Source organism: Lissotriton helveticus, chromosome 7, assembly GCF_964261635.1.
Source record: "Lissotriton helveticus chromosome 7, aLisHel1.1, whole genome shotgun sequence".
In the NCBI taxonomy this organism is placed as follows: domain Eukaryota; kingdom Metazoa; phylum Chordata; class Amphibia; order Caudata; family Salamandridae; genus Lissotriton; species Lissotriton helveticus.
The window spans coordinates 671,554,121-671,698,299 of record NC_136068.1 but is presented as its reverse complement, the minus strand read 5'-3'; the positions used below and the strand labels follow the sequence as shown (position 1 = coordinate 671,698,299).

At 44.3% G+C, this 144,179-nt stretch overlaps 1 protein-coding gene across 1 annotated transcript; it reads left to right on the top strand.

The window, feature by feature from the left end:
- Positions 1-23,181: 23,181 nt before the first annotated feature.
- Positions 23,182-140,909, top strand: LOC144766959 (sulfate transporter-like). Its single transcript, XM_078650641.1, has 3 exons — positions 23,182-23,231; positions 93,217-93,841; positions 139,285-140,909. Exons 2-3 carry the CDS (start codon positions 93,230-93,232, stop codon positions 140,902-140,904), a joined length of 2,232 nt encoding a protein of 743 aa, XP_078506767.1. The 5' UTR covers positions 23,182-23,231; positions 93,217-93,229; the 3' UTR covers positions 140,905-140,909.
- The last annotated feature ends 3,270 nt before the right edge of the window (positions 140,910-144,179 follow it).

The window sequence follows — 144,179 nt, the reverse complement described above, 5'->3', positions numbered from 1 at the left end:
AGAACCAATACTGCATGTTTAATTTCGGACATAGTGATATCCAATTGGAGTGGGGCAAAATCAGTGTCATGATTAGGAGGAGAATTTAGCGATTGAAAGAAAGAGGAGAGTTCAACAGAGGATGGTTATTGCTCCGGCGTGTATACATTTTTATAGAAAGAAACAAATTCATTTAAAATATCATTGTCCTTAAAGAACGAATCTCCAGCAATATTACGAATGGACTCAATTTTAGTTCGCTCCCGATTAATTTTTAAGTAATTTGCAAGTATTTTGCCCATCTTATTCTGGCCCCCGTGATATTGGGCACTGCTTTTTAAAAGGTAGGAGGATGCAGCTTCTGTAGAAGATTTATCAAAAGACATTTTTGCCTCAATAAGACTTTTTAAGGATGATTCAGAAGTTGAGTGATAATAGTCATATTCAAGTTTTTTAATATTTTCCAATAACTGAGCATGTTTGGCTTCAAAAAACCTCTTCTTTCATGAAACAAAATTGATGATAAAACCCCTCGCTGCTGCCTTAAAAGAGTCCCAAATCATTACTGGGGAGGAATCTGGAGTGGAATTAAATGAAAAGAATTCAGAAGCAAAAGAGGTGAATTGGCCTGTGAAATTGGAATCTGATAGTAGAGTATTATTAAAACGCCATCTACCAGCCTTGGGTGAGAAAGGTAGGAGGTCAAAATCAACAAAAACTTGAGCATGATCTGATATGAGAATGGAACCAATCTCGGTGTGCAAGACAAGTTGAGACAAGGGGTTACTGAGAAAAAGACAGTATATTCTGGATTGAGAATTATGGGGGGGGAGAGTAAAAGGTAAATTCCTGTATGTCTGGGTTACAAAGTCTCCAAATATCAACTAAAGTTTTGCGTCGTATGGCAGAGGTAAATTGTGAATGCATCTTTGAGTTGGAGAATTTCACAGAGGAACGTCTATCCAAAATAGGGTCCAGAATCTGGTTACAATCACCTCCAAAAATAACATAATCTTCATCAAACATAAGAAGTTTATCAGAAATCTGAATCCAAAACTTATTATCAATATTAACTGGGGCATAAACATTAACTAACACTAAGGGAATATGTTCAATAAGTAATTTAGTAATTACCCAACGATCATCAGGGTCGTATTCCTGAAGCATTACTGAAAGCTGATGTTTTTAATGACACAGTATAGAGGAGCCGTTTTTCTTTCCTAAAGCAGGGAAAGAAAAAACATGACCAACCCAACCTCTTTTCAATTTGGCTGCCTCAGCTTCTGATAGATGAGTTTCTTGAAGAAAAGCAATATCAGTATTTAATCTAGCTAAATGAGTTAATACACGTTGCCTCTTTATAGGATTATTAACTCCTTTAACGTTCCAGGTTACAACTCTAAAAGTGAACCATCAAAAACAAACATAAGCAATTGTTATAAAAACAGTAAAGTATGCATCTATCAAGTAGAACAAGAACTATTGTTGTACAAACATTATAAAAATTCAGGAACCTTATGCGTGATGAAAGGAAAATAGAGAAGAGAAGTTCAGGTGAGAAATTCAGGAATAAGAAGATAAGAAAAAGAAGAAAAAGAAACGTACCATGAAATATAGAAAAATGTAGAGAGTAGATAAAGAACAAGAGATAGGAGAGAGGTAAGAAAGGGGATAACTGAGGAGAAGAGAAACAGACTAGAGAGAGAAAAGAAATAGAAATGAATAACCTGTCATCCAGAGAAAAAGGAATAGATAGTAAAGGGGGAGAATAGGAGGACAAGAAAAGAGAAGGGAAGAAAAGCAATAAGAACAAAAAAGAGGAGAACACAAAACAGGCATACAAAACATGATGAACAGTGTTTGAAAAATATAAAAAAGCCTAAAAGACATACCACAGAAAGACAATGAGAGCGGGGGTGCAGGAACCACATAAGGGAAGGAACACACAGAACAGAAGACTCCAAGAGGACACGGCAAGGGGAGAGGCAACCTCCGGGCACGAAACGAAGAAGTCATACACCAAAGGGATCACAAAACCGCACATATTAAAAAGAAAAGGAACACATTAGGAAGGTATCTCAAGACATAACAAATTGCAGCCACAATTTACAGCAAAAGTAGCGTGACAAACAACTCAATTATAATTGGGGAGTGTTCATAGAGTCATCTCTGCAGGAGTCGGTGAAACGTTGAAGAAGCTTTGGATCTTCGTAATTTGTCGTTTTATTATTGTAAGTCACTTTGAAGAGACAAGGATGAAATAGTCCATAGCTTGCATTCAGGGAGCGAAGAGCAGGTCTCATGTCCAAAAATTGTTTGCGACGTTCTGCAGAAGATTTAGCGTAGTCCTGAGCAAAAAAGAGATTACAACTGTTCCATGTAATTTTCCCCTTCTATTTTGCAGCTTGAATGACTTTAATTAATTCTGTATACTCTAGGAAATACAGGATAACACCTCGAGGTTTCATCGGAGATAATGAGAAGCTTGCAGAACGAGAAAGTTGACCCAGGCGGTGTGCTCGCTGAATGTTCAATGAAGGAGAGGGCGGAAAACCAAGGCGCGTTAGCAAGAAGAATTGAAAGAAGGAGATAGGATTGGGACCTTCAAGACCTTCGGCAAGACCATAAATACAAAGATTATTGCGTCTACTGCGGTTTTCCAAATTTTCAACCTGTTGTGTAAGAGCCTGTATTTCTTTATGTATTCCAGGAACCTGATCTGAAATTACCTGCACTGAAGTAATTTTCTTTTCAAGATCAGCAACTTGTTACTCCGTATGAGACCATTTATCCTCAAGACTCTGGAGACGAGCATTTGTTTCAGTCATATATGGCTTAAGGGAGCGTATTTCCTCAAGCAGTAGCTCCATGGAGATGGACGAGGAAGTGTTAGTTGGAGAAGGAGGGTTCGCCTTCATCCGTTTGCCTGATGTGGAAGGTAGTTTGGAGCTAGGTTTAGAGCCCGAGCGGGCAGTATTAGGAGATGAACCTTTAATTCCAATAGATTCATTAACTGTTTCATCCACATCCTCTTGTAACACGCTGAATGGATTAATGTCTTGTAGTGGCACGCAACAGGCAATCATTTGCTGTGTATTGCTGCGGTTAGAGCGAGCCATCATTGCCAAGAATAAAGGTAGGTAAAATAATGTCAGGGGAATACAAGGACTGATGGTGGCGTCGCAGAAAATATTGAAAAATAGTGAAAAAAGAGTGAAAAATTCTGGCTATTTCATGCTAAAAATAAACTCTTCATTCATATATGCTCTAATCCCGTCTGAAACAAGAAGATATGAGCAACAAAACAGCTCAAATTGCAGTGAGCACAGGAAGTGTGAGGAGGAAGCATCAAAAACTAAAATGGTGGCCAGTGAAGCACTAGGCTGTGCTGAGGAATCCTGAAGAAAAAAAAGATTGCCCATAAGATGCAGGAAAAGCCAACTTGCCATAAGAAGAACAGTCTCACAATAAAAAGGCATAATGTCCAAAGCCCTTTTACTGCAGCAGTACTCATGTAGGGTGGAAAAACATATGAAACACTGTAGCGGGACGCAAAAGGAGCAGCAAATTCACAAAATGGTGGCGGAGCGCTGCTACGAGCCGCGACCGGTAAACAGATAGGGAAAAAACATAATGAGAGCTCACCCAGCGCTGCCGTGATCATTTCGGTCCATGCAGGAGATGTTCCGCCGAATGTACACAGATTCTGGAGCCCTCTTAATCACGGTAAGCGTCCGGAGAGGTCCCATCGCTCTACGCTCTCTCAGAGCTTCCCAGAGCAGCAGCCATCCCCGTCGGCGCCTAAGCCACGCCCCCAAGCATATTATATTTTGAAAGAATCAAACATCAATAAACATGCTATGTATATCTAAGCCACCTATCTTTTTAGATAGGTCACGTTTTCCTGTTTTGAATGTCAGGTTTAACACTTCACTTGCCTCTTTGAAATTAGATTTTGTTAATAGGAATGTGAAATCAAGTATGAGACTGTGGTCAAAGCAGCTTGACAACTCCCGAGAACATCCAACCCGATCGTTGCTAAAGTGACATCTGTGTCTTGGGCTGAGGAAGATGTGCAATTAACTGGATACGGTCAGGTGTCAACTGTCTACCCCTCTTGGACAGTAAGTGTCCAAGGTATACCACTTGCTGGACACAAAATTGCAGTTTCGAAGGGGACACCTTGTGCCCCATTTCTGCCAGGAAATACAAGACTGTCAGTGATGCACGTTCGCAGTCACGTTCTGTACGGGCTGTGATTAATAGATCATCGACATACTGGAGCAGGGCAGTGTCAGTTGGCATGTGGATACTGTCTAGTTGTCGTTTAAGTGCTTGACTGTAAATACTAGGACTTTCTGTGAACCCTTGAGGTGCACGTGTGAATTTATAACTTCTTCCATTTAAACAGAATCCGAAAAGGAACTGGCTGTCTGGATGAATGGGGACACTAAAGAAAGCGTTCTTGAGATCAATAACAGTAAAGAACGTAGCTTCGGAATCAATGGCAGTCAATAGGGAAGAGATATCTGGAACCACTGGATACTGGGGAATGATACATTTATTAAGTTCTCGAAGGTCAATTACTAATCGATAAACTGGAGGTGCATTTGGGTCAGTGCGTTTAAGAATCGGGATGATCGGGGAATTACATACATTGGAGTCAGTTTCTACAACCACTCCTTGAGCAATGAGCTCGTCAATAATTTTCGATAAGGCTGTTACAGCCTCAGGTGGTAACTTGTATTGTCGAATTCGGGGTAATACAATACCTTGTTTCAGAGTGACACGATATGGTGTAATGTGCATACAACCTACATCAGTTGGACCTTGCGCCCATAAATGCTGTGGTACATTCAGTAATCTTGGATCAAAATCTCTTAACACATAATGTCCTTTAAAATCACGTAAAAACAATCTCACTCCTTCCGGAGAACAGCAAATTACGGCACCTAATTCTTTCAATGTTTTAATACCAAGTAAGTTTTCAGGACATGATTTCGTAAGTAACAAATCTGTAGTTCGGGACAATGGACCAACTTCTAGGGAAACTGGTTTCGATATTTCGTTAACAATAGGCTTTCCTGAAAATCCCAGGGAAACATTTCTTGAGCCTGAGAGAGGAGCCCCTGGAACCTCGTCATGACTGATGGTAGTCCTACTTGCCCCTGTATCAATCAGAAATTTTCTGTCTTTCCCTAATACTTGACTGTGTACATAGGGACCCTCTTGATCTACAGGAACCTCGATGAGAGGCAAGCCAACCTCCCTCTCTAGGCTGTTTCATGAATACTGCTGATATTCGGGATAATCTGGCTGTGCGTACTGGTACATCTGCTGTGTAACGTGTTGTGTGGCAGCTATAGGCTGCGGTACTGTAACTGTCTGTTGTGCGTTCTGCGGTGGTTGCGTATTTTGCAGAACATGTTCCTGTCTAGGAGGACGCGGTCTTGCTTTGGCTTTTTCCCCGAGACCGGTACCAGGAACTCGTGTGTTATCTTCATTCTCTAATGCTGTCCAGTCAATCTTTTTCTCTCCCACCTCCCATTCTTTTTCTTTAAGTTTTTCATATATACCCGCAGGCAACAGGACCTTTAACATTTTAATGATATCAAGATACGTTTATTCTCCCATACGGAGCATGTCTTTTAATTCACGGTGGAACCCTGCTGGATCTTTATCGTGACAGGGCACTAACTTTTTCATTTCCAATAGTTCTATTTTCGTTAAAGGGGTGTAAACAAATACTCGTTCAAGCTCACCCCCCGTTCCCTTAACAGGATGCACTTCTCGCAAAGGATTCTGTCTGTCTATGTAAAATGTCTTCCCTACTGGGGGTGGAACAGGAACAAAGTGTGGAGTCAGGAATGTTCTGTATTTGTGACGTTGCTCTAAAATGACATTAATCAAATCGGTACCCAGGCCTTTCCATCTGTTTAGGAGTAACTCGTCCAATACATTATATAAAGGACCTGGATCAGAATGCTGACTTTCGTACAGTGTAATGAGGTATTGGATCATGTACATACCCACCAGTCGCTGTTCGTCTGGGGGTAGTTTCAGAAACGTTTGGGCCACTACTTCGTCTGAAAACGTCCTAGAATCACTAGTCCATTGAACTGCTGATCGGGCTAGTTCCTGTTCATGCATGGTACTAAGCTCACTGTAACCTATTCGTAGTTTCAGAACTTTATCGGTAGCCTGGAATAAATGTTCAAGAGAACATTGTTCTGGTATGGGAGGAAGAAAAGTTTTCTTGTAGTCTAGGCGTGTGTGTCTGTCAAAAGGTCTCGTCCTACCTACATACGCTATTCTGTTTGGATTCTCGGTGTCTACATCTTCGTCTGAAGTGTCATTCTCCTTCTCGGCTACTCTCATTGCTTTCTCCCTTTCGTGTATGTCTAGAATTTCTTTACGAATCTTTCTGTACATGGTTTCTATACAATTTTGTTTACTGTGTTTTCCTTCTGCTATATTGTCACTCCACCGTGTCAGGGCTTTCATCTCATCTATGTCTTTATCAGGATTATCTTGTTCTCTTATTAAACAATTTATCAAAAACTGCAAAATCATACTTTGAATCTCCACTTTCCTGTGTGCCATAGCTTCGTGAATACTTTCTGGTTTCTCCCCTGTTCGGATGAAATGATATATTCTGTCTAAATGTTCCTTCATATCTGGCATGGTAGTCAAAAAGTTTGCAATTCGTCGTAAACGTACGGAATATAATATCATCTTATCTTCGCCTGGTACTGGATCATATCTACAATCAGTAAGAAAGTGTTTGAGGGCTGCGTATGTCGCCACTTTTGGCGTACGCTGTAATGCTGCTTCTCTTAGTGTCGTTCGTTTTACTTGAGGCGGGGTGACAGGAATACCTCCCCCTGCTCCTCCTGAACTAGAATCGTCAATTAATACGGAGTGTGCCGCTGCTGGTAAAGTGACTGGTAAAGTAGGCATACGTGATGTGGGTTGGTCCTGGGGTACTGGCGGATTAACAGGATTCCCGGGACCAATGACTGGAGGAACAGGAATTATGTTATTAACAGGGTGATGAGCAGGCGGAGTAGGATTCGGATTTGCATATTCTGGGACAGTGTCGTCTAAATAGGAAGAATGGAAAATTTCAGCTGCGGTCGGTTTATGACGTAGCTTAGTCGGGACCAATGGTGGCGGTAAATTACAGGGTGTTTCCGGGGTCGCCTTAGGCAAGCCCTCGGCGAGAAGGGGATACATGCCTTTCATAAGGGCATTTCTTTGTCTGTCTGACTGTTCTGCTCTCACTCGTTCACCTTCTTCTAGTGTATCCCTTTCTTGGGCTTTTTCTGATGATTCCCTACTTAGTTCTGCTTTTCTGAATTATTTTTCTGTTCTTTTATGCGATTCTTTACGCCACAATTCTATGGCATCTTTCTGGGATTGTCTGGCTTTCTTTTTCCATAATGCCTCCTCTACTCTCATGATGCACTCGGCATCCCAAGTTCCTGAAACAGGCCACCTATATTTCTCTTCGAGATTCTTGGTATAATCTACCCATAAGTCTAAGTACAATATGGCATCTAAGCCATGTTTATGATACATGAAATGTCCGGGACAGTCCCTAGGAGGGACAGGAACTGATTCTTCGAGTAATGCTTTTCTGGTTCCTATCTGACGTAACTTTGAAAACAGAGGCATATTTGGACGTACTTGAACTTGAACACAATACACAATGAACACAGTAATGAATAGCAAAACAAATCACTCATACCACGACATCAAAAAACACATTTAAAACAGTTCGAACAGATACTACCTAGTACATTAAAAACATAACACATCGAAAACATAATACTGGAACTATCTCGAGAGATAAAACTATATTAGAGAACAGAATTACTAGAATTACTGGATGCACTGCTAAAACAGTACAGAACATACCGGTCTCAAAAAGAGACACGTCATACCGTATCCACCTAGGTGAACACGTCGGACCGGATCTGTGTACCCAAACCCGTCGGACCGGGCACAAATTACTGAACCCGTCTAGATGCGTTCCCAGCAATGGTACTCACCGGGAAGCAAAACTGAAGGCCTCGGACTGGACTGGACTGCTACGACGTCTGGTTACTGCTGCGCACTACGCATGCGCCTCGGGCTTCGGAAACAGGTGGGCCTCCGGATACCTCGGACCTTGCTCTCTCGGCTTGGGCTCTGGTCGGGACGCTCCGCCTTCCTCACCGCCTCGTCTGGATGCCGGACCGCAGTCTCCATCTCCTCCGTGGGCCTGAGGGAGTTTAAGCAGAAATATCTGCAGGTGCACAGTAGGGGTCCGTCACGGCTGTAGAAGGGTCAGGGGGCCTGCGTTACATCGCCGGCGCGTGGGGAAGGGGCTCGTCCCTATTCGGGCGCCATTATGTGGTAAATAAATAAATAATTACCGGTACTATTTTTCTATGCATTAACTGAAAAGGATAGCTCAATAAATAAGAGGCAAAATCCGTGGTATCTGAGTCATACGGGCTTTAATTAAGTGGCTCGAGCCAATGGACCATCGGGTTCCATCACCGGCTAAGGTTCAGGAAGGGACAATCTCAGGAAAAAGAGGGGACAGCAGCCATCTCATTAACATCATACAGTATATATAGTAAAACAGTACAGTTGTATTGAATACAGTAGGCGTAACAAGTGACAAACGGAAGATAAGAACATATGGGCGTGAAAAGAAGGCGTGCACAGGGCGTGCACGGAGGTGTGTGATGTAGACATCACAGAGGTGTCATAAGTGGGTGGACACATGGAGGGGGCTTCATGGGCAGCTGGAACCTTTAACCTACTGGTGCGTGCAAACGGGTCATGACGTGTAACTGGGGAGGGCTGGGGGCCGCTGACTTCTAGCACTAGAAGAGGAGACTAAAGTCTAGGATGTCAGAACGACCTGTACCTATAGCTTATCTGATATCTTGTGTTTAGAGTACATGTTGCTTGATTCTAAAAGTCATCAGGGCAAAGGCTACTTGTCACTAAAGGCTAGTGTATGCATATATTTCTTCATGTATTGCGTGAACTATGGATCTTCTATGGATACTAATTCAGGAAATCACTTGCATGGAGACAGGAAGACTAGACTATAGATGGATGTGTTTATGCTGTTCGTTAGCTAGGAATGTGAAGCCGGGGAGCTGAACAGATAACTGTAGGCATAACATATTCTTGGCAGGCAGGCCAGGCCGAGCCGGGCACCGCGTTGCTTGGCAGGAAGTAAGTGAAGGGTCAGGGATGCGGGCGGGGCTGTATCTCTCGGAGTGGTTCAGGAGACTTGAGGCTTGAATCTGGTGTCCGGGCCCTGTGAGGCCTAGAAACGGGTGCAACTCGATGATTTAACGTGCACCATGTAAAGACGTCGGCAACATAGGCCTAAAAGCCTAATTCACGTTGCTTTCAGGAGGACTGGATAACTGACATAATAACGTTGGACGCAACTGTAAATGCGTCTTTATTCGGTCATGGAGGGAAAATGCATATTAATCATGCACATATATTTACATGTGGGGGAGCACGTAGGGACACATAACAGGGCAAAATTCAATTTTCCTCAGTTGGATGGCGCATTAAATCAATGTCTCACTGTCGCTACAGTGCACCTGCTTCCCACTCAGCCATCTAGCATTTTGTAACATGGCTGATAACTACTGTATCATGTGATACATGATCATTTGTTGGGTCGTGGAGGTGGAATTGTTATTATCTTTAAATTTTTTCCTATCATATGGACCAGCTGGATATCCAGATTGAGAGGGCACGTTTTTTGCTCTTGGATTAGCTAGGAATTTACGCTATTCAACGCTTTAATAAATTTTTCCCCCCTGGCCCTACATATCCCTGGAACTCGAGTGTAGCAGAGGCTGTTCTCTTTTTGTACTCAAGAGTTCTAATTTTACTATCTTGGGAGATCTCAATATTCATTTTCATGAAGCCAACTATATTCTGGCCACGTCTATTGTGACAATTTTTTGGCTCTGGGCCTTCCATTTTTAGTACAAACTCCCACACATAAGGCTGGCCGTATGTTGGACCCTGTTTTCCTGAACTTGTCTTCTCTCATAGTTGATTCTCCAATGGTCTTATCATTTGTGGTCCCTATGAAGCTCATATCTGAGTGGCAGAACCGCTAGATTTAGGTCAGTTTACCATTTCCCGACCTTGTTCAAAATTCAAGCCTGAAATCATTTGCTCATATTTACAGGAGAAGAGTCCAGAGCTTCCTGGCAGTCTGGAGAAGGACACAAGGTGGTGGACTTATGGATTCGATATTCCTTGGACGTCAAATCCATAAGTCCACCACCACGTCCAGGTCAAAACATGTCACTCGCATTCTAGCACCATGGTTCAATAATTCACTGTTATGCTTAAAGAAGAGTTGCAAGCACTTAGATCGCATCTGGAGCAAGTCCTATAATCAGGAGGAAAAAGTCAAACTCAAATCCGCTCAAAGATTTATAATAGGGCCTGTCGTTCTGCTCGAGCAGCCTACTATGCCAACAAGATTGAAAATACCAAGAATTCTCAAGTGAGCTTTTCACCATTGTCAAGTCTCTTTTAGATCTTATACAGTTTACCCCTTCTCCTTCTCTTTTGCAGCAAAATTGTAATGACCTACCTATTTTTTCACAATAAGGTTGCAGGGATTTGTACTTCTCTAGATATTTCTGGTGCGACAGGGCTGAGTACAGCCTCTAGCAACTCTCCAAATCCCAGATTTGCTGAAGTCTGCTTCGTAGATGAACCTGCTCGTTTAGATCTGCTTGTATTCATTAAGTATTTTGAGACAAAAAGGGGGCCCAAGTAAAGTCAACCAGGGACCTCGGGATTCAATTATTTTAAGCTACAGCGGTCCCTAGGGAAATAGGGATATATGTTGATAAATGGCTATAGACCCAATCAGTACTATATTGGTTAAGCTTGTCCAGCCGGACAGAGGTCTAATATTTAATATTTAACGTTTCTTTGAAATGTGTACAAAGGAGAATTCAGAGAGTGGGACACAAGTCTGCATCCTACTACGGGAACAGAAACAAACATTTAAGAAACACTTAAATATTAGACCTCTGTCCGGCTGGACAAGCTTAACCAATATAGTACTGATTGGGTTTATATTCATTTATGTACATATATCCCTATTTCCCTAGGGACCGCTGTATCCATTAAGTTGCATTCCTCATGCGATCATCTTCCACCATGCCTTATCAGTAAGGTGGGTCAGTTGCTGGTTCCTCACCTGCTTCGGCTACTGAATGCTTCTGTAGTAGACAGTAAGGTCCTGCAGTATGGAAACATGCCATGTTTCTCCCCTGTTAATGGAATGTATTTTGGATGCCACAGAATGGCCTAATTACTGCCCTACATCACTTTTGCCTATCTGCACAAAGGTCCTAGTAAAACATATTAACCATCAACGGTCTGCATATCTGGAGGACCATGAGGTACTACATGCTACCCACTAAGGTTTCCACTCTGAATTCAGCACCGTAGCTGCATCACTGGGCGCTGTGGAGCATCTAAAATGGCAGCTGGGCAGTGAATGTTCTGCTACCCTGATCTGACTGGACTTAAGCGTGGCTTTCGATACAGTGTCTAACAGATACAGAAATCAGCTGACATTGAAATGCAGGATTTTGCTCTGCTGCTTTGGTCTCTTTGAATGTTTGAGGGAAATTATCTGGCATCGCCCAGTCCCCGCTTAAAGAAACATTGTGCATGCTTGATTATCTCTAGGCTCAACTATGGAAATGTTCTGTATCAAGTAGCCAACAGAAATTCGATGAACAGTCTTTAGATTGTGCAAAATGCAGCAGCCCATCTACTCTGCCATGCTTCCAAATTTACTTCGTTCACCGCTAATTTCCGTGCTGTTCACTGGCTGCCAAGAGTATTTATTTTAAAATGCTGTGCTATGTGTACAAAGCTGTGCGTGGCTGCTGCCCCAGCTATCTGAGCTCACTGATGCTTCCTTAGGTACCCAATCTCACGCTTCATTGCAGCAGCTCGCGTCTTGCCATGATTCCACATATGAAGATTTTTGGTTAGGCAGCAGGTGTTTCTCCTTGCTTGGCCCCACTTTATGGACTCTCTACCTTTAATGCTGCTGCAATGCACCTCCTTTTTGTAGTTTCACAAGCTGCTGAAGACTTGGCTGTTCTAACAATGTTTCTGCTAGCCTGTTTCTTACCTTACACTGTGGAACCCCTTTGGGTTAGCCATACACGTTATAAATCCATAGGTAGATAGATAAATAGATTTATGTATAATTAGCACCAAGTAAAATAAGAAAGTGCAGACCAAAGCTTTAACGGATGATTCAAAATCAGGATTTTACAGTGTGACTGAGATCACACAAGCAAAAGCTAACTGGCAGATAAAGGAGGGCTCACTGCGGTTGTCATCAATGGATATGCTACATACCCCCTGCCCTGAGTGCTTATGTAAGGTTGACAGCTGCTGCACAATTAATACTTAGCCTCAGAAACCCCCTCCCCTCGGACCTATTTTAGATTCATACTTGCCTTTGCACTCACTGCATGTTTTTATAAAAACCAGAGAGCACAGAAAAATATTCAGCACAAATTATATTCATACAGGCCAGCCAGAAGCATTTGTGAGGCCAGTAGGAAAGTGCCCTTTTTGTATGGTCACCCCTCATACACATTTGTGCTCCAATGCTGATGGTTAGAACTCTGACAGTGCATTGGAGTCTACTGCCCAGAGCCCAGTGCCAGTGCTTTCTCCCTAAAACTGTTGTGTGAATTGTCAATCCCAATTGACAAGACCTTTATCCCCCTTATAAGACCCTAGTATACGGTAGCAGTGGCACCCAAGGCAAGGGTGGTAAAGTGGTCCCAAGGGCTGTTTATGCCACCCTGAGTGACCCAAATAAACTACTGACAGCTGGCCTGGCATTGCAGACTACAGGAGCAGTGCAATCTGCTCGAACTTGACATGTGTGGCAAAGTCAATGCACTATCTCTTGTATGTGCCAGACACCCCTAATGTAGGCTTTCTAATGCCAAGGAGGCAGGGTGCACTATATCAAAGGTATAGACATGTAAGTGCAAGCTTATATGACCCTATTGTGCACTTTACCATTAAAGGACACTATAAATGAAAGGCAGTCCATAGAATACCATGGGGTGGCACCCAGACAAGCCCGAGGTCGCCAGCTCCATTATGGTACCGTCCAAATATGTCATGTTTGGTATCAAACCATGTGCCTTCTCACACCTGACATGAATGCTGCAAAGTGAGTGATGCGGCATGCATCCAGGTGGCTACCTTAGAGATTGCCCACCTTGGTGCCCCAGCTTCTCTCTGCTTTGGCTTGGGAGCCCCTTTTACCTCATTTGCTGCCACCAAAGCAGGATCTGACCTGCTGCCAGGCAGTGTGACCACTCCTGGTATTCAGGAACAACGGTTTGAGCAGGAAGGAGGTCACACCTCCCTTCTCCTCAGCAGACTAGTGAAGTAGCATATCAAGGCGGTGAACTTCAAAAGCTGCACTGCCTCTGATATCCATCAGGGCTGACTCCCATAGGAGAAAATAACCCTCCCCCTTCCCCAGGCACATTTGTACCCCGACAGGCAGGAAATTAGTTAGTCAAGGAGGTCTACACCCCCAGAAGGCTAGACACACTTCCAGGGTCGGTAGCCTGGTCTGCACACTAAAATGAGATTTCTGCCATCTTTAGAAGTGGCAGAACAGTGGGTTCGACCCCAGTATGTGGTCACCTCAAGGCAGACTTGCTGCAGGGACTAGCAGCCCATTGGCTAATTGCTCCCACACCCTAAATACCCTAAATATAAGATTTAAGGGACACCTCTGACACCAGAACCTCAGTTCTGAACAACCTGCATCAAAGACGAAATAAGAAGAGACCCATGTCAGCGACACCTAGACTTGCACAAAGCAAGACAGGGATACCCTGCACCTGTGGCAACACTCTTGGAACTGCTTGTGTCAAACTTATCCTAGGCTATCTCTTGGATCCCCAGACAGAGGCACCCTCAGACTCCCCTGGACTAGTGGCACTAGTCCCCTGCAAACTTCAGGTAAATTAATGCTCCAGGACTGAAGAATTGCTGGCCAGCGGGCCCTCTAAGAGTTCGCCGAAATCCATTGGGTCTAGTGCACTGTGGGAACTGTAGTTCTGCCGTCCACGAAGTTACAGGCAGCTACCGCGTTCCCCTGGACCACTGGACGTGGAAGTTACTTTTGCTCACCTTACCACTGTAACAGCTTGTTGGTCGTCAGTTTGGCAATCGATCCCTTTACTCAACACTGCATTAAGAGGGGGCGCCACCCAACCTTTTCTCCAGCAGCACCATTTCAGCTGTAAAAGCGGCTCCCGTGGTCCTGTGGCTCCCGTTCAGCACAAGGGACAGCCAGGACAATTCTGCACCCCGGCTCCATGGCCCAGGTGAAATTGAACTGACTGTTGTTGCTTGGTCCTGGGACCTGCATCACCTTAACCTGCAAGGGTGCCTGCCAACTCGACCTGCAATTGACCGATTGTAACTAGTCGTTTTTTCATTGACCGCAATGTTTCATTTTCACTGTATTGTTCTGAACTGATTTTATATTGCTTCAAAACTCTAACTCCGGTTATATGTATGCTATTCCATTCATTTTGGTGTCTAAATTAAAATGCATATATTCTCTATGTTTATAAACTGGTGTTGGATTTCTCTCGGATCATGTCAATCACTTATCGTCCATGTTGATACTCTGAAATACTTAACACATGTTACTCTAGTAAAGCCTGACTGCTCTTTGGCACACTAATGTGACTGAGCTAAGTATTTGTTAGTGTGAATACAAGGACCATCTTAGGGGTATCGTGATAGTATTACATGGTGAGGTCTAACCTACACACCACATAATACTCAACTTTCCTACAGGCTCTTGGCCAAAAATTGCATGTGTGCAACATCCTACTTTTCATTCAAAGCATTAAAGGAGGAAATAGTGAAAATGGTGCATCTCAAAGCACATTGAGCCCAGTGCTCAGTTTAAATGAATAAACATTTGATGGCAACTTTAATCCCAAGAAATCCTGAAATAAAATAGTGATAGTTCATATCATATCAGTCTAGTGAGGTTTATGGAGAAAAGGGATAGGGCTTGAAAGAAGGTTTACACAGTGTCTGGTTGTTCTCATCAATGAATTTCTAGCAAAAATTTGGGTCAGATGATACTAAAAATGCATGTGCTTGTAAAGCTGCTGAAGTAGGCAAGATTGGATTTTAAAATTGCTTTACAAAGAGTTATTGGTTCTCCCTAAGAAATTTATTGGAGCAATGTGTAAAATTGTACCTTTTGAGATACATATGGCCTTGAACATTAATGAATTCTGCAGAGCATAAAGATAACTTTAAAACACAGTTGTGCATTTTCCCCAAGGAGCTTGTTTGAACCTTAAGAACAACGCAGTGGTGAAATTAACAGAATTACAATAGAAATGTGTTAAGTGTCTTTTGTATTTCCCAAAGGGATTGACCTGGAAATTCAACTGCATAAATTATTTCAACAGGTTTTGTAGCACAGATATCAAACATAGAAATATTGTTGTAGCTAAACTTCGTGCACAGACTATCGAGGGACAAAATATTGAACGGTAAGCGCAAATAGAGAAAGTGTAGATTTACTATTCTTAACTCCATGTCTATGCACCTTGAAACTGAATGCTCACACACACACAAATAGCATTCTAAAACCACACTAGTTCTCTACAGTGAGCTTTGCTATTACATGCTAGCTGCATCACCATTTTTCGAAGGACAACTGCTGCCATTATCATTCCTGTCATGAAGAGGCAATGGTGATGGGGAAGTTAAGGGAAGTTTTTTACCTCATCTTTCTAAAACTGCAGGTTTTCACTGATCAGCACCATCCTCTTTCTAGAGTAGCACTCTCAGGATCTATTGATCTTTTGGATGCTTTTATAAGGGCAAACAGTGGTGTAATATTATGCACTGGGAAATCCTACTCCGACGGTGGGGAGTGGGCATTTTGTGGCAAAGATGCCCTGGAAAGACTGAGAACACAAACATTTGTGCTGATCCATACTCATCCTGGAAATGTTAGCCAACTTACTCCTGATTCAGTGATCTGTAGGAGGCACAATAGTAGAGCCCATTCTTGACCTCTGCCTGTGGGAAGTAGGATTCTAACGGCTCAGTTTCGTGTATTTGCCCACTGGGGATTAAACCTATTCTTCCATAGGATCACCTGGCACGAGTGGACTACTTGCTCTCACCCTGTTTTCCAGTCACTCTACTCCTCGACGTAGTTGGTACAGACTGCGCATCCTTGGAGGTGGGTGAGGGTGTTCTAGGCCTAATCTGCTTCTGCACAGAGAACTTTAGATGAGGCAGTTTCTTGTCCAGTCTTATTATCATTTTAGTTACCTTAATTTGTATGAACTTTACTTCTTTTGTCTATGGATATGGGACCTGGTTCACAAAGGTAACTTACACTTTTGAGTAATTTACACTTCTCAGTAAGCTTACTACTTTTTTGCTATTCACAAAATTTGAGTATACATTTACTCCAAAATCCGAGCGTAAGTGCAGGTTTGGAGTAAGGTTACATTTGGATTTTTTGAATAGCCAATAAGTTGTAAACTTATCAAAGTTTATAAATTACTCAAAGGTGTACAGCCCCCAGGTCATTTTCTTTGGTGGAACGATGTGATTAACAAAACGTAAAGTCCGATTTTGTGAATAGTCAAAAAGTAGGCAGCTTACTCAAAAGTATCAGTTACCTTTGTGAATCAGGCCCATAATCTTGCCCTCAGTGGCACCCACCCTTTAATATTAGTGCTCCAACAAAATCTTTAGGGAGTTCTTCTGTACTTTGGATACCATTTTAGGATCCCGCTGAATACTCAGCAGCCCCGGTTAGTTGCCTCCCTAATGAAGTTAGTCATAGGCTGAAAAGATTGTGTAGTTACCTTTACAACCTCTCTTCCTTGGGTTTAAAGTGTCTTCCATCTTTATAACTCTATATATTCCCATTCAGAGTCAGGATGCCTCCTATCTCATTGGTTCTCTCTGTGGGTTGCCGTCAAACCTAGAGTGCAATACTTTAGACTGGAGTCCATTCCTTGTATTTCACAATAAAGTTACCATCAAGCAGTGGGCTCCTAGGAGATATTCATTACCCTACATACAAGATCTGCCCCAGCTATGCACCCTCCTCCATGTCTCTCTTTATCATAGCTCCAAATTCAGGTGTGGACTCTATGATTTCTGCCACCCAGTCTCTTAACTATTTGTGGGCTTTCTCTCCTAGGTTCATGGGCTCACTGCTCCTAGGTTCACCAATTCCTCCAATTGGAACTGTGCTTGTGACAATCGCAGTGCACCTTCAACCATCTTGGATCCTCCTCTCTTCGAGCCTGCGGTTCAGACTACCCGAGCACAATGACCACTCTCCATGTCTCCTCTGGCCATTTAGCCTACAGTGTATGCTCGACCCTCCTGGATGCCACTCCAGACATCTCCTCCGGCAATCAACTCCACTGTTTAGGAACATGCCACCAATATTACACTAGCTGCTTCCCAGTGGTGGCCAGCCTGGTTTGCGGGTGCGAGCACGCGGGTGGGGGGGGGATTGGTTTGCAAGGGGGTAGCGAGAAACGTAAAAAATAACAAGAATAGAAACACTTACTTTGGCACGATGGTCCCGTGTCTCTGCTCCTGCTCTCTGAGGCACAGGAAGCACAGAAAAGGCTACCCTGGCCAATCACAATGCTGCAATGTAGCGTTATGATTGGTTAGTACTCAGGATCCCCTGACCTATCACAATGCTGTAACACAGCGTTGTGATTGGCTTTGAGAATCCTGGTTCGACGCTCAACCAGGGAATGGAGGCCTAGGCTTGTTCTCCACGCAGGCTGTAATGCAGCCTGCATGGAGAAAGGGGAAAGTGCACATGACTGTTTTTGGTAGCCGCGAAAGGACCGACCAAACAGTCATTGCACACTTAAAAGTGGGCAAACCACCCCTCCCCTGCCATGCTCTGATCCCCGCCCACCTGCAAAGCAACAGGAAACATAAAATGATAATAACTCAAAGTTTGTGTTGAGTAATTTACTTTTAACAGTGCAATGCATTTAAAAAAACACTGCTGAAAACAGGCGCCCCGAGTGCGCCTAAAGGTCTGTACTGGTTGTCTCTTAAAAGGACATAAAGTAGGGAATACCTCAGGACGTCGCCACTGTTTTTGTTGCTGGCTCCGGAGTCCGAAGCTGGTAGTAAAGAAGAGGAAAGACCAAGGAACCACCTCCAGAGAGAAGGTAGTCGCATTCCATCTGCCTTGTCCAGCTCGAAAATGTATTTTAAAGCAAGAGCACCACATTTTCTCTTGCGCAGGGGTGGTGCAAATATTGTTGGAGCCCTGTTAATTAGGCTATATTTGGTATTTGCGTGGCTAATCTCACAGTCGCCTGATGCTGGCGCTGTAGGTAACTGCCTAGATGTGCCTTGTCTGTGGAGTGGTGTGGCTCACTGGTTAGAGGCGGCAGACCCGGAAGCAGAGAATGGCCCGGGACCAGGGTTCAATTCCCGATGCGGCAGGGTCGTGGACCAGGGTCAGCGGACTTGATAATTCTCGCCTCGGTGCCTACTCTAACCAGGATCACACTCTGCAACTCTGGGCATTAGCTTGCCTTATCTCTACAACGGCCCCGCACATTTGCCGGGGATGCCTGGTTTCACCTTGGAGATACCCAGTAGGGACCATCTCACAGGGATAGCCAGGACGGGTTCCCCAGCGGTCTACAGCGCCACGACGCCTCAGGGCAGCAGTGCGCTTTACAAGACACATACATTTATATTTACATTTACGAGGCCACTGGATTTTGCCGGTTCCAACCTCGCACTTATTCTGCAGTCTCTGACGAGAAGCTCTAATTTTCTGCTAAATGGGTTCTAGCTCTGCCTTCTCATGTTTAATTCAGAGGAGCCGCTGTAAAATGGAATTATAGAATTGTGTTATTGATTCAAGGCTGGTAACTGTGTAGAATCTGAGAGTTATCTCTGCTGTCAAGGAAGGAACCTTTTGCTGTTTGTGTGAAGCACATACCTGCGAATAAGAACAGAATCTTTATTGTCCGTGTACTATGGTGGACAGTTCTGGAAACAAATACATTTACTCTGGGATACCATAAAGTGGGTCAACGGGGTGGCAGCGGAAAGGGGGTATAGGTACAAGGAGCCGGGAAATAAAGAGCGAAGTTTGAAATCAACTTAAACTGTTTTGTTTTAACTCTATCTAAAGAAATTGGCAATAGGTACAAATGTGTTAGTGAATCTGTTGTTATTTAATTGACTAGAAACAGACAACCTTTCCAATACATTACTGCTTAAGTCGCCCACTGCAGAGAGGTTTGTGTACTCAGCAATTTTCGAGATGTAATAAAGGTAAGATAACTAAGTGGTTAATGCACTTTCTGGAGAAATCTGTGTGCAATCTAGTCATAGGTTTGTCATGTCATAAAATAGCAGAGAGGGTTCATGCTCCTGCTACAAAGCATAGTATGTAACATGCAGGTCAGAGATTTGTATTTTGATGCAGACAGCTCAGTGGGTTACCGCTTTTGCTACAGAGATCCTCGTATAATCTTCAGGTCACGCACTAAACCTTTTGTAATATAGCTCACTTATGAACCTGCATTGAGGAGTTTCATACAAACTGCATGGCAGAAGTGTTTAACATTACTTTTTTTTCTCAATCTTTCTTTATTCTAAGGTTGGTAAAAAAAAGACTTCCTTGCATAGTACGAATGACGATAACATGTTAACCTTCTAAGTTTGAATGCATATCTGGTACATACAGGACTTGGAAAAGTGGGAAACCTGCCTTCAAGCTATAGATTTTCTGTTAAGTAATCTGAGTGTCTTTTGGCAAGCTTCAGAATTTCCCTAATGGGTGTTTTGTCTTAAATGTGACGGATATCCTGGCTGCCCTATTACAAAGTTTTATATTGTAAGACATTTTTAATAATCCAGATGGATACCAGCCACATGTGACAGTGGCCCCATCCACCAAACACTAAGAGCCAGATTTACTAACCTTTTACGCAATGCAACACAGCAAGGCAAGTAGCTGCGCTGCGTTGCATGAAAGGGAGAAACCAGAAATGTGCCATATCTACTAAGAATGCAGCACACAAAGAAAGTGGACGTTACGAGGAGAAATTAAGATATTTTGTTATGCCAGCCTCGGTTAGGTGCGCAATAATGGCAATAACGCAGGTTTACTACCTTTAAATCTAGGTTTGCATCAAACTCTTTGGGTTGCTGCATAGGAATGCCCATACTCCATCAATAGACAACTGCTGCCATTATGATTCCTGTCATGAAGAGGCAATGGTGGTTGGGACTTAAAGGGAAGTTCTTTACCTCATCTTTGTAACTGCAGGTTCTTACTGGTCAGCACCATCCTCTTTCTAGAATAGCACCGTGAGGATCTCTTGATCTTTTGAATGCTTTTCTAAGGGCACTTGAAAGAAAACTCCCAATACCAAATTGTCTCTTTGGAACATATCAGTATTCCACTACTAAGATGGCTTAGTTGGTCGATGGACCTGCTGAAGTGATCTGAGTGAAATGTATGGGTCAGAGGTGCAAATGGAGGTTAGTTAACTCATTCTTGTTAGACAGGTGCAATGGGCCTAAATAACAAAGCAATTTGCACCGGTATATAAAGATCTCACAAAAGATCATTTTTGTTCATAAATTGATTTATCCTTGTGTTAACTAGAACACACAATTGTGTAATATTATGCACTGGGAAATCCTACTCTGAAGGTGGGGAGTGGGCATTTTGTGGCCAAGATGCCCTGAAAAAGGCGGAGAACATAAACATTGTTGCTGATCCACACTCATCCAGGAAATGTTAGCCCACTTACTCCTGATTCAGTGATCTTTAAAAGACACAATAGTAGTGCCCATTCTTGACCTCTGCCTGTGGGAAGTAGGATTCTAACGGCTCAGTTTCGTGTATTTGCCCATTGGGGATTAAACCTATTCTTCCCTAGGATCACCTGGCATGATTGGACTAGTTGCTTTCACCCTGTTTTCCAGTCACTCTACTCACCGACGTCATTGGTACAGCCTGCACATCCTTGGAAGTGGGTGAGGGTGTTCTAGGCCTAATCAGCTTCTGCACAGAGAACTTCAGATGAGGCAGTTTCTTGTCCAGTTTTATTATCATTTCTAGTTACCTTAATTTGTATGAACTTTACTTCTTTTTCTATGGATATGAAACCTGGTTCACAAAGGTAGCTTACACTTTTGAGTAGTTTACACTTTTCAGTAAGTTTACAACTTTTTTGCTATTCACAAAACTTGAGCATAAATTTACTCCAAAATCTGAGCGTACGTTGCACTGTTGGAGTACATTTACATTTGGATTTTGTGACTAGCCAATAAGTAGTAAACTTATTAAAGTTTATAAATTGATGAAAGATGTACAGCCCCCAGGTTCTTCACTTTGGTGGAGACATGTTCGAAACACTTGTGGAGAAAATGTAAAGTCGGATTTTGTAAATAGCCAAAAAAGTAGTCAACTTACTCAAAAGAATCAGTTACCTTTGTGAATCAGGGCCATCATCTTGCCCTCAGTGGCACCCACCCTTTAATATTAGTGCTCCAACAAAATCTTTAAGGAGTTCTTCTGTAATATGGATCCCATTTTAGGATCCCGCCAAAGACTCAGCAGTCCCGGTTGGTTGCCTCACTAATGACGCTAGCCACAGGCTGAAAAGATTGTGCAGTTACCTTTACAACCTCTCTTCCTTGGGTTTAAAGCATCTTCCATCTTCATAACTCTATATATTCCCAGTCATAGAGTCAGGATGCCTCCTATGTCCTTGGCTCTCTGTGTGCTGTGCCATCAAACCTACAGTGCAATACCTTAGACTAGAGTCCATTCCTTGTATTTGGCCCTGAAGTTACCATCAAGCAGTGGGCTCCTAGGAGTTATTCATTACCCTACATACAGGATCTGCTCCAGCCATGCACCCTTCTCCATGTCTCTTTTTATCATAGCTCCAAATTCAGACCTGGACTCGTTGATTTCTGCCACCCAGCCTATTCTCTATTTGTGAGCTTTTTCTTCTAGGTTCATGGGCTCTCTGCTCCTAGGTTCACCAATTCCTCCAATGGTAACTGTGCTTGTGACAATTGCAGTGCGCCTTCAGCCTTCTTAGATCCGCCTCTCTTAGAGCCTGTGGTTCCGACTACCCAAGCACAGTGACAACTCTCAATATCTCCTCCAACCATTTACCCTACAGTGTATGCTCGGCCCACCTGGGCGCCACTCCAGACTTCTCCTCCGGCATCTACTCTGCTGTTTAGGAACATGCCACCAATATTGACACTCGCTTCTTCCCAGTGGCGGCCAACATGCTTCGCGGGTGTGGGAACGTGGGGTGGGGGGTAGGGGTTTTGAGAGGGGGTTGGAGGAAACGTAAAAAAATTATAGTAATAGAATCTCTTACATTGTTGCACCTGTCCCACTTCTCTGTTCCTGCTCTCCACGGAACAGGAAGCACAGAAAATGCTCCCCCGACCAATCGCAATGCTGCAATGCAGCGTTGTGATTGTATTTGAGCATCCTGGTTCGAAGCTCAACCAGGGAATGGAGGCCTGGGTTTGTTCTCCACGCAAGCTGTAATGCAGCCTGCATGGAGAACAGGGAAGTGCGCATGACTGGTTTGGGAGGCCGGAGAGGGCCGACCAAACAGTCATTGCGCACATACAAGTGGGCAAACCAATCCTGCCCTGCCATGCTGCGACCCCGTTTGCACGCCTGCAAAGCATCAGGAAACATAAAATGAATATAACTCAAAGTTAAATTTTATGTTTCCTTTGCAGTGTACTTCTTAAAAGCAGTGGAGCGATGCTCCTCTGCCAACGCGGAGGAGCCGCCCCTGTTTCTGGCACTCGCTCCGGTTGTGGCACTGTTATTTGTGTTGAGTAATTGCCTTTGGATATTGCATTGAGTTTAAAAAACAGTGCTCAAAACAGGCGACCCAACCGGTTGTTTCCCAAAATATTGTGGTGCGCCCGAGGGGATGTTCGGTTGCCTCTTAAAAGTACATAAGGTAGGGGACACATCAGGACGTCGTTGCTGTTTTTTGTTGCTGGCTCCGGAGTCCGAGCTGGTAATAAAGAAGAGGAAAGACCAAAGAACCACCTACAGAGAGCAGGTAGTCGCATTTCATCTGTCTTGTCCGGCTCGAAAATGTATTTTAAAAGCAGGTGCACTAAATCTGCTCTCGTGCAGGGTAGGTGCAAATATTGTTAGCGCCACAGTTACATTTTGCCGCTCTGTCCTGATAAGTAGGCCATATTTGGTATTTGCGTGGCTAATCTCACAGTCGCCTGATGGTGGCGCTGTAGGTAACTGCCTGGAAGTGCCTTGTTACGAGGCCACTGGATTTCGCCGGTTCCAACCTCGCACTTATTCTGCAGTCTCTGACGAGAAGCTCTAATTTTCTGCTAAAGGGGTTCTAGCTCTGCCTTCTCGTGTTTAATTCACAGGATCCGCTGTAAAATGGAATTATAGAATCGTGTTATTGATTCGAGGCTGGTAACTATGTAGAATCTGAGAGTTATGTCTGCTGTCAAGGAAGGAACTTTTGCTATTTGTGCTAAGGACATCCCTACGCATAAGACCTAAGGGGCAGATTTACAAGCCCTGTATGCCACATTTGCGCCGCCGTTGCGTCACTTTTGTGGCGCAACAGCGGCGCAAAGCCAGTGCCATGCTGCGGGGTATTTACAACGTGACGCATCTGGGAGATGCATCACGCTGTAAAGCCCTGTGTTCCGGTTCAGGGGGCGGGCGTTCCGGCGCAGGAACGCCTCGGAAAAGTGGCTGAGTGAAATCTACAAGATTTCACTCAGTCACTTTTAGGCCATGTTGCGTCAAAACCCTGCGCTTGCTTGAAGCAGGCGTAAGGATTGACGCAGCATGTTAGGCATGGGGGCACCCCGAGCCTTGCGGGAGCTGTGTCGTGCTTGCATCGCATTCCAGCAATGCGCCGCCTTTCTGCGGGGGAAGCGACACGCATCTGCCCATCCGAGTGCCACGGTGCGCCGCAATGTAAATGCAGCACATGTGGTTTGGCGTGTCACAACTGTTCTGGCGCATCCCTGCTGCTTAGCAGAGATGCGCCAGAAGTTGTAACACTGCCCCTGAATCTTTATTGTCTGTGTACTATGGTGGACCGTGCTGGAAAGAGAAACATATTTACTCTGCGATACAATAAACTGGGTCTATGGGGTGGCAGCAGAAAGGGGGTATAGGTACAAGGAGCCGGGAAATAAAGAGTGAAGTCTGAAATAAACTTAAACACTTTTGTTTTAACTGTACTCTAAATTGACAATAAGGACAAATGTGGTGGTGAATCTTTTGTTACTTTTTAATTGACTACAAACAGACAACATTTTAAATATTTTACTGATTAAGTCACCCACTGAAGACCTGTTTGTGTACCCAGCAGTTTTCGGGATATAATAAAGGTAAGATACCGGAGTGTGAGTTGTTAATGCACTTTCTGGAGAAATCTGTGTGTAATCTAGTCACAGGTTTGTCTCGTCATAAAATAGCATGGAGGGTTCATGCCCCTGCTACAAACCATAATATGTCACATGTAGGTCAGAGATTTGTATTTTGATGCAGACAGCTCAGTGGTTTACAGCCATTGCAACAGAGATCCTTGTGTTATCTGCAGGTTACACATTAAACGTTTTGTAATACAGCTCAGTTATGAACCTGCATTGAGGAGTTTCATACAAGCTGCAAGGCAAAAGTGTTTAACATTACTGTTTTTTCTCTATCTTTCGTTATTCTAAAGTAGGTAAAAAAGACTTCTTTGCATAGTAAAAAAGACTATAAAAAGTAAACCTTCTTAGTTTGGATGAATAGCTCATACATACGGGACTTGGAAAAGTGGGGAACCTGCCTTCAAGCCATCGCTTATCTTTTTAAGTAATCTGAGTGTCTTAAGGCAAGCTTCAGAATTTCCATAATGGGTACATTCTCTCAAATATGACAGATATCGTGTCTGCCTTATTACTAACGTATTTTATTGTAATGCACCTTTAATAAGACAGATGGGATATCAGCCACATTTGTGACAGAGTCCCCATCTGCCAAACACTAAGGGCCAGATTTATCAACTTTATACGCAATACAACACAGCAAGGCAACTAGCTGCGCTCCGTTGCATGAAGGAGAGAAAGCAGAAAAGCGCCATATCTACTAAGAATGCAGCACACACAGAAAGTGGACGTTACGAGGAGAAATGATGAAATTGTGTTATGCCAGCCTTGGCTAGGTGAGCCATAATGGCAATAACGCAGGTTTACTAACTTTAAATGTGGGTTTGCATCAAACTCTTTGGGTGGCTGCATGGGAGTGTCTATACTCCATCAATGGAACGCCTCCCTGAGGTAAAGTAATGCAAAGCAGTGCTGTGCATTGTTGTGTTTATAAATTACTAAGACACGCAAAGTCACAAAATTGGGCTTTGTGTGGCTTATTACATACAGCCCTATAGTTTGTGCCTGGGATGTGACCCTTGTAGAAATTGGGTTTCTAGTTGGCAGAGGTAAGCCCCCTGTCCACGCAGAAACTACAATTCGAGTCACGGTAAATCACAACACACCCTAAATTATCCTGTGCTCACCCTCTGGTAGCTTGGCACAGAGCAGTCAGGCGTAATGCAAGAGGCAATGTGTAAAGTACTTGTGCAACACTTCAAATAGTAACACAGTGAAAACACCACAAAAAAGACTCCACACCAAGTTAGAAAAAAATAGAGCTTAATTTTATGAATAAATATAGACCAAAACTACAAAAATCCAACAAATAGAAGTCGAGATAAGAATTTTTAAAGATGAAATGTAAAATATCACTTAAAAGCAATTAGCACTTAAATGGGTTATCTGGTAGCGCTGCACTGGGGCAAAGTCAAAAGTTCAGGCCGACTACAATGGAGCGTGAGCCAGATACAGAACCCACTTGGGCCTGATTAACCAAAGTACCTTGATTCAAGATGTTTTCATCGTCAAGGAAGATGCGAGGTGCAGCCAGAGCAATGTGTCGGTGTCAAGCCACACTGGATGAGATGCGTCGATTTTCTCCTCACAACTGCAGGGATGAGTCGGTACCGGGTGCTAAGCACTGGTTTCACATGCGATGCACAGCTGCTTCAGCAGCACAGCAGTTCTTCTTCCTGGCAAAGTGGTCACAGGTTCAAAAGAGTACTGAAGTCATGGTGTCTAGTACTTATACCCAGGTGTGCCTTTGAAGTGGAGAGACTTCAAAGAAAGCTTTGAGGTGCTCAGAAGTCCTCCTTTTCTGCCCTGGCTCAAGACTCACTGCAGGGGGTATACAACCCTTTGTGTGTGGACAGGACACAGCCTATTCAGGTTTAGGTGTGAGGCTTTGCCGAGCTCCTTCCTCCCATCACCCAGGATGGCCCACCAAGACATAACTAAGCTTCCTTTATGTGGTGCTGTCTATAGCGAATACACACAGCCCAGCTGTTACCCAACACAGACTGAACAGAGACAGGTAGTAGGCACCAAATGGCTAAATTAAGTAAATACCAACTTTCTAAAAGTGGCATTTGCCAAACTGTAATTTAAAATTCAACTTCACCAAAAGTTGTGATTTTAAATTGTGAGACCAATGGCCCCAAATTTCAAAAGTCCATCTCCTCGCAATTGGGAATAACACTTAAAAGATGTAAAAAGGTAATCCCGATGTTCTCCTATGGGGGAGATAGACCTGCAGTAGTAAAAATAGAAATTGGGAGTTATCTACTATCAAGACATATAACACTTAAACAAACCTGTCCTGCCTTTTAAATACATTGCACCCTGCCTTAAGGGTTAGACAGGGCCTGCCTTAAGGGTGAATTATTTGTATAAAAGGGAAGGTTTAGGACAGGCAAAAGGTTTAAACTGCTAGGTTGACATGGCAGTTTAAAACCATACACACAGGCTCTGCAGTGGCAGGCCCGAGACATGGTTAAGGTGCTACGTGAGTGAGTGGTACATTTGGTGCTTCAGGACCGCTAGTAGCTTTTACTTTACAGTCCCTGGGCACATGTAGTGCCTCTTCACTAGGGACTTATAAGTAAATTAAATATGCCAATTGTGGATAAGCCAAGGTTACCATGTTTAAGGCAGAGAGCACATGCACTTTAACACTGGTTAGCAGTGGTAAAGTGTTCAGAATTCTAAAGCCAGCCAAATCGAAGTTAGCAAAAAGTAGGAGAGAGGTAAAGAAGTTTGGGGGTGACCCTTCAGAAAGAGCCATTTTCCAACAGACCCCAATTCAAAATTGTAGTACATCTGGGCCTAAATGAGCCCCTTTGTTTCCTGGTATGAAAGTTTCATACTCCACCTCCCTCCCAGAAATGCTGAGACTGGAACAAATTGAGTATCGATTTCTGTTTAAGTGAGGCATTTATGTTGGTGCTGGGGAAGCTAAAACAAAAGGCAACCCAAACACCCAGCAGGTTGCTGCTCTTAACAAAAAACACAAAGAGTGCGGGTGCCACTAAATGTGTCCAGATGTCGACAAATTGCACTGGTGTGCAGCAGTTTTCCCTGGGGATGCCCTGGATCAAAGATGCTATTTAGTAATAGGTGCTGAATCAGGGATATGGCTATATCGCCCTCATATTTAGCACTAATTTTGTTGTTAAAGTACAACGCTTGTTTGCCTTTCTATTTCCACTGTATGTGGATCTCTCTTGTCTCTCTATTCATCTATGTTTGTCTCTTGTCACTGCTTCGCTGTCTCTGTTGACATGACTGTGATCCTCTGTCTATTTGTTTGTATACGTCTATTCATCTCTGAAATGCGGAATGCCTGGCTGAATGCTCAAACTCTTAAATCCTTTGATTGTGATATTTATCCAAACAACCTGACATTTATCTTCTCATGCTTTTTAACTTTGCTGTCTTTGGCGGCCCTCTATGGCCTCAGGTGAAATGTCTTGAGTCTTGAGTTGGTACGATTGGTGCCAAGTTATAGGGACATGTGGGGCTTGGGCCCAACCAATAATTTACAAGTGCCCAAGCATGGATTCTTGCCCTGACAGCCTTGGCACGGGCTTCCCTCAAATATCTGGCCTTCTCCCCTCCAATTTTCAGAAATTCATTTTTGTTGGCCAAAGGACTGTGCACTTTACCACTGCTAACCAGTGCTAACATGCGTATGTTCACTTCTTAAACATGGCAAAAATGTCTTAGACAAAATTGACACATTTAATTTACTTATAAGTCATAGTAAAGTAGTACTACAAGCACCCACGGCCTGTACATTGAATGCTACTAGTGGGCCTGCATCACTTATTGTGCCACCCACTTCTGTGTTTTAGGCCTGCCATTGCAGCCAGAATGCAGTTTTATAATTAAAATTTGAGTTGCCAAAATAAACCTTTTGCCAGGACTAAGCTTTCCTATTTAATACGTATACATCACCCCTAGGGTATGCCCTAAACAGCCCGTAGGTCTCAGGGTAGTGAATTTAAAAAGTTGGACACATACTTTTACATGCTCTTGTAGTGAAAAACTCTTACATTTGTTTTTCACTACTGCAACGCCTATCTCTGCAATAGGATAACATTAGGTTACCTTATTACATTTAATAAGTGCTAACTTTTAATTGGGAGCAGGTAGACAAGTTATGTCTGTCTCAAATACATTCAAATTTACAACCCTCTTTAATGGTGAAGTTGGATTTTAAGTCACAATTCTCAAAACAAAACGCTTTGAGAAAGTTGGATTTTTTTTCTCTCAATCATACGCCTGAGTCACATGACTGGGTGCAATTGGCAGTTGGCCTTTGTGTATTCCTCCCAAAGAGTGAGACAAAGGGAGACTAGCTGTTGGCAGGATGGGCTATCCTGCCAGGATGGGAGGGGCGGAGCTGTTCTCTGCCCCACTTACAATTCAAAGTGCTGACCTCAGCACATTCCCAAAGAATTTGACACCAGCCTTCTGTCACCCTAGGCCTCTTGGAGCCTGGGCGGAGGGAGGAAGGAAATTCAAAGAACCATATGCAGGAAGTCCTAGATGTTTTACTCATTTCAAAGGCTGGCACCAGCTATAAATATTAGAACCTCAGACCAAATCTTCATTTCACTCGTGGACCTACAATGACCCCCAGAAGGACTGCCTTGTACTTCCGAGGACTGCTATGCTTCTTAAGGCCTGCTTTGTACTTCAGGGATCTTCCCTGCTGCACCCAGAGGTCTGACATGTTGCTTGAAGCCTGCCTTGTACCCTCAGAGGGCTGCCCTTGTGCTTGAGGCTTGCCTTGCTGCTTATTCCCAGAACTACCAGAGTGACTCCAGCGTTCAGTTGCTGACCTCTTTTTCTGAGCTACAGGGACACAACAAGTCCTGGAGGCCTCCCTGCAACTACTCAGCTGACCTGCTAGAACGGTACCTGCCTGGACCTGCAACTAGTCCAGCCCTACTCCTGCTGGCCTCTACTGGAGCGAGGTCCTTATCCTCTAGTACCGTCTCCTCGGGTCCTGGACCCTTGGTTGGCATCAGAGAACACTTCTCTGTAAGGAAAGAGAAACCCTAAAATGTAGGGCTTTTTACGACCGTAAATGGGTCACACCGAGTCTCTGCCATCCAGGAGAAATGTCAGTACAAAGCTCTGGTGAACCCCACTCTTCAGGCTACAGCGACTGCTACCGACAACTTGCATCACGAGATGTGCACTTCGTGCTACAGCAATGACAACCAGTGATGATCGCAAACACAAAGCTCCAGCAATGAGCATGTGCAACTCCTGACCTGCTTTTTGTGCTACATCGTTAACTGTCGCTCTCCCTGTTCGTCGCAGCTTCCTCCACCAAAAACTGGACTCCTCACACCAGACTTTGCGAAAGTAACTTTTTCAGGGGGACTAACCCAGTCCCTGTAACTGGCCCGCACTGCATTGTGGTCAACCTGAATTTGTGACTTTCCCCCATTCTAGCACAACCAGATGAACCCGAGTACTGCTTTGTGCTTTTATGTACTATCTTTACCAAGTTTACATTGAATATCTCTGGTTCTATTGATTGTATTTTTATTGCCCTGTTAGCATTATACTTATTCAAATGTACTCTGTTCTTCTGAATTGGTGTGAGATTTTTCATGCGTTGTGATTTTTTTACTGTTTGTGTGCTTCACATATACTTAACTTAGTGGCTTAAAGTTAAGCCTGACAGCTTTTGAGCTATGCTATCGGAAGGTTAAACTAAATGTATTGACTTTTTTGCCTCAACCTGACAGGGATTGTGGTTATTGCTTGAAAAGGTCTTCAATGCTCTCTATCAAAAACCCAATTTCCTCCATATGGAAAAGGGCAACGGAACATATGCAAGACACACTTGGGAAAAAGATAACCCTTACACCACCACTGGGACTTCTTAACATCTGGGAGGCGAATGATCTCACGGAAGTGGAACAGCAACTAGCTACTCTGGGGTATACCCTAGTAAAAAGAGAAACAGCAATGAAGTGGGGCGTGGCAGACAGACAATTGATGAAGAGTTGGGCAACCAAACTAGATAAATGTATGGTTGCGGAAAAAGAGGTGCTTAAATCTAACCCTGGGCGAAGCACTACGCTACGCTCGCATAGTTTGCAAAGTTTGCGCAACTTCGCACTACGCGAGCTGCACGTAGCACAGTGCGAACACGCATAGCGCAGAGTTCATTTTTTGCTTGTTCGCGGTCCTCAACATCATGTTCGCGACCGCGAGCAAGCAAAATGACATCCCGGCGAGACTCTCAACGCGGGGAGGTCAGGTTTCTCATTGCGAGTGGTTGAGCATGCTCGCGACCGCTCGCGATGAGAAACTACCAGTTCGCGTTGAGAAAGCTGCCGCTCTAGTAAAAATCTACTCGAGCGGCAGAAAACTACAGCTCGCACTGTGCAAGATGCCGTTATCAATGATTGCACAGTGCCGGATGCTTGTTCGCACTGTCCAATCATTGAAAATGCATCTTGCACAGTGCGAACATGCTACTACGCAGCTCGCGTAGTGCTACGTGAAGTTCGCGTAGTGCGAAGTGCACTTCGCGTAGCTTCGCGTAGCGCTACTTCGCGAACTACGCCCACCCTTACTTAAATCTAGAGGATGTCCCAAGAAGTGGACTAAAAAAAGGAGTGGGTGGAATGCACATAGAGGGGACTTATGTATATCCTCAACTGCAGAAATGGAAATGTCAAGGAATAGTAGATATTCTCCTGAGATGATTTTCTGACTGCCTTCACACAGTCATGTATTCTGTGCCTGATGTAATAAGGCTGAATATATGCATACCTGTGTTTGTGATTATGCAAAGTTTGCAACTAATAAAAAAATCTTTAAAAAAAAAGAAAAAAACAACCCAATTTTCTACAGTGAGCATTAGTAGGCTTGGGTGGAGTTTTCAGACTACAACTACGCAGAACTCTGTGAAGTGACTGAAAAACTCTGCTGCACTATTTGGAGTTCCACAAGTAGCAGAGTGCATTAGGTTGCGCTGTTCGCACAAATTTTTAGCACCGGACGTTTGTTCTATGCTGGAAAATCAGCGCAAACTGCACCATGCGTAGCACAAGAGAGCACTGCTTCTTTCTGCTCCTCGAGTAGATGTTCTATTCAAGCAACAGCTTCCTAACCCAAATTAGGGGAAACCTTGTTTCAAAACAAAAGTTTTTACTAAAGAGTGCCTGTAAATGGTAGTAAATGCTCTCACCACTGCGCCGGTGATAATTCCGACCCGGCTGGCTGGATAATTTAATCGCCCTATTAGCAAGCTGTCGCTAACATCAGTTAGCGACACTTTGTACGCGATAGCGAGTGGTTTAGGGCACGCTTCGCATGTCAGCGAAATTTATCGCTAATGACATGCAAAGTGGGCGCACCCAGCCTGTTAGCGACTGAAAGCAGTCGCTAACATCGCTAGCGCCTATTATCAATGCAGGCACAGCGATAAAAAAATGTGCGCTAAGCGCGAATATCGCCAAAAACGAACTCCTGCTCAAACCACTTCTTAACCTGTATATCCAGTGGGAGTTGGATATTCAGGTTAAGACCCTATTGGTGTTAATGCCTGAATATCGCTGGATTTCCAGCGATATTTACACTTTGAGCCGCTATGGCCGGATATTTTATTGCAGCTAAGATAAACGTTGCTAATAGCACATTATCTCTGCGATACAATCCGGCGAAGCGAGGCGATAAAAAAAATATCGCTAAGCTCATTTCGCGATAAATATCGCTAGTTGTTGATAATATGCCCCGCTTCGTGCACCATAGCATGGAGTGCGGAGTGCAGAAAACTCAGCAAACTCCGCAAACGGAGCAGAGTTCATTGCCCAGGACTAACCATGACTGTTCAAATTACTTATTGGTTGAAGAGATGCAAGACTCCCATGTTGCCAGATGCCTACTTTCAGATAGACAAGATGTGAACGAGTGATCAAGGGGGGACTTAGGTCGTTTTTCAGGGTCACATAAGACTGTAATTTTAAGCCATCTCTCATAACTTTTGCACCCAAACATTATAAAATTAAATTAAATGCTGCATTCTTGAAATGCACAAAGAAAGTTGTACCCTTGTATTAAAAAGTCATGTTAAGTCATTCTTAAATGTCGACTCCTCAATACTTGAAAAATATGAACGTGACATACATCAGTAAAAAACATGAATGTTGTTTTCACGTTTCTGCTTCCGATAATAGCCAGTTTAATTTGTATAGTGTTCAAACAGTCAGGAGGCCCCTTAGGGCACCAATACAAACCCCTATATGAGTATGATAGGCCACAGCTTGTGGTTGAAACGTGTCACACAAGCATGTTTGAATAAAAGCACTGCAGCACATTATGTCTGTGCCTCTATTTTTTGCCAGGAGAGACAAAAGGGATTTCTTGTAACATATATATATATATAAGCTCCCATGCTTGAAAGTGGAGTCCGTGCTTGGTAATCACTGAGCACATTGGAACGGAGAAGGCCAAATGACAGGACTTGGTAATAACAGGCGTGGCAGTGCTTTACCCTTCCAGACCCACTTGGGAAATACTGTGGGATACTTGAAGCAATCTCCGCACCCACAAGGGAAATACAGACAGAGGACCACAAAGACCAAGATGCCGTGGGGCATACGCCCACCTGGGCGGAACTTTCTATCAGCTTATAGGGGCCTCTGCAACATGCCGGTATTGTTATTCACCTTCAGCCCGTGAACAAGAGCACAGTGGTGCTCGAAACGCGTCAGGACTTTGATGCAAATGGATTGAGTTTTCAGGCTGCTACGCTGTTTCCTGCCAATAAAGGCGTTCAAAACTTCTCCGTGAGTGGCATTTCCTAATGAGCAACTTCGTGATGTGTATATATATATATATATATATATATATATATATATATATATATATATATATATATATATATATATATATATATATATATGTCCCAAGCTTCTCCCTTTCAAAGAGAATTAGCCACACACCACAACGTTTTCTCATTTATTTTGAAAACGGCACAGCATTGGCAAAGTCCTGACATGTTTCGGTCTCCATTGACCTTTTTCGAAGGAACGCCATTGACATCATGATGCTGAGCAGGAAACCGGCACGTCGATTGAACAAATTATTTATAGGTCTTGGCCCTCTAGTGGACACCCTCGGTGGGTTTGACATGTTGTATGCTGGTACTTGCTGTTTTAGCTGCCCCTTGCTTTTAATCCCTCCAGTGGGTGATGTCTTAAACTTGTTTCTCATGGCTGTTGCAGTTTATAACTTTGTGTCTCCATAGTATGTTTTCAAATAACTGCTGAGATCCATGCCGAAGTTGATCTTCGGCGGCTGCCTGTAACCCTCATCGCTTTCACGAGCTTTCAACATGGTTCATTGCCCCAAAGCACGGCGCTCTTGCTGGTGGTGCGTCGCATTACGGCAGAACCAAGTCGTTGAATATGTCCCAAGTTTCTCCCTTTCAAAGAGAATTAGCCGCACACCACAACGATTTCTCATTTATTTTGATAACGGCACAGCATCAGCAAAGTCCTGACATGTTTCGGTCTCCATTGACCTTTCTCGAAGGAACGCCGTTGACATCATGATGCTGAGCAGGAAACCGGCAAGTCGATTGCACAAATTATTTATAGGTCTTGGCCCTCTAGTGGACACCCTCGGTGGGTTTGACATGTTGCATGCTGGTACTTGCCGTTATAGCTGCCCCTTGCTTTTAATCCCTCCAGTGGGTGATGTCTTAAAATTGTTTCTTATGGCTGTTGCAGTTTATAACGTTGTGTCTCCATAGTATGTTTTCAAAAATCTGCTGAAATCCATGCCGAAGTTCATCTTCGGCGGCTGCCTGTTGCCCTTATCGCTTTCACGAGATTCCAACATGGTTCATTGTCGGGCAAGCACGGCGCTCTTGCTGGTGGTGCGTCGCATTATGGCAGAACCAAGTCGTTGAATATGTCCCAAGCTTCTCCCTTTCAAAGAGAATTAGCCGCACATCACAACGTTTTCTCATTTATTTTGATAACGGCACAGCATCGGCAAAGTCCTGACATGTTTCGGTCTCCATTGACCTTTTTCGAAGGAACACCTTTGACATCATGGTGCTGAGAAAGAAACCGGCAAGTTGATTGCACAAATTATTTATAGGTCTTGGCCCTCTAGTGGACACCCTCGGCGGGTTTGACATGTTGCATGCTGGTACTTGCGGTTTTAGCTGCCGCTTGCTTTTTATCCCTCCAGTGGGTGATGTGTTAAAATTGTTTCTCATGGCTGTTGCAGTTTATAACGTTGTGTCTCCATATTATGTTTTCAAATAACTGCTGAGATCCATGCCGAAGTTGATCTTCGGCAGCTGCCTGTTGCCCTTATCGCTTTCACGAGCTTCCAACATTGTTCATTGTCCGGAAAGCACGGCGCTCTTGCTGGTGGTGCGTCGCATGACGGCAGAACCAAGTCATTGAATACGTCCCAAGCTTCTCTCTTTCAAAGAGAATTAGCCGCACACCACTACGTTTTCTCATTTATTTTGATAACAGCACAGCATCGGCAAAGTCCTGACATGTTTTGGTCTCCATTGACCTTTTTCGAAGGAACGCCGTTGACATCATGATGCTAAGCAGGAAACCGGCAAGTCGATTGCACTAATCATTTATAGGTCTTGGCCCTCTAGTAGACACCCACGGTGGGTTTGACATGCTTCATGCTGGTACTTGCAGTTTTAGGTGCATCTTGCTTTTAATCCCTCCAGTGGGTGATGTCTTAAAATTGTTTCTCATGGCTTTTTCAGTTTATAACGTTGTGTCTCCATAGTATGTTTTCAAATAACTGCTGAGATCCATGCCGAAGTTGATCTTCGGCGGCTGCCTGTTGCCCTTATCGGTTTCACGAGCTTCCAACATGGTTCATTGTCGGGCAAGCACGGCGCTCTTGCTGGTGGTGCGTTGCATTATGGCAGAACCAAGTCGTTGAATATGTCCCAAGCTTCTCCCTTTCAAAGAGAATTAGCCGCACACCACAACGTTTTCTCATTTATTTTGATAACGGCACAGTAAAATAAGAGGGACTGTCACAACCTTATTGCACCCTTATTTACAGTCATGGGTAGGTGTGCTTGTGAATATATGACTCACAGTGCATATATATATATATATATTCACTGAAAAAACCATAGCTTTCAGCCACGTTATAGTTAGGAATTAGCATTTAAAAAACCTTAGAAATTCACTGAAAAAAACCATAGGTTTCACCCATGTTATAGTTAGCTGGACATTTCTCTCAAACAAAACCATTCAAATTCCCCCGTTTTAGTTAGTTCAGCTAACTATAACTCGCACGCCCGCAATGCACTGCTGATGACGTCACATATCACATCACTCATCACATGGTCAGTGACATCACTGATGACATCACTGATGACATCTCAAATGACATCACTGATGACATCATCCACTGAATGTGTGTCTTTCTGAAAAATAAATTTTTTTATATATGTAAATCTAAAGGTCGATGAAAGAATAAATGGATAAATAAGTGTCTAAATGGATTTTTTTTGTAAATTTCATTGTCTAACTGACTTATTAAGTGTATCTTAGTGAATATATGTATTTGCGAGTAATGTTTAAATATGTAAATATCTTTATCAGTGTCTCACTTTTTGTATAAGTGGCTGCATGGGTTAGTGAGTAGCTACACGAGTGTCTATATGGGTTATTCGTTGGTTTTTTGAGTATCAGAATGAGTGTCTGTATGGTTTGATAGCGGATATTACTTAGGGCACAGATGCATGAATGACTGACTCACTGTTTGTATGTGTTTTGAAGACAGCATGTGTGCAGGGCTGTACGGGTGGATGAATGTGTGTATGGGTGTGCTAGTGAGTGAATGACTGCCTCAATAGTGTCTTTATGAGTAAGTACATATGTTTTAAACTAGTATATGTGAGTATTGATGTATATAAGTAAGGATATAAGACAGTGACAGATTGAAAAAGTCCCTGTATAAATAAGTATGTGTTTCTATAACTGATTGTTTAAGAGAGTAAGTATGTGTATGTTTCTGTAAAAGTAAGTGTAGTGGTGTGTGTATAGCTGTATATGCAAACAAATGGATGTTTGATAGTTTATTTGCATGTGTGAGCATGTGTGTCAGTAAATGTATGGATGAGTATTGGTGTGTAACAGGATGTATAGGTGTATGAGTACATATGATGAGTGAGTACATGTTTAAGTGACTATATAGAACTGTTGGTGGATGAGTGGATGTGTATGTAGATGTTGGAATTACTGAATAGGTTGTTGTAACTGGTATTGGTATCTCCATTTTTATGAAAATGTTAGTATCTATTTTTGAATGTGTGTATCAAAGGTTATATTAGGGTGAGAGGTGCTCTGCCACTCTTTCACAAGGATGATGTCACCAGTGATGTCATCAGTGATGTCATTTGAGATGTCATCAGTGATGTCACTGACCATGTGATGAGTGATGTAATATGTGACGTCATCAGCAGTGCATTGCGGGCGGGCGGGCGAGTTATAGTTAGCTGAACTAACTATAATGGGGGAATTTCAATGGTTTTGTATGAGAGAAATGTCCAGCTAACTATAACATGGGTGAAACCTATGGTTTTTCCAGTGAATTTCTAAGGTTTTTTAAATGCTAATTCCTAACTATAACGTGGCTGAAACCTATGGTGTTTTCAGTGAATTTCTAAGTTTTTTTAAATGCTAATTCCTAACTATAACGTGCCTGACACCTATGGTTTTTTCAGTGAATATATATATGCACTGGAAAACTAAACACCCACTTTCTTTACAAAGAAATGGAAAGTTTGCATCTCTGCAACCTCTCTAATTTTTCACCTTAGTCATGTTCCACTCAATCAGCACAACAACCACAAATACACACACCTACTTGCTACCATTCTTGTTATGTTATGTTATGTTACTCTCTCTTTTATAGCGCACGAATCACCTGGGGGCATCTCGGGGCTTAACTCTAGGACAACCCAAAGAGCAGGCAGCACAGAAGGTAGAAGAGAGAATTAGAACAGTAGAGCCTTTAGATGTTTCCTGAACATCAGGTAGGAGGGGGTTTCTCGCAGGGACAACGGCAGACTATTCCAGTATTTAGGCGCAAGGCATGAAAATGCCATGCCCCCAAATCTGCGGAGTCTGGTACGTGGGACTACCAATAACTGTTGGGAACTCGATCTCAAAGAGCGTGAGGGGACATATCTTCCCAGTTTCTTCTGAAGGTACTCTGGGCCTTGCACCTGCAGCGCACAGTAGGTGAGGCAGCAGATCTTAAAAAAAGACCTCTGTTTTATAGGGAGCCAGTGAAGTCTTCTCAATAGAGGTTGCGAAGGGGTGCCAGATGGCAAGTTCATGACCAGCCTTGCTGCCGTATTTTGAATGATCTGTAACTTCTTCAGGGATGTGGTTCCCACTTCAGCCAGCAGGGCGTTCCCGTAGTCGATGCGGCTCATGACCAGGGCTTGCGTGACTGTTCTACGGTGTTCTAGGGGAATGAAAGGGAGGATCTTTCTAAGTAGTCTGAGCCTATAATAGCATGCGCCAGACACTGCGGTCACATGGTCCTGCATGGTTAAAGACTGATTTAGTCTAATGCCCAGGTTGTTGACACAAGATTTAGGCATGGGGGGCGAGCCCAATTGTGCCGGCCACAATTCACTATTCCAGATTTCTGAGGCTTTTCCTAGGAGCATCCATCTTGCTCGGGTTCAACTGGAGACAGTTATTGGTCATCCAGTTTGATATCACCGATAACCCCGTAGCAAAGCGAAGTCTGTCCGCCTCAGCATGTTGTCCGATGTTAAATAGTAACTGGGTGTCATCGGCGTACGATATTATTTTGAACCCCAGGGCCTCCCCCGCCCTGGCCAGAGGGGCCATAAAGATATTAAAAAGGGTGGGGCTAAGGCAGGAGCCCTGGGGGACCCCCTTGTCCAACGATGTTCTCTCAGATTGATAAGGGCCCATTTGGACTGATTGTGAACGGTCTACCAGGAAATTTCGTAGCCATTTAAGGGCAAGGCCCTTGATACCACAGGAGCTTAACCTCTCCGCAAGCCTATGGTGGGAGATGGTATCAAAGGCCGCGGAGAGGTCCAACAGTATCAAAATATGGTGCCGCTCGAGCCGCCACTGTGACCCTGCCTTGTTTCCTGGTCCGTATTCTGGTGAAAGTGCCCTGCTGCCCTTACTTGGTGTTGCCAGTGACTCTTGCGGTGATTAGACGACCGCCGCTGGAATCGTGAGTCCGGGACTGCAAGGCCCACAGGTCTTTGCGCATACCACACCTCGCGCACCTGCAGCCTCTTCCCGGACTCCTCCTTTGCTATATACTCATCCCGCGCTTACCGTGACCGCGGGACGCGCGCGGTACCAAGCCCGGGCAAAGGGCGGGCCGTTGTGTGGCCGTTAGGTGGCTGTAGGAGGCTGGACTGGGGTCATTCTCTTTCATCTCTTCCATTCTTTAGGATGCTGCATGTCTTGTTGTTGTTAGACAGCCGCCTACGTAAAGTATTTAACTGTTGTCCTCATTGACTGCATATTGACGCCTTCGCTGCTGGACTCCTACTTCTATGTGGCATATGTGACTAGTTTTTATTTTTTGCTCTAGCTTATACTTATTTCTGTCTGTCCCGCGCTGTGGTGATGTTAACTGTGGACCTACATTGCTATTAGCACATAACTCTTTTGTGGGTCCCGGCCATCTGTGAGAATTTTAGTCTTCTAGGTCTCCTTTAAGGCATTACAAACTTTGGCTTTTAGAGGGTTTCTCCCTTTAGCTACCGCCATGGACTCACCCATGTTGAGCATTGCGGGGGGAAACAACAGTAAAGGCACCCTAGACAACTATTTTATAAAACCCACCACTGAGACAGATAGGGAAAATGCACTGGCCGAACGAAGGGTAGAGCGACGTCGCTCCATTGAAGGTATTAAAGCCAGACTTTCCTCATCCACACTTCCCCAGACCTTAACCCCTGGTATAGGTGTGGCCCCAGTAAGTGAGGATCCTCTTGCCACCCAGGGTATTCCTGTACTATTTCGAGACACCTCCCCCTCACCCCATATAATAGCTGATTCAAACTGTACAGCCATTGATATCACATTAACTCCATGCAGCACCAGTGCTGGGTTAGAAGCTTCATCTGCTACCCCACGAGCTGCAAAAATGACTGCTAGAAACCAATCCAGAAAATTGGAGGTGCCCAAAGTACATGGTCAGCCCCCCTATAAAATACGGAGGTGGGGGGGTGTACAACAAAAAGGTAGGATTAGCCATTCTGACTTTGGCAAGGGTAAAGGGGCTATTTCAGCTTCTACTCCCAAACCAAAGGACATTTCAACACCTGAAGAAATCTTAATGGCCCCTCAAGAAATACCATCACCTATTATGACGTCTGCTCCGCCAACTGGCTTAGAATCTTTAAGTGGCAGTTCATTGGACTCACAGTCACCCGTCCCCTCTTTTGATATCCTTGAGCACCTATTTAGGACATATACACTTCCAATCCTAGAAAGATTAACGGGGATAGAGCAACGATTGGGGAAATTGGAAATGGCTTTTTCCAACAAAGTGGGCCAACAAAAAGACCCTGTTAAACTAATTCCAACCCCTGCCGTTGCAGTTACATCTTCCGTCCCCACATCCTACAAGGACTTAAATGTACCCAGTAAAACAGCGAGTCGAAATCTACAAGGGGTTAAATCTTCCAAACTTGCTCCCCCACCTGCCACGCATACTTCTGGCGCTATCCCGAAGGGGAGAAAAAGCCCGGCTACAAAAAGCACGAGGGAGGTAAGAGGGAGGAAGTCCCCTAACAGAGCTGAACACCGCAGGGGCCACCAGGTTGAACTTCCCCCGGAAGCGGTTCCCTACGTGATGCTGCTCACGGGTGTCCCTACACTTGAGGCTGATAAGAGAGAAGGTCCCCTACAGCTCAAAAACAAAACCATGCACTGGCTTACCCAGAATAGACCGCTCCCTGGTAACATCAACGGGGAGATTGTGCATGTACGTCGACTCCCCTGGTTGGGGAGCCGAGAAAAAGACATCAAGGGCGATCTCATTGTGGTAAACTTTAGAGATCCTGAAATGGTCAGGTACATTCTCAATTGGATACCAGGGAACATAGGTAAAACAATCGTTCCCTGTGACCTTACATATTTTTATCCAAAAGACCTAGTGTCTCCTATGTCATGTCCTTGGCCACTCCCTGCCCTACTCAATAACCCATGCACCAAATTTAATAATCAGTTTTTCTCGTCGTTGCCCAATCCTATGGCCCCAAAGAATGTATTTGGGTGGGATAACGTTCCTTATAGGGGCTATGGTAGTAATTTTGGGAGGGTGAATCACACGTTAGAAACAAGGGGGATGGAACATCTGCTACCCTTTACTCCTTTAGAAGGTACCAATAAATTTGAAGCCCTTTCAGGCCTCGAAGATTGCGAATGACGGTTGGGTATCCCCATTAATTCATCGCTACCACCGAGGGATAATAGCAGCATTAAAGTGAACCCCACTCACTGCAAAAAGATTCAACTAACCTCTAGTGCATACGAAGGGCAGGGGACTGTGGGAGGCATTGCTGCCAGTTCCACACGGGAAAAAGAAACGTCCCAACCTGACAACCCAACCCCCCACAGTGCGAGGGTCCAAGAAATTACTTTACCTGACAGTGCACATGTCCGTGCACTGTCACCCATCGACCAGCCTGACCCGATTCCAACATCTTTTGTCTCACTTAATCAGGGATCAACACAACTACAAGGGTCCCCAGTCCTGCAAGTGGTCATTGATCATGTTAAAACTGGGGCATTGGGCTCCAAATCCAAATCCCTACCTGAAATTTTGAAGGTTCTGTCCTGGAATGTTGCGGGCATCGCCAATAAAATACATACTGATGACTGGGACTTCCTAGTAGCCAATAGTGATGTTTGTCTCTTTCAAGAGACTTGGGCTAGGGAACCCCTGTCCAGAATGGGATATGCAATCTTTGAAATTAAGGCCAGCTGGAGTGGTAAGGGGAGGCCCTCGGGTGGCTTGGCGGTGTGGGTAGCTAGTCACATTGGATGCACTGCGGAGAATGTAGTTACGTTCTCCCAGGACATACAGTGTGTTCTACTCAAGTGGCCTAATGCCCCTAAGTTAGCAATTATAAATGTGTACTCTCGTCCAGTTGGTCCAACCATGGAGTCACCCACACTTGATGATCTCTCGTCCTTTTTGGGCCAGCTACCCAAAGACTGCAAGATTGTGATGGGGGGTGATTTTAATTGTCATACCTCTGAAAGGGTTGAGGGAAGGCGCACTCACTGCAGAAGATGACTTTTGGGGTGTTCCGGTGTGTCAGTCTCCCCACCCCAAATCTTGGTCTCCCCTTGCGGTGCAAATTATGTCTTTGACACTTAATTTTGCGCTAAGGGCTTGCAATGGTCGAACAACTTCAGACACCCCTTCACAATGTACCTTTAATAGGAAGGGCCGGGAATCGCGGCTGGACTACATTCTTGTAGATATTAGCCAGTGGTCCAAGGTCAAGGATTTTAAAGTAGTTACATGAACGGACAGCGACCATAATGCACTTTTACTAGACTTGGTGCATCCTGCAGTCGCAGTCGGACCGGAACCCGCTGTGACCGGGGAGGACCTATGTAATCTGGTTCTCACCTCTAATAGGCGCAGGGTAAAGTGGGTGAAACTGGCAAATTCACAAGAAAGTACCAGGAAATTGTATCAGCTAGCACTCCCCATGCTAGAGGACCTGGACAATCTAATTAACCAACCTAGACCTAAAGGCTTTAATAAGAGTTTAGCCCTAATCCATGAAGAGTTAGTGGGTGCTCTGGGTGAGGTCCTCTACCCGGTGGTAGTGCAGTGTAAACAAAAGACACAAACCTCTAACTGGTATAACTCAGCCTGTAAAAAGGCCAAGACTGAGTTAATAACAGCAATAAAAGCAGGTACAGATAGGCGCAAGGTTGCCGAGTTCAGGCGGGAATATAAGGATACAATGGCTCGGGCAAGGTCAGAGTGGGACTGGGACAGATGGCAGGATCTCTCTCTCGCCCTAGAATCGAGGGACTCCAGGAGATTCTGGTCCTTGGTTAACATTGGCACAGGTCAACCAAAAACTGCATTAGAGCCTAACATTGCAGCTTCTGTGTGGGAAGCCCACTTTGGTAAACTTTATGAAGATATCTTCGAAGGCACCAACGATGTGGCTGCAGCCGTTCTATCCCAATCTGGCGACTGATTGGAATTTAGTCTTGGGGCGGTGGTCAGTGCAATAGAGAGACTGGCGTTGGATAAAGCTCCGGGACTCGATAGATTGCCTGGCGACCTCTTTAGGTCTCATCCTGAGATTTGGGCCCCGTACTTCCATATTCTCTTCAATTCAATCGCAGGAGGCATGGAGATCCCCTGTACTTGGCTGGGGGCGGAGATAGTACCCATCTTCAAGAAGGGTTGCCCTCTTCTCCCAGCCAACTACAGGCCGATCAGTCTTATAGATGTGCCCCAAAAACTCTTCTCCCGCCTTATACTGGACCATCTCCTGGACTGGATGGAGGATAAAGATATCCTAAGCCCCCTCCAGGCTGGCTTCAGGAAAAACACGTCCACCATGGACCAGATCTTCTGCCTCGTACTCCTCTACTGGAAAACTGTGAGGATCGAGGGTGGGAGGTTGTATATGGTGTTCGTGGACCTGAGGTCAGCATTCGACCTGGTCCCTCGAAAGAAACTCTGGGAGGTTTTAAATGAGATGGGGGTCCCTATACACCTCCTACAGGCCATAATCCGGCTCCACTATGGTAATTTTGCTCAGGTCAGGTATGGGAGGGGTGGAGCATTGTCAAAAAGGTTCCCAGTTCTTAGGGGGGTAAGGCAGGGTTGTGTTTTGGCGCCAACCCTGTTTTGCCTTTATGTTAATAATATTATATCCCATCTTGGTAATGTAAGGGGCAATGATGCTCTAGTTTTGGCAGGCAGGAGGGTGCCGGCCATCATGTTTGCTGACGATACCCTCCTGCTTTCCAAATCTCCGATGGGGATACAGCGAATCCTGGATGGATTTGGTCTTTTCTGTAGACAATATGGTCTAGAGATCAATACAGGGAAGACCAAATTCATGATATTCAACCCCTCACACAAGACAAGACCAAATCCCTTACTGAGCTCTGTAAGTCTGGAGAGGGTAAAAACATTCCAGTAATTGGGGGTAACCCTGCATGAGAATTTATCCTGGGAACCACAAATAGCAAGATCTCGGATAAGGCTGTCTCAACTGTCTGGGGCAATTCTGAAGGTCACGAATACTTCTACTTTTAAACCCATTGCCCCAGCAGTTGAAATGTATAAAGTACAAGCTAAAGCTGCTGCATCATATGGCAGTGAGCTATGGGGGTATAAGGCAGGGACAGCGTTGGCGAGTGTAGAAAACAATTTTTTGAGACGCCTGCTGGCCCTTCCCCGTGGCTCGCCCCTGCTTCCTTTAAGACTAGATGTGGGTCTTCCCCCTATAGGTGAGGATCTGGAATCAAAGCCACTAAGATTCTGGCACAGGCTTTGGACCACCACTGAGCTTGTACACTACAGGCAAGATCTTGCCTGTGTAATGAACCTGAACCAATGCGACAGAATCCCGTGGTTGGCTTTTGTAAAGAAAGAACTGTACCGGTTGAGTCTCCATGAGCTCTGGGAGGCCCCTGAGATAGGCTGCCAAAAAATCTCCCGGAAAAGACTTGTGGAGATTCATAAGGAGAGAAGTCTTGCTTCCCTTGTGCTTGCACCCCACAATGGGATTTTAACCGAACGATTCTTGCTCTCCAAAAATTCTTACTACTTTGAAAATGTTATGGATATCTTCTTCCCGATACTGGCAAGAAAACTATTCATCCAATGGAGGCTTGGTACTTTGCCCATTAAATCTTTAACATTCAAATGGGCCAAGGGGGAAGACACAACATGCCCTGGCTGTAGCAACCATGTTGAGGAGGAAATTCATGTCTTGTTCTTCTGCCCAGCCTACAAAAGACCCAGGAAACACTGGCTAGTGCCTCTATGTAGGAACTTGGGCGTAAGGAGCTTTGTGATCTCACACAGAATACTGAAAACAAATACTTCCCCTCATATAGTATTTGCAGTTGCCAAATTTCTAATGGCCATGTGGCACATCAGGAGGAAGTTATTAAAAGCCTGACTACCAAACGATGGAACTTTTACATAATTGTATGCCTATGAATTTCTTGGCTACCAACTGGGATTGATTTTCGTTTTTATTTATTCCTTCAAAGTATGTTTTAACACAATGTTTTAACCTAATACGTATTTTCTGTAATGAATGTTTTATATGTATCTTTTATGGCCTAAATGGCCGAAATAAAGAATTTTTGGATTGGATTGGATTGGAGTATCAAAATAGCTGAACCTCCTGCATCCACTGTTGTTCGGAGGGAATCAGTTACCGCTAGGAGGGCCGTTTCAGTGCTGAAACCCCGCCAGAAACCGGACTGAGAGGAGTCCAGGATGTTATTGGCCTCTAAATAACTATTTAATTGCCTATTAATCAGGCTTTCTAATATTTTACCAAGAATTGAGAGCAAGGATATCGGGCGATAATTGCTCAACTCTTTCGGGTCAGCCGTGGATTTTTTTAGAATAGGGCGAACGTAAGCCTCCTTCCAGGATACTGGGATTACTCCTTCCCTAATAGAGAGATTAAACATCCCTTGGACTGTGGGGGCCAGGCTATGAGATAAAAGTGACATGATTTTGGGTGGGCAGAGGTCTGCCAGTGAGCCTGATTTAGCAGAGGCCAAAGCCATCTGTGTCTCTGCAAGGGTGACTGGCTCAAAACCGTCTAAGGAGCAGTCAGATCTATTAACATCATCTTCTGGGTGACTGTCACCAGTTGCGGTCTCCAGCTTAACAGTGGAGAAATTCGCATAGATTTTATCAATTTTTTCAGAGAAAAACTCTGCTAAGGAATTACAGAGGTCCATTGTCTCAATAACAGGTTGTTTGCACACCGTCGGTTCCACAAAGTCCTTCACAATATCGAAAAGGGCCTTGGCTGACTTCTTAGAATCCTCAATTTGGTTGGCAATGAACACACGGCGTGCAACCTTCAAGTTCCGGTGGTAGGCCGCCAGAGCTGTTTTATAAAGGTGTTTTGATTTCACCGTTTTGTTATGTAGCCACGCTCGTTCCAATTTTTTACATGTGGCCTTTTCCTGGCTCAGTTCTGGGGTATACCATTTAGCTGAGACCCGGCTGGGAGTGGGCCTGAGATTGTATTTCCTAGGTATGATAGCATCAAATGCTTTTTCCAACCCTGCATTAAATCCCGTCAACATGTTATCTGCCCCCTGGGCTTCTAACTATGACGGTGGCCGGTAGGCTTCCTCGAAAGCCTGTGGGGTAAGTTTATTGCACGGTCTATATGCGGTAGGACACCGACCAACAGCCTGATCCCTTTGAGGCCACGTAGGCAGCAAGTATGTAAACTTGATCATCGCGTGATCTGTCCATACAAGAGGCAGTGGAGTATCAAATTTAAACGCCTCTACATTGGAAAAGACTAGGTCAAGAGTGTGACCACTAAACATGGGCGTAAAATCCGTTCCGCTCGCGGAATTTGCCGATTTTCGGCAAATTCGCAATCCTCGAACTGTAGCGAATTTGCCGAAAATCCGTAAATTCGCACGCGGCGGATTTTTTTTCTTGGTGATACAATTTTGCGGCGAGCGGCGTTCACTTACCGTCATTCAGCATTTGCCGAGTTGTTTTTCTCGATATTTTGCTAGTGCTGCGCCATTTTGGATCTTGCTGCGGGATCCCGCTGGAGTTTGTCGACCGCGATTACGTCATCGCGCCTTGCCACCTTGCACAGCACGCATCGCGGGAGTTCGCAATTGCGAACGCGTAGGTGCGGCGGGCAGCAACAATCTCGCACTCGCAAAATACATATTTTGCAATTTCGCACAAAAAATCCACCAGCAAACAGCATAAACCTTCAGAAAATGATGATTTTTATCAGAATCACTCCTCAGGTTGACATTTGCCTGCACTTTTTTTAGCAAGGAGTCCATTTTGGAAGGAAGTGCCCCACAGTCTCCAACTTCCTGTTCCTGTACAGCAGGCTCCTCCCAGTGCTTTCTTCATGTGCTGGTCACTTTCATTTGGACCTTGACCTGGAAGGATTACTCTTTGTGGATGCTGCTGTATATTTGGATTTAAGGCCTTTTTGACTTTCTTTGGATCACTTTTGGATTAGAAATCAACTTTCACAAGTAAGTTTGTTTGGGGCATTACAGTTGCTGCAACTACAATTTTGGAACTTTTTCAGAACATTAAATAAAATATATTGTGGGTAGCCACAGTATCCAGTAGGACCAGGGTTAGTTATGGGTGCATGATATAACTGTTCTGTTGAATTTAAACATCATTGAGGCCATGGATGGGCTGGGATTGTGCTGAATTTTGTGTTTTTTGTCGATTTTTTTGGGGCTGCTGTTGTGACCTTTTGCCCAGGGGTAGTGAGTGGTGCATGGACTGAGTCTGCCTGTGGGGTCTCTTTAATGTAAACATCCTGGATGGCATTGGGAATGTGGTGATTTTTGTGTGTTTTTCGGTTTTTTTTGGGTGTTCTGTTGATGTGGACTGGCCATGTGGGTGGTGGTGGCCATTTTGAGTGCTTGTACAGGCAGGCCCTCCACATGTGCTTGGGGTGCAAGGGGCCATTTTGAAGACAGGCAGTGTCTGAGGCCTGCACCCATTTTGCCTAGCTTTCATCCATTATGCCCAGGGGTAGTGAGTGGTGCATGGGCCTAGTCTTTCTGTGGGGTGTCTTCTTGAATTTAAACATCATTGAGGCCATGGGTGGGCTGGGATTGTGCTGAATTTTGTGGTTTTTGTCGATTTTTTGGGGCTGCTGGTGGGGCCTTTTGCCCAGGGGTAGTGAGTGGTGCATGGACTGAGTCTGCCTGTGGGCTCTCACTCTCTTTAATGTAAACATCCTGGATGGCATTGGATTGTGGTGATTTTTGTGTGTTTTTCATTTTTTTTGGGGTGTACTGTTGATGTGGACTGGCCATGTGGGTGGTGGTGGCCATCTTGATGCTGGTACAGGCAACATGTGCTTGGGGTGCACCCATTTTGCATAACTTTCATCCATTATGCCCAGGGGTAGTGAGTGGTGAATGGGCCTAGTCTTTCTGTGGGGTGTCTTCTTGAATTTAAACATCATTGAGGGCATGGGTGGGCTGGGATTGTGCTGAATTTTGTGGTTTTTGTCGATTTTTTGGGTTGTATAACTGATGTTCCTCTGTCTTCCATTGCTTTTAGGTGCACAAGAGAACCACCAGTGCCAGGAAGAAGTCCTGCTGCGGTGTGTGCAGCACAAGGTCACGTGTGGCCACAGACAACTCTGCAACTTGTGCAACTGCGGCCTGCTGTTCTGAGTGACATCTGAAGAAGATGGCCCCAAAAAAAGTTCCCCGTAGCTCCTCTAGCAAGAAAGATGCCAGAAAGGAGCAGAAGAAGCAAGTTACCAAGCAAACTGGTGTGCCGCCCGCCACATTTTTGGGGAATAAAAAAAAAAGTACCCCTGCAGCAGCGGGATCTGCTGGGGACCAAGCTGGGAGCAGCACCCCCGCTCCATTGGGCTCAGTGCCACCACCCCCACACCAACTTAAGTCCAAGCCCTTGAGTGCTGCAGAGGCAGCCAGTCTACTTGTTCAATCACCATCGACCAGTGATGTTGGCTCATCGCAAGAAAGTAGCAGCAATGTCCCTCAATCAACACAGGTTGTTGTAACTCATCTGACGAGTGTTGAACAACCACAGCCACAACAAAAACCACATGTGCAAGTACAAGCCCAAGTACATGTGGAAGGAGAGGCGGCGCAAGGAGAGGAGCAAGCAGAGGTGCATGGAGCGGCACAAGTGCCCACAATAGTTGTTCCTCCCGAAGTAGGGGCACATCTGGAAGTCGACAATCAAGCCGAGGTATCATTCGAGGAAGCCACTGCTCCTGATGATCATTCATTGTCTTCCACGTCCCGAGCAAGGAAAAGATCAAGTGTGGTGGTGTCTACATCTTCTTCAAGCCCACCTCCTTCTGATGATATGGATCTTACTTGGGAACCAGCACCACTGCCGTCTGAGAGTGAGGCTGAGGCACACCATGATCTGACAAAGGTAGCTAAGCGTAAAAGGAAGGTCGTCGAAACTCTCAGAGTTTTGGAGTGTGATGACGCTCAACAAGAAGTGGCGTATACTCCTGCTGCTGAAGACTCTCACGATGACGACGCAGTCATCACTAACGTCACTGAAGCCCCAGCGGGCATGCAGCAAACAGACATTTTGATCCTAGCCCGACAAGCTGCTGAGCGTGATGATGAAGTCGACGAGAAGGCAATTGGAACACCACAATCATTGACGTTAACTAGTACACCACCACCTACAGCTTCCATATTTCTTCCTCGCCAGAAGGGACCTCCATCCACCTCGACCTCAATTAGTGGTGGGCAAAGTGCACAACGTAGTAAAGTTCAGCAATACGCATCCTACACTTCAACTGGCATTAGCAGCATGACCACCACCAGTATCGCCTCCTCTGGCCCCCCCAGACATTTCAAGTCCGCAGTTTGGGACTTCTTTAGTATTTGCACAAAAAAGGAAAACCGAGCCATTTGTAGCATTTGTAAGCTTGCAGTTAGTCGTGGTAAGCTTGGTACCAACTATGGGACTGGAGGCCAGAGAGGTCATCTTGAGAGACAGCACACTGTCCAATGGTTTGCGCACCTAGAGGAGATCAAGAAAGCCCGAATTGCAAGTCGAGAAAACGTTGATGTTTCATCTGATGATGACGAGGAGGAAGAAGCGTCACACGCTTCACTTACACCCAGTACCCCTGTCAGCACACCCCCTGTGAGCCACACTAAGAGTGTGGGACAGAGTGAGACACCAATGCGAAAAAGTTCATCAGCGAGCGTAACTGGGTCGAAGAAGTCATCATCATCATCCCGTAAAATGGTCCAGGGCAACATTAGAACCATGTTGTTTTCAGACGCCCCATATGAACGCAACCACCCAACGGCGCGTCTGTATAACACTAAGCTGGCTAAAATGCTAGCGCTGGATCTTCTCCCTTTTTCTTTTGTAGAAGTGGTTGGTTTTCTAGAATTAGTGGCAGCGCTCTGCCCTAAATGGAAGGTTCCTAGTCAGTTCTATTTTGCCCGAGTTGCCGTTCCAGCACTACATGAAGATGTGCTGGAGGTGATTGGGGCAGCTTTGCAGAAGAGTGCTGTTCACACTATACATCTGACAACAGACATGTGGACCAGTGGCGCAGGCACTGATTACATGTGCATCACTGCACACTGGGTCTCTTTTTCAGGGGTTAAAGCAAAGCTAAACGCAGGTGCTGACCTGGACCAAGTTTTTAAAGCTGCTCGGAAACATGCAACACTAGCCATGTTTGGCTTGGAGAAACGTCATACAGCAGAAAACATTTTTAATGAGTTTAACACAAAGGTCTTTCACTGGCTGTCCCCAAAAAAACGCGAGATTGGTTATGTTTCCACGGATAATGGCGCCAATGTAGTTAAGGCCATGGATCTGGGTAACTATTTCAGAGTGCCGTGTTTGGCGCACTGTATCAACCTGGTTGTTAAAAAATTCTTGGATAAAGACAGTCCAGCATGCGAGTTAGTGGTCACCTGCCGAAAAATGTGCAACCATTTCAGCCATTCTTTTAAGGCCCCGAAGCATCTGAGGCGCCTGCTACATGAACGTCGAATGCCAGTGAAAGCACTCATCCAGGAGGTGCCAACATGTTGGAACTCAACCTTCTACATGCTTGAGCGTCTGTATGAGCAGTTTACGGTACTCGATCAGTATTTCCTTACACTGGGTACAGCTGTGAAGAACCTGAGGTTACATGCGGAGCAATGGGAGCTAGTTAAAAGCCTGACAGACATGCTTCGTCCTTTTGAGGTCTTCACGCGTGCAGTCAGCAGGGAGGACTGTAATTTGGGAAAAGCTATCCCATTGTTGCGCATGCTGGAGCACAAACTGAAGGCGGTGTTCTTCTAAGTTTCAAAAAGATGAAGAAAAGCAAGAAGCTTTTGTTTTGTCGGAGAAATTATTAGAGCGCCTACTTGGCGATGAACGTCTTCAAAATATCCACTCAGAACAGCATTACATTTGTGCTACTATTCTGCATCCACGCTACAAAAAGGCGTTGGCAGGCAGTGCATTATTTCCTTTTGGTGATGAAGATGTTACAAAGTACAAACATTGGCTATCCTTGTCAGCCATGAGGTTTGAAAGAGAACGGCAGCAAATTCAAGGAAGAGGCAGTACATCAGCATCAGCAGGCCATCCCCAGTCAAAAGACTCCACTTCTGCACCTGTGGCTGTGGCAGAAGTGACCCCTCAGCCGTTAAAGACACCGGCAACCGGATCATCTGCACCAGACACAACAGAAATATCGAGTGATGAAGAGGATTGGCTAGCTGAGCTTGGGTTTGGTTCTCAAAAGGTCCGAGCAAAATGTAATCAAAGTGGAGGAAACGTGGAGAACCTTGAGTCGATGGTGCAGGACTATCTGAATGACTCAACAGAGGTCTATGTTAATGCTGACCCATTGGCGTATTGGCATGGGAAAAAAGAATTGTGGCCAGAGATCACCAACCTGGCTATTCATTACTTGTCTTGCCCACTTGCAAGTGTGTCTTCTGAACGTGTTTTCAGTGCTGCTGGTGGCATTGTAACTTGCAAACGGACCCGCCTCTCGCCCAAAAATGTGGAGAGGTTAACAATGATCAAGATGAATGAGCACCTCATACCACCAGATTACAAAATACCAGATTGCACGACGGAAGAAGACGAGGAGGACAGCAACTTAGATGAGGGAATTTCTTCTGTGTTAGGTGACACTGACCTACTCCTGTCTGAATTTGCAGAGTATGAGGACGAACTCTTCTTCCCTGACACCGAGCCCTGAAAATGAGCCAATGAATCAGAAATTTTCTTTTTCGTACTTATTCACTTTTATTCCTGTGTTTCTGTCTTTCTTTGTTTTGCACAGTTAATATAATTAAAACTTTAATCACCTGTACTTTTGCTTTTTGGCTGTTTGGGGGTCTTCTACTTGTTTTCGCCTGGGTTGACGGCTCTGGGGCCATTGCTGGGAAGGTCTAATACCGGATAAAACTGGTTTGGACAACATCCATGAGGAAAATGTTTTTGCATTTTCTGACATTTCGCTCAATGTAGCATTTTCGGGGGCCTGTTTGGGGGCTTCCTGGTGTTTGTGGGTGGGTTTCGGGGTCTGGGAGCAACTCTGGGTATGGATACTTTTCATTGCAAGAGGTTTGAAGGGAATCCATGAAGGCAGAGGGGAGTTAGGGCTTAGCTGCAGAGCACGCACTGAGTGATTTTGGAAATTTTCAGGAAAGTGACTAAGTCCACATTTTTGTACTTTGCTTTTTGGCTGTTTGGGGGTCTTCTACTTGTTTTCGCCTGGGTTAACGGCTCTGGGGCCATTGCTGGGAAGGTCTAATACCGGATAAAACTGGTTTGGACAACATCCATGAGGAAAAAGCTTTTGCATTTTCTGACATTTCGCTCAATGTAGCGTTTTCGGGGGCCTGTTTGGGGGGCTTCCTGGTGTTTGTGGGTGGGTTTCGGGGTCTGGGAGCAACGCTGGGTATGGATACTTTTCATTGCAAGAGGTTTGAAGGGAATCCATGAAGGCAGAGGAGAGTTAGGGCCTAGCTGCAGAGCACGCACTGAGTGATTTTGGAAATTTTCAGGAAAGTGACTAAGTCCACATTTGTGTACTTTTGCTTTTTGGCTGTTTGGGGGTCTTCTACTTGTTTTCGCCTGGGTTGACGGCTCTGGGGCCATTGCTGGGAAGGTCTAATACGGATAAAACTGGTTTGGACAACATCCATGAGGAAAAAGTTTTTGCATTTTCTGACATTTCGCTCAATGTAGCGTTTTCGGGGGCCTGATTGGGGGGCTTCCTGGTGTTTGTGGGTGGGTTTCGGGGTCTGGGAGCAACGCTGGGTATGGATACTTTTCATTGCAAGAGGTTTGAAGGGAATCCATGAAGGCAGAGGGGAGTTAGGGCCTAGCTGCAGTGTGCGCACTGAGTGATTTTGGAAATTTTCATGAAGTGACAGTCCCCATTTTTGTACTTTTGATTTTTGGCTGTTTGGGGGTCTTCTACTTGTTTTCGCCTGGGTTGACTTCTCTGGGGCCATTGCTGGGAAGGTCTAATACCGGATAAAACTGGTTTGGACAACATCCATGAGGAAAAAGTTTTTGCATTTTCTGACATTTCGCTCAATGTAGCGTTTTCGGGGGCCTGATTGGGGGGCTTCCTGGTGTTTGTGGGTGGGTTTCGGGGTCTGTTAGCAACGCTGGGTATGGATACTTTTCATTGCAAGAGGTTTGAAGGAAATCCATGGAGGCAGAGGGGAGTTAGGGCCTAGCTGCAGAGCGCGCACTGAGTGATTTTGGAAATTTTCAGGAAAGTGACAAAGTCCCCATTTTTGTACTTTTGCTTTTTGGCTGTTTGGGGGTCTTCTACTTGTTTTCGCCTGGGTTGACGGCTCTGGGGCCATTGCTGGGAAGGTCTAATACCGGATAAAACTGGTTTGGACAACAGCCATGAGGAAAAAGTTTTTGCATTTTCTGACATTTCGCTCAATGCAGCGTTTTCGGGGGCCTGTTTGGGGGGCTTCCTGGTGTTTGTGGATGGGTTTTGGGGTCTGGGAGCAACACTGGGTATGGATACCTTTCATTGCAAGAGGTTTGAAGGGAATCCATGAAGGCAGAGGGGAGTTAGGGCCTAGCTGCAGAGCACGCACTGAGTGATTTTGGAAATTTTCAGGAAAGTGACTAAGTCCACATTTTTGTACTTTTGCTTTTTGGCTGTTTGGGGGTCTTCTACTTGTTTTCGCCTGGGTTGACGGCTCTGGGGCCATTGCTGGGAAGGTCTAATACCGGATAAAACTGGTTTGGACAACATCCATTAGGAAAAAGTTTTTGCATTTTCTGACATTTCGCTCAATGTAGCGTTTTCGGGGGCCTGATTGGGGCTTCCTGGTGTTTGTGGGTGGGTTTCGGGGTCTAGGAGCAACGCTGGGTATGGATACTTTTCATTGCAAGAGGTTTGAAGGGAATCCATGAAGGCAGAGGGGAGTTAGGGCCTAGCTGCAGTGTGCGCACTGAGTGATTTTGGAAATTTTCAGGAAAGTGACAAAGTCCCCATTTTTGTACTTTTGCTTTTTGGCTGTTTGGGGGTCTTCTACTTGTTTTCGCCTGGGTTGACGGCTCTGGGGCCATTGCTGGGAAGGTCTAATACCGGATAAAACTGGTTTGGACAACATCCATGAGGAAAAAGTTTTAGCATTTTCTGACATTTCGCTCAATGTAGCGTTTTCGGGGGCCTGTTTGGGGGGCTTCCTGGTGTTTGAGGATGGGTTTTGGGGTCTGGGAGCTACGCTGGGTATGGATACTTTTCATTGCAAGAGGTTTGAAGGGAATCCATGAAGGCAGAGGGGAGTTAGGGCCTAGCTGCAGAGCACGCACTGAGTGATTTTGGAAATTTTCAGGAAAGTGACTGTCCACATTTTTGTACTTTTGCTTTTTGGCTGTTTGGGGGTCTTCTACTTGTTTTCGCCTGGGTTGACGGCTCTGGGGCCATTGCTGGGAAGGTCTAATACCGGATAAAACTGGTTTGGACAACATCCATGAGGAAAATGTTTTTGCATTTTCTGACATTTCGCTTAATGTAGCGTTTTCGGGGGCCTGTTTGGGGGGCTTCCTGGTGTTTGTGGGTGGGTTTCGGGGTCTGGGAGCAACGCTGGTTATGGATACTTTTCATTGCAAGAGGTTTGAATGAAATCCATGGAGGATTAAGGGAGTTAGGGCCTAGCTGCAGAGCGCGCACTGAGTGATTTTGGAAATTTTCAGGAAAGTGACAAAGTCCCCATTTTTGTACTTTTGCTTTTTGGCTGTTTGGGGGTCTTCTACTTGTTTTCGCCTGGGTTGACGGCTCTGGGGCCATTGCTGGGAAGGTCTAATACCGGATAAAACTGGTTTGGACAACATCCATGAGGAAAAGCCTTTTGGCACTTTTTGTAACTTAGGGTTCGTTAGGGTTAGCCCTAGCAGCAGGATTGCATGTGTTTCGGGGTGTTCTTGATTTTTGCAACTGAGTTCAGGGGTCTTAGAGCACTCGTGGGAATGTGTATTTTTGGTTGCAAGTGATTTGAAGAAAATCCATGGTGGGAAAGGGGGGGTGACTTACTCTGTGAGAGGCGCTTAGTGTTGAAAACATTTAGCCATTGACATTTAAAGGAAGAAAATGACACAGACTTAAGTTTCAGGAAAACAAACTTACTGTTAAACCCCCACCCACCAGATTCAAAAGCAGTAAAAAACAGGTAAGCTCAGATAAAGTTTCAAAAAGTATATTTGTGTAGCCCTAACAAAATAATCTCCCGCAAGAACCTCCCTAACCCCAACGATTGTCCTTAAAAAGTCCCAAAAAGAACCCAACTCCCAATTCCCACCCCCCAAAAGTTTCTAAATAAGGGGCAAGGGACACTACGGCAGGATGCTGTTCACTGTAGCGGCCAGGGCATCATACTCCTTGCGGAGGGTGGCATGGTCGGAGCGGAGGCCCTCCACCAAGTTCTTATAAGTTAAGACCTCCTGCTCCAGGTAGGACACTCTGAAGCATAAGCGGCGCTGGCGTGCCTTGCAACTCCTGTGGGGGGCAGCTGATGTCTTTGCTGCTCGGCGGTGGCGGTTGGCTTTGGTAGCCCAGCTGTGTACCGCTGGAGCACTGCGCTGGCTGGCTGCCCGTGTGGGCCTGGAGGAGGATGCAGCTGTCGCAGTAGATGTACTAGTAGACTGCGTGTCCTCCTCCTCCAGGGCCAGCAGCCGCCGATATTCTGCGACAGTGGCATCCAGCCTCCGTTGCCGGGCCATTCGACCCTGCTCCTTCCTTGATGGTTTGTTAAATTTGGAAGGAGCAACTATATAAAGAAAGAAAGACATACAGCCTGATTCATGAAAAAGGGAATCTGCGATTCTCAAATAGCGATTAACAGCGAATCGCAATTTGAAAAGCGCAGATCGGCATTCATCATAGTTTGCGAGAAAAAAAAGCGAATCGCTCCCGGACGAAAAAAGCGTTAGCGAACTACTAAAATCGCAGAAAATTCGCAATTACCCTCAAAATCCGTGTCGCTCTAGCGATATCGCTATTAGCGAGATCGCTATTTGCGCGATCGACAAATACGATCTCGCTAGTAGCGAGATCGCTAAAATGGGAAGTCGCTTTTCGAGCACAGTGATGACATCACAACCAGGAAGCAGGCAGTTCCCACCCCCATTCAGTACTGTTAGACTGATCTCGAGGCTGCAGCTGAACTGAGCTCCTACCAGGACACCTCCAAACCTGCTAATCCCACCCATTAGTGACTGCAGCAATGTCAGAGGAGCCAGCACCAGGGCCCAGTGACCCCGTGCGCAAGAGGAAGCTAAAGTTCTCCGAACAGGAGTTGGAGCACCTCATCGAGGGAGTGGTTGAGAACCACTCCTAACTATTTGTGAACGACTCCAGGAGGGTGCCGGAGGTGGAGAGACGTCGTATCTGGCTTGGGATAGCTGCTAAAGTGAACGCTGTGGGTGTGACACACAGGTCACTGGATGAGCTGAAGAAGCGGTGGTACGACCTCCGAGGTCGTGCCAAGGAGAGGGTGGCAGAGAGGCTGGGTGAGACCCAGGCTACTGGGGGCGGAGATCCAACAGTCCCTCCAAACACCCCCATGGAGGACTGCGTGGAGGACACTCTGGAGCCAGAGGCGTGCATAGGGGTCGTCAATCTGGACTCATCCCGACCCAGCCAAGACAGCCAAGGTAAGTGGCATGCGACTGCGACCCTATCCCCTAACAATGGGCATGGCCCTATAGCCTCCCATATTCATCCCAAGTCATGCAAACCATGCACATTAGGTCATGCCCAAAAGCATTGTGGGACATGTAGTCTGCCCACAATGTACAAGAGCCCCAATGCAGCCTCACATGTCCCAAAGTACGCAATGCCAAAGCCAGGCAGGGAATGTCATCCAGCATGCATGTAGCAACTGCACGTGTGACAGATACATGCAATTAATGTACGTCCCGACTCCCCCCACAGGTGGCGCAGACAACAGCAGCGACAGCGACAGGCTGTTCATTGATGATGCACGAGAGGATGCCGAGGAGGTGCCAACACCGACACTTCCTGCACCATCAGGCGCTGCACCTCTCCCCGCAGACAGGGCTACACCAACTGCGCCAGCACCATCCGGCGCAGCACCTCTCCCCACAGCCAGGGCAAGACCAACTGCGCCAGCACCATCCGGCGCAGCACCTCACCCCGCAGCCAGGGCAAGACCAACTGCGCCAGCACCAACCGGCGCAGCACCTTTGACAACCATAACTCCACCACCAGCTGGGCAATCTACATCTGGTGCAGCTACTCTGGTGACAGTGCGCACACCCACTGTGGGCAGCCAGCAGAGCAGGCATGGCAGGGATCGCCAGCAGAATACAGCACGCAGCGGCAGGAGGGGGATGGCTGTGCGCGTGCCAGGCCTGAGCATTGAGCGGCACATGCTACGCATACATCAACTGCAGGCACGACGGCAAGGGGCTATTCAGCTGCAGCTAAACAACATTGGGCGCAATGTGGCCAATGTGGGTGTGAATATTGAGCGCATGACGACAGACCTGGAGGCCAACACTGCTGCGCTCATATCGCAGCGCAACTCCGCCCGCCGCCGCCACCGGCAGCTTCTTACGCGGCTGTCAGCCTACACCCGCTCGAACTATATAATCGGGAATGCCACCTCCCAGCTATCATGACGGTCCCTGGCGCAGCAGCAGCAGCTGATCCAATGCGTTGAGGATGTTGGACGAGTGTTGGAGCAGGTCACCACTGCCGTGCTGGCACTCCATCCTAATGGGCCAGGCAATGGGGGGGGGGGACGACACCAGTGAGGGCACCTCTAGTGTCAGCAGCCTGTCTGCCTCACTGGTTGGCGTGTTATGCCGCAGCACCAGGCCCACTGCAGGGACACGTGCCGTCCCAGAGCAAGAGCCAGAGAGGCGTTTGGGTGCAGCGTGCCGGAGGCGCAATTGAGTTACATGTACATTGGCTGGGACATGCTGCTGATACAAGCATGTCCAGTGTTTTGCTAGGAGCAGTATGGCGCAATACTGCTAGCATTTGATGAATGGAGACATAACATTATTATTGTGCATTTAACAATAATATTTATTCCTGCATCATACATCTGCCTCCTGTCATTATTTCCATTGGCATGCAATAGTGATTTGTTGGGTGTGGGGGGTGGGTGCATTAGAAACTGTTCATTGTGATATGGTTGCGGCGTCTGTGTCCTTCAGCTGGGTTCTCCTCGCGTGCATGACGCACATGTGCAGGTGGCCGGTCGTCCCCTTCTGACTCACTACCAGAGATCTCTACAGGTATCCTGCGCTTGGTAGCAATGTTGTGTAGTATTGCACACACAGCCACAATGCGGCAGCACACATCAGGACTGTAGTACATGGCCCCACCAGTCTTGTGCAGTATGCGGAATCTGCTTTTCAGTAGCCCAAATGTCCGCTCAATGCAATTCCTTGTGCGTATGTGTGCTACATTGTAACGCCGTTGTTGTGGTGTTGCAGGGTTGAGGTATGGGGTGAGGAGGTATTCACGGAGGGCGTAGCCACTGCCACCTGCATAAGAGGAGCAGAGGGTGAGTGCCTGTGCAGCGAAGATACTACATCACAGTGTGACATTGTGGGGCAAGTGTACTTACCAAGTAGGTGTCCTTCACCAAAGTCTCCCCTGGCCAGTCGTGTGTGGAGGCCGCTGTGCCGGAAAATAAAGGAGTCATGTGTACTCCCCGGGTACTGTGCCACAATGTCCGTGATGTATGTCTTCGCATTGCAGACCATCTGGATGTTGAGGGAGTGGTAGGACTTGCGATTGCGGTACATGTACTCCGTTGCAGCTGGTGGGCAGATGTGGATGTGAGTACAGTCAATGCATCCTATCACATGTGGGAACTGCGCAACATTGTAGAATTGCTGCTTGGTCAAATCCAAATCCTGTTGGCTGGTGGGAAATTTGATGTGCTGGTGTAGCTGGGTCAGCATTGCGTCAAGGAAACTCCGTAGGCAGCGGGACATGGTGGGCTGGGATATCCCCCAGCAGCCGCAACTATCCCCTGGAAGCTCCCGGAGGCCAGGAGGTGCAGGCTACACAATACCTGGACATGTGTAGGCACGGCATTTGTCCGCCTTGTTGGGTGCTGCATCAGGGGGTCAAGGTCCTGTATTAGTTTGATAATCATTGCCCCATTTAGGCGGTACTTTGCATATATTTGCTCTCTGGTTTGGCCCAGCAGGGTGACCCGCTGGCGGAATATCCTCTCCTGGATTCTGCGTCTCCTCCGTGCTGCTCGCTGTAGCCTTCGCTGCCTGACCACCATGTACAGGCCTGGCATTGTGAGACTCCTAATGCTGCTGCTGCATCTCCTTATATGTGTTTGGTCAGGCCTGCACCTGTTACTGATTGGGCAACGGTTTTTTTAAAAAATGTTTTCCATGGCTTTGATGGTTACCACCTGCTTTGGGTTGTCCTTAATTTGCGCCTTGCAAACAGCGATTTTGGGGTTTATCGCTATTTGCGCATTTTCATGAATACCGATGGCGATTGTATAGCGATTTCGCTATTTTATTCCGATTCGCTAATGCTCTCCTGCCGGGATTCTGCGTTTCTTTTAGCGAATTCGCTATTCAGTGATGAATGCCGATTTTTTGAATTGCGCTCGCAATAGCTTTTTCGCAGCTATTGCGAGCGCAATTTCGCTTCATGAATCAGGCTGCATGTCTGTAACCAATGCTCTTAAGATTAACACAAAATGATTGAGCAGAAAGTTGTGTCACAGTACAACTAGCAACTTGAAAGCACAGTACATAACTATTGAGGCCAGTATCTATCTAACCTCCCACTTCTTCATCCTTGCTCTAACATTAGTGGGAGTTTAAGGAACAAATTCTACGAGCACTATGGACTTCCATTACAGTCGACTATGACAGTACACCAGTCTTATTCTTATTCTTCTCTCTTGTTTAGGAAAATTAGTACGTTATTGTAAAAAGGGGCTCGAGTGGGGGCGCGGCAGGAATAGGCAACAACTTTGTTTTGGTTACTTGTGGGTTTATTATTGACAGCAAATGGTCAGTACAGCTCTTTCGACTTGAGGGGGGCCTTCGTGGCGATCTGCTGCGGCTCCTCCTACGTCTAGGGGCCTTCTCCTTCTTCCTGTGTCCTTCAGGGGTTCTTGGGGGTGGCTCTTCCTCGGAGTCCGTCGCGGCTGGCTCTGACACCTCCCCGGTGGTGGAAACAGAAAAGAAACAGGAACCGAGTGTGAGTACTGTACACTCGTGAGCATCAACAAAGGGGAAGGGAGTGAGGGAGTATTCACCGGTGCTCTACTATTTACAGTGTCCTACGTGATTGGAGGGGTAGTGCACAGGAATAGGTTTACCGGGACTTAGGTCTCCCCTGCTTCGGTACCTAATGTACTTTTACCGCTAACCCAGCCCCGCAAGCGATCACGCACCTGAACGAGCCACGCACCTCCCCTGGGTGAGTGGCTGGGCGGCTCACAGGAACGGTGGCCTCCTGGCTTTCTGCCGTCCTCAGCTGGCGCCGACTCAGCTTCCCTCTGTGGTTTCTCCACTCGTACTCCCCCGGCCTCTGATGGTATTCGCCGTCCTCCGTCGCCTTCTGTCTCCCGTGTTGTTCCTTCCGCTATCCGTCGTCTCCCGCCTCCTCCTTCCTCTGGCTCGCTCTCCCTCTTCTCCCACTTGCTGCTCCGCTCGTTCCGCTCCTCCGACCTCCTCTCCTCCGACCTCCAGGTGTACAAGCACACCTGTGTTTCCGGGGCCCGACCTTTTGTCGGAAACGCGTAGTCAGCAGGCTCCTCCCCACCTTACAGCGTCCAAGAATTAAAGGGCCAGTCCTCCTCTGCCGTCTTCGACGGGTTCCAGTCCATGTCCTGCGAGGAGGAGAGAGAGATAGTAGGGGGTGAAGGCAACACAGCATCAACCCCTTCCCTGCTAGGTGCGTTGTCCCGAGGGGTTGTGGGAGCCGTAGGCTGTGAAGAGCTGTCATATGCAGGGTCCCTCCTATACACCCCATTACAGTTATCTTCTGCAAGCCGGCATAATGCCAGCGCAGTGAACTTGCACCCGAGAAAAACAGACGCACACCATGATGAGTGAGACAGACTTGCGTTACTGTACCGGTACAGTACATGCAGGTGGTGAAGCTCATATTTTTCTATTACAGGTGGCACTGAGAATACTCTGTTAAAAGGGCTACTGCTTAATTAATTTAACTTTCACCCTACAGTGCAAATGAGTACTAGAGAAGGAAAAAGAAGAAACTAAATAATCTGATTATCTATCACTTCATATGGGATGTATTTGATTACATATGGGATGACTTTAGGTGCTTTGCTTTTTATTGAGTGAACAGTGATACACCCACACATGAATGACGTACTACTACTAAACTAAAATTATTAAGAGAGGGAGTGAGTGTCCACCATAATAACCGGATATATGCTGTGCTTGCAGTTGCAATACAAACTACTGCTACTATTCATGGTAGTATTTGGACAAAATTACAACTTCTTTTCCTTGCCTTTCCTACACTGGAACGGACATGCGGGTGCGGTGTTACATGCTCTTCAAAGTAACACTTAGTTCATCCAGTGACCATCTACTCTCTCTAGATACACATATGCTATCTAAGAGTCCGATAGTACCATGATCCAGGCATCCATCCATTCAAAGTATATGCACATATACAGTTTCTGTTTCACCCATCAAGGCTGTTCTCCTTCCACCCATCCTTGCTTCATCATTCACCCAGCCATGCACCATACCATATTCTTTCCTTCCCAGCCACCTCGGGGACCAAGCAAACACATATCATTCTTCTTTGCCAGTCATCATTAAATTTCTTGTCCTTCCACACTTACTTACACCCTTCTTTCGCTTTTCGTTCATCCCATCAATCAAGTTCATCTCAGATCTGATTGGGATTCTTCTCGCCAAAAACTTCACAGCTAAGTCGAAGTACATTTAGAGGAGGCTACTACCTGGTTGATTTATAATACACCCGTGCAGAAATCACACTCTGCAGTCTTCAATCTCAATAAGTAAGGAATATATAGCTTACCTCTGCCCGCCACCACCGTGTGAACCCTCACAGGCACATTGGTGTCGTCCGGCACTTGCACCGCCTCCTCCCCAGAAGTGTCCTCCTCATCCAGTACCACCACCTCCGCGCTGGCCCAGCCACCAGATGTTCCACCTACAAAGTACATTTAAGATTGTTAGAATACACCACTCACTACTATATAATATTTGGTCTAGGAATAAAGAAATGTGAAAAAAACAGAAAACAATGTAATAATTTGTGACTGTCTAATCTAAAGTAAAAATGTTCCTTTTTCCAGGGAAGGCTCAGTGCATAGAGCTATTGCTGACTAGAATGGGAGTCCAATGGAATTGCCAAATGTGCAATCTTAGTTAGCTACATAGACAGACTAATAAGAATAATCTTGTAATACCACAGGGAGTCATAGTCGAGGCAGGATAAGAATTTAGATACAGTCTACAAGAAGATCAAAGACGATTTAGAAAAAATCGAATGAGGAACGCTAGGAAAAAATAGGTACTCTATATTAAAATGAAAACTTACTGGGGCCAGCAAAGGAGCCCTCGCCTGGCCGATCCTGGCCTTCTACAGCAGCAGCAGCAACCACCTCCTCCTCTGTCCTCTTGCCCCTGGGGGGAGCTGATGTACAACATGAAAGAAAGAAAGACACGAAAACATGGATGATTGTTGTCAACAAAATCAAACATTTCAAAAGAACAATAACAAAATATTTTGGCGAAATAGCAAATAGACAACTATTCCACTGGATATATTGACCGATCCCATGTGGTCTACTACGTTATTAGTATTGCTTGATTTGCGGACCGTCGACTTGGAAAGTTCTTATGTAACTCTCTAAACAAACTACTAAAAAGGTTCGCCTAGGACTGGCAGGCAGCAGTCCGCAACACGCAAAGTGACAGACAAAGTCCATCGTGATTGCAGATCAGCGACAACACTTAAAAGATTCCTACTACATTAACCAGTCATTAAAATACTCAAACTATCAATCCTCCACCACTATTTCTTCTTATCGCCATGTGTACAAAGGAAGGACTAGACTTGAGTCTGTAGGGGCTGATTTAGAAGCCCCTTGCGGCTCTTTTGCTCCATTGTTGCGTGACTTTTGTTACGCAGCGGCAGGACAAAAGAGGCGCCATGGTGCGGCGTATATTAACAACGTGACGCATATGGGAGATGCATCACGTTGTAAAGCCCTGCGCCATCAGGGGGAGTTCCGGCGCAATGGAGAGCGTTCCTGCGCAGGAACGCATCCTAAAAGTGGCTGAGTGACATCTACAAGATTTTAATCGATCACTTTGAGGACAAGGATGCGTGACTCAAACCCTGCGCCTGCTTGAAGCAGACGTACGGCTTGACGCAGCATTGGGGAGATAGAGCACCCCAGAGCATTGCTGGAGCTGCACCATCGTTGCGACGCAACTCCAGCAATGCGCCGCCTTTACGGCATAGAAGAGAAACGCTTCGATGACGTTTTAGGCACATGGTGCGCCGCATTGTAAATACGGTGCACCATGGGTGGTGGTGGCGTGGCGCACAATTACTGGCGCATCCCTGCTACTTTGCAGGGATGCGCCGGTAATTAAATATCTGACCCTTAGTGTCTAGCATTACACAGTTCTTTAAACTACACTCATGCATAATTTCACAGGCCAATGAAATGAAGACAAAATCGAAAACAAATAAGCATAGTAGCAGCGCTACTGAGAAGGAGAGCAGTGCACCTGAAATGCACAGAAGATTTTGAAATATAATTTACCTACAATGTAATCAGCAGCATTATTGCTCTTGGTAAAAAACAAAAATTTGCAAGATAATAACACACAGAGCAGGAGAAAACAGAGTAGTAAAGAAATAGCTACTACTACTCACCAAGCCCGGGGATCTCAAGGCCGAGCAGGTCCAGCAGATCGCGTTCCCGGTCCAGGATATCCGTCCAACGGTGGGTGACTTGGTTGTAGGTGCGCCGGACCCGAGATTGTTGGTACATGGACCGGCACACCTTCTCCCACCGCTTCCAGTGCTCCCGGAGCCCGTAACCGCTAGCGATCTTGCCGCCTGCCGTGATGGTCCTGGGGAGGCGGCGCTGAACATAAAAAACTAGTGCGGCCACCTCCTCCGCGCTGAAGATCTCCCGGGGCGCGACATTCTCCCCCCTCAAACGCCCGCACGGGAGCCGGGCACGTGGTGCGGGACCCTTCCCCTTCGCGGGCTGCTTCCCCACTCCCTTTACCATGGTCTGGGCAGAAAGGAAGCTAAATAATAAAGAAGAAATAGAATAGGGAAGAAGTAAAGAAAAGAGTTTAAAAAAGTAGTTTAAAATTAACAAAAAGTAGCAGAAAACACAAAAATATAGAGCTAGAAAAATAGAGGGATAGATAATAAGTAAAATAGATTAAAAAAAAACTTCAAACAAGCAAAGGATGGCAGAGATTCAGAGAGGATACAGAAAGCATGCCCAGAACCATAGCAATGAATGAGAAACAAGATGGCTGCGCCCGTTCACGACCGCGTGGGTAAGTTCGCGCGAGATTTTCCTCGCGAGTACACGCAAAATTGTACTAGCAAGCCGCACACTTTGCGAGATTACACATAGCGCCCGGAAACGGAATTACGTCACGCAAACAAGATGGCCGTGCCCATGTACGACCGCTAGGGTAACTTCGCAAACCTGTAATGATGAACCAGACGTAGAAACGAATTTAACAAAAGAGGGAGGTAGAGTAGTTGAAGTAGGGTTCTTACTCCACAAACTAATATGCATAAACAAAAGGAATCCTACCAGGAGAGAAGTGTTGCCCAAAGGGGTATGGGAGCACTCAGTGTTTTGTAAAATACCCCTCACACACCAAAGGGCCCCTTGGTGTCATGCTTCATCATCGGGGTCTTCGCACCCCTCTAACGGGATGCGGCGTGCTGCGACCTACGACTACGCGGGAGCACTGGTAAATAATTTACCAGTGCTCCCGCGTAGTCGTAGGTCGCAGCACGCCGCATCCCGTTAGAGGGGTGCGAAGACCCCGATGATGAAGCATGACACCAAGGGGCCTTTTGGTGTGTGAGGGGTATTTTACAAAACCAAGACGTAGAAACAACATAGTCGTGGCCGTTGCGAGCCGACAAGTAAGTTCGCAATTGCGAACTGGTACACAAACCTTGCGAACTGGCAGAAACCATTGCGAACAAAAAAAAAATCCGCAAATTCGCGGGAGTTCGCGGATTTTGCGGATTGCCAATCCGTAAATACGCAAGTTCGCGGATTGCCAATCCGCAAAATCCACCCATGCTTAGTGACCACCACTATGCGTGGGTCCTTGTATTCTTTGATGGAGACCCAGCTGCTCCATATCAGTAAGGAGTTTCTTAACTTCAGGTAGGGGACCTAGTTCACCATGGAAGTTAAAGTCACCTAATACCAAAAATGTGTTCGCCGCAAGAGCGTGCGTGTCTATCAGGTCTACAAGTGTGTCCGTGAAATCGGTTTTGTGGCATTCAACCAGGTTTCCGTCATAAAACATACTTCAGGGGAATAGGTGTTGAGCAAATCCCAGATTTCAAACTGATGTCTGGGAAGGGACCTGACATTACATAACATAAAGGTGGGGGCCTCCTCCCTAATGGGCTCTAGGGTGTGTTTAACCTCCCTATGGCGAATGGGTTTGTCGCCCTGGAAAGTGCACCTGCTACAGGCCACCGGGCCTTCAAACTGGGCCGGGAATTTTAATGGACAGGTTATCTTACCTTCCACAGAGCCGGATGCAATCCTCCGAAGGTTATGGAGTTCCGCTGAGGAATAACTCATGTTTTTTCGCTGAGTTGTGCATGCCAAAGATAAAGAGGGGGTCCCAAGCCCTAGCCTCGTCCTGCCACGGACGGACGCAGACGGGCTTACCTTTGGCGCACCTTCGGCGCGCCAAAGGCGCGCCCTCTGCCCACGTCCGCTGCGCGGAGGCATCCCCGTATTCTTTTATAATGACGCCGCTCTCGTCAGCTGATTGCGCCACGTCCCTCTGCCCCGCCTTCAAGGTGGGCGTAGCGTGAGTCAACAGCGTAGTGGGGAGTTGTGGTCTCCGCGCCTAATCGGCAGAGCACCGTGGAATCCTGGACTCCAAATGTGCAGTGAGTTTTTAAAAATGCCAAATGCAAACACAGGAAACCAAAAAAATAAACTACATTTAAAAGTTCAATTAAGCAGGATACGAGAGACCTAACTCCCGGCTTTCTGCCTCAGGAGTGTCAGAGTAGGGCGAGCCTGACCTTAATTCCTTCTTTTATAATGACGCCGCTCTCGTCAGCTGATTGCGCCACGTCCCTCCGCCCCGCCTTCAAGGTGGGCGTAGCGTGAGTCAACAGCGTAGTGGGGAGATGTGGTCTCTGCGCCTAATCGGCGGAGCACCGTGGAATCCTGGACTCCAAATGTGCAGTGAGTTTTTAAAAATGCCAAATGCAAACACAGGAAACCAAAAAAATAAACTACATTTAAAAGTTCAATTAAGCAGGATACGAGAGACCTAACTCCCGGCTTTCCGCCTCAGGAGTGTCAGAGGAGGGCGAGCCTGACATGAATTCCTTCTTTTATAATGACGCCGCTCTCGTCAGCTGATTGCGCCACGTCCCTCCGCCCCGCCTTCAAGGTGGGTGTAGCGTGAATCAACAGCGTAGTGGGGAGGTGTGGTCTCCGCGCCTAATCGGCGGAGACCACACCTTGCCTGAGTTTATCAATTATTCTTCTTTAATTCAAGTTCAAAGTGCAGGCCCTTTATTCAGCCTTCTTGGTAACTACTACCCGTGAATAGCAGTGGGTAATTTGCACACTTCCGTCTTTTCTTGCGTCTTTTCTACCACACACTGCGGCAGGTTTACAAGCCCCTTGCGCCACTTTTGCATCATTTTCCCACAACCTTGTAAATCTGCCCAACTATGTGTACTTCCTTAGATGTGGTACTAGTTTCTCTTGCTCCCACTGCGGAATCCAACACCCTACCTATGTAATGACCAGGAAATCCAAAGATCCACTTCACTGACAATGCAGTGGGTAGTTTGCGTCTCTCCAACCTTTCCTATTTTTCACGTTTTTCATCTTCCACTCAATCTACACATCATCCACACATACACACATCTAATTGTTGCATTCCTTAGCTGTGATTATCAACTATTCTTCTAATTTATATTCATATTCAAAGTGCAAGCCCTTTATCAAGACTTTTTGTTGTAACTACTGTTCCAGGAATTCTGCTCATACACAGAACTGTGCATAAAGACTTAGGACCTCAGTGAATTACGGTGTACCAAAACCCACCTTACTACACAAACCCCCTACCAGACTAGCAATCAGTGACTCATTGGTTCTTCGCCCTAGAGCAAAAACACCAATGACTGGTCAACCCAGAACATGCGACTTAGATTACATGAAGTAAAGTGGATACCAAGAACACTCTTTCAATATAGTTCTACACCAGTCCAAAACAAGATGTAAATAAAGACACGTGCAACTTTGAAATGTTTATTTCTAACGCCATAATCTCATGCACAGTACCTTAGAAAATACAACCAAACATATTATCAGAAACATGGTTGTCAGCATTGTTACTATTCTATGAAATACAAACGGAAAAAGCATCCTATAATGCTAAAGGTAAATGTTATAAGCGGCTGTCTCTAGTTGGCAGAGGTATATGCTTCTGACAAATAGGGACACACCTTTTCTAGTCAGGGCAAGGGGATCACACACTTAGATAACCCCTGCTCACCCCCTTGGTAGCTTGGCAAAGCAGACAGGCTTATCTCAGAGGCAGTGCGTTAAGCATTTATGACCACATACAGTAATAAAGTGAATACACTACAAATGGACACGACACAGTAGTATTATAAAAATAAGGTTGTTTATATAAGGCTTAGCACAAGACCAAATAACGACAAAAATATACCACAATCTTAATAAATACTCTTGGAAGGAAAAATAATAGTTCAAGTGTAGTTACTTCTTAGCACAAAGTCTTTAGTAACAAAAGCAACTCTTCTTCTTTAAATCACAGTTCTTGGCAACAATGTAACCCCCACAGGAGTCACACAACGGCGAGGCAAAGTTAATCCAAAGGTTTGGCCTCGACCGCGAGGAGCGCTACGTCGAGCCCGCAGTCGCAACAGACCCCCACAACACAGTACCTTGGAAAAGTGAAGCACACGATGATCAGCGGCATCAAAATGTCCGGCGTCCCGTCTTCGGCGTCGATCGGGCCTCGGAGTCGGGGCGATCTGCAGCGGCGTCAACAGATGTCAGGCAGGAGCAGCGCTCACGAGGTGAAGCAGGATACGGCGTCGGAGTCAATGTCGATGGTGATGTTGCAAGAGTGAGCAGCGCTTATGGCGTCGAGAGGGCTCGGTGTCGAGGCATCGGTAGCGGCTTCACTACTAGCGTCGATCGGGCCCGGCGGCCGGCGGCGAAGGTGCGGGACACTGGAGCTGCACTCACGATGTCGAGCTGGATTCGGCAGCGTCCGTCGGCGTCGAGATTGCTGGATTTTTCAGAGGTGCTGGACTTTCAGGTTCCAGCAACAAGCACTTTTAGCAAATGATGAAGTCCTTTAACCCTGTGACTTCGACAGGAGGCTGGCAGTCTTCCAACCCTTGGAGATTTCCTTGACAAAGCTTGAGAGTACACACTTAGTTCCTCTCCCTGGTTCCTTGGCAAAAATAAAAGAAGTAACTGCAGGATTCCCCCAACAAACAGCACACTGGCAGAAGGGGTTGGCAAGTCCTTGGATCAGCAGGCTTCTTGTCCTTGGTTCAGGTTTCCTTGTCAGAAGTGATCTAAATCTTTGGTTCAGGGATCCTTCTCTTATTCTCCTTTTCTGCTTTGATCCCTTTGTCCATGAAGGGGAATTTCCCCCCATCCTGGGTTTGTTGTGGGTGTTGCCAGGCCGAGGCACCTGGCCTATTCACTGTGCAGGGCAGGGTCTTCAGCCACCCAGCAGGAAGTGGAGCCAGCATTGTCACTGGAAGGGGCAGGACCATCAGTCGCCCGGTAGGAGGTGGGGCCAGGATCGTCCCTGGCAGGCACAGAGCCATCAGTCGCCTGGCAGGAGGTGGAGCCAGCATTGTGTCAGGCAGGGCAGGCTATCAGGAGATACTCATCCCCTACTCTCAATGCAAATGCCCCACTCACCCCACACTGACTCATTCAGACCTCTGGAGCCACCCAGCTCATGTCACACGCACACCAAACCAGCTGAGACCAGTAGACAGTCAGACAAGAAAATAGCCACTTTCTAAAAGTGCTATTTTCAAACACAGAGTCCAAAAACCATCCACCAAAACGGATGCGTTATTCAACTCTGAGTTCAGGGATACCAAACTCGACATTGCACCATGCTCCCCGAGCCCGCTAGGATTATACCATTTAATAATCCTGGCAGCCCATTCTAACTTATGGAGAGCAGGTAACCTTACAATAGTGAAAAACGAAAATGGCTGTAATTCACTATTAGGACATGCCACACACATCGGGGCTTGTCCTACCTTATGCTTACAATGCACCCTGCCATTGACCCTACCATAGGGGTGACTAACATGAAATTAAGGGAAGGTTTAGGGACTGGCAAGTAGGTGTACTTTGCGCAGCCCGCGTGACAGTACCAGACTGCACGTAGGTCTAGTAATGGCAGACTTTTAGACATATTTTACCAGGCTGCTTCTGTGGGTGGCACAACAGGTGCTGCAAGCCCACTAGCAGCATTTGTATTTACAAGCCCTGGCACTCCTGGTGCACTCTACTAGGGACTGACAGTAAACCAAATAAGCCAAACATGGAATCCAATCAATATCAATTTCACATAGGGAGCACTTGCACTGTGGCACTGATAAGCAGTGGCACAGTGCCCAAAGCAATATTCCAGCAAAAACATCGTAAACAGAGGAGGCAAACAGAAAAAATGGAGGAGAGACTCATGCCAATGATGCCAGGTCTAACAGTAAACAAATTTAAAATATACCTACATTTCACCCTCCCTACCCAGCAGATTAGTTTATAACTACAGAAAGTCTCATAGGATTACATGGGCAAACCCATACCTCTGGTACTCAGCAGTAGTGGATCACATTCAGTGCTCCACAAACTGTCAAGATACGAATGTTCTCCTACTGTGTGTAACTTTGCCTCCACAATGCATTATGAAACGCGCAAGTATCAGAGGTGGCCACAGCTGCATATGTATTATGGCTCGAACGTGCGCGGATCATTCTGAATAACAGACACAGTATTCAAGATAACCTTGATCTTCCATGCTCTCACTGTACACACAAAACTAGCGAGGCAGTTTGCAAATCTAGCATGCCAAATTATTCTCATATAAAGCAAAATACTCAGCCTTCTCCAAACAATATCACAAGTACGTGTCGTGTGCGGAGCAGGAAAGCAAAAATAGCGTGTAAGCTTCTAATAAACCCATGCTAACTTAACAGGGTGTGAGTGCAAGGCTCAGCCCCAGGGCACCCTTTCTTGATCAAAGCACGTGATATAAACGTGGGTGAATTAGGAACGCAGAGTCCAAGCCTAAAAAGCAGAGTCAAGTTCACATTTCCAAAAAAAAGTTATTCACTCTTTGATAGAAAGCAGTAACTAAATAATAAAGAATACATAGAAAAACCAAAGAGTCTTAATTCAACAGCGTGTAAGCACAGTATTTAGCAACAGCCTCCAACAGGAAGTCATTGTTCTCATCTGAAAACATTTCAGCCATCCAATTCAATTGTGGGAATGAACATACATGTTCCTCAACGACCGGAGACTCTTTCACCATCGGAGGGAAACTTGGGTCATCTTCAATGTAACTGCGTGCCAAGAACTCAAGCGCCGCTGCACAAACATTCCAACGTCCCAAATATTCCATGTGTGGCTGCTAAGGCCATAATCCCGCCGCCAGAACAGAGCACGACATGAACCACTAAGGGGCTCATCAGCTGGTCATGGTGGGCAGTCATAATATCGAGTCTTTTATTTCGACTGGACAGAATATCGAGTAAAAAATATAGAATGGACATAATATCGACTAGACATAATATAGACAACAAAAATATCGACTAGAGAAAATTAATATCGAATAGAATGGACATAATATCGAACCAAAAATATAGAATGGACATAATATCGACTAGACATAATATAGGCAACAAAAATATCGAATTTAAGGTAAGTTAATATTAATTTTTATTTTTTGTGTAATATAAGTCTGTAGCGGGTTGTGGGTTTATAGGGGAATAGGGTGGGAAGTAATTTAATTATAATTAATTAAATATGTTAATTTATTTATTGATATTTATTTAGAATTAATTGTTAATTAATTATTAATTGGTAATTAATTAAAATATAATTGGTAATTAATTATAATTGATTAATTGATAAATATTTTAATTTTAGTAATTTATTTTCTGTAGCGGGTTGTGGGTTTATAGGGGAATAGGGTGGGAAGTAATTTTATTATAATTAATTACATTTTTTAAATTATTTATTGATATTTATTTATAATTAATTGTTAATTATGTATTAATTGGTAATTAAAATATAATTGGTAATTAATTATAATTGATTAATTGATAAATATGTTAATTTTATTAAATTATTTTCTGTAGCGGGTTGTGGGTTTATAGGGGAATAGGGTGGGAAGTAATTTAATTATAATTAAATAAATATGTTAATTTATTTATTCTTAATTATTTGGAATACATTGTTAATTAAATAATAATTGGTAATTAATAAAAATATGATTGGTAAATAATTTTAATTGATTAATTGATAAATATGTTAATTTTATTCATTTATTTTCTGTAGCGAGTTGTGGGTTTATAGGGGAATAGGGTGGGAAATAATTTAATTCTCAATAATTAAATATGTCATTTAAATTATTGGTATTTATTTTGAATTAATTGTTAATTAATTTTAATAGGTAATTAATTAAAATATAATTGGTAATTAAAATTAATTTATTAATTTTGAAATTGTAAATTAATTTATTGTTAATAGGTAATTAATTAGTATGAGTAGGCAATTTTTATAATTAAATAATTTTATTTTGTATTTATAAATAAATATGTCATAGTTTTTTATACACAAGTACAATAATGTATTTATTTGTAATTGGTATTACTATTTATGTTATTTATATCTATTTGTGAAGTATTTACTTTCCCTATTATTGCACTCTCTGAAGTTGGAATAGTAATTTTAACCCCTACGCTATACAACACTTTCCCTAATGTTGCACCCACTGGAGTGGGTATGCAACGTTTACAACTTAACTTTTACTATGCACTACCATTACAATGAAACTTTTACAACGCAAAAACTTTTACAACGCATACATTTACAAAGCATGTTTTTACAACGCAGATACCTTTACAACGCATACCATTACAACGTAAGTATTGCTAAGTATATAATTATTTTTAAAATGTTATATGTTTGGGTTTTTGGGCAAAGGGGAATTTTTAGGGTTCAGGGTCAGTTTTCAGTATTTGGGTAAAGGGGTATTTTTAGTGTTCAGGGTCAGTTTTCAGTTTCTGGGGTAAAGGGGTATTTTTAGGGTTCAGGGTCAGTTTTCAGTTTTTGGGTAAAGGGGTATTTTTAGGGTTCAGGGTCAGTTTTCAGTTTTTGGGTTAAGGGGTATTTTTAGGGTTCAGGGTCAGTTTTCAGTTTCTGGGGTAAAGGGGTATTTTTAGGGTTCAGGGTCAGTTTTCAGTTTTTGGGTAAAGGGGTATTTGTAGGGTTCAGGGTCAGTTTTCAGTTTTTGGGTAAAGGGGTATTTTTAGGGTTCAGGGTCAGTTTTCAGTTTTTGGGGTAAAGGGGTATATTTAGGGTTCAGGGTCAGTTTTCAGTTTTTGGGTAAAAGGGTATTTTTAGGGTTCAGGGTCAGTTTTCAGTTTTTGGGATAAAGGGGTATTTTTAGGGTTCAGGATCAGTTTTCAGTTTTTGGGTAAAGGGTATTTGTAGGGTTCAGGGTCAGTTTTCAGTTTTTGGGTAAAGGGGTATTTTTAGGATTCAGGGTCAGTTTAGGGTTTTTGGGGTAAGGGGTACTTTGTAAAAATAAAGTAAAATTACATTTAAATTACATTAATTAAATACAATTAAATAAAATTAAATTATATTATAATATTTTAAATTAATTTATATTAAAAAAAATATTATATACTTACCAATACTTACGTTGTAATGGTATGCGTTGTAAAGGTATATGCGTTGTAAAATCTTGCGTTGTAAATGTATGAGTTGTAAAGGTTTTTGTGTTGTAAAAGTTTTGATGTAATGGTAGGTGTTGTAAAAGTATGCGTTGTAACGTCATACATCCCTGGAGTGGGAATAGTAATTTTAACCCCTACGCTATCCAGCGCTTTCCCTACTGTTGCACCCACTGGAGTGGGAATAGTAAATTTTACCTCTACGCTATCCAACACTTTTGCTAATGTTGAACTCACTATAGTTGTTACAATAAATTTTAACCATTTTCTATGCTACGCTAAAAATGTTATATATGTTTATTTAATAATATGTTTTTATATATATATATATATATATATATATGTATTATTTTTGGTGATATAATTTTTTTAATTATAGAAATTATTTATTAAAATTACAATTTTAAAATAATTATTTCTAAGTTTATATTAAATATATTTATTACTATATTAGTTTTAACTTAATTTTAAGACATTTAAAAAAATCGATATTTTGACAGTCTATATTTTTGTAAGTCGATATTTTGGAGTCGATATTTTGGTACTTACCTGTTTGTAGATAGGGAGTCGATATTTTGTCACTCGATATTTTTCACTCGATATTTGTGTTTCTCGATATTTGTGACATCGATATTATGTCCGTGATCCGCTGGTCATAATCCGCATTGGGAGACACCGTACTGCAGAGACACAAATCCAGGGCCCAGTCGAAATCACAGCTCAGGCAATGGAACACAGGTTGAACGCATGTGAAAAAGGAAAATCGAAACGATAATCCATAAGCTGCACTCAATGTAGCCAAAGGCAGCGCTCCGTAATAACTAATCATTCGGTTGCGAAGCAGCAACAGCCGGAACATATTATCGTCTGCTGGAGGATGTGCATCCATATTTATGTAAACAAATTAATAAAAGCTCACCGGCAACTAATGCGAGTATTAAGCGCAATCCACCAAAGATGCTGGAAAAAAACAAAATGAAAAATCCCAAAATACACCAAATATACTTTCTACAGAAGTCACAAGGCCACTGCTTCTAACTTTAAAAAAGTAAGGTAACCCCATAGTCAAGGATACACTAAAGATACTCTAAACTAACTACCCAAAATTCAAGAGCACGTCTGTATTTAATAAATCATGCACTTCTGTGCGGGTGTTTGCTATATGAAGGACAAATGTTTCTGTACCAGACATAAGAGTTATGAACATCTGTTTTTTACTGTACTTGTTCAAAGATTGTTCTTTGAAATTTTAATTCGTCATTTTGTGTAGATCTTCTTTTATGTTTTTATTAAAAAGACTGTGAACGTTCAATTTTAGTGTGGAAATTAACCTTTTGCTATTATAACGTTTTGATTTGTTTGTTCCTGCTGGAATAAAAGTGTATGAATGCCTAGACAGATAGGGTATGGAAGTATAGTAAGTCCATACGAAAGTGTGTACCTAAGGATTTCTCTCTGACTGGTTGTCACTGTACCCTGTTCCCTGGTGATAGTGGGGTACTCTCTCTCTAGATATCCAGATATAAGAGCGACCTCTTTTTGAGACAATAGCGCTCTTATACGACTCACTTGGTTGACTCTGCTTTCAAGGTCGAAATCGACAGCCAGATGGAAACATCCAGCTTCCCATGCAGAGGAGTTAACACAACTTTTTTTTAATCAAACCACACGCTCAGTTACCGTAATCATGTAAGCGATGCCTGCTAGCATTTCACAACAATCTCCATTATTTCAAAGTAAATAACTCCAGTTTCCAGTAAACTGAACGTTGTTATGATAGCAGGTGTCGGACTACCTTTCAAAACTCAGTCCAAATTAGGCGCATGCAATTGTATGTGTCTACAAATTAAGGAGTGATCTGGTACTATTGTGCAATCCTCGCCATTCACATAGACTTCTTTTCCCTCCCTCAGACACCTATATGTAAATGATAAAAACCAAGCTTCACTCAGATAAGCGCTCCCTAAACATCCATATCTGCCTATAGCATAGTATTTCATGCAAACCTCAAACTTAACCAGGTTAAAAAATAACGTTATGATACTGTGTATAAGCCACACACCTGAATTGAATCTCCAATGAGTGACCGCTTCTGACCATTATTATAGTGTGCCCTGTGCTCTGATTTGACAGTGAGAGAGTGATTGCACCATAGTTTGTACTGCTAATCATTCTCAGCATACGCTACGAATACCCTTTGACGTTACACGTCACATGAAAGCTTCCGTGTGACATCGTGTACGGTGCCCCGTACAAAAAAGACGCAAATGTTTTTAATTGTGTAAAAACATATCTTCATGTATTTAATGAACATACTAACAGAAGACTTAATCTAGGATAATTATGGAATATTTTTTTTTTAAGTTTTAAAAATCCTATATTACTTTGATATTGTATGAGTGCAGCTGCATGCTCCTCCGCCTGGTACCCTAGACTCCACCATGCCCAGACCCGGTTCATAAGCACGCGTGACCGTCACCACAAAACCATTAGCATGCATATCACTTTTCCACACATGCTTTTACAACTAGTATGCATTTACCACACATGATAAACGCACAATCTTAATAATGTTTTTTTGTTGAACAACACCTGTTGTAATGACTGTGCCTTCCGTCCTTCAAATTAGTTTCTAGGTATACGTGTGACCAAGTCTGATAAGATGGTAGGCCAAGGAAAAAACACCGTGGTATCTGTGGCACAAAATCTCATTGATCACAGAGAAAATATGCGCAGGGTAACATGAAAGTAACAGGTATAATAAAAATAACGGAGGAAAACTACTCAAATGGAGGTTGGACGGAGTATGTAATCAACGTTTGGCACCTCGACACTACATTTCAAATAAATATACATACAATATGTTTATTAATATATTACAAAAGTATACCACCGGATGACACACATGACCCGGGAAAAGAAAGTGCCAAATTTAATACCTACAATCAGGAGAGGTTTGCTTGGCGAACTAGAAGAAAATGAAAAAAAAGTGCACTTGCAAAGAAGGCTGCGCATGCGTAGAGAGTACAACTGATGCAGGAAAAAAAATCGGAAAGTTTTACATACTGTCATGGAAACATAGCTCTAAAATTTGCCCCCGGAATTTGCCCCCCGAGACCTAATGAATAAAACGGACTTCTAGTTTCTTTTCCCTTTTCCACTGCGTACGAGTACAATACGCATACGCCGTAATTTTTTATTTAAAAAAATAATAAAAATTGACCCTAAAAATCCATGTGCGACCCCCTAAGCAAGCCTAGAGAGTCAGGATATTTCTACCCTGCCCCCTTTAATTATTTCTCAACTTTGATTTACACTTTTCTTGTGACTCGCTTCTAGCGAAGAACAAAATGGCTGCCAACACTTCCTGGTTTGCAGTGTTCACAGACAGTTGACATCCAATCAGCATGCAGCTCGTGCTCGTAATATACAATATGTTTATTAATATACTACAAAAGTATACCACCGGATGCCACACACCACCCCGGAAAAGAAAGCGGCAAATTTAATACCTAAAATCAGGAGAGGTTTGCTTGGCGGACTTGAAGAAAAAAAAGTGCACTTGCAAACAAGGCTGCGCATGCGTAGAGAGTACAACTGATGCAGAAAAAAAATCTGAAAGTTTTACATACTGTCATAGAAATATAGCTCTAAAAATTGCCCCCGTAATTTGCCCCCCGGGACCTAATGAACGAAACGGACTTCTAGTTTTTTTTTCATCTTTTCCACCGCGTACAAGTACTGTACGAGTACCCCGCCATTTTTTTTTTTTTTAAATAAAAATTGAGCCTAAAGATCCATGTACCACCTCCCTGACCAAGACTATAGGGTCAGAATGTTTCTACCCTGCCCCTTTTCCTTATTTCTCAACTTTGTTTTACTGTTTTCTTGTGACTCGGCTCTGGTGACAAACAAGATGGCTGCCAACATTTCCTGTTTTGGAGTATTGACAACAAATCAGCATGAAGCTCCTACTCGTAATTGTACGTATTTCTGTACACGTACGACGAGATTTTTCTTTAAAAAAAAAAAAGTGCCTAAACATCCATGTACGACACTCTGAGCAAGCGTAAAGGGTCAGAATGTTTCTAGCCTGCCTCCTTCCCTTATTTCTCAACTTTGTTTTACTGTTTTCTTGTGACTCAGTTCTACCGAGGCACAACATGGCCGCCATCACTTCCTGGTTTCGAGTGCTGACAGACAGTTCACAGCTAATCAGCATGCAGCTCGCGCTCGTAATTGAACGGATCTCCGTCCACGTGTAGAACTCTGTCTCTAGATATCGCTATGATTTTACTTGTAATTTTGTCAGAAACTACTGAACAGATTTACACCATTTAACAAAAAGCACAATCTGCGAACCAAACTCTACCTCTCTGCCAGATTTGGTGTAATTCCGTTCAGCCATTCGGGCTGCAGCCCTGGCTAAAGGTCCCTATGGAAAATTGCATTTTTTCTCGGCCCCCACTTTACGAATCAACCCCAAACTTTCAGGGAAGGAGCGGAACCGAGCAAGCCATATTCTTGGAGAAATTCACGAAGATTCGTCCACTGACGCCAAAGATATTCCAAATAGAATGTTGTGGATTTCCTATGGAAAGTAGGTCCTAACTATAACTACCTACTGGCGACCGCCAGTAGGTAATATATATATATATATAAATATATAAATAAATATATATATATATATATATATATATATATATATATATGAGCAAGGCCAGTGTTGGCTGAAACGCGTTGGTGGGGTGAAGTCTTGATTAAAAAGGCTTAAAAACAATTCCTGATGTGCCGCCTCTTTTGTTTGCTGATATATATATATGTATATACATATATATATATATATATATATATATATATATATATATGCACTGTGAGTCATATATTCACAAGCACACCTACCCATGACTGTAAAGAAGGATGCGATAAGGTTGTGACAGTCCCTCCTATTTTGCACTGACATTGATACACAGAGCCTATGCTTGTCAGCTCTTTCATTCCCGGGTCTTGTCCATGGACCATCATATTTATAAGGCCATCCTCCGGGGCACGCACTTCGTCTCACCTCTCTATGGAATTGCTCCTAAGACTTGGGACCCCCCAATAATTTGATGAACCTGGCTCCTGTGGTTCGTACTGTCTAAAGTCTTCTGATTACTAGTACGCTCGTGTGGAAGCCTCACTCAGAGAACGGATAGGTTCCTGTATATTCTTACATCGAAATTAGGCCTGGGTGCGAAATTCCGCTTGCTGAGTTTTTCGCACTCTGCGCTCCACGTAGCACACGAATTTCTGAAAAACTCGCCCAGCGGAGTTTTTTCCTTCCTCAAGCTTCAGCATGCAGCTCGTGCTCGTAATATACAATATGTTTATTAATATACTACAAAAGTATACCACCGGATGCCACACACCACCCGGGAAAAGAAAGCGGCAAATTTAATACCTAAAATCAGGAGAGGTTTGCTTGGCGGACTTGAAGAAAAAAAAGTGCACTTGCAAACAAGGCTGCGCATGCGTAGAGAGTACAACTGATGCAGAAAAAAAATCTGAAAGTTTTACATACTGTCATAGAAATATAGCTCTAAAAATTGCCCCCGTAATTTGCCCCCCGGGACCTAATGAACAAAACGGACTTCTAGTTTTTTTTTCATCTTTTCCACCGCGTACAAGTACTGTACGAGTACCCCGCCATTTTTTTTTTTTTAAAATAAAAATTGAGCCTAAAGATCCATGTACCACCTCCCTGACCAAGACTATAGGGTCAGAATGTTTCTACCCTGCCCCTTTTCCTTATTTCTCAACTTTGTTTTACTGTTTTCTTGTGACTCGGCTCTGGTGACAAACAAGATGGCTGCCAACATTTCCTGTTTTGGAGTATTGACAACAAATCAGCATGAAGCTCCTACTCGTAATTGTACGTATTTCTGTACACGTACGACGAGATTTTTCTTTAAAAAAAAAAAGTGCCTAAACATCCATGTACGACACTCTGAGCAAGCGTAAAGGGTCAGAATGTTTCTAGCCTGCCTCCTTCCCTTATTTCTCAACTTTGTTTTACTGTTTTCTTGTGACTCAGTTCTACCGAGGCACAACATGGCCGCCATCACTTCCTGGTTTCGAGTGCTGACAGACAGTTCACAGCTAATCAGCATGCAGCTCGCGCTCGTAATTGAACGGATCTCCGTCCACGTGTAGAACTCTGTCTCTAGATATCGCTATGATTTTACTTGTAATTTTGTCAGAAACTACTGAACAGATTTACACCATTTAACAAAAAGCACAATCTGCGAACCAAACTCTACCTCTCTGCCAGATTTGGTGTAATTCCGTTCAGCCATTCGGGCTGCAGCCCTGGCTAAAGGTCCCTATGGAAAATTGCATTTTTTCTCGGCCCCCACTTTACGAATCAACCCCAAACTTTCAGGGAAGGAGCGGAACCGAGCAAGCCATATTCTTGGAGAAATTCACGAAGATTCGTCCACTGACGCCAAAGATATTCCAAATAGAATGTTGTGGATTTCCTATGGAAAGTAGGTCCTAACTATAACTACCTACTGGCGACCGCCAGTAGGTAATATATATAAATAAATATATATATATATATATATATATATATATATGAGCAAGGCCAGTGTTGGCTGAAACGCGTTGGTGGGGTGAAGTCTTGATTAAAAAGGCTTAAAAACAATTCCTGATGTGCCGCCTCTTTTGTTTGCTGATATATATATATGTATATACATATATATATATATATATTCACTGAAAAAACCATAGGTTATAGACCATATATAGTTAGGAATTAGCATTTAAAAAACCTTATTTTACTCACACAAAACCATTGAAATTCCATATATAGTTAGTTGCACTAACTATATATCGCGCACCTGCAATCCACTGCTGATCATGTCACATATTACATCATTCATGACATGGTCAGTGACATCACTGATGACATCACTGATGACATCTCAAATGACATCACTGATGACATCACTGATGACATCTCATTTGACATCATTCTTGTGCTAATACGATAAACCTCTTCAGACTCTAATATAACCTTAGATACACTCAGTGTATACAGACACTCACACACTTCCACTCATCCATGGAGTTACTCACACACCCAGTCAGTCATGCAAAGAAACAATCTCATCTCCATTTCTTCAACTATACAGTTAAACACACCTTACTTATTGAAACATATACTAACACATATTTACTCTCTTATACAATCCCTGATACAAGTTCACAATGATCGATACAACCACTCACTCATTCGGTGGCTCTCATGCACAGTTATTTATATATGCCAACTCTCACATGTACTGTGTTTTACATATGTACTTACTATGACATGTAGCATTGAGATATCCATTCACTCATCAATACACTCATGCACACAGTCAACTGCCCATGTAGCTGTTTCCACATGCACTCTTGAACTCATACACCTAGTGAATAAACTGTTCACACATCTATGCATAGAGTCACACACCTTCCAGCCACCCCCACACAAACTCAATCTCCCATAGAAATACTTGGGCAAGCAATTAATAACACATATAGCCTCTCGTATAGCTAATGATCAACACATGCAGCAGTTTACAGAACAACAGACATAATGATGCACAAATTAAGACAGTTTAGTCACTAACCCATGCATTCAGTGAGACACATTTAATCACTCACTCATACAGTCAGTCACGCACCTACTAAATCCTTCATCCAGACACTTATACATCCACTCATTCTTCAATATGTAAGATATATTTTAACTTTACAGAAACATACAGTCACTGGATGTTGTCATCAGTGATGTCATTTGAGATGTCATCAGTGATGTCATCAGTGATGTCACTGACCATGTCATGAATGATGTAATATGTGACATGATCAGCAGTGGATTGCAGGTGCGCGATATATAGTTAGTGCAACTAACTATATATGGAATTTCAATGGTTTTGTGTGAGTAAAATAAGGTTTTTTAAATGCTAATTCCTAACTATATATGGTCTATAACCTATGGTTTTTTCAGTGAATTTTCAAGGTTTTGTAAATGCTAATTCCTAACTATATATGGTCTATAACCTATGGTTTTTTCAGTGAATTTCAATGGTTTTTTAATAGCAAATATCATAAGCTGTCGAATGTCAAGTACGTGGTAAGTGAAAACATTTTCGTGTTTATGCACACTGATCTGCTTTGAATGGTGCCCCCCCCCCTCATTTCTATTAGGAGTACTCTCTCTTTGCAGATAGTGAAAGGTAGTTAACGCAGGTCTTTGCCCCCATTGTAATCCGTCGTGCCTGCTTCTCTCTCCATTTGATTGATTGTTATCCAAGTATTTACTGTTTTAGAATTAGTTCTCTTTGGTTCATTCTCTATTTACAAACAAACACAGAGTCGCAATACTCTGTTCAGTCTTTGCAGATAACGAAAAATCGTGTAAAAAAAAAAGAAAAGGAATCGAGCAAAATCAGTAGGCCACTAATGGGATCTCTTTTTGACCTCGCTAAAATAGAAACATTAGGAACAACCCCTCATGACAAATACAAAACTAGTGAGATGAACTGAACTCCACACAATGATGGCTGCAAAACAACTCGGCTCCGCCACCCACCCCGCCCAAAATAACGATAAAGAACGGCTGCCATGATTGGTTGCGGAATGACCACGACGGAGCTACGAAATGGTGCTGCTCTCATGCTAACCCCAGCTTTAGTCTGAAACATCCAGAAACACTGTAGACTACCAATTCGATCAGTTCCGGTAGCGCCCCAATGTAACCCGGTAGAGAAGAACTAGCTCTCCCCTCTTTGACTGATGGTTCTTGTTGCCTGTCCCTTCTGTTGTCATTTAACAGAACTATTTAGCCTGCTGAAAGGGGTTGTGTTCCGACCGCTGGTTGGTGGAGACATTTTGACTATATTCTGTACCTGCGTTGTCGCGTAATGCGTCATATGACGCGCCGCGTTAGCGCATCCGGAAGTCATCCGGGGCGCGCAGCGCGTAACGTAAGCATAACAAGTCATGTGACTTGTTAATAAAACTTTTCATTGGTTCATTTTACTTTTCTTATTGTAATGATGAAAGGCTTGGTCATATGACCTAAAAATTACGCTTTTCATTACTTCCGAACATTATTTTTTCTTAAATATATGTTATAATGTTCCAGGCTAATGTACTTTCCCGGAAATTTTACAACTGTCCTGCAAGTAAAATATATTCTTTTTTCGAGAAAAAGAGCGTTTCTTCGTCCCATGACGGAGCCGTTGAGCAAAAGAGGGTCGACCTGCTGTCTTAGTCGCCGATACGCCTGAATATGAGATTCTTATCGATCACTTTATGTTGCAGGAATAGAAAACACAACAGCCCTTGACCATTTATCTTTACTGCGTTCCTTCGTATTATACCTTTTACCCTTCATGTAATTGGTCTGCTTTATTTCACTTGCCTTTTAATGATTCTAAAACAGTCACTATTATTAAAAACTTTACCAATGTATATACTACTACCATGTTTTCTTTTAAAAACCTTTATTGAGAAAATTTCATTATACAAATACGAGCCTATAACCACGTGGGCCTGCCACAGAGCAAACTGTAATCGTATATGATGAATAGACATTTACACTGTAGAGGAACGTAACGGGCGGGCCATTAGGTTGCAAGAACTAAGGTGTCTAACAGTTACGGAATCGGTGGACGTACATTTTATAATTAAAATACGACAGGGCCAGTTACAATAAAATTATCTAGATATACATTTGCGGGCAAGTACCATGGGTGACGTTAATTCGAACTTTCAACAGTACAGTAATCAATAACACATCAGAACTTAATATCAATAGGGATGTCGAAATATTCAATCAATTCTCGTCCCCGCCCGCCATGTGCTTCAAAACTGCATACGTATCTCGTGATTTCAAGGTTCTGCAACCAGTACACAACAAGGAGTTACGAGTCCCATTTATTCTGGCGCCATTTTGGGCGAGGACCGGCAGGTCCAGGATATAGTCAAAATGTCTCTACCAACCATCGACTATGATGATCTTCATATGCTGTATTTATTAGAGTAACACTCATCTGTCCACATGAAATTAATTTGCCACAATCTAAACATGTCATTTTAATCTTTCCAAAGTTCTTCTAAATATTTGGGACCGTTTCCCTTGCCTCTGAAGCTCTCAGTGCCACTTCTTTGATGAATGTACTAGCAGGTCAGGGGTTCTCCTCCAAATCTCTCTTTTATGCAGCACTATAATTAATTGGTGCCACCTCTCCATATGACGATGCATGGTATAGTTACCACAACTATATTTTTTTTCGGTTCCTCTGGAGAGTTCATCGTGGCAGATGAAGCGTGTAACGTACCGGGCATTTACCTTTTTTTGCATGTACAGGAAAGGAAAAAAAAATCGAGCGTCCGAGTTCTAAGGTGTCCCAGGGCCATTTTGGTGGACCAGGCCCAAATCCAAAGAACAGCCATCTCACAGGCTAATGGGGCGACCCACGCCGAGTTTCAGCATTGTAGTATGACCACACAAGTACAGCAACTTGCTAGACATCACCTCGGTGCCATCCGGATCTCGGCGCCCCACTGCAGATGAAGTGCCTCTCAACTATGAAACCACCACGGTGACATCCGGATCTTGGCGCGTTGTGCTGCCTTCGGCCTATTCGCACATCGGTCCGCTACTGACGCCATCTCACAGGCTAATGGGGCGACCCACGCCGAGTTTCAGCATTGTAGGATGACCACACCAGTACAGCAACTTGCTAGACATCACCTCGGTGCCATCCGGATCTCGGCGCCCCACTGCAGATGAAGTGCCTCTCAACTATGAAACCACCACGGTGACATCCGGATCTTGGCGCGTTGTGCTGCCTTCGGCCTATTCGCACATCGGTCCGCTACTGACGCCATCTCACAGGCTAATGGGGCGACCCACGCCGAGTTTCAGCATTGTAGGATGACCACACCAGTACAGCAACTTGCTAGACATCACCTCAGTGCCATCCGAATCTTGGCATCTCAACGCCTAGTGGTATCTTCCATACAAAAAATATTGTTACGCTGCCTTTGGCCCCATTCGCACATCAGTCCGCAACTTAGACACCACCTCGGTGCCATCCGGATCTTGGAATGTCAGCACCTTTTGGTGTCTTCTCGTCAGAAAATATTGTTGCGCTGCCTTTGGCCCCATTCGCACATCAGTCCGCTACTGACGCCATCTCACAGGCTAATGGGGCGCCCCACGCCGACTTTCAGCATTGTAGAATAACCACACCAGTACAGCAACTTGCTAGACATCACCTCGGTGCCATCCGGATCTCGGCGCCCCACTGCAGATGAAGTGCCTCTCAACTATGAAACCACCACGGTGACATCCGGATCTTGGCGCGTTGTGCTGCCTTCGGCCTATTCGCACATCGGTCCGCTACTGACGCCATCTCACAGGCTAATGGGGCGACCCACGCCGAGTTTCAGCATTGTAGGATGACCACACCAACTTGCTAGACATCACCTCAGTGCCATCCGAATCTTGGCATCTCAACGCCTAGTGGTATCTTCCATACAAAAAATATTGTTACGCTGCCTTTGGCCCCATTCGCACATCAGTCCGCAACTTAGACATCACCTCGGTGCCATCCGGATCTTGGCATCTCAGCGCCTTGTGGTGTCAGTCAGAAAATATTGTTGTGCTGCCTTCGGCCTATTCGCACATCGGTCCGCTACTGACGCCATCTCACAGGCCAACGGGGCGCCCCACGCCGACTTTCAGCATTGTAGGATGGCCACACCAGTGCGGCAACTTGCTACACACCACCTCGGTGCCATCCGGATCTTGGCATCTCAGCGCCTTGTGGTGTCTTCTACTCCGGAAATATAGTAGAAAATATTGTTGCGCTGCCTTTGGCCCCATTCACACATCAGTCCGCTACTGACACCATCTCACAGGCCAACGGGGCGCCCCACGCCGACTTTCAACATTGTAGGATGGCCACAGAAGTGCGACAACTTACTAGACACCACCTCGGTGCCATCCGGATCTTGGCGCGTTGTGCTGCCTTCGGCCTATTCGCACATCGGTCCGCTACTGACGCAAACTCACAGGCCAACGGGGCGCCCCACGCCGACTTTCAGCATTGTAGGATGGCCACACCAGTGCGGCAACTTGCTACACACCACCTCGGTGCCATCCGGATCTTGGCGCGTAGTGAAGCTGCAGCAGCTGCAAATAAGCTTCAGACAGTGTTACAACCGCTGCTCAGAACTCTCAACTATGACACCACCTCGGTGCCATCCGGATCTTGGCGCGTTGTATTGCCTTCGGCCTATTCGCACATCGGTCCGCTACTGACGCCGCCTCACGTGCCAACGTATTTTCTCCGCATTTTATACCCTATGCCGCATAACAGGTCATGTGACTTGTTTATAAAACTTTTCATTGGTTCATTTTACTTTTGGTTTCCTAATGATGGAAGGCTTGATCATATGACCTAAAAACAACACTTTTCATTGGATGAAAACTTTTTTTTTCCCCCAAACGATGAAAGCCCCACCTTGTTTCTGGATGTTTCAGACTAAACTGGCGTCACCATGAGAGCACCACCATCTCGTAGCTCCGTCGTGGTCATTCCGCGAGCAATCATGGCAGCCGCTCCCCACCAGAAGCCTGCAGGAGTCGGGGCCCCCAAAACTTTTGATGAATTCTCAAGGCGGAGGGGACGCTTTCGAGAATGGGGTCCAAGACCTAGCAGACAAGCGTCCGATTTCCAAGGTGTCCCAGGGCCATTTCAGTGGACCACGCCCAAAAAGGAAAGAGCCTGCCGCCATTTTGAGAGTCCTGTGGCAGCCGCCTATCGCTGCACCGCAAGAGTGGGCGCAACTCAGCTGAATGGCGGATTTTGACACAGTGGACCAAAAGCGGACGGAATGGCAACTGAAACGGTAAAGGGGCGCCCCACTAAAACAGATGAGACTCCACCTGGAGAGGCCCGTTCACGCCGCCTCCCCCGGGGCGCTCCACGCCGTTATTCGGAGCAGCATTGTAGGATACCAAAACCAGTGCGGCAACTTACTGGACATCACCTTGGTGCCATCGTTCTGCTGCCTTGGAACTATTCGCACAACAGTTTGCTACTGATGACCCACCCCCCGCGACGCCCCACGCCGTTATTTGCTGGGTGGCAACTTACTAGACATCACTTTCGTGTCATCTAGATTTCGGCGCGTTCTGCTGCCTTGGAACTATTCGCACAACAGTTTGCTACTGATGACCCACCCCCCGCGACGCCCCACGCCGGAAATCTGGACGTTGTGCTGCGTTGGGACTATTCGCACAGCCGACCGCTACTTCGTTGTTTTTCTCTAAAAATGTTTATATGTTATTACTATTTTTGTTTTCTTGTATATATTTATAAATTATTAAAGTTTTATAATCTTACTACTTTGTCGGAGTGCTATATATTTTTAATGTGACACATAATTGTAAAAACTTTGATGTACAAAGAGTCATCCCTGGAATCTTCCGCTTCACGCTCGGTCCCCTCCCCAATCACAATACAGGATGGTTTTCAGATAATAGCAACGCTTCTGCTGTGACGGATCTCATCGAGTGTGGGCCTTGATCTACTATAACTCCTTTGAAGAGGGGTGATTCTTTACAGCTGTGGCCATAAACTACATCTGCAGGGCTAGCTGATAGCCTAGGACCGGCCTAGACAATCGGACACAGAGGAAAAGGAGTGTCAGAGGGTGAGGTAGTGAATAGGGCGAAAGGGAGGTGTCGGGCGGGCACAGGGTGTGATTCTCAGGGAAGAGCAGCGCAGATGGGGGGAGGTTTATTACCCATGCATAAGACAGAGAGCGGGGGTGACCACTGCCTGGGTGAGATGCTTGCGAGGGTGGGGAGCCATGCTAAGGATCGACAGCGTGCACAGAGTGGGTCTGGTCAAGGCATCTAAAATGGCTGCCGTGCACGACAAAAGTGTGGCATTTGAAAAAAGACAAGATGGCGCACACAATGTTTTTCAACAATTCCTGATTTCCTTCGAATCGAACGTTAACAGACGTTGGGGCATATTACCAAAGTTAAGCGATATTTATCCCTAACGATGCATTGCAAAGATTTTTTTACCGTCAGAAATTATCGCAGATAAACCTTGCTATTATCAAGGTTTATCGCAAATACGATAAAAAACGAGCGCAATGCATTAATATCGCTGAAAACTCCGCGATATTCATGCATTACCGAGCTAATGCTCTTAGCCATGTTATCCACCTCCCATTGGATAACATGGCTAAGAACTGCTCAGGGCAGCTGTTACTTTTTGGAGATATTCGCGCTTATCTCGAATATTTCCAAAAGTTGATAATAGGAGATAGCGATGTTAGCGACTGTTTCCAGTCGCTAACATCTTGGCATGCCCACTTTGCATGTCATTAGTGATAAATATCACTCACATGCAAAGTGGGACCCAAGATGGTCGCTATCTCCTACTAGCCGTCGCTAACTGGTGTTAGCAACACCTAGGTAATACAGATATAATTTTATCTCCGCGAAGCGGAGCGCTGTTACAGATATATATCTTGTTTTTGAACGTTAATTTCTCAAAATGCACTGAAGCACATATATTGAGACATAGCAAAGGCACATCGGGCTACCAGTCCCTAATATTTTACCAAGTTTCGTGCAAATCCATTCAGCCGTTCGATTATTATTATTATTTTTTTTTTTTGCCCCGCGGGGCCCTTTTAAAACCTCCACATCAAACCTAGGGGGTCAGCGAGGATCTACTATGCCCCCTTATGGTCATTTGCCCCTTCTCTTTGGCCTCCTCTTGTCTCTCGATCCTACCAAGAGACAAGATGGCGGCCGCTACGTACTGTTTGGAATGTTTACAGACGCCGGAGAGCCAATCAGCTTCGCTTCGCAAAGCTCCGTAACGCGAAAAGTACGCGAAGCGGTGCGCTGTTACAGATATATATCTTTTTTTGAACGTTAATTTCTCAAAATCCACTGAAGCACATATATTGAGACCTAGCAAAGGCACATCGGGCTACCAGTCCCTACAATTTTGCCAAGTTTCGTGCAAATCCATTCAGCCGTTCGATTATTATTATTATTATTTTTTTTTGCCCCGCGGGGCCCTTTTAAAACCTCCACATCAAACCTAGGGGGTCAGCGAGGATCTACTATGCCCCCTTATAGTTATTTCCCCCTTTGTTTTGACCTCCTCTTGTCTCTCGATCCTACCGAGAGACAAGATGGCGGCCGCTACGGACTGTTTGGAATGTTGACAGACGCCGGAGAACCAATCAGCTTCGCTTCACAAAGCTCCGTTGCGCGAAAAGTCCGCGAACCAGTGCGCTGCCTGGTCCGCGCTTACAGATATATATCTTTTTTTAAACGTTAATTTCTCAAAATCCACTGGAGCACATATATTGAGACCTACAAAAGGCACATCGGGCTACCAGTCCCTACAATTTTGCCAAGTTTCGTGCAAATCCATTCAGCCGTTCGGGCTAAAAGTGAGGCCAACCGCCCTATGGAAAACTCAATGTTAAAAACACGTTTTGGGACCCCCCTTTTTTCTCGGCCCCCACTGGACGAACCCCCCCCCAAATTTTCAAGGGCTGCTCAGAAACAAAATGTGCCATTTTCCTGAAAATTTCAGCCAATTCCGTCCACAAACGCCAAAGTTATTAGACATAGAATTTTCAAAAAACCCATAGAGAAAAAATCCTAACTATATATACCTACTGGCGACCGCCAGTAGGTAATATATATATATACATATATATATATATATATATATATATATATATATATATATATATATATATATATATATATATATATATATATATATGCACTGTGAGTCATATATTCACAAGCACACCTACCCATGACTGTAAAGAAGGATGCGATAAGGTTGTGACAGTCCCTCCTATTTTGCACTGACATTGATACACAGAGCCTATGCTTGTCAGCTCTTTCATTCCCGGGTCTTGTCCATGGACCATCATATTTGTAAGGCCATCCTCCGGGGCACGCACTTCATCTCACCTCTCTATGGAATTGCTCCTAAGACTTGGGACCCCCCAATAATTTGATGAACCTGGTTCCTGTGGTTCGTACTGTCTAAAGTCTTCTGATTACTAGTACGCTCGTGTGGAAGCCTCACTCAGAGAACGGATAGGTTCCTGTATATTCTTACATCGAAATTAGGCCTGGGTGCGAAATTCCGCTTGCTGAGTTTTTCGCACTCTGCGCTCCACGTAGCACACGAATTTCTGAAAAACTCGCCCAGCGGAGTTTTTTCCTTCCTCAAGCTTGCCAATATTAAGTTTGCGAGTGAGCACTGTAGAGTTTTTTGGTCACTTCGGGGAGTTCCAGTAGCTGAACTCTGCGCACTCCTCCCAGGCCTGGCTAAATATATCATGCAGGTTCTCCCCTACAAACTGCAGCACGCTTATTACATCCTTCTCCCTGCCCAAGGAAGTCTTGCGTTCAGAGTCTATACTGTGCTGAAAGAGTCTATACCCACAAGGCTATTAGGAACGATCCCAACAAGCACTCCTCTTCTGCTTTTCTTCATTCTGCCCTTTTTTTCTTCTTCAGCTCTCCTCTTTCAGTGCTTTAGTATATTGTTTTTCTCAATGGCTTTCACAGTTTTTTTTTCATTGGTTCTCTCTTCTTTCATTAGACTGACACTATCAGCCCACCTCTAACCTATTTTTTTTCTTCCTTGGTGAATCTCTTAGCTTTTCTCTTTTTTGACTTACCGTCAATACAAAAGTTACTAAAGTGCGAGAACGCAAAGTTGTGTAATGTAAAATAGTCTTATAATCTTCGTGCTGTGTGTTTCCTAAAAAAAATATTAGTGTTAAAAATCCTCTTTTTTGCACTCGCATCACCTGAAGAAAAATAAGACCTTTTTAGAGAACCGGGCTAAGGGGTGTTGTCCAGCATTTTCTGCTTCAATACAGGTGGAAAGATTGTTAACAAAGACATTGAGGAAATCGTTAATATTGTTCATGTCTGTGAAGGAGGTACAGTATTGTACCTGGAAATTGGACTGAAGAGGAAGTAGGTAATGTCTATGTTGGGTGTATGTCTGAATATCAGAGAAACACTGTGTCCTAAATACTGTTTTCAAAATATATTTCCGCATTGGGTGTGGATTTTTTATAATTAACTCCAAAGTGATGATATTTTTGTAAGCAATGTTTAGCAGACACTATTTATACCACATGACATTGTGATTCCGGTTTTGAGGTACTGCACCCGAGAATTACGCCACACCTACCGGTATCACATTCATTTACCTTGAGGTATGAAATCGTGCCCATGGTGTTGATTAAAGAGGAGTGATAAAGACAGTGAAGTCATTATTAACTGTTTTTGTCGGGTTCTCAAAATGAAAATATATGTCTTAGGAATGTCAGAGAGAATGATTCTCTCTCCATGGATTGGAGGCGCCGGTCAGATTGACAGACACAATTGCAGGGCCCAAAGAGGTTGATACAATGACACCTAATCATCCTTAAAATGGTTCATGTTCAAGCAAATTTGCTGAAATAAGTACATATGTTAAGAATGAGAAAAACCATGATGGGGAGGAACGAATTCATTAATACCAGAAATATTCATTCTCTTGCCCAATATTACATTGTTCCAACTTGTCATTAACATAGTATGGAGTGGTGTTGACTTAGTTCGGTGACATTAATGGGACCTTCAATGAGAGTGAAATAGTCCTTGGAAACCAATATGTTGCAGGTTGAACTGGGATTGTTGAACCACCAGATCAGCCACATTTTCAGAAAATTCACAATGTGTTTGCATAAAGAAAATGTATATGGAATTATTTTCAAGGACATCTGTAAATTTGTTTGCCATTCTCAAAACACAGTTTGTTTTCGTTAAGGACTGTACTACTCTATGTTTTTTTACATCCAAGTCTCATAATGCAACAAAATTTAACTGCTGCCTTAACGCTCTTGCATTTATTGCGATAACTTACAAGTTTACTTTAGAATGGCACTGTTTTATTTAAAATTCTATTCGACTCCAATAAACATAGAGGTCATTCCATCCAGCTTCATATCCTAAACATTCGGTGGAAGTGGTATTATGCCATCAATAAAAAGTTATGTTGTGACATGTCCATTGATCAACAAGGGAGCTAGGCCTACAAACAGGAAAATGCAATGTAGTGATTGAACTTTCCATGCAGAAAAAGTACACTCCACACACTCTCCCTGGGCAATATTAAGCTTTTAGGCAAATTGATATTTACAGAAAAAGTATGGGTTCCCAAATTTGAAAATCCCATATGATGTCAACATCAATTGACCATTTATTGCCTACCTGGTGTCAGTTGTTTCTTAAAGTGCAAATCCCACTAACAGGGAGTGAGACTGAAGGGGTTGCTTGTATTGTAGTGGCGCATAAATTATCATAGGAATGGTAGTCCACCTAAATGTCTTTTAATAGCAAAGAAATTGTTAATTTTATACCACATTTTCGTTTGATAAAAAATATAAATCACAATATTTTTAATATGATCTAGAATAAAGAAATTCATCCATATGACCTGGCGATAGTACTACTTTCAAAACAATGCAATGCTTAGTTAGACCTATCTAGCCCATCGACTGTTGATCAGGGGATTATGTTATGCTATATGTATTTGTAGAGCAGGCAATCATCCACTAGGGTATCCTGGTGCTGAGCAGGCATATGGTTCTTGTCTCGAGGGCAGGGTTACTCAAAGACCAAGTCTTCAGCTTTTTGAGAAACTCAAGTAAAGAGACAGAGGCTCTAATGCGTAGTGGGAGGTCGTTCCATGCTATAGGAGTGACGTATGAGAAAGCTTGACCTCCAGCTCTTTTCTGTGTGTGGGTGGGATGTTGTGCCATTAAGAGTCTGGATGAGTGGAGTTATCTAGCTGAGTGATGGAAGGAGATGCAACTGTTCAGGTAATCCAGGCTGGTCTTGTGTAGAGCTTTCAATGTGAGGGTAAGGAGTCTGAAATGCACTTAGAGCACGCACCTATTGTGGGAGGTTACATGCTGGATACATCATTCCTTAATCTACTTATCTTGTTGGTTACATTCCCCATGATTGACCAGAGATTGATATAATCTAAATTCAAGGGTCTCCCAATTCTGTTCTTATTTGTGACATCTTTACACGTTTGATAATCCAAACCTTTTGGATCAACAGTTCTGTACACATAAGCCATGAGGAAGTTACAATTGTATCAAAACACGTGTCAGCTGTGTCCATCATTGCCAACAGGGAGGTTTCAAGAATAGGACCTCCGTGGCATAGCTAGCAATATTAGCATTTTATGTAAAACAATATATGTCTCTGTTTTGGATTGTATCTTAAGTGTTAGGTTATCACAACTTGAATAAAACACCGCCACTTGTAATTAAATAGAATTTTGCAGAATTGATTTCTGAGGAGTACTCTGCTAAGCTAACCATTGCAGTTCTTTCCATCAGAAAGGAGCAGATCTAGCGGAGAGCGGGTTCTTGAATGCCAATTCTCTTGTAGGCATCTGATGATAGTGGGGTGTGATACCATGTCGAAGACTGCCTAGAGGTCCAGAAGGATGAGGTTGCAATACATCTGTACATCAGCGCCATTTCCAATTCTGGTCTATGACTGTTGCTGTCACTGTAGCACTATCTCTGGCATGCATCCTTAGTGTCTTGCATTGTGATGGTACTGTATGCCTACCCTCTACCTGAAGTTTCAAGCAGACCTATATCATCAATGGGTAAATTGAAAGATCTGTGAGAAATGTTCATAATAGACTAGGACTTAAGAAATCTGGGTTTTTCACAATATTAAACTTGGCTTCATTTGGTTGGAATGTCACTAGTGAAGACGGGCATCAGCAAATGTCTGGTTGAGGACGAAATACATTATCACTGCTTTAGGTCTGGATGCTTGGAATATTATGGTAGAACTGACTTTATTCCTCATGATGCTCTCCTTTCCTTCCTTTATTTAGTTGACACCACAAGATGACCTCCCAGGAAAAAGAGTTCTCCGAGCAGGACGCAGACTTGCCATCTTTTCATCGCACTTCCTTAGCTTACATGCAAGTCTGTCTGGAGGAGCATGAGCAATGCAAGCCCAGCACCAAGGAGTTGATCCTCAAGAAGGCCAAGGAGATCTGTACGTGCACCCCAAAAATGATCTCAAAATCTCTCATTCAGCTCCTTCCTGTGCTGGAATGGGTCCCTCGTTATAAGATCAAACAGCAACTCCTGAATGACATTGTGTCAGGGCTTATCGTTGGAGCTGTCATCATTCCGCAGTCTATTGCGACTTCCCTTTTGGCCACCGTGGACCCTATTTATGGACTATACACAAACTTCTTTTGCTGCCTTGTTTACATTGCCTTTGGCACATCACGCCATAACTGTGTTGGGACCTATGGAGTGCTGAGCCTGATGATTGGCCAGTCAGTTAGCAAGCAGTTGAAAGCTGCTGGCTATGAGACAGATGGAGGAACTGTTGCTGGGGCATTTATAAACTCATCCTTGCCAATCAATGCAACAAACATCTGTGACAGAAGCTGTTTTGCCATCAAGGTTGCCACATCCTTGACTTTTCTTGTTGGGGTTTACCAGGTAAATTGCAAGAAAGAATTCTGTTGGCATAATCTAGTCCAGTGATGAAGCAAAGCTACCCTAGTCCATAAAGTGATCAAGCAAATTGGTCCCTTTCCCCTTGTTGAGTAATAAAGGTCATCAATATTTAAGCTTCTGTGGGCATATCAAATGTTATGTTATGTTATGTTATGTTAGGGTGATTTATTATGCGCACAGATACTCCAGCGAAGGAGCGTCCCGGCGCAAATCCATATTCCCTTGCACCTGCTGCTATCATGATAGATGTGCCCCTGAAAGTCACTGGCCGCTCATATGCCAATATCACCATTTGAGTATTACCCTGCATCAGAACGGGTTGCAATTAGCAGGCCAGGAAATTTGTTCCCAAAGGGCAATGTCTTTTCACCTCTTCTATTAATTCATGGCATCTCTTTTCATCCTTTCAGATGAATAGCAAAGCATCTCTTTTTAGAACTATCTCTTTCTCTTAACAAATGAGGCACATTTACAAGGACATTGCACCATTGGAACGTCACTTTTAACAACATCCCTGTGGTGCAATGCCCAGCTTTATATTTACAAAATGGCTTAACAGAGCTTTGTATATATGGTAAAATCATGCATGTATTCATACGTGAAAGGGGTGTGCAATGGGTGTGCTGTGGTAGTTCCACCGCAACACCCAATGCTTTTTGATGCTACAGCAGATTTACAAGTATCTATAAATATGAGGCGCACCAAAAACTAAGGTCATGCAAGAGCATGTGTTAGAATGGTAAACCGAGGATAACTGCCTTTATTTCTCCTCATTTTTGCTTTTTTTGTGTGGTGCATTCTGCAGCAAAACATAACTAATGATTAAATAATGACACTTCACTACTTCTATGTGTGCTGCATTCTGCAGCAAACATACAAGTACCAGTTAGCTATTATGGGTTGTTTATGTACAGGAAGGGACACCTAAATAAGCTTGCCTTCAACTTTTCAATGAGGTTTATGGGAGTGCCCTACCGAGAGTAAAGGCCAATTCCTCACCATTTACTAGAATATGACAGGGGGAGTGTCCTGACATTAATAGTGAGCATTTATTTATCAAGTTTTGTGCCCTGCTGATTGTCTGGTTATTAATTTACATGTCATCTGGGTGCTAGTAAAAGCTGCTCAGGAGCTTGTGGGATGAAATTTCTCATTGGAGAGGTTCCAAGTGTTTACCTCAGAAATGTAAAGGAATCACCTCTGATCAAGTTGCTTAATTAGAGGGTCTGAGTGGCTGGCACTGATCAATTACATTTAAATACCCGTTTAGGGAAGTCAAGCCTGTGAGAAGTGTCTTTCAGTGCATGCTTTGTCAGGCTTTCTCCCAGATTCTAAATTAGTAAGTACCACCCTAGCAGCACAAAGATGAGGCTTCATGTGATCCATTATTATGGGAATACTAGATTCTTTATCTGCCATTTAAATTCCAAAGCCTCCTTAAACGTCCTGGTTACCTTGGTGCTCAATGCCACTGATGGGGGGTGTTGCAAATGTTAAGCCAGACATAGTATAATGCAATGAATCATTTGAGTGATATACATTCCCCCACCATCTCTTCTTGTTCAAAGACCTTTTTAACATTTGGGAAACTTTAGTCTTACAATCTTATTTCTTGATAGATGTTGTTACACAAATGATAGCCAAGCCAGAGTTGCAGCATTTTTTCACTCGTGTTGGAAATTTTAAGATAACCACGGTTTGTGATTTTCTTTGGAGTAGTGTAAGATAACAGCACAAATATGGTCCAATTTAGTTTTTTTTTTCAAAAATGGAAAATAAATGCTCTCCATGAAAGTGCCAGGCCAGTACAATGCAATCCTACTTAGGCCTTATCAGCATGGTATAGCTTACGACCAATGTTACATTGTGCTTGGGATCCATGCCTGGGCTTATCCATCACACTTTGGTTGTCAACCCATACCCTGCAGCTGGAGGTTTCGGCACAAAATGGACTAAAGAGAATTGTATTTTCTTTTAGTGATTTAAGGCTGCTCTGGGGAGGTTAAAACACAGCTGTTGGTCAGCAGCCATATACCTTATGCCGCGCTGAGAGAGGTCAAGCCCTAGATATACCGGAAGTGGGAATGGGTTCTATACAACACTACAGAATTAGGCAGAAGATGTGTGGCTGCTAAAGGGCATGCTCTTGGACCTGTGAGGCAGTGAGATTAGTCACAATACATATGAGAGTACCTTTTTCAGAACCCCAGAATATTGCGGTATGGATTAGCAAATTTAGCGGCACAGATGTGGAAGTTTAGCGGCACAAATATGGAAATTTAGCGGCATTTTTGCGGCACTTTATTTTACTCATAATTATTCATTTTCAGCCTGAAAACAATGGAAGCTGTTTTAGCAGAGTATTTCACTTTGAAATATGCATATTTAAAGTGTCTGCAGCTCTACGGAAGCACAGCTCCAGTCCTAACCTCATGGGAGGGAGCTGTATTTATCCCTGGGATGTACTAGTGCAGTGTATGCACCCCTGTTGGGGCACTGCTGCCTACGGATCCAAGAGGCAGGACACCTCTTCCTCTGGCACCCTCTTTTGCCACTCACTCGCAATGTCATTCTACGGTCAGTCCCCTTGCTCATTCTCTCAGTTTTCTCTCCTTCTCTCTCTCTCCTTTCTTTCAATAATTCTCTTATTTCCATTTTAATCGTTGACTTATTCCTTCTCTCTCTTCGTTTTCTTGCTTTTCTGTTTTTTTCTCAATCCTTGTTGCTCCTCTTCCTATACTTTGTTTTCATTGCCCCTTCCCTTTCTCTTCTCTTTATTTACTTCCTCCCCTTTCTCTTTTCTCGTTTTCAGTGTTGTCCGTGCTTCCATCACTTCTCATCCCTATAATTCCCTCTCCAGTGCTTCTTATCTTTCTCTTTCAAATTCTCTTTCCTTCTTACTCGCTCTGTACTCTTCTTCGTTGTTTTTTCTATCTTTTTCACTCCAATTTTCTGCCTCGGTTCTTTTCAGTGCACTGCTCTTCCTTTCATGCCTTTCCCTCCTGCTTTCAGTTGGTCCAACCTCCACCTCTGAACTACTAGCCATTTTCTCTTCTCTCCCCCCTGGATCTCTCTTCCTCTCCTTCTCTCTCTTTAACTCAACCCTCTTATCCCTGCCCTTTCTTATTCCCTCGTCTTGTCTCCTTAGGTTGCTTCTCTTTTTCTCCCCACGTCTCCGCCTCTCAAGCTTTCCCGCTACCCCTTTTATTCCTCCTCCCATGCGCCCCTCCTCTTCCGCTCTCTTTCATCCTTCTGTACACGGTTCACTCTTTCTCGAGTCCTCTTAGTTCTTTTCCCCTCTCCTCTATACCTTCTGGCTCCCATTGCCTCTGCATCTTTCACACCCTCCCTCACATTCTTCACTTATTCCTTCCCGCCTTTCTCGCGCATTCACTCCCCGCATTTCTCCTTTGTCTTTCCATCTCTTCTATCTTTGTCTATCGTTTATATTCCATCTCCCCACCTCTCCTCCTCTTCTCTTCCCTCCTCTTTGCCTCCCTCCCCCAATTCAGCTCTCAAGCTCTCACCGCCCCCCCTCTATTTCCGCTCGGGGAACCTTTTACTCATTCTCCTTGCATCTTTATTCTAATGTCACACCACTTTCTACATCTTGTACTCCTTCTCCCTTCTTCTCCCTTCTCTTCCGCTCCTCTTTTCCCCATTTCAACCACATTCTGCCCCCCTCAAGGCCTCTCCCTTACCTCCCCTCTTTAGCCTTGGCCTCCTTTCATACACCTAAATCTTGTATCCCATCTCTCCTTTGCCATCTCTATCTTCCTTCCCACCCTCTCCAACTCACATCTTCCATTTCTTTCCAACCTTCCCCTTTCTAGCTCCTTCACTCTTCCTTCACATCTCACCGTCTCTCCCATTCTTGTCTCTTCACCTTTCACCCTCTTCCAATCTCTCTTCCCCTCGCCTCTCCATCCTTCAGCCCTCCCCGTTTGTGTACACTCACTCTTTCTCCCTCTCCCTCTCTTCCTCTTCCAATCCTTGTCCTCACATCTCATTCACAGCTTCTTCAACTCTTCCTTTTTAGCCCCACACCCCCCTCTCCACGCTGCACATATTTCCGTCCCTCGCAGTTTGTTCTTCATTTAAATGCCGGCAGTTGCCGCTGGTCCCTCTTTGCTGTGGGTTTTGTCAGCTGTCTGTCACGGATCACTGACTAAATATCGAGGGACAAAATATAGACTACCCAAAATATAGATTCCAAAATATCTACAGACAAAATATCGAATTCCTATCTACAAACAGGTAAGTACCAAAATATCGAACCCAAAATATCGTTTATATATATATACATTATAAAAATATCAAATTTCTTAAAAGTAATGTAAAATTTAAAAAATATTAAAAATAAATAGCTAAAATATACTTAAAAATTACTTAAATTACCTTAAAATTATTAAATAACTAATTTTACTTATAAAAAAACACAATTATATCTGTTAAAACATATAAATATATTAACGTAATATTAATAAAAAATACACAATATTATTACCGTAGGATAGCGGGGGTGTAAAAATTACTATTCGCACTCCTGGAAGTGCAACAGTAGGGAAAGCGTTGGATAGCGTAGGGGTAAAAATTACTATTCCCACTCCAAAGAGTGCAACAGTAGGGAAAGCGTTGGATAGCGTAGGTGTAAAAATTACTATTCCCACTCCAGAGAGTGCAACAGTAGGGAAAGCGTTGGATAGCGTAGGGGTAAAAATTACTATTCCCACTCCAGAGAGCGTAACAGTAGGGAAAGCGTTGGATAGCGCAGGGGTGAAAATTACTATTCCCACTCCAGAGAGTGCAACAGTAGTGAAAATGTTGGATAGCGTAGGGGTAAAAATTACTATTCCCACTCCAGAGAGTGCAACAGTAGGGAAAGCGTTGGATAGCGTAGGGGTAAAAATTACTATTCCCACTCCATAGAGTGCAACAGTAGGGAAAGCGTTGGATAGCGTAGGGGTAAAAATTACTATTCCCACTCCAGAGAGTGCAACAATAGGGAAAGCGTTGGATAGCGTAAGGGTAAAATTTACTATTCCCACTCCAGAGAGTGCAACAGTAGGGAAAACGTTGGATGGCGTAGAGGTATAAATTACTATTCCCACAACAATGAGTGCAACAGTAGGGAAAGCATTGGATAGCGTAGGGGTAAAAATTTCTATTCCCACTCCAGAGAGTGCAACAGTAGGGAAAGCGTTGGATAGCGCAGGGGTAAACATTACTATTCCCACTCCAGAGAGTGCAACAGTAGGGAAAGCGTTGGATAGCGTAGGGGTAAAAATTACTATTCCCACTCCAGAGAGTGCAACAGTAGGGAAAGCGTTGGATAGCGTAGGGGTAAAATTTACTATTCCCACTCCAGAGAGTGCAACAGTAGGGAAAGCGTTGGATAGCGTAGGGGTACAAATTACTATTCCCACTCCAGAGAGTGCAACAGTAGGGAAAGCGTTGGATAGCGTAGGGGTAAAAATTACTATTCCTACTCCAGAGAGTGCAACAGTAGGGAAAGCGTTGGATAGCATAGGGGTAGATTTTACTATTCCCACTCTATTTATTTATTTAGGAGATTTATAAAGCGCATGGTTACGCGCACCGGCGTGTCCCCGCGCTGAGAGTATACAGATGAGAAGACAAGAGTTTACAGCAATGCTTGACGGAAGAGATGGGTCTTAAGGGCTCTACGGAATTTGGTCTCAGAGGGTTCAAGCCGTAGTTCGGAGGGTAGCATATTCCAATTCTTGGCTGCAAGAAGCCGGAATGATCTGCCCCCCATTCGTGCTTTGTGTATTGTGGGGACAACAGCCAGACCCGTGCCAGAGGATCTGAGCATCCGCTCTGGTCTGTAAGGGGTGATAAGGCTGTTCAAAGGACTGGGTGCCCTACCTCCAAAGATGCAATGGCACATGCATAGAGCTTTGAAAGTAATCCTTTCACGGATTGGAAGCCAGTGAAGGGACCTTAGCGCAGCTTTGGAGGGTGCTCTCCTGGGAAGCCTCAGCACCAGGCGGGCTGTGGCATTTTGCAGTACCTGGAGACGATTGAGATTTTTGGCCGTGATACCCAGGTAAAGTAGGTTGGCATAATCAAGTCTCGATGTGACCAAGGCATGCACAAGCGTTTGTCTGGCACCCACTGGAAGCATGTCAAGCACTTTGCGTAGGCTTTTAAGTATCCCGAAACAGATTCCAACCACTCTGTTTACTTGAGGGGTAAAAGACAGGTCAGAATCAAATAGAACCCCCAGGTTTTTAGCCTGTTGACCTGGTACGGGATTAGGACCGAGGCAGTCCGGCCACCATGCTGAGGTCCACACAGAAGGGCCCCCCCCCATCACAAGCACTTCCGTTTTGGAGCCGTTCAACTTCAGGCAGTTGTTAGACATCCAGGAGGCAAGCTCCTGCATGCAAGCACTGAAGTTGAGTGCCGCAATTTCGGGTGCCCGTGATAGAGAGATGACCAGTTGTGTGTCGTCGGCGTAAGATACCAGTTGGATGCCGTATCTTTCAACAATGGTGGCTACAGGGGAGGCGTAAAGGTTAAACAGGGTGGGGCTGAGGGCTGAGCCCTGAGGGACCCCTTGATCGAGATTGAACACCCGAGAGTAGTGTTCTCCCTGTCTAACCTGAAAACCCCTCTCAGTCAGAAAGGACTGCATCCAACTGAGTGCCATCCCCTTCACTCCACCACTGTTGAGACACTGTAGCAAGGTGGAATGTGCTACAGTGTCGAATGCGGCACTTAGGTCGAGTAGGACAAGAGCCATAGAATGCCCCTCATCTACCCCTTGCCTAATGGTTTCGGTGGCTAGGAGCATCGCAGACTCCGTAGAGTGTCGTGCCCGAAAACCAAATTGGGTGGGATGAAGAAGGTTGGCTTCCTCCACAAAAGTCATAAGTTGGCGATTGGCCACCTTTTCTGCCACCTTGGCCAAGTATGGAAGAAGGGAGATGGGCCGGAGATTGTCTAACCGCTCCCAGCTTAGATGAGGTTTTTTTTGGAGTGGGAGCACAATCGCTTGTTTCCATTTTTTGGGTACTGTGCCAGTTGAAAAAGAAAGATCCAGAACATCTCTGATGTAGGGCTCAAGAATTTCTAAACTTCCTCCCAGAAGTTTAGGAGAGGCCGGATCACGGGGGGAGCCTGATTTGATCGAGCGACAGATCTGCTGAAGCTCATTAGATGGAGGAGTGACAAAGTTGCTAAGACTGTTAGCGCCCTTAACTAGAGATGGATTTTCACAGAACTCCATTGCCTTCTCCTTTCCCCCTATGAAGGCAGAATAGATCGTGGCCACTTTATCCGAAAAATAGGTGGCAATTCGGTTACAGGATTCCTCCGAAACCAAGGAGGGATCAACAGAGGAGCTACATAGGGAAATTTCTTTATAAATTTTAAATAATTCCTTAGTGGAGTTGCGAGCATCTCCAATCCTGTCTGAAAAATAGTTGGTTTTGGCCCGCCTGATCAGATTATGATATTCCCTGCGTTTGCTAATATAACTCAGTTTGGCTTGATCAAGATAAGCTCTCCTCCATTGCCTTTCTAATTGCTTGCATTCAGTTTTCAATAGGCGAAGTTCCGCAGTAAACCAGGGGGCGGATTTGTGAGGTCTACTCCAGGGTTTCTTATGGCAGAGGGGGGCTATGCTGTCCAAGGCATTAATAATGCGCTCATCCAGTCTATCGGATGCTATAACAGCATCCTTCCCCCCAGGTCTGCCACCACTAGTGAGGGCGGAATCAAACCCTGCCTTAGAGAACGCCGTCCATTTGCGGCTCAAGTACTTCATGTTGGAGAACTTTTGGGCATTACCGGCAGGAATTGTTATTGTAAAAGGAACTAAAAAGTGGTCAGACCAGGGGACCGGGACTGGGGACTGGACTTCTACCCCTGCCCAGTTGGAAAAAATAGGATCCAACAAATGACCCTTAAGATGGGTAGGGTTTTTAGATCCAATGGAAAGTTGAAGGGAGTGAAGTTGCTGATGGAAATCAGTGATATTTTTATCTGCTAGATTATCCAAGTGGATATTAAGATCTCCCAGCAGTAAAAACTTGTCCCTACGCAGGGCCGTCTCGGTAATAACTTCAGTCAGGCTGGTGATAAATTGGGTAGAGGGGCCAGGGGGACGATAAATCAATATGCCATTCATCGTATTCCCCGTATTAACCTTAATTGAGAATGCTCCTGCCTCACTGTCGGCAACAGCAAGAGATTCGATATGACAGCTCAATGTCAGTTTGGATATTATCCCTATCCCCCCGCCTCTGCCTATAGGTCTGTCCAAATGAGCTAGAGTATAGTCGGCAGGAAGAGAGGCGACTATGTCCGGCTCAGAGTTGGAGTCGAGCCATGTTTCCGTAAGAAACAGTAGGTCGAGTTTCATGTCAGATAGCAGATCATATATATCCAGAGAGTGTTTCCTCATGGACCTGGTGTTAAGTAGGCCACACCTAAGTTTAGTGTGTTCAGCCCTGATAGGAGAACTACTCAGCCAGTTATAGTGACATACCTTGCAGCTCATAGAGTCTTCCACGTTCAAACTATGGAGGCAGGCTTTGGCATAATCGGGACATAGGTCATGAAGTTGTTGAGCACTCCATTGTATGCGAATCTCATTTTTGCCAGGGGTTGTAGCCCCTGGTCCCGTGCGGTCACGGACGGGCACAGACGGGCTTGCCTTTGGCGCGCCTTCGGCACGCCGCCGGCGCGCCCGCTGCGCCCGTCCGCTGCGCCTCCGGTGTGAGTGCTCCATTTTGTATAGGTCCGGTCGTGAGGTGGGGAGGGGCTTAGCACGAATCTGCTTCCCCTCACCTTCCTCCTCACCTAAGATGGCGGGACCTTAACCAGCGTCTACTCGGCTGGAAAAGGCAAAATCAAGGCAGGACTCACGATAGAGTGGGCGGGCCGGAGTCTGCAGCAGAGGGGGAGACACGCTGTGTCAGGCGACCGACATCTGGTAGGTTTTTAAAAAAATATTTAAAACCAATCGGCGCTAAAAATACAGTATAGTGAAAATAAATTAATATAATTCACATAATTATCAATTAATCAATTAATAAAATGTAATTATCAATTAAGAATTAATTAATTACCAATTAAAAATTAATTAACAATTTATTCCAAATAAATACCAATTAATTAATTAACATATTTAATTAATTATAATTAAATTACTTCCCACCCTATTCCCCTTTAAACCCACAATCTGCTACAGAAAATAAATTAATACTATTCACATAATTATCAATTAATCAATTAATAAAAAATAATCATTTATGAATTAATTAATTACCAATTAAAAATTAATTAAGTATTTAATCAAAATAAATACCAAATAATTAATTAACATATTTAATTAATTATAATTAAATTACTTCCCACCCTATTCCACTATAAACCCACAACCTGCTACAGAAAATAAATTATTTAATTCACATAATTAACAATTAATCAATTAATAAAAAATAATTATCAATTAAGAATTAATTAATTACCAATTAAAAATTAATTAACAATGTATTCTAAATAAATACCAATTAATTAAATAACATATTTAATTAATTATAATTAAATTGCTTCCCACCCTATTCCACTATAAACCCACAACCCGCTACAGAATTAAGTTACACAATAATTAAATAACATAAAAATAATTACTTAAAATAAATTACAAAAATATATACACTTTTCACACATACACTAACATAAAAAACACTTTAAAAAATTTGATATTATTAAAAAATTCGATATTTTTAATAAACTATATTATGTACTTCGATATTTTGACTGTCTATATTTTTAAAAACGATATTACATTACTTACCTTCAAAACGATATTTTTGATGTCTATATTCTGTCCATTCGATATTTTGTCCATTCTATATTTTGGACTCGATATTTTGGTTTGTCTATATTTTGGAATCGATATTTTGACAATTTACCGTCTGTCACATCTGTCTCCACACCTCCTTTGCCTGCTCCCCCACATGATGCTCAAGATGTCAGAAATCTCGCTTTTCCAGCATCTATCAGAAATTCACCAGGGGGGAGACGGGATTTCTTCTATGAGTTAAGCCGCCCTCTGTTCCCCACAAGGGTGAATGCAGAAGTAGACATGTGGGGGCCGACATTCCAGCAGGTCGGTCGAGAGCTGCTAAAAAGAGACCTTCCCCCAGCTCCTAAAACATTAGAAAGACATATCTCTGATACCAAAGCATGTACTTCCCAGCCACTAGAGCATGTACCATCTCACCTGCTGCAGCATTCACATTGTTGTCACGTTTATCTGCTGATGCCTGCAAAGGCCTAACCAATAAGCCACATATACTGACATTGCAGACAGCTGTACTGTCAACACAGACCTAAAAGGGGCCTCCTTCCTCCAACCATCCAAATTTCATGGGCAGTTTTGGAAAAATCTCAGCATTTTTACAAAACTGCAGATTTCGCAATTCTTTTGCAAATCGCGAAATTGCTAAATCCTGGAGGGTCTGCTTTTTGCCTCTTCTCCAATTTGTTTCACATTTTCCTGCCTATTGCTTCACACAGCTAGCAAAGTTTAAACCATGTTTGTGAGAGGAAACACCCTTCCCAACTTACTACACCACACAGTTTAGTCACTTACCCATGCATTCAGTAAGATACGTTTAATCACTCACTTATAAAGTCAGTCACGCACCTACTAAATCATCCATTCAGACACTCATACACCCACTCATTCTTCAATATGCCTTTCCCCATATATATTAAACGTATTTAAACTTTACAGAAACACACCGTCACTGGATGATGTCCTCAGTAATGTCATCAGTGACATCATTTGAGATGTCATCAGTGATGTCACTGACCATGTAAGGAGTGATGTAATATGTGATGTCATCAGCAGTGCATTGCAGGGGCGCGAGTTATAGTTAGCAGAACTAACTATAACGGAGGAATTTCAATGGTTTTGTATGAGTGAAATGTCCAGCTAACTATAACACCCCTGAAACCTATGTTTTTTTCAGTGAATTTCAAAGGTTTTTAAAATGCTAATTTCTAACTATATCGTGCCTGAAACCTATGGTTTTTTTCAGTGATTTTTAAAGGTTTTTCTAATGCTAGTTTCTAACGATACCTACAGAGGTAGGACATGTGAAGAAAGAAGAAAAAACACACAGAAAGAAGCAAAAGAAATGCAGAAAGAAGCAACAGAAGTCCACAAAGACGAAGAAAAGTGCAGGAAGAAGCAAGACATTTTCAGAAAGAACCAACAGAGGAGCGGAAGGAGGCCTTGTTACAAAACCATCCTGTGCCCACAACATTTTCAGATGGGGACTGGTGGTAACTGACTCTGACTAACCAGGCCTAGAGCCAGTGGTATGCTAAAAGACACTTAGAATACAGTGAAGACACCTACATACACTAGGGAACGCTATATGTTGGGGTACCCCTTTGATTATCATGACCTCCTCTGTAAGGTCCTAGTACATAATAGGGCAAGGGGATTAAAACTACCTCTTAAAACGAGCTACGGGGCGCGTTTGCACAGTGGTAAAGGATGGGGGGGCCTGAGGTGACATGGGTGCAAACACGCCCTTTGGCCGTTTTAAGTTGGGAGATTAAGTCCCCTTGAATCCTGACAGTCCCTGGGGTCCAACTAGCCAACCAGGTACCTCCAGTAAGCGCCACAGAGCTGCATTGCAGAGGTGTAAAAAGGGGCGTGGCCTGGACCACGTCTCTGCAATGCAGGCCTCTGGCACTTACTGGTGGTACCTGGAAGGGCTAGTTGCCCCCCAGGTGCCCTCAGGATTGAAGGGGAATTAATTCCCCAACTTAAAAGGTACCACAGGGCGTGTTTGCACACATCACCTCAGGCCCCGCCCCCTCCCTTCACCACTGAGAATAATCTCTACATTTGCACAAACTGCCTGCAGAAATATCTGTGAAAAACCTTTGAAAAAGACATCGCTCTAGTGAAATACTTTCCTTCAGTCTGGAAGCACGGAAACAAACTATGCTAAATGCGAAACCGTGAAACTGCAAACAGACTACTTTGTAAAGGAGGATACGAAACGAGGCACTGCATAAAATGCTTATCATGTAGGTGGTCGTGCTGGGGTAGTGTTTTAGGGTTTAGGGAAGCGCAGTGGTATTTGTGTAGTGTAGGGGGTCGTGCTGGGGGTAGTGTTTTAGGGTTTAGGGTAGCGCAGTGGTGTTTGGGTAGTGTAGGGGGTCATGCTGGGGTAGTGTTTTAGGGTTTGGGGTAGCGCAGTGGTATTTGGGCAGTGTAGGGGGTCATGCGGGTGATAGGGTTTAGGGTAGTGCAGTGGTGTTTGTGTAGTGTAGGGGGTTGTGTTTTAGTGTTTAGGGTAGTGCAGTGGTGTTTGGGGAGTGTAGGGGGTCGTGCTAGGGTAGATTTAAGGTTTAGGGTGGTGCAATGGTGTTTGTGTAGTGTAGGAGGTCATACTGGGGGTAGGGTTTTGGGGTTTAGGGTAGTGCAGTGGTGTTTGTGTAGTGTAGGGGGTTGTGCTGGGGGTAGGATTTAGGGTTTAGGGTAGTGCAGTGGTGTTTGTGTAGTTTAGGGTTAGTGTTTTAGGGTTTAGGGTAGTGCAGTGGTGTTTATGTAGTGTAGGGGTGTGTGCTTGGAGTAGTGTTTTAGGGTTTAGGGTAGTGCTGTGGTGTTTGTGTAGTGTAGGGGTTGTGCTGGGGGTAGTGTTGTAGGGTTTAGGATAGTCTAGTGGTGTTTGTGTAGTGTAGGGAGTGGTGCAGGGGGTAGATTTAGGCTTTAGGGTAGTGCAGTTGTGTTTGTGTAGAATAGGGGGTCATGTTGGGGTAGATTTAAGGTTTAGGGTAGTGCATTGGTGTTTGTGTAGTGTAGGGGGTCGTGTTGTGGTAGTATTGTAGGATTTAAAGTAGTGCAGTGGTGTTTGGGTAGTGTAGGGGGTTGTGCTGGGGGTAGATATAGGGTTTAGGGTAGTGCAGTGGTGTTGGTGTAGTGTAGGGGGTCGTGCTGAGGGTAGTGTTTTAGGGTTTAGGGTTGTGCATTGGTGTTTGTGTAGTGTAGGGGGTAGTGTTTTAGGGTTTAGGGTAGTGGAGTGGTGCTTGGGTAGTGGAGGGGTCTTGCTGGGGTAGTGTTTTAGAGTTTGGGGTAGCGCAGTGGTATTTGGGTAGTGTAGGGGGTCATGCTGGGGATAGTGTTTTAGGGTTTAGGATAGTGCAGTGGTGTTTGTGTAGTGTAGGGGGTTATATTTTAGGGTTTAGGGTGGTGCAATGGTGTTTGCGTAGTGTAGGGGGTCGTGCTGGGGGTAGGGTTTTGGGGTTTAGGGTAGTGCAGTGGTGTTTGTGTAGTGTAGGGGTAGTGTTTTAGGGTTTAGGGTAGTGCAGTGGTGTTTGTATAGTGTAGGGGGTGCTTGGGGTAGTGTTTTAGGGTTTAGGGTAGTGCAGTGGTGTTTGTGTAGTGCAGGGGGGTTTGCTGGGGGTAGGATTTAGGGTTTAGGGTAGTGCAGTGGTGTTTGTGTAGTGTAGGGGTAGTGTTTTAGGGTTTAGGGTAGTGCAGTGGTGTTTGTATAGTGTAGGGGGTGCTTGGGGTAGTGTTTTAGGGTTTAGGGTAGTGCAGTGGTGTTTGTGTAGTGTAGGGGTTTTGCTGGGGGTAGTGTTTTAGGGTTTAGGGTAGTCTAGTGGTGTTTGTGTAGTGTAGGGGGTTTTGCAGGGGGTAGATTTAGGCTTTAGGGTAGTGCAGTTGTGTTTGTGTAGAATAGGGGGTCATGTTGGGGGTAGATTTAAGGTTTAGGGTAGTGCATTGGTGTTTGTGTAGTGTGGGGTGTCGTGCTATGTTAGTAGTGTAGGGGGTTGTTCTGAGGGTAGTGTTTTAGGGTTTAGGGTAGCACAGTGGTGTTTGGGTAGTGTAGGAGGTCATGCTGGGGATAGTGTTTTAGGGTTTAGGGTTGTGCAGTGGTGTTTGTGTAGTGTAGGGGGTAGTGTTTTAGGGTTTAGGGTAGTGGAGTGGTGTTTGGGTAGTGTAGGGGGTCGTGCTGGGGTAGTTTTTAAGGTTTAGGGCAGTGCAATGGTGTTTATGTAGTGTAGGGGGTCTTGCTGGTGGTAGGGTTTTAGGGTTTAGGTTAGTGCAGTGGTGTTTGTGTAGTGTAGGGGGTTGTGCTGGGGGTAGGGGTTTAGGGTTTAGGGTAGTGCAGTGGTGTTTGTGTAGTGTAGGGGGTAAACTTTTAGGGTTTAGGGTAGTGCAATGGTGTTCGGTAGTGTAATGGGTCATGCTAGGGTAGTCTTTTAGGGTTTAGGGTAGTGCAGTGGTGAATGGGTAGTGTAGGGGGTCATGCTGGGGGTAGATTTAGGGTTTAGGGTAGTGCAATGGTGTTTGTGTAGTGTAGGAGGTCATGCTGGGGGTAGTGTTTTAGGGTTTAGGGTAGTGCAGTGGTGTTTACTTAGTGTATGGGGTAGTGTTTTAGGGTTTATGTTAGTGCAGAGGTGTTTGGGTAGTGTAGGGGTTTGTGCTGGGATAGTTTTAGGGTTTAGGGTAGTTCAGTGATGTTTGTGTAGTGTTTGCGAGTTTTCGTGCTGGGGTAGTGTTTTAGGGTTTAGGGTAGTACAGTGGTGTTTGTGTAGTGTAAGGGGTCATGCTGGGGTAGTGTTTTAGAGTTAAGGGTAGTGCAGTGGTTTTTGTGTATTGTAGAGGGAACTGTTTTAGGGTTAGGGTAGCACAGTGGTGTTTGGGTAGTGTAGGGGGTACTAAATCATCCATGATTGATAACATTCTTTCCTGAGGCACAGCCGGGAAAAGCCAGGAGTGTGTATACTTTGTTTTAAAATGTAATACTAATTTTAACTATTGTGTGCTTTCATTAAAAATTGATTGCTGCTTCGTCCTGCACTTACCCCATGCATTTTCACTCCCTCCCGCACTGCCACCGCGAACCCTGCAGCCGACTAGGAGCTGTTCAGGGATTCACGCTGGCGTCATTTTTTCGACCAGTTTGGTGGTGACGGTCTAGTTGTTTTTACATGCCCGCCCCCCTCTCTTCCCTACTTATGGGCACCATCAAACGTCCGCACAGCGGGCGCACCAGCGGCGCGCCTAAGGCGCGCCAAAGGCAAGCCCGTCTGCGCCCGTCATCGCCAGGACATCGCCTCTCGCCAGTTCCCCTGGCCGAGTGCCGCTGGAGTCTCTTGCCTACGACAGAGAGGTACTTCTAACTTTGAACCCTGGTAGGGAGATGTGTGGGACATTGCCAAAACAACTAGGGATGTTAGGTTTGACCTGTACCGTATCTAACTTTGCTGCCCCAGTACCAGGCCGAGTGAGACCCACTAGGGGACTGGAGAGAGACACTCAGATCACTGTATTTCAACTAAATGTTAGATCACTTGCCAAACACCATCTGGAAGTACAGACACTCATTGATGAAAATTCCCCTGATGTGTTCTTTATCTGTGAAACGTGGCTACGAGATGAGGACATGATAGGAATAGTGAACCTTACACTTCCCGCAGGATATCTGATCGAGACACTTAATATTTATTTATTTATATGCTTATAAAGCGCCTGAGTCAATTCCCGAAGGGATATCTCTGCGCTTTTTGCTTGCACTGGACAGTTTTCTCTAGAGATACAGCTTTGAAAGAGGGGGTAGGCTGAATTTATAACAATGTAAAGAGGTGTGTTTTAAGTTTTTTCCTGAATGATTCAAGATTCCTGATCTGTTTCAATGCGGAGGGTAGAGAGTTCCAAAGGATTGGTCCTTTATATGACAATGCTCGACCGCCTTGTCTAGCTCTTTTTATCTTAGGGACTTGTAGCAACTCGTGGTTGCTTGAGCGTAGAGTGCGTCCGGGGATGTAAGGGATAAATTTTTCTTTTAGGTATTTGGGGCTAGTTCCAAACAGACATCTGTGTATTATGCTACATATTTTAAATTTGATGCGCTGCTTTACCGGCAACCAATGTAGTTGGCGGAGTAGAGGGCGGGAGGGTGTTCTGGGAGGAGCATTGAGGGCCAGTCTTGCGGCCGTGTTTTGGACAACCTGTAGTTTGTCCAGCTGTTCCTCATTTGCCGAAAGGTACAATCCGTTGCAGTAATCCATTCTACTTATAATTAAGGTCTGAATTGTGTTTTTCTGTGATTGTCAGGTAGGAATGGGAAGACGCGACGGAGTAGCCCCACCACATGAAAACAAGCACCTGCCACTTGGTTGGTGTGTTCCTTCAGTAGGAGCGCTTGATCTAGTTTGATGCCCAAGTTTTTTGCTATTGGTTTGGGGTTAGGGACTGGACCCAGTTCCAGGGGCCACCATTCTGGGGACCATAAAATAGTTGCCCCCCCGAACAGCATGACCTCGGTTTTGGATACATTGCATTGGAGGAAGTTCTGGGCCATCCAATGCGCCACTGCTCTCATCCCATCAGCAAAGGTTGGGATACCAGAGGCGGTGGTATCGCAGTAATCTACAAAACTCAATACCTCTGCTCCTTTATCAAGGAAGATCTATGTGGTAGTGAATGTGCCTGTTTTAAGATTGCTATTAGTGCATAGTTCACACTCTCAGGATTGTATATCTACCGACCACCGGGGCCTGCCTCGAAGTTCATTGAGGCCCTGCTAGAAGTAGTTAACCCACTAGATCTGCCAACTTTACAATTCTGGGAGATTTGAATCTCCATTTTGATCAGATCCAAAATCCAACTATCCGTAATCTGCTGGCAGACCTGGCCGCCCTCCAGTTGGATCTATTGATTAATGAGGCCACGCATCTGGCCGGCCATAATTTGGACCCAGTGTTCTCGAATATTTCACAAGTGAAAGGGGAGGTGCCTAAGCCTATGGGCTGAACTGACCACTTCCTGGTCAAAGTTAGTATGGAGATCCCTGAACCTTTCCCGAGGGAGGAGGGGAACAGGGTCCTAAAAAGGCCCTGGCATAAACTCAAACTGAAGGATTTCCATGCCTTCCTAGGGATGCTCTCCCTGGAAGACTTAGCTGATCCAGAGGTGGCGTATACTGCCTTTTGTGACTGGATAGTGAGAGGTCTGGACGCTCTCATTCCAGTCAAATGGACTAAGGGGCGTAGGTCCATCTCAAACCCATGGTACGATGAGGCTCTGAGAGCTTTGAGGAAGCAATGTAAGAGAGCCGAGCGTACCTGAAGAAGGGATTATAAAGAGGGAGATAAAGTAATATATCTGGCAAAAATGAAGATATATCATAAAGCGATTTGCTCTGCGCGTGCGGCATTCTATGCAGAGGAAATTAAAACCAGCCCGAATCCCACTAAATGCATCTTTAAAATTGTGCAAGAGTTAAAGAACTCTAGATGCAGAATATCTAAGCTATCCTCTGCACAGCAATGCGAAGAACTAGCCATCTTCTTTGTCGAAAAGGTGAAAAAAATCTATAAGACCATTTCGCAGCACCTTCCTGGTCCACGTGATTTTGCTGATATCAGGCCTGGTGGTACCACTCTAGCATCTATCCCAGAGATCTCTGGAGAAGAGCTAGTCAAACTTTGCAGGAAAGTCAAAGCGGGCTCACCATCGGACCCTATGAGGCCGGCGCAATTTATGGAGTCCCTGGCGCAATTTCAACAGCCGATCGGTGCCATACATAACCTGTCCTTTTCCACAGCCATAGTCCTCAAGGCCTGGAAACAGGCACGGGTTACCCCCATTATTAAGAAGCCCTCACTAGATCCGTCCAAACCTGAACATTTTAGGCCGATCTCCCTTCTCCCGTGGGTGGCCAAGATTGCTGAGGCTCACGTGAATAATGTCCTTTCGCAGTACATGAGCCAAAATGATATTCTGGACCCGTCGCAAAACGGATTTAGGCCTGGCCATAGTACTGAGTCCGCCCTTCTCGCCTCTACTGAATACTTAAGGTTGATCCTCGATGCCGGTCAGAGTGCAGCACTGATCCTGTTAGATCTCAGCGCTGCCTTTGATACGGTCTCGCATGAGATTCTTCTGCACCGACTGGAGGAGGTAGGGATCACGGGAGCTGCCTTGCAGTGGTTTCGATCTTTCCTAGAGGATAGATCTTTTCGGGTTTCGGCACCGCCATACATCTCTCAGTCTCACTCTATTGGCCAGGGGGTCCTGCAAGGTTCTGCACTCAGTCCATCTTTATTCAATCTGTATGTGCAACCCCTGGCAGCTGTGGCTAAAGAGTGGGACCTAGCGCTGGTATCATATGCGGATGATACACAGCTGGTTATCACTCTAGCTGAAGGGCCATCTGCACCAGCTATGAGGTTTAGAGATGGTATGGCAGCGGTCGCCCAGTGGATGGCAGATAATTGTTTACAGCTCAATGCGAGCAAAACAGAGGTTTGCTGGTAGGGAAAAACACCGCCCTCTGGAACGAGCATTGGTGGCCGACATCACTGGGCACTATACCAACGCCCAAACCCCTAGTTAAGAACTTGGGAGTATGGATGGACTCCTCACTCAGCTTTCAGACCCACACAAAGAGAGTGGCAGCTACTTGTGTGGGCCTGCTGAGAGGTCTAAAGCCAATCCTGAAGTACTTTGAGCCAACAGTTCGCCAGCTTATTGTTCAAGCTATGATCATTTCTCGCTTGGACTATGCTAGCGTGCTGCTTCTGGTTGCGAATAAAGCCGAGATCTTGCGACTCCAAAGGGTCCAGAATCTGGCAGCGAGAGCTTTGATCGGGCTCCCTCGTAGATGCTCTGTCAGAGCAACGATTGGAAGACTACATTGGCTCCCAATTGCTTCTCGGATTAAATTCAAAGCCCTCGTCATGGCATTTAAAATCCTTAAAACCGGGACACCGGTTTTATTGTGCCCACTGCTAACCTGGTACCTTCCCCGCCGTAGCTTGCGCTCGCTGGGGCAACACCTGGTAATGGTACCACGAACCAAATTATGCCGTATGGGAGGTCGCTCCTTCCGGTTGTTAGCGGCCAAATTATGGAACTCCCTGCCGGTCCACATTCGTGGGATGGAGAACCTGTTGGCCTTTCGGAAAGCCATTAAAACCATCCTTTTTTCACTTCCATAGGCTCTCGTCTCTGTCTGACTGTCCTTGAGTACCTGTTTTTTTTTTGATCTAGCAGCGCCGGGACGCCTCTTTGCTGGAGCAGCTGTTGCGCTTTATCAAACCCTAACATAACATAACATAACATGCTGACTCTTATACTCCCATTCATTCTTCAATACACCTTGGCATATATATATATATAAAACATATTTACATTTTATAGAAACACATAGTCACTGGATGATGTCATCAGTGATGTCATTTGAGATGTCATCAGTGATGTCAATGACCATGTAATGAATGATGTAATATGTGACGTCATCAGCAGTGCATTGCCGGGGCACAAGTTATTGTTAGCTCAACTAACTATAACAGGGGAATTTCCATCATTTTGTATGAGTGAAATGTCTTACTAACTATAACGTCCCTGAAACCTATGTTTTTTTCAGTTAATTTTTAAGGTTTTTTAAATGCTAATTTCCAACTATAACGTGCCTGAAACCTATGTTTTTTTTCAGTGAATATATATATATATATATATATATTGGTTTTGCAATCAATATAACACATTTAGCATTACGTGAGCTTATGTCACAGGAATCAGAGTTTATTTGTAAAGTATCACATTACATCTGTGTCACTCAGAGTATTCCCAGCATTCATGCTCTTATAGTTTTCATATGTACTTGAGACCCTCATGACGCAATAATGCTTATTCAATATACAATCTGTCCAACGATAGTTCTGCATCCAATGAAGGACAATAACAAACAAACTTGTAACAAGAGGTTTCTCAATGTATTTCCCCATAGGTGGGTGTTGGGTGTGCTGCAGACAGGAGTAGTGTCTTCCGGTCTGTCTTTCATGTCATGTCAGTTAGGGAGAGGCTGGTGTGTAGAAAGGTAGGGCCGATGTCGACCAAGAACCTTCAGTGTTTGCCCGGCGTTAGCCGCCTCTCATACCATTCAATATTACCAAACAAAGAGGCAGGCGCTAGAGACAGAAGGCAGGAAACAGGAGTTTATTCCGACGGAGCAGAACACGTCAAATCAGACAACAGGGTATCTTCTCGAGGTGCTCTAAACGCATCCTTGAGGCCTGGCCTCTTATACACAGTTTTATTGCTTTATTACATGAAACACATTCTTGTCAATACTTTGATGTACGGAAAGACATCCTCGGAATCCCCGCTTCACCCCCGTTCCCACACATATTTACAGTAGAGTTCCCAACTCAACCTCAGCATGTGGTGGTTGTCGCGCAGCTGGACATTCCGCTGGGAACGGGAAAGTGGGCGATCGGTCGGATCTGGAGGTGTGAGGGTATTGATTAACCACCGCTCCTTTGATGTGAGGCGAGGTCCTACCGTAGGGGGCAATAAACTGCATCTGTCGGGCTAGGTGATGGCCTGGGATCAGGCTGGACAATCGGGCAGGGAGGAAGAGGTTATCTAAAGGACCTGTTCTTTGAATGAGATGAAAGAGCGAGGGGGTTCAGCACGGGATGTGGCTCGGAGACAGGGTCGCGCTAGAGCTGCGCTTATGGCCCAAGCAGGAGAAACCGGGGGCTGTCGGGGCGCGGGGGAATGCTTGCGAGGCTGGGGAGTGAGGGGGAGAGACGCGCAGGCTATTGGCAGTGGGCAGAGAGGTCGTGACACACAAAATGGCTGCCACCTACGTTCGCGATGGGGCCTAAAAGGGACAGGATGGCGTGGCTACTGTTTCATGATTGTCGCTTTACTTTCAACAGTGGCTGTGGTGAACATAAATGAACGCCGCTTATGTATACCTAATTTTAGTCATTTTCCACAGTCCCCAGTTTTTATCATAAGTTAGTTCATTCCTGTTCATATCATAGGTGAGGATGTACAAGCTGACATTAGTTATACAATTCGCTTTGGTAGCCCATATGCATTACAGGCAGATGGAGATAATTCTGTTATCAATGTAGACAGACTCGAACATAACCATGTGTAGTCAATGTGATGGGTGGGGAGGCAGTGCATACAGGATTGCATTAGTTGTGTCATACATTAGACCTGGAGATGGGGACATTACTTAAATGATGCAGGGGATTTCATTCGAATACAAACATGAGGCCATACAAATGTTCTGGCCAAATAAGGGCTATTAAGTACATTTCTTGAGGTCTGGACTCCATGGGGGTCAAAACTAGACAGCATGTTCATGTGCATAACTGGTGTTCTACAATCATCAAGGTACAGAGTTAACGCCTTCTTAATTATCCTTGTACAGTTGAAAGTGACCGATGTAAGGTTTCGAAAGCTCAATTGGGTGATAATCAATCCAAGTGGTTGGGAGAGGAATTCAACTTAACACAAGGGACAGTCAAGGGGTGGCAATGTTCAAAAAGGGTTTGTCTTTCCAGTGTCTTTTTACAGCGAGCCATCACTGGTAGGCTCTCATTGTTTTTCATCTTTCGTTGGCACTGTTGAGCACCGGCGGTGGAGCTATGCGTCCAGCTCTACTTCAGATCTCGCGTTGCAGGGTGTGGCCATTCTTTGCTCTTGGACCACAGTCCTGTGTTTGTCCTGTTCCCTAACTAATCTATCATAGGTACCTTAGGCGGGGTACCCGCATTCCGTTCTTCCTTCATGACAAACCCTATTCTATCTTTTTTGCTGTCTTTTTTCTCAGAGTCAAGTTCAAAAATTCCATATGAAAAAAGGGGTGGGGGTGATGGGGGCGTGTTTTGGGAGGCCGAGGGAAGAGAGGGTGGAGTGGGATCAGATCTGAAACGGACCAAGGAGGGCATAAATTTCAAGCAAGTGGGCCCATCAATCGGGCACAATGGGCTGGGACTTTCGGTACAAGCTCATCAACGTGCAGGGGCTTCTGGGCGGCCCTTCTTTCCTTCACTTTCCACGCTGAGAACGGTGCCTTGTCCCGCAACTCTTTGCTCCGTGGCTCCACCTTGGTCGAGGTCATAGATATTCCCCGATCTGCAGCCAGGCTGTGCGTCACATCCGGCCCCTCTCCTCCGACGACTGCACGTTATCCTTAAATGAGTATAAAAAAACAGTTTTTAGAGAATTGGCAGGGGAAGACGTTTACACACTTTAATTTCTCTCCCAACCCCAAGTAGTTGGGGAAACGTTCATTGGTCACGATAGGGTGGATGCTTAGTAATCCTTACATCGGTGTATTTTGTTAACTCATGCATCATTGCTGTAGCGCAGGTCGGCAAGCATTTTCTATTTTCAAACATCCTGTCTGTCTGGTTTTCTACTCCTGTTATATTTGCGAACGTTGCAAGAAGTCTGATATCTAAAAATTACATGGTCTATCGAATCCAAACCGGCTCCTTCAGTAGAGACTCGTGCTTGTCTAAAACAAATCCTGTTGAGCTATATGTTTCTTCAAGGTCTGTTAATTTATAAAAAGTGTGAAATGCTATTATCATGGGCTTATAGCTACAGTCTTTAAGATTTTCTGGGACGGCTGGTACAGAACTGGGACCATTCTGGAGAAACGGGGACGTATCGGACATTCTATTTTTGTGCAATGGGCGGTGGTAATCCGAACGATGAGGGTGGTGTTACCAAAGTACTTAAAACAAAAGCCACTGACATATAGTTCCCTTTTAAGGGTCAGATTAGGGGACATCAGTCGTCTTACCTGTCCTTTCTTTCTCAGCCAATTAAGTTCCATCATTTTACAGAAAGGAGAGGTAGTAATATGGCTAAATATGATCGTTTTGTTTCTGTCAATTTGTTCAAACACTGTCGTGTCTAAAGCCAATTATACCTGTACCGGCGAGGTACAGTGTCGTCATTTTTTTTTCACAAGGGAGCAAGGGGGCCCTCAGAGGGAGAGAGCATCGTGCGTACCAAATAGGCTATTAGTACACGTAGAACATAAAAAGAGAGAGAGAGAGAGAGAGACGTGTATAATAATAGGCTATTCAGTGCACACACATATAGATCAGTACGGGTCAGTTCCACGTATAAAACACAAGCTGAGAGAAAACATAAATTCATAGTTTACGTATACACAAATACCAGATAGGGTGCGACAGTGCGTACATCAAGTACGAAAACTTAAGATAAAACAGAGGGCTATTTTTGGCGAAAGAGCCTTTTCATGCGTGTTACATATTTTCAGTACTCCATTTAATTCATTTGGGGGTCGAGCTCTTCGTTCTCCTTCCTTCCTAATAGCAGACAATTTCTGTTGGTAACCTCGCTTCAATAAATACTTACTCCTTTTAATGGGTCGGACACTGGTCCAGTCGTGCTTATACTCACGGTGGGGTCTTCCAACATCTAACAAATGACGATCCAAGTTGAGGTAAAGGAGGGGTGTCTGTCGGACGTGCGATGGTGCAATTCTGACTTTTTCTATGAGGGTGGAAGAAGAGGGGGTAAATCTAAAACATGACAATATCCCTAATTTCTTGGCTGAGGGGGGGGATATTGGATGAACCCCAACCCGGGGTATCCTTGACTTTTCTCATCTAGTCCGCACATTAAGTTGACTCACTGGTGCGGGTCATTTAGGGCGTTCATTTGGGATATCGGTTGGGGTTGGGGTTGGGTTCGTCGTACTGAAACAGGCCTTCAAGTTTCTGGCATAGGCCACTCCCCCAGTCGTTAGCTCCAGAGAGAGTCGTTCCTAAGTAAGGAAAGTGCTATATCTTTATTCGTTTTTCACATGCAGGTACCATGTTCGGGCTTAATTTTCCTATCCCATTGACCGTTCGATCAACACCTTAGTCATACAAAAAAGCATTTGTTCGTCAACTCAGATGTGCGCCACACATAAGCATTCATACGACACAAATCGGGGCCCACGCGCACATTCATACCATACAATTCTTCTTCTTTCTGCGTGGAACACGGTGCATTCTGGGTCTTCTCCATACTTCAGCTGAAATTCCGATATTAACCTGCAGAGAAAGAAAAAAGGGGGGGGGCGACAGCGTTCAAAGCACATCAGCGCGCAAAAACACAAAAATGTTTTTACCTACCATGTACCTAACTTATCTTCTTTGGGATGCAGTACCTTGCCTCTCGGCCTTGAAGCCCAGAGGAACTGGTCTATTGTCCTATTCATAGATATATCTAAATATCAGGATCTTTTACCTATTGTTTATGCTGCAGAAATGTAAAGCACGACAGACCCTGACTATTCCTTTCGCATTATTTCTATGCACCATGTCTTTCTAATTGTTCACGACTAAAATTGCTTCATTTATCTTGTCCCTTTCTTTATTCGAGAACCTACCAATCTAAGTGACTGTTATGAGGCTAGTTCCATATATTTATTTGTGAGGATGTCAGCATTCAAATACGGGCCTCCAACCATGTAGGCCGGCCACGGGGCAGACGGGAAACGTATGAGGTAAGGAGACATTACACTGTAGTATAGAAGTAAGTAAAGGACGAGCCATTTCATTGAAAAACTAAACGCGACTAACGGTTGCAGGACCAGTGAAGGTTTATTTTATTGTTGGAAATATGACAGGATCAGTTACAATAAAATCGTCCATACCTACACCAAGGGCATGTATCATCAGTAACATCACTTCGGAACTTTAATAATACAAAAATGACAAAAAAACACATCGATAGGGTTGTTCGCGTGTTCAGTCCGCACCCTTTCCCGCCCGCCACGTGTACAAAGACCGCATACATATCCCATAACATCAAGGTTTAGGCAACTAGAACGTCATAAGGAATTGCGAGTCCCGCCCATACTGGCGCCATTTTGGTCGAGGCCGGGCGGGCCCAGAGCATAGTCCAAATGCCTCCAATAACAAGTGGTCGGACCAGAATCCCTTTCGGTAGTTCAAAAGATTCCGTTAATGCCAGCAGAGAGGACAGGCGGTGTGGACTGCAATTTAAAAGCGTGGAAGGCAAAATCTTCCCTACCGGGCCACGCTGAGGTCCCACCGGAGCTGATCGAGGGTCTCTTGGTAATTCAGACAAAAGCTGGCGTCATCATGAGAGCACCATCCTCTCACGGCCACGTCGCGGCCACTCCGGAGAGCGGGACAGCAGGTGTATCCCTCCACAGATACGTTGAATCAGTCTTTCCTTCGACACCAGATGTGGATAAGGTGGCGGTCGCCCGGGGCAGTGGCATATCCATGGGGGATAGTCGAACAACAGTGGCGGTTGCCCCCACCGGAAGCCCGCGGGTGTCGAGGGCCAACGACTCTCGTAGAATCTTTAAAGCTTGGACAATGTCTTCAAGAGTGTGGCTCATGCCCGAGCAGGCAAGCATTCGAGTTCCAGAGTAGTCCAGAGACGTTCTAATGGACCAGGCCCAAATCCGGGGTGTCGGCCGCCATTTTGAGCGTTCCGCAGCAGCAGCCACTCTTCACCCCGGCCACCGGAGCGGATCCCCTGGCCATCCAACCGAGTGGAACGCCAATGGCAGTCCTGGTGCAACCGTCCGGCAGGTGAAACGCTAATGGTTGTCCTGCTGCAGCTGGCCGGCGAGTGAAACGCTAAGGGTCGCCCAGCTGCAGCTGACCGGCGAGTGAAACGCTAAGGGTGCCCTGCTGCAGCTGAGGAACCTCCTCCTGGGGAGGTGGGGGAGGCCCGTTCGCGTCGCCTCCCCCCAGGGCACCCCACGCCATCTCTTGGTGCAGCATTATAGGATGGCTGGATCAGGCAACAAAGGGGGGAGCCATCAGCAAGGCATCCCCCGCACACAACTTGCTGGACATCACCTCTGGATGGTCCGGGGACAGGTCTTGGCACGTTGGGTAGCCTCCGGCCTATTCGCACAACGGGCCGCCACCGACGCTACCTCGCCGGTTGACGGCTTTTGTAGACTTTTTTATAGCCCAAAGCCTACTAAAAAGTAGCTCAAAGTAGCCCAACAGGAACAGCGTCAAGCAGACGGCAAATGCATTTGGGTTTGTTGTTGCAGCCGGCTGCCATGTAAATAGTTGTTTGATAAAAAGTTTTAAATAGTTGTTTAATAAAAAGTTTTAACATGTTACTTTGCTGGAGTGTTGTATATATTTATAATATTTGCATAGGGTTTGTCGTTATTTGGGCGGGGTGGGCGACGGAGCCGAGCTGTCTTGCAGCCATCATGGCATCGAGCTCGATTCTTCTCACTAGTTTCATATTTCTCATGAGGGGTTGTTCCTAATGTTTCTATTTTAGCGAGGTCAAAAAGAGATCCCATCAGTGGCCTACTGATTTTGCTCGATTCCGTTTGTTTTTCCTAACGATTTTTATGTTATTGTTTGCTAGCACGATACAACGGCTAATCCGCATTTTTTTTTATATTTATGTCCTTTTTATTAGGGGCGTCCTCCGGTGGAGCCGGATGATCTACCTCTAATAAACGGTCCGGGCTGAACCACCTACCAACAAACGGGGCAAAGATAGGCATGAGGGGTTACAAAGGGGACAAAAGTCTGCACTACCTATCCTTCACTATCCGCAAAGACTAAACAGAGTATTGCGACTCTGTGCTTATTTGTAAATAGAGAATGATCCAAAGAGAACCAATTCCAAAACAGTAAATGCTTGGATAACAATCAATCAAATGGAGAGGGAAGTAGGCACGGCGGATTACAACGGGGGCAAAGGCCTGCGTTACCTACCCTTCACTATCTGCAAAGACTAAACAGAGTATGGCGACTCTGTGCTTGTTTGCAAATAGAGAATCTCTCAGAAACAATCAAATGAGTAATACTAGTATTTTCAAACAATCAAACAATCAATTCGCAATTCGTCGTGTTTACACGACCTTACCCGGACCGCATGGACAGTTTCTCGTCTTCCGCTTCCAGCGCCTGATCGTCCTCTATTCTCCGTAATTGCTGTGGCACTCCTGATGGTTCCCAGTCAGGACCGTAGATCACTCGAGAGAGGTCTGCTCGGAACCGGTGAAGTTCGGATGATCGGCTGCCAAACGAGGGTCTATTGGGCAGGTGCACTTCCCGATCGTTGCAGTCGTTCACTCTGTCGTTGGGACCTCTCCCACTGGATCCACGTGTCACTGATGGGCCCCACGTTTGGGACGCCAATTGTAGAAAGGTAGGGCCGATGTCGACCAAGAACCTTCAGTGTTTGCCCGGCGTTAGCCGCCTCTCATACAATTCAATATTACCAAACAAAGAGGCAGGCATTGGAGACAGAAGGCAGGAAACAGGAGTTTATTCCGACGGAGCAGAACACGTCAAATCAGACAACAGGGTGCTCTAAACGCATCCTTGAGGCCTGGCCTCTTATACACAGGTTTATTGCTTTATTACATGAAACACATTCTTGTCAATACTTTGATGTACGGAAAGACATCCTCGGAATCCCCGCTTCACCCCCGTTCCCACACATATTTACAGTAGAGTTCCCACCTCAACCTCAGCATGTGGTGGTTGTCGCGCAGCTGGACATTCCGCTGGGAACGGGAAAGTGGGCGATCGGTCGGATCAGGAGGTGTGAGGGTATTGATTAACCACCGCTCCTTTGATGTGAGGCGAGGTCCTACTGTAGGGGGCAATAAACTGCATCTGTCGGGCTAGGTGATGGCCTGGGATCAGGCTGGACAATCGGGCAGGGAGGAAGAGGTTATCTAAAGGACCTGTTCTTTGAATGAGATGAAAGAGCGAGGGGGTTCAGCACGGGATGTGGCTCGGAGACAGGGTCGCGCTAGAGGTGCGCTTATGGCCCAAGCAGGAGAAACCGGGGGCTGTCGGGGCGCGGGGGAATGCTTGCGAGGCTGGGGAGTGAGGGGGAGAGACGCGCAGGCTATTGGCAGTGGGCAGAGAGGTCGTGACACACAAAATGGCTGCCACCTACGTTCGCGATGGGGCCTAAAAGGGACAGGATGGCGTGGCTACTGTTTCATGATTGTCGCTTTACTTTCAACAGTGGCTGTGGTGAACATAAATGAACGCCACTTATGTATACCTAATTTTAGTCATTTTCCACAGGTGGGCAGTCAAGGGAGGAAAAAAACAGTACTATCAGTATATGGTCCATCTTCTTACAAATGAGCTTAAACCTTTTTATCAAAGAACTTAGGGCCTCATTTCTGAGGTTTTGGCATAGGGCAGCGCCGTAAGGAATCTTGCTGCGCTGCCACGTGTCAAAACAAAAGGGCAGGAATGCGTTGTATCTATGTAATCGGGCACATTCCTCTCGTTTTCCCCTGCCCTGGAACACAATGGGCTGCCATGCACCAACGCAGGCACCCTTGTGCCATGGTGTTGCGTTATGGGCTGATTGATTTTGTGCAGGAATTGACATCTTCCTGCAAAAAATCAAGCAATTCATGTGATTTCCTCTTCCTCTGTGTGCTGCAGCACATAAGGAAAAAGGAAAAAACAAGGAGAAATATTGTGCCACCCTAACGACACCCCGGGGGTGGTGTTAGATTCTGACGCATTCCCAGGTTTACAGTTTCTCGTAAATCTGGGAATGCTTCAGATTCCATGGGTGTTGCATGGGAACACACACAGCAACACCCATGGAACGCTCCTCTCATGCAGTGTTCTGCATGGTTCTGCATGAAAGATGCACATATTTACAAGGCCATGAAAAGCCACGCATGGCTGTACATGGTCTTGTAAATCTGCTGCGGCCCATTGCTCCACCAGAACATCAAAAAAGTGATGTAAGGGGCCTCATTAATCAGGTCCTTAGTGTTTTTCGTGTCATCATGAAGATTACATTTTTTCTAATGTTAGTTAGCGGAAATAATTCCTCAACTGAGCTCCTTTTAAATGTCTATGATATTTTGTATTTTTCCTTAGAACTGTGTATATTTAATGTATTTCTACCTATTATTTTTGAGTCTATTGTTTACCATTTGTATCAAAAACTATGTACACTATACTATTTATGAAGTATTTATAATATAAATTTTATACACACATACATATGTGCAGAGTGTGTCCTCGCCATGCCCGGACCACAGGACATGATGTACGACTTGGAATAGTTAGTGTTAACATTCAAATTGTGCATAAAGAATGCAAAACAGTCCACTTGATGTCTCAGGGCTTTCGGGGTAAGGGCTAACAATACTGCATCATCTGCATATAGTAGAGCGGGAATTGGGGAGACAACGATTCTGGGTATATCTGTGTCGGAAGAAGATAAATGGGCTGATAATCCGTTAATGTATAAATTAAATAATAGGGGGCCAGTATGCAACCCTGCCTTACTCAGCTCTTTAAAGAGAAATCAGAAGAAAGCTCCCCAAGCGAATTTAGACAGATCTGGGCTGTAAGGTCTGAGTGCAAGCAGTATAAAAAATTCACCAGAGGGGGGATCCAGGAACATTAGACAAAGTTTGGTTCTGTTCACTGAATCAAAGGCGGTGGATAGATCCATAAAGGCTAAATATATGGGAGAGTGCCTGGCCTTGGTGTATTTGGAGATATTCAGAGCCAAATTCAGGCATTGTTCATTGGTTCCTAATTTAGACCGAAATCAAAACTGAAAGGGGGAAGTATGTCCTTGGCAGCTGCCCATTCGACCACACAGTCATAAATGACTCTGCCAATGATTGTAATCATGCTATTGATGAGTGAAATTGGTTGGTAGCACTTTGCTGACATACCATCACCCTTTTTAGGGCTCGCTCGAGACCTATTGCTGTGGAGTTGGCTCTCAAGGGAGACAGACCTGGGCACCCGCGTCGATTTCACATCGTGGACGCGCATGCCCAGCCTCCCGGAGCGGTGCACATCTCCAGATTGCCAGGAAGTCAGCCATGCCTCTGTCAGTCGCGCGCACACACACACACACACACGCCGCCGCCGCCCCCCCACACACGCGCGCACACACATACACACACACACACACCGCCGCAGCTATATATATATTCTCTACCAACACCAACTGAGCTTGTACCTTGCCTTATACTGTACTTCAGAAGCGGTCTCTATGGTCATTTCTTCAAAATGCTTTTCGGCTTGCTTCCAGGGCTACTCTCAACTCCTTCTCGAACGCAGGACGTCCACGCTTTCCCTACTGCCCTCGACGTATATATACCCTGCTCCGAGAGCTCACGATTCCAGATCTCTGCAGCCCCCCCGTTCTTCAGAGCTGCATCATATGCTCCGTGTTCTCACCTCGCTCCGCTGCTTCGCACACCGGAACTCCTTCTGTCGCCCCAGTTCCAGCAACAAAAGCGGACCCTCCGGGACAACCTTTTCCACTTCTCCCATCGTAACAGGAGCAGTGTGCACACCTCAAGAACGCCAAGCTGCGGCCCGGAACCGGAAAGGGGCACTCTTCTGTCGGAAACAGTCCGAAGCGGAAGAAAACTGTTCTGTGTCTGCAACAACTCTGCGAAAGGCTATGACTGGCGAAATTATAGGGCGGTATGTTTCTGGGCAGTCCTTGTGGCATTAAGAATAATAAAGAACTACAATTAAGGAGGCGCTGTATTGTGACGCAGGGTGCTGGCGCGTATTCACCGCCTTCAAGTTTTGTGTGACTCAGAAGGTGCTGTGAGCAGGGGTGGTTAAGGCAGGGATTTTCCAGTCCGCACAGGTGTGCTGTATGTTTGTGAGGCGAGTGGGGGCCGTTATAACAGGGAGTGGACAGGTGGAAGAGGGTGGGGAGTACCCCGATCCACTGCCTCGCGTTGCACCCATACCACCTCATGCATACCTCTAGCGACTCTGACGGGGCTCGCTCGTGGTGTTTACCACAGTTTACATAAATGTTCCCCTCGTCTCATTACTCCCAAGCCAGCACTTCTAAAGGGTAACTGGGCCGGACACTTATGTTTATAGTAGTGCCAGTACCTGTTTTCTCATGATGATGAGCGCACTCTTCAGGGGATAGAGTGGGAGTACTTCTTTACACAAAGGGGGAGCTTCAGCACTGTTTTATTCTAATTTTATTTACTACGCATAGAGCTGCATTTTACTGTTCAAAGTCTCTGTATAGCGCTCCATTGCACGGATTGTGAGGTCAGAGACCTTCCACAGTAAACGTAAACAAGCAATGGAAGTGTTCGTGCACAAGCAACAGAGGTGCGTGTGCAGCGGCTACACAGCTTTGTTCACCTCGAGGCACAAACTCAACTGAGTGTCGGTGGCAGATCTCTGTGCCTTCGAAATATAAAATGCACCTATATGTGGGTGGAGGGGGGAATTAAGTAAAACAATGGCGAGCTTGTTCGGAAACCAGAGCTTGTGCAAGGGGAGGGATGCACTGAATGGAGAGCTGCAGCCTCTACTGGGCTGAGTTTCGCAGCCCTTCCAGTCATGTTCCACGAGGAAAAGAAGACACACTTGGGTGCTCCACGAAGAATGAGAAAGAAATCAGCAAGCACATACACACTTTTACTTCACGTGCTCTTCCTGTGCAAGTTAACCTACCCGCATTTGGCAATCAACATATGCTATGCATTAATAAGACTCTCCCAAGTATATCTTTATTATTACCGTTTAATTTGCTCACATGTTGGCAGCCCTGCCTCTCTTGGATACACACGCTGCCTGTTGGGCTCGAAAAACGTGTTCCGCAGGTTTCCGTGGAAGTGATTCCGAATTCTAGCACAGCTTGAGGGGTTGATATTTAATTATGAGTTTTTATTAAAAATATGAAGCATGTGTGGTAAAAGTGAAGGTCTCTGTATAGCGTTCCATTGCACGGGTTATGAGGTTAGAGGCCACATAAATACTTCCAACTGTAAGAAAAGTAAGCATTTGCAATGCAAATTGGTCTCGCATTTGTGAGATTTAAAGGTATTGGTGTTGTAAATGACAGTGTTTAACCTACTAAAGGAATGAAAAAGGAAAGGATATGTAAACAGAAAGGATGCTAGAGAAAGGAGGAAAATGACATGGAGTAGTAATGATGGAGCCGTTATTTTTTTTTTTTATTGGGGACAGTGTGCAAAAGCCCATTTATAGATAGAGGATTAGCAACAAGTTGCAACTCCTGAGCCCTTTTGATAGTAAAAGGAAAAAAAATGAAGTATAAAAACTGTATAGGAAGAGTGGGCAATGGATAAGATAGGGGGTTGATGGAGCACATATACATTGCTGCCAAGCAACGGTTTCCAGTACGCTGGCCACAACAGATGGACTAAATGTGATATTCGCAATATATGAGCGCTGTGCTATTTAACTTCTAATGCTCTGCTATGGAAGCAGCGTACTACAACGCACTATGAACCAACTGACACTGTGGTTTTCTGACACAGGTAATGAGGCGCAACCAGTTGCCTCTTACAGGCGGAAATCGTAAGATTTTGGAGAGGTGATCCTGCCTTAGAGCACGTCCTGTTACCTTCCCCCAGCAGCAGAATCCGCATGTCCTGCTTTATGGCTCCGGTTTGCCCTCCATTTCCAGCACGCCAGGAGCTGAACTCCATAGCTGCCAATGTTTCAGATTGCTATTGGTGACATTTTCATAGTTCCAGTGTAATTATGACACTTTCACACGAGCAAAATCAAACAATGAAGACGAGCAAAGCATACACATATTAAGAATTACTCCCCTCTGAGCAACAAAAAAACTCTAAGGATATCTTAAAACTGCAAAGCACCAGAAATGGATAGACACTAACGAGAGATAGACTGCTTGGCTGCAGTGCTCAGCAACAGAGGGCAGGCACGCACAGCAGCTGCTCAGAAGATGATCTCAGCCGCACCATGCAGATTGTGCGATATTGTTATGTGTGACACTTTGAAAAGAATTAGACAGCCCTCAATAGCGTTTTTTTGGAAGTTTCATTTTTTTCATAAAATATTCTATTAACTAGCCTTTCTTATAACCCATAGACTGCAGTGCACATCAGAACCCTTTTGACAATAGCTTTCACCAATAGAATCAGTCAAAACTATTGGAGCTGCGCACCTGATCAATGTCCTGCTGACAAGTGGTAATAAACGACTGGGACTCATTGTGCACAAGCTGCCTGCTGATGCCTTTATTGGACCTGCAGCATTCAACAGGACAAACCACAAGCATGTTATTGGCAGGGGGACATCTGGGTGGACTCTACCACAGAGAATGGGCCTCTTCTTTTCTTTGAACAAACATCGTTCGCAATATAAATATTACCAAGCATACTAATGTGTTCATAATTATATTACAAAATCTTTGATGGCAGGTGGTAATTGGAAGCTTGGAATCAAAATGGACTGGGGTTAGGACCATCCGGTCAGTGTCCTAATTAGCAATGTAAATGACAAATGCCTTTTATTTATGTTTTAAAAACCAAAACATAAATAAAAGGCATTGTCATTTATAATGCCAATAGCTCACACTCGTGTAAATGATAGGTGAGTGAAGGTGACCTGCACTAGATAGAACGCTGAAGAGTCAAAAGCTTATTTTAAGACGGAAAACTGTAAATAACATCGCCTTTTTATGACCCATGTTTATTATACGGACTTCATTGCCGCCGTGGAGGAAGAGCAGGCTAAAGTAATACAATCTCCCCAGAATCCACTTGGTTTGATGAGATATGGAGTCAGCTACTTGTGTTCTTGTATATAGTTTTATTTTAAGAGAAAGGGCAGGCATTGGCGAAAACTCCCGAACACAAATCGGGAAAGTCATTATGGAGAAATGCTGTGCAGATTTCGTTTCACAAATCCCTGGTATATTCAATATGAACTTGGTCTTTCAGTCTGCCTGCTTCCTCTCTGTAGCTACTGACTGCTCTGAATTTAGTTTATCAACAAGGGGCTGTTTCTATTTTCTCAGACTGCTTTGTGATCACTTTAGGGCTGCATGCAATTTTTATGACGCTGTTGTTCCTTTTCCGTCACATAACATTAAAGTGATATAATGCAGAGTAAAGTATATCTATGCACACGGCTCGATTGGAAAAAATCAATTTAGTTCCACAATTAAACAGGCAGCTGTGTCACATTTCTAGAGACAGTAGAAGTGACATTGTGCAGCATTTCAAGCCCGATGATATCTCAGGGCTGAGCTCTGTCCTTAGCCTCTCAGTAGCGTTGTTGTTGGCACTGAAGGGCGTAGGGCTAGGAACAAGGTGGAAACTACTGGAAGTAAACAGGGCTTGCAGAGCACATGTAGCTCCTTTATGACTAAGGTGACCAGATGGCTCCATGTACCCAACGGCCAGCACTTTTTCCATTCTTGGTCTTTTCTTTTACATTCCTTTGTTATTAGATGTTGTGATACAATTGGCTCAAATAAAATGAACCAAGACTACAACCCCCATAATGCACCGATATGTAGGTTACCCTACTCATAACTCTGCAGATGTAGCAAGTCTAGAAAATAAGTACTAGCCATGGAACACAGCTGGATGACCTGCTATATCTTCAAGAGGGTAAATGGTCAAAATATCGAATCCAAAATATAGACAAACCAAAATATCGAGTCCAAAATATAGAATGGACAAAATATCGAATGGACAGAATATAGACATCAAAAATATTGTTTTGAAGGTAAGTAATGTAATATCGAATTTGAAAAACTAGACAGTCAAAATATCGAAGTACATAATATAGTTTATCAAAAATATCGAATTTTTAATATATTTTAAGTAATTATTTTTATGTTATTTAATGATTGTGTAATTTAATTCTGTAGCGGGTTGTGGGTTTATAGGGGAATAGGGTGGGAAGTAATTTGATTATAATTAATTAAATATGTTAATTAATTAATTAGTAATTAATTCTTAATTGATAAATATTTTTTATTAATTGATTAATTGATAATTATGTGAATTAACTTAATTTATTTTCTGTAGCGGGTTGTGGGATTATAGGTGAATAGGGTGGGAAGTAATTTAATTATAATTAATTAAATATGTTAATTAATTAATTAGTATTTTTTTTAATACATTGTTAATTAATTTTTAATTGGTAATGAATTAATTCTTAATTGATAATTAATGTGTATTAATTGATTAATTGATGATTATGTGAATTATATTAATTTATTTTCACTAGAGTGGGAATAGTAAAATTTACCCCTATGCTATCCAACGCTTTCCCTACTGTTGCACTCTCTGGAGTAGGAATAGTAATTTTTACCCCTACGCTATCCAACGCTTTCTCTACTGTTGCACTCTCTGGAGTGGGAATAGTAAATTTAACCCCTACGCTATCCAACGCTTTCCCTACGGTTGCACTCTCTGGAGTGGGAATAGTAATTTTTACCCCTACGCTATCCAACGCTTTCCCTACTGTTGCACTCTCTGGAGTGGGAATAGTAATTTTTACCCCTACGCTATCCAGCGCTTTCCCTCCTGTTGCACTCTCTGGAGTAGGAATAGTAAATTTTGCCCCTACGCTATCCAACGCTTTCCCTACTGTTGCACTCTCTGGAGTGGGAATAGTAATTTTTACCCCTACGCTATCCAACGCTTTCCCTACTGTTGCACTCTCTGGAGTAGGAATAGTAATTTTTACCCCTACGCTATCCAACGCTTTCCCTACTGTTTCACTCTCTGGAGTGGGAATAGTAATTTTTACCCCTACGCTATCCAACGCTTTCCCTACTGTTGCACTCTCTGGAGTGGGAATAGTAATTTTTACTCCTACGCTATCCAACGCTTTCCCCGCTGTTGCACTGTGTGAAGTAGGAATAGTAATTTTAACCCCTACGCTATCCAACGTTTTCCCTACTGTTGCACTCTCTGGAGTGGGAATAGTAATTTTGACCCCAACGCTATCCAACGCTTTCCCTACTGTTGCACTCTCTGGAGTGGGAATAGTAATTTTTACCCCTAGGCTATCCAACGCTTTCCCTACTGTTGCAATCTTTGGAGTGGGAATAGTAATTTTTACCCCTACGCTATCCAACGCTTTCCCTACTGTTGCACTTCTAGGAGTGGGAATAGTAATTTTTACACCTCCCTATTCCTACGGTAATAATATTGTGTATGTCTTAATAATATTATGTTAATATATATATATATGTTTTAACAGATATGATTGTATATTTTTTTATATAAGTTACATTAGTTATTTAATAATTTTAAGGTAATTTAAGTATTTGTAAGTATATTTTAGCTATTTATTTTTAATTTTTTGTAAATTTTACATTAATTTTAAGAAATTCGATATTTTTATAATGTATATATATATAAACGATATTTTGGGGTCGATATTTTGGTACTAGTTTTTGAAAATCAATCTATATTGATTAGCCCAGGAAATCAAAATGAATTTGGGCTGCGTTGTAGTGATTAGAATTTTGTTGAATTTACTTAAATACTGACTTTACCTAGCAATATTTTAATCACTTATTGGTACTCGTGAAGTAACAAACTTTAAACTCTGAGGACGAGCCATAAGCAACGCTATGATTTTCAGTTATGAAGACCAGGATGTGCAGTTAAGGCCTCAGAAGGTGTATATGGTGTGTCACAGGCCACTCTAGTCAGATATAACAATGATGTCATATCTCTTACTGCAGTGTTTAATTTGAGCTAGTGGTTGCAGCACCCAGCATAATGTGCTGCATAGATAAATACTTATATGGTCCCAAAGGCGAGACCGTTTGCATTGCAAATGCTTGTTAAATATGGGTAGTATTGTTGTAATGGACCATGAGGCCAGAATAGTAGTAGACAGTGAAGTGTTAAAACTATTCATGATGAGGGGACCCCAAATTACAGGCATGGATTTAAAAAAATCCAATTATACCCCATCTGGACCAGGAGGTTTCCCGCCCGTACTATGATGAATGGTCCACTCAACTTCCTCCAAAGTTAAGAAAAGTGGGGGCGAGTTCCGTAGTCTATGATGGAGGGAAACAGACATAATTGTCACGACCTCAGTATGATAAATAGAGGCAAAGTGGGTAACCCAGTCCGCAACAGAGATATTATTTTGGAGAGGGGGCTCAATAGAGGAATTCCTGGACCTGATTAATTTTAGCAAGAGCTGTCTAAACCAACCTCCGGGATGGACAATCTCGATACTCCCTCCACCCTGGCCTCAGCACATTCCTTCCTTAAGCCTGTCAGATGGCTGGTTTCAAAGAGTAGGTGTGTAAATGAAACTGGTTTCTCCTGCCTGCCCCTCCTTCTATTGAAGGTTATTGTTTATGATCAATCACTACCCCTGGCTCTGGCATTCCTATGGAGCAGAAACCTTTCCTCCCAGAATGGCTCTTTAACCCCAGGGGCTACTTATCACTTCATCAAAGCAGCCTCGCTAATCCACTTACCTCTGACCAATCAAGACAGATGACAGAAAGGCGGATTGTTGTCTTACAGACAAGAGAGTCTTATAACTTCTTGTCTGTACATTTTAGGATAAATTCAACAACCATTCTAGAGTTACTTGAATGATATTTTTCTTATTCTCCTGATAGGAATTATTAATTAATAACTTCTTGCCATGTTAACCTATGTGGCTGGGGATTTGCAATGGGGAAAATGACATGCGCATTTTTTCCAACATCAGGGCTTGTAAAACATATTTTATAAGGACCCTGTCTATATCTACAGGACTCCACACCCCTTAAATACCTAGAGGAGTCTTTAGGGATTCTGAATATGTAAATATATTGCAAATCCTCACTACACAGTACTTCTAGCACAAATGTGTTTTTTACAAAGCACTTTACTACAATGTGGGGAGTGAAATGTGCAATTTCACTAAACCTAAGGCATATAAAACGTATTTTAAAAGTATTCTCCTTATAAATACCTGACCCTCCACCACTGGGACACCTCGGGGAGACCCTGGGGGTAACAATATGAAAAAACATTGTAGTTTATTAATTTTAAGTGCCCCAAACACCAAAGTCAAGTTTTGGGCACAATTTGCATTTTAAAGCAGTCCTGCAACAAATGGATGCTTTTAAACTGACCTCAGGCCTCAGCAGTGCACACATGCAAGTGCAGAAATGGCTGGTGGCCTCTAATAAGTCATGTCCTATTATATACTAGGGACTTAAGGGTAGTTTTGATCCTGCTGCCCTAGCATGTACTAGGGCCTTATGGGGGGGGGGCATGCCAATTGATTGATTGATTGATTGTGGGTTTCTAAAGCGCTAGAATCGACTCCCGAAGGAGTATCTCTGCGCTGTAGACCGCTGGGGAACCCGTCCTGGCTTTCCCTGTGAGATGGTCCCTACTGGGTATCTCCAAGGTGAAACCAGGCATCCCCGGCGTATGTGGGGGGCCATTGTGGAGATGAGGCAAGCTAATGCCCAGAGTTGCCGAGTGTGATCCCTGGTTAGAGTAGGCACCGATGCGAGAGTTATCAAGTCCGCTGACCCTGGTCCTCGACCCTGCCGCGTCGGGAATAGAACCCTGGTCCCGAGCCGTCCTCTGCTTCCAGGTCTGCCGCCTCTAACCACTGAGCCACACCACTCCAATCATAGGAGTACCCTAACCCATAGTGTCCCCTGGTGTATGTTAGGGTTTTCACTGTATTCTAAGTGTGTTTTCAGCCACCCACTGGCCCTGGACCTGGTTAGGTGGAGCCCAGGGACCGTCAGAGTGAGTTACCGCCAGTACCAGTCAGCAACAAAATAATAACAAGGATGCCTTTACAACACTTAATTTTGGATTTTTTGATTGAATTTCATTAATCTTTTAATACAAATATATTTTAATTTGTATAAACGAGTGTTATCAGGTGGAGTAGCATTAGGGGGAGTGTCATACTGCACAATTAAGAAGAGAGTTGTGAAATCTAGTTTCATGGAGTATTCAAGAGCGGAATAGAGTGGAGTGGAGTAGAGTGGAGTGGTGTGGAGCAGATAGTGTAGTAAAGTGTTATTAGGTATAGTAACATGGTGTGTGATATAGTGGAGTCAAGTATTGTAGAGTGGAGCTGCCTGTTGTACAGTGGTGTAGGGTGTTAGTGGTATAGAGTACTGTGGCGTGCAGTGGAATAGAGTGGAGTAAGGTGGAGTAAATTGTCATACAGTGGTGTATCATTGAGTGGAGTTTCGTAGATTACAGTGGAGGAGAGTGTCATAGAGCGGAGTGGCATGTTGTAGAAAAGAGTGACGTGTTGTGGAGTGTCATACAATATAGGACAGTGGCGTAGAGTGGGTGGGCATACGGTGGAGTCGCATACCGTGGAGTAGAACATTGGACAATGAAGATGCATAGAGCGGAGTATGGTACAGTCTTATAGTAATTTGAAGGTGGTGCATAAATTATAAATTTAATTTATAACTATAGCTTTAACATTTCTAATGTTTGTGTTGTTCAATGTGGATTTGTATAGAAAGAATACATTGTTTTCCTAACTATAACTTATCTTTAACCTTATTTTTTTTCATTGAATTTCAATGGTTATTATTTATTCATAAAAATTTATGAAATTGTAGTGTTAAATGTTATTAAGTGGAATCTCGTTAAGTAAAGAGTTGTATATGACAGTGGAGGAGAGCGTTGTAAAGTCTAGTGTCACAATGTGGAGTATTGTAGAGTGGAATAGAGTGGAGTGGAGTCACGTAGTACACAGTATAGTAAAGTGCGACAAAGTGTAATTACATTGTGTGTCATATAGTGGAGTCAAATATCTTCACATGGAGTGCCTTGTTGTACAGTGGAGTGGCGTAGAGTGGAGTTGGTTGTCATAGACTGTATTAGATGGTACAGTGTTGTACATTGGAGTGCCATAGGTCCCGATTCACAGAACTAACTTAGAAAAAAATCCTAAACTTACTACTTTTGGTATTCACAGAAGTTAGGATTTTGTCTTAAGTTTGTCTTAAGACAAAATTAAGATAGACTTAAGACAGACTTAAGTTAGCATTTTGTCTTAAGTCTGTCTTAAGTTTGTCTTAAGACAAGAAAATCTTAACTTCTGTGAATACCAAAAGTAGTAAGTTTAGGATTTTGTCTTAAGTTAGTTCTGTGAATCAGGCCCAGAGAGTGGAGTAGGGAGTGGTGTGTTGTGAAGTGGAGTATCATCACGTGAAGTGTTGTAAAGTACAGTAGAGGAGAGTGTCCAGAGTGGGCTGCTCTGTTTTATAGTGGAGTAGCATGACGCAGAGATGTGTGCCGTCCAGTGACATACAGTGTGGTACAGTGGCGGAGAGTGGATAGGCATACAGTGGAGTAGAGTGACATAGAGTGTAGTACGGTGTTGTTGAATGGAGTTGCACGAAGTAAAGTAGAATGTTGGACAGTGGAGTGACATACAGTGAAGTATGGTACAGTGGTGTAGAGTGTTATAAAGTGTAGTAGAGTCGAGTAGAGAGGAGTGCAGTATACTGAAGTGGGGTAGCATAGAGTGGAGAAAAGTGTCTTCATGGAGTGCATGTCGTAAAGTATAGTGGCGCAAAGTGGAGTGGAGTGGAGTACTAATCAGTCAAGTAAAGTGTCATAAATTGGAGTACTGTGTTGTACACTACAGTACAATACAGTGGTGTGTCGAATGGGATTGGAAAGTGTTGTAGACTGCAGTAGAGTAAAGTGGCATACAGTCTAGTAAAGGTTTGTGGGATGGTTTACAGTACAGTGTTGTAGTACGGATTGGCATACAGTGTTATGGAGTAGAATGGCGTAGAGTGGCATACAGTGGAGTAGCATACAGTGGACTGGAGTGGACTAGACTGGAGTAGTGTGTCATAGAGTAGACTGGAGTAAAGTAGGGTGCAGTGGCATATAAATAGTTGCATACATTGTCGTATAGTGGACTACAGTTTTATAGAGTGGCATAGACTGGAGTGGAGTATTGTACAGTGGCATTCAGTATAGTACAGTTTTATATAATAGAGTTTAGGGATATTGACTGTAATAAAGTGTCTGAGAATGGCATACATTGTTGTAGAGTATTGTAGAGTGGAATTGCATAGAGTACAGTAGTGTGTTGTACAGAGGAGATGCATAGAGTGGATTGTTGTACAGTGGGACAGAGCGAGGTATGGTCTTGTGCAGTTGAGTAGAGTGGAATGGCATTACATAGTGTGTAGGAGTTTAGTGCCACTGTGTAGAGTTGAGTAAACAGTTATAAATTGGAGTGGATTCTCTTACACTAGAATGGAGTGCTGTGACGTAGAGTATTGAAAAGTATTGTATAGTGGAATAGAGTGTTGTACATCAGAGTGTATGGGCATAGAGTGGAGTATGGAGTAGCACAGTAGAGTGTACGTGGATAGAGCGTAGTAGAGTGTTGTAGATTGCCATAAAGTGAAGGGGAGTAGAATGTTGTTATGTAGAGTGGAGGAGAATGCTGTACAGTGGAGTGGCTTAGAGTGGACAGTCGTACTCTGTAGTTATTATACACAACAGTGGTCCCTAGGGAAGAGTAGGAGTGAGAGAATTAATAAATACAGACCCAATCAGTGCTCTATTGGTTAAACATGTTCAGTCGGACAGAGGTTCAATGTTTAATTTATAAGCAATTCATTGAGATATCTACAACACAAGATACTGAGAGTGGGACACAAGCCTGCATCCTACTACATAAACATAGAAACATACAAACATACGGTCTGGGAAACATTCAAGGAAGGCTCAGGCAATGCTCGTGGTTTGTTCTCAAGAAAAGATTTCCACAATTTAAGTCAACAAATTGCAAGTAATGCCTCTACATGGTAAATGGTAATATCACAATGTATGTATGAGGCATTTTAGGGTGTCAACAGCGTTTTGATCCAAGAAAGAAATGTGTGGATCATCTTCAGGACATTAAATAAGCATGCCTGAATACAGGTGCCTTAAATTACGTGAAAATACAATTCGGTTGGTCAGGATTAAGGGATGGCCTCAATGGGAGTTAAGGGGACGCACGCAGGTGACGTGGCGGTGGTTAACGTCACTATGTGAAAGTTCAGAGGACAGGATTTCCTCTGCACTCGTTGATTTCGAAAATGAGCCACGGGCGTGTGCTCGATGGCCGCGATGGCCTCTAGCCTAGGATTATGGCGTGTTATCGGCTCGATGGGCGCGATGGCCTCTAGCCGAGGATTACGGCATGTTGTCTGGGCGGATCAGTATCCGTGAGTGGAGTTCCGTACAATGGAGTATCATAAAGTGGAGTAGCATGCAGTGGAATACCCTACAGTGGAATTTCATACAGTGGAGTGTAGGAGAGCGCAGTGGCATACAGTGGAATTGCATAAAGTGGAGTGGAGTACAGTGGGGTGGTATAGAGTGAAGTAGGGAATAGTGGATTAGCATAGAATGAAGTTGTGTACATTGAAGTGGCATATCGTAGAATTGAGTAAACTGTTATAAATTGGAGTGGCATCTCGAACAGTAGAGTGGAGTGCTGTGTCATACAGTGTTGGAAACTGTTGTAGAGTGGAGCAGCCAATTGTGAATAAGGTATGCGGGCATAGAGTTGAGCGGAGTGTACGGGATAGTATGAAGTAGAGTTTAGTAGAGTGGCATAGAGTAGTGTACATTGGAGGGGCAGAAGGTGGAGTGGTGTTGATTGCAGTAGCTTATACTGGAGTGGTTGTAAGTGTAATAGCATACAGTACAGTGGCGTACAGTGGAGTGACGTCCAATGAAATAGCATAGAATGGAGTGACATACACGAGAGTGGCATACAGTGGGATAGCGTACAGTGGATTATCATAAAGTGGAATAGCGGCAATGGAGTGTCGTACAGTAGAGTGGCATAAAATGGAATAGTGGAGAGTGGAATGGTGTAGAGTGGTATAACGTGTAGTGGAGTAGCGTACAGTGGAATGGCATACAGTCCAGTGGCATATATTAAACTGGCATGGAGTGGAGTTGCGTACAGTGTAATAGCGTAGAGTGGACTGGTGTAGAGTAGAGTAGAGATGTGTACAGTGTAATAGAGTAGAGTGGAGTGTTGTACAGTGGAGTAGCGTTGACTATAATAGCATATTGTTTAGAAGCATACATTGGAACGGTGTACAATGGAGATTTGTAGGCTGCACTTGTGTACAGTGGAATGGGGTAGAGTGTAATTGCATACAGTGGAGTAGTATGCCGTGGACTGGCGCCCAATGGAATAGCATGGAATTGAGTGGTGTACAGTGAAGTGGGATAGAGTGGAATACCATACAGTAGAGTGGCAAAGAGTGGAGTTGCTTACTGTGTAATAGCGTAGAATGGAGCGGGGTACATTGAAATAGCATTGAGTGAAGTAGAGTGGAGTGATAGAGTGGAATAGCATAGAGTGAAATAGCATAGAGTGAAATGGCATACAGTGGAGGGGCTTACAGTGGAGAGGCATACTGTGGAGGGGCATAGACTGGAGTGACATAGAGTGGTGGGTACAGTGGAATAGCATACAGTAGAGTGGTGTGGAGTGGAGTAGCATCCAATGGACTAGTGTAGAATGGAGTAGCATATAGTGGAGTGGCATACAGGGAAAACAGCATACACTGCAGTGTCACAGAGTGGAGTAGCATAATTGGAACAGTGTACGGTGGAGAGGTGTACAGGGGAGTGGTGTACATTGGAGTAGTGTAGACTGGAGTGGAATACACTGGAGTGGGATAGAGTGTAATAGCATGCAGTGAACTGGCGTACAATGGAGTGACGTCTGAAGGAAAAGTGTACAATATAGTGAATTGGCATACAGTAGGGTAGCGTATAGCAGGGTGGCATGCAGTGGAATAGAGTACAGTGGAGTGTTATAGAGCAAAGTGGCATACCGTGGAATAGTGTAGAGGAGTTGTGTAGAGTGGAGTGGCATAGAGTGGAATTGTGCATAGTGGAGTAGTGTACAGTGGAGTGGTGTAGACGAGTGGCATTCAGTGGAGTGGGGTAGAGTGTCATAGCATACAGTGGAGTGGCATCCAATGGAATGGAATAGCGTTGAATGGAGTGTCAAAGTGGAGCGGCATACTCCTGCGGGGCATACTCTTGCGGGGCATATAGTGGGGTAGCGTACAATGAGGTGGAATAGAGCACAGTGCAGTGTTGTAGAGTGGAGTGGCATACAGTGGAATAGCTTACAGTAAAATGGCATAGAGTTGAATAGCGTATAGTTGAGTAGCATATAGTGGAGTGGCGTACAGTTGATTGTTGCAGACCAGAGTGGCATAGAGTGGAGTTGCATACACTTAAATACCGTAGAATGGACTGGAGTACTTTGGAATTGCATGCAGTGTAATAGCATAGAGTGAAGTGGTATAGAGTGTAGAGTGGAGTGGCGTAGAGTGGAATAATGTATAGTTGAGTGGCGTTCAGTGGAGGGATGTAGAGTGGAACAGTGTACACTAGAGTGGCGTATACTGGAATACAGTAGAGTGAAGTTGCTACGCAAATCTGACTTAAGTATTGTATTGCCCATGCAAAACCATGCATAAGGCAAGTGTACCACAGTACAATAATACAGCTAGGCGTTAGTCATATTTTGGGCCATGGTATACTGTGGTAACTTCTTGGTATACCATGGTAGATCGTAATGATAAGCCAGTATAAAATTAGGTAATGACTGTTTTTAGAAAATTAAAAGGCAGAAATATTGTTTTCGCTACACTTTGGCTGTGTTCTGTGTTAGGGCCTTAGATATCGTAGTAGTTTTTATTGTTGTTCCCTATCTATTTCTACTTTATCAACATGGTAATAGGTTGGGAAATGTATGTATAATACTATACAGAGTACAGTGCTGCTACCTGGTAAGTTCGATATTTTTGGGGATATATTTCTTTAGTAATTTTACTAAGTTGTGCAGTAATTTTGCAGTATTTATTAGGTATTTCCATGGTACTCCATACACTTTTTTTTTTAACAAAATCAAATATGTTAAAAATTGTAAATACACTGTACTACACTATATTTGTGAACTACCGTGTATTACAGCGTCTTTTACATTTTTTAAGATATTTATTTTTAATTTTTTTCAAGTGCTGTGGTATTTCCTAGGTAGGACCACGATACGCTGTAAAACAATTTTTAAATATATAGAAACTGATTATTATATTTTCCCTAATCTATGATCACTTTACTAAAGTGGCAATAGGTTGCGGAAAAAAAATCCTAATACCTTTATCTAAGGCCCTAAACCAGAACACAGGCATGGTGGCCTTTAGTAAAGGTAGTCATTATCCAATCAGCTAAGGACTTGTCATCGCCATGTACCATGTTAGTTTTGTGGAATTTAGAGAAAGTACCATGGTCACAGATATCACTACCCTTAAATACATTTTACCTGTAATATCAAAACAAATTCTCTGTACACCATAATCTCTAATTCTGCCAAATTCCATGAAAATCGACTGCCCGATTTTGTGCTAAGTGAGATACAGTATGTGGAAAAACGTGTTTTTGCCCTCCTTTTTTCTTTGCACCCCCTTGACAAATCACCATGAAACTTTGCATTCTCAGGCATTCTAAAAAAAGCTACAGGTTTGCAAAGTTCGTGGGGATTCATTAAATGGGCGCAGGTGGCCATTTTTCAATACTCATGACCTATGGCTGTGCTCAGATGGTGGCAGGACCTCGCTGTAGAATGTATTCTATAATAATGTGTAATTTATTTGTGCTTCTTACACCTGTAATGATTTTTTTAAAAACGTCTTTCTCTATTTTTTCACAGCTGTTAAAAGTTTAACATAATCAACTTTGTATTTTTAGATCCTATTTTGGATGTTCCAGCTGGGTTTCATAGCTGTGTATTTGTCCGAGCCACTGCTGAGCGGATTTGTGACAGGATCTTCCCTGACAATCCTCACGTCCCAGGTGAAATATCTCTTTGGACTGCAAATTCCGAGCCATGATGGAGCAGGGGCCCTTGTACTCACCTGGATTGACATCTTCACATACATTGGAAAGACAAATGTTTGTGACCTCATTACCAGCATTGTTGCATTGGTTGTCATCGTACCTGTTAAGGAGATCAATGACCGATTCAAAAGCAAAATGAAGGTCCCATTCCCTGTGGAGTTTTTGATCCTTGTTGTGGCCACACTGTTTTCCCACTACTTTAACTTCAAGGGAAAATACAATTCTTCTATCTGTGGGAAGATCCCCACAGGCTTCCTGCCACCCAAGGCAGCAGATGTTAGCCTCATTCCCAGCTTAGCGTCTGATGCTTTCCCCATGTCTGTCATCAGCTTTGCAATGACGGTCTCGTTGACTGAGATGTTCGGCAGAAAGCATGGATACCCTACCAGGACAAATCAAGAGATGCTAGCTATAGGAATGTGCAACTTCATCTCATCTTTCTTCCACTCTCTTGCATGCTCTGCAGCATTGCCTAAAACACTTCTTAGAGAATCAACAGGAGCCAAGACTCAAATCACTGGTTTGGTCAGTGCCATGGTTCTTTTGCTAACACTTTTGTCCATTGCCCCACTCTTCTACTCCTTGCAGAATTGCATTCTAGCTGTCATCACAATTGCAAATCTCAGGGGGGCCCTGAGAAAGTTTGCAGACACACCAAACATGTGGCGTCTCAGCAAAATCGACACAGTCATCTGGTGGGTCAGCATGCTTGCCTCTTCTCTTATTTCTACTGAAATTGGTCTGCTGGTGGCGGTTTGTTTCTCCATACTCTGCGTCATCTTCCGCACCCAGAGACCCAGAGCTACTCTCTTGGCTAAAGTAAGTGACACTGAGATCTATGAGGACCAGTTCACTTACAAAGAGCTCAGCGACATACCAAATATCAAAATCTTTCGCTTCGATGCTTCCCTATATTACGCCAACAAGGCCTATTTCAAGAATATGCTCTACGATAAGACAAAGGTGAACCCTTTAGATATTGCGGTATTGCAACGAAAAGCCAGAAAAGCTCAGGAAGCGGTTGACAAATCCACTTATTGTGGTTTCTTCTCCAAGTATGTTGCCACAAAATCATCCAGCAGACACCTGAATTCAGCTGAGTTCCCCATGCCAAAGATTGGCATGCATTCCCTGATCATTGACTGCGAAGCCATGCAGTTCATAGACACAGTTGGCCTCTTCATGCTAAAGGAGATCTACAGCGATTATAACAACATTGATGTGCGTGTATTCCTTGCCAATTGCAATCCCTCGGTGAGACGTTCTCTTCAACAGGGTGGCTACTTCATCCAGTATGGTTCTGGGAAATACCCGGAGCAGCTAGCTTTTCACAGTGTTCACCAAGCTGTGCAGTTTGCGGAGAGAAAGCACGCTGAGAAGCAGAGGGAGATTCAATTAATCAACGCTGCCTTCTCCTTCAACCCCAGCCAGACTATCACCGAAGACATATGTGAACAAACTAAATTCTAGCAAGTGGTGGTAGAGATTTGCTGCAAGGTGTGTGGGTTCATCCAAATCCCACATGTTTGCTCATACTACACTGTCCATCATCTGTTTTGCAAAAAAACGGGGTGACTGAAGGAAAGGCACATACATTTATCACAGTTGTTGGAAAAAGAAAGTGGATTATAATATTCCTCATATTCTGGCATTAGTATTCTGCGGAAATGTAAGATATCATTTTAACAAATCCTTCTCCCTTAATCCACGGTCTAAGCTTTAATTCGGATCAAAACAGTGAATAATCACATACAGTAATTCCTACCATGCAATTAAATGTGTGAAACTGCATCTCAGAAATATGAGTGACAATTTTCGTACATAATAGCCCCTCGTAAAATACATCAAAACCAAACTCCATATAGGGAAAGTAATAAAGGGAAGAAATGACATTTGGAATAATGTAGACGACAAGGAAAAACCAGGAAAAATACAGGTAGAGGGGACAGTTGGGGGTAGTACCTTGGGTCTTCTCGAGAAATACACCTCTCCACCCAAGTCCAATGGTCAAGCAGAGCAATCTTATAGTGCAGGCCACAGTCTTGTGCTGAGCAAACAACTCAGTTCGATTAATTCACACCATTATTAGTTTCCTCGTGATAGGATCTCCCTGCTTCTGCATGCTTAAAGTCATATATTGTACCCTACTCATTACATGGCGTCTGACTGGACAGCAAACAGAAGAAGAAATACAAAGAGTCAGCAACTCCTTTGGAACCAACAGAAGCTCTCTTCTCCTGTCTGTGTCATTGAGCAGTGATCAAGAAAAAGACAAAACTTACTTGTAAATGCTGCTTCGGGAGGGTCATATTTCAAGCTTGAACCTCATATGTCAGGATTCCCGAGAGTCAAATCCTTCAGTGGCTTCTGACTACCAGTAGGCTACCACCAGCACCATCAGGAAGTGACAGATGTCCAGAGAACAACACCATCACCTCTGCCACAGAGGTCTGAGGGTCAAACACTGGATATTCCAATAACCTAATATGATCAGAGCAATTCGGGTTCTCTAGTGTCTCCAACTGACTGTCCAAGCTCCACTATGCACCAGAAAATTGACGTCAGAAGTCTCACTGCTCCATAAACCTCTCACTTAGAACCCTACCACATCCAACCTCCTGTCTGATGAGCCTTTGTGCCAAATTCAGTCATAGAGGCCTCTATTTTGGCTAGGCATGCCTCCTTTACCACAGAAGTCTTTTCCACCTTGTCCAATTTGTTTTTAACTCGGGTCCAGTGCCTCCATCCTTCCTTACTGCCCTTTCATTATAGCTCCAACTGATGTCTGAAGTTTCACATGTTCAGCTCCACTTTCCCGCTCCCAATCCTGTTTGAGTTTGGAAGAAGTTCTTCAATTACATTTTTTAGTGTGCTACCATGTCATGATTCAGGCCACACCACTATCAGTGCCCAGGTGGCTCAGCTGCCTGCTGTTAACTTCCTCTCCTCTTGGGATTTTTGCCGGCATGCCTTCTCCCTGGAGTTGCAAACGCTTCTGTGAGGGTGCATTTGTACTAGCTCTAGTGAAGCCAGTTCCAACTTACTATTCAGGGTGGGCCATACTCTCCTCTACGCATGGCAGCCCAGACCAGTGGGGGCTCCTCCGCTAAGGCTGAGGAGTTTTGCCTCACTGCTTTTTTTGCAGTGAAACAAAGGGAAAATAAAATGATAATAACTTGCGTTATTATCATTTTATTTTCTCCTACTTCCGCAGCTTTGAGTGAGGGGGTGGGAGCAGGGGAGGAGTGGTAGCACTCTCTTAAGTGTGCAATGACTGCTTGGCCGGCCCTCTCGGGCCGCTCAAAACAGTCTTGCGCCCTTCGCATGTACTCCTTGTTGTGAACATGCCCAGGCTTCCAGTCAGCGTCTGAGTGCCGAAACACGGTGCTCAGACCAATCACAGCACTGCTAAGGCAGCGTTGTGATTGGCTGACTGGGAGCCTGGGTGTGCTTCCTGTGGAGGCAGAGCGAGAGAGCAGTATGGAGGAGAGACATGGCGAGGAAACGGCCAAAGGAAAGTTTTGATTTGTTATTTTATTTTTTTATACCCGCTTCCCCCGTGTTCTCCCCCCTCACGCCACTGCCCCCTACCTTGGAACTGTGGCAGCAGTCGCTGGCCCATGCTGTCTGTAAGCAAACTCCCCTGCCTCTAACACCAGTGAGGGAGAGTCTTAGCCATTCTGCAGCTCTGTTGGTGCCTTTTAGTAAGAAATGTTCCAATACACAGATCTGCACCACCTGACCCTTGGCTATGGGCCCACACTTCAGCCTGAGGCTGCAGAATGGCACCCATCCGGTTACCAGCCAGCTAGAGTCTGTGTCAAAAGTTGCGCTTAAGTGTGGAAAGACTGCATAAATTAGAGGCCGGTAACTGAGTAACAAACTGCTTCCCCAATGATGGGCTCCACCGCAATCCATAATCATAGATGCACTCTATACATTTCCTCTCTCAACTTTGATTTCTGTGCCAGCATAGCATTATTAATAGTGCATAGGAATGGTCCCTGGGAACAGATCTTTGGCACCAGCAGGATCAGTCCCATCACTTTTAATGAAAGAAAGATGTCTCATATTTGGAGGCAGGGCTCAAGTCCTAAAAAAAGAAGTGGAGATACTAACCAAGTTAAGCAGTATGTAAGTGACATCACAGCGCATGACATCACAGAGCGTGAAATCACAGCAAATGTATTCACAACCCATGACCTCACAAGAAGTGACATTAGATCTTTAAAACCTCGCACATATGTTTAGCTGGTCTATCATAACTACATTTGAGTGCATTGCAATATTTAACAAATGAGATTTTGCACCGGAGCTGGGCCAAAAAAGTGACACAACCATGAAGCAAAATAGTGGCCTCAACATAAATCTTTATTTTTTGAAACTCTGCCACAAAGAAGTTAGTAACAGTGAGAAAAGTGGTAGTAAATCTGTTCTGATTAATTGGTTACAAAGTCTGCATTTAAAAAATATCTTAAGGCACCTGCTTCGTAGTTCTTTATGTGCTCAGTAAATCTCAGGTATTATTAATAATGGTAAGACTTCGCTGGAAGGTAATGCACTTGCTGGAGATATCTGTGTTCTGTCTTGTCACAGTTATGAATTAAAGTAGCATAGATGGTTTATGTCTCCTGCAGAGCACATCATGTGACACACAGTGTTGTGTGTCGATTTAGATACTGTATATAGATTTCCCGATGTATGCCCTTATATAGTACAAAGAAAACCGCGTCAAAAACGTTTCA

What these genes read in the sequence shown, in the direction of transcription:
- LOC144766959 (XM_078650641.1), top strand. Translation starts at nt 93,230, where the DNA reads ATGACCTCCCAGGAAAAAGAGTTCTCCGAGCAGGACGCAGACTTGCCA. An exon ending in TTCTTGTTGGGGTTTACCAG is followed by an intron (nt 93,842 to 139,284) that starts GTAAATTGCAAG and finishes TTGTATTTTTAG; the next exon opens with ATCCTATTTTGGATGTTCCA.